The sequence below is a fragment of the Glycine soja genome, chromosome 11 (assembly GCF_004193775.1).
Source record: "Glycine soja cultivar W05 chromosome 11, ASM419377v2, whole genome shotgun sequence".
In the NCBI taxonomy this organism is placed as follows: domain Eukaryota; kingdom Viridiplantae; phylum Streptophyta; class Magnoliopsida; order Fabales; family Fabaceae; genus Glycine; species Glycine soja.
Genome location: NC_041012.1, coordinates 41,694,276 through 41,823,284, shown reverse-complemented (window position 1 = coordinate 41,823,284; position 129,009 = coordinate 41,694,276). Strand labels below are relative to the sequence as shown.

Here is a 129,009-nt window from a genome sequence, read left to right as displayed (position 1 = left end):
TTTCTAGTGCATTACGTGCATCTACATAATAATTGTAGTAGTGGAAAAATAAAATTTTGAGTAATACATTAATATGGCAATTTTAGAAATTAAAATAACATTTTATAATTTTAGAGACTAAATTTATCAATAATATTAATTTCATTATTTAATATGTTATTCTAAAAAATTGTTTTTAAAACGAAAATTGAGTTATATCATAAGAAGCAACGTGTAAGAACCTATTGATAACATGACATGAACAAAATCAAATCTAAAACTTTATCGACGGATGATTTATTTTTTTTGTGTGCCGACTTTTATTCACAAGAACTTGAAGCTTGTATAGTATATGTCTAATGAGTAATGACTCAGAGCATATATGATGTGATCGACAACTCACAAAAGGATATAAAACTATGTGAAATAATATGTTAATTCATAAGGGGACCTGTAATTTAACATCATATTCCATTTCAAACAGTTTTATCTTATATCAATTATATGTTTTGTCGTCATTAATTAGATAAAGGAATGTGATTCCGGAAAGAAATTATTATTACAAGAAAAAAAAAATTAAAATGACGGCGCTAATTTTATAAACCCGTGCATCTAATCAGATAAAGCATTATTAAGTAAATATAAAGTAAGTATACGCTTTCTGCATAAGTAATCGAGAGCAAATCAAGAAGAAAAGACTAAGCTAAACGCAACCTAAATTAATTAAACTCTAAGATGTCGACGGTTAAGTACATAGCTTAATTATACAAATGGACTTTAATGGTTGTTGATGCAATGATCTTTATTCAAAGAAAAGAAAAAGACAAAGACAACTTCAACCACAACTACAATTATTATTTTTATAACCAGAAGTAATTTTCCTTCTACTGGATGCTCCCCCCCTCCTTTTTATAAAAAGATAGTTTCAATTACTCTCAACTCTTAATTAAGGAAAGTATCGAATCAATTGTCTCAATAATTTTTTATATTGGTTTTTTAAGATCGATCAACTCTATAATATATTTTTAGGATCAACTTTTGGTGATGTAGTTTATCCTTAAAAAAACACAATTTTATATAATATATCATTAACGCATGCTATCAAAATCACAAAACGAATCTCATTAAATATTTTAAATTATAAAAAAAATAAAGATGAAATACCCTTTTCAATATGATGCCTATTTATCGATAAAAGAATTTCCAGTTTTACGTCATAGCTAGTTATAAAGTATAATATTGGAATCTTGGTTAATTTTGTTCTTCCCAAATTGGAAATTCTTTCTTGAAAATTGATTTGGTAAGGTTTATTGGCCGGCCGGCCTCTAGAACAACCACAATAGGTAGAAGACTATAGTCGATTCCGTAATTATTGAAGACGAGAGAAAAAGGGGAATAAATTAAATGCTTAAACGACAATTTGCACTCAAATATTCGTGTTTTGATGTTTACTTTTTCAATTCTATATCTCTTTGTCCTTTGACCAACATTTCATCTATATCTGCATCTGCATATATATATACATCAATTTCGTGGATCGCAATCATGTCACAGCTAATGTGTAACCCACTTAACCAATTATCATGCCTTAAAATTAACCTGCTTATGAACAATGGACTTGAGTTTCCAGGAAAAAACTAATCTCGGCATATATATCTCACGTCTTCTCATAGTCGAACATCATCGATATTGATTAGCCGCGGCATTTTTTTAGGTGTTCACATCATAATTTCTCAAGGCACGCTTTGGTCCGTCGTTGCTCAGGTCTTTTCTTCTTGTTTCATGATAATTCCAAGTTGTGTTTTCGTAGATGATTTTATTGACCTTGATGCTGAGCTGCACAAACAAACAGTTCTTTGAAGATATTTTGGACCGTGCAATAAAAAAAATAGCTCAAGATTAATTAACGGTTCAAAAGTCATTTCAAGGGGAAGGGGAAAAAAATTCCAATTCATAGTATTTGAAGGAGTGTGAGAACTCTCTTTTATATCAAAAATATAAATTTAAGTTATTTATTTATAGGAGAAAGAGAAACCCCATAAAAAGTTAATTATTTATATATGAATGATTAATATTAAAAAATATTTAATAATTAAATAATTATTTAAAGAATATATATCTTTTTAATATTAATTATTGAAATATAATTCATTTGTTTAAGATTTATAATTCTAATTACAAGAGCCCCCATCTATATATACACATTTAATATGTAAATAAAGGAAACTAAATAAAGATTCACCAATTTCACTCTATCTAAAAGGTAGATAGTGATGCATGAACATATACTTTGAGAGAAAGATAGAAGGGAGATAAGATAATCATGGTATAGTAAGAAGAAATAAATATTGAAAAAGTTATTCGGTTGTCCAAATATAATTATTTCTCCAATGAGATAAAAGAAAATATTGTTTTGATTTTTCAGTGTTGTATCAATTTTTAGTCTCTACAGTTTAAAGTATTTTATTTTGTAATTTTTATTCTTTTTATGTTACTCTCAAGAGACACATAATGTCATTTAAATAGAAAGTAAACTAAACAAGATGCATTGCATTCATTTATAACTATATATAAAAGAAATATGATGTTTTAGTTTACATATTTTATACTCATTATATCACTATATATAATTACATCCATAAGTTTATATGAGAGCTAAGATGAAATGTTTTAAAGGAAAAGTTATTGCAAAACTACATTTATCAAAAGGTAAATAAACCAAGAATATTTGAGCAAACAAAACACAGGTAAAAGAGCATGAGAAGGTAACCACGAACCTGAGGTGATCCTCTGCCGCTTGGCCTGAAAAATCTGCCGGAAACCAGTGTTGGGCATGGCAACGTGTCCCTGACCCATCTCAAACTTGTTTTCATCTTCAGAAGTACTTTCATAGACACCGGCTCCATGGCACGGTGACTTAACCTTCCGGCGACCGGCGCCCACCGCGACGTTTCGGAGGGCCCCACCAGCCGTCCAGTACCTCTGGCAGCTCTTGCAGAAATGCCTTGGCTGATTAACGTTGTAGTTATTGAAGTAACAGAACTTAGTTTCCATGCTCTTGCATCTCGGACAGGGTATTATCTTCTCTGCTCTCTTCTCCACCCTCTCATATTCGCTTCCCTTTTCTCCTTTGTTTACTTCCCCACGGTTCAATGTAATCATTGCACCAAACAGCTTAATCCCTTGAGACTCCTCGGCCATTTCAGAGAGAGGGAGAGAGAGTTATTCTTAACTGAGAAGGTTTTGGTTGGCGTTGAGGGAGGAAATATTAGTATTATGGAAGTGCTTTTACATATAGGGAGATATATAAAGTGAAAAGTGTTTGTTAGTTAGTACAATCATAAACCATGGCATAAAATCCATGTGGTACGCGCCAAAAACTATACTTAGGTGGGGTATAAAGTGCCTTGTCAACACTAAAGAAAAAAGAGGAAACGTCTGAGGGTACTGCACAACTAGTAGAAAGCTTAGCCCATCATCTTTATTTTCTTGCAAAGTTACTTAATGTCACGAGAGAGAGAGTGTGTGTGTGTGTTTGTGTAGTACTAGCTAGTTGCTTCTTTTGATAATTAAAATTATCATTAAGTGGATGGATTAATTAAAATAAATATAGTTTAATCAGTATTGATAGTCTCCTATTCGAATTTTGAATATATAATTGTATCAAAAGAAAATAAGATTCTTAATTTTTATACTCAAAATATTTTACAAGACAGAAGAATTAATTAACTAAAAAGATTTGAACTTTTTTACAGAGATCAAAGCGTTTTTAGGTATGTCTTTTTCTCTTTAAGATTTGAACTTTTTTAGTCTAATATGTGATATGACAGTTTAATTTTTATTATGATTATTTTTCATTTGGTAAAAAAAAATATCTTTCTCTTTTTAATGTAAATCTAATTGTAATATATTACTTAACTACAAATCCATTTTTATTTATCCACTGCAATTAGTCTAAGTTATCATCATGCAGTGCCAAAATGTCTTCAACGTGGGGCCAATCCAGATAGGTCGCTTGCAAAGTGTTAAAAGGTAGTGGAAAGGGGATGCATGTACTTGTTGCATAATATATATGTCTGCAAGAAAGAAGAAACTTGTTCTAGTGAAATTCTTCAAGTATTCTATTTTAAAAAGTAAGGTAGCTCAAAGATCTTACTAGCTAAAAAGTATTGCCTTTTCTCTTTCCTATTAGTTTCCCTAAAATAATTGAAGAACAAGACTAAAGGCATGTCGAATATTAAGTTTGCTTCAGACGTCAATGGCTTAATGCAATTGGTGTGCATTCTCCTATTTGTGTACAGTGTGCCACATGTGTGTGTGTATATATATATATATATATATATATATATAGTATGTACAAAGGTCCAAAAGGATATGTACCGACGAAGCTATGAAGAAATTAATGGACGTTCGCTCGAAAAAGATATAGCAAACAAGATGTTCATAAAAGTAATTATTACTAGACAGATTTATTCATTGTTTACACAAGTTATATAGAAGTGCTATGATGTGCTATTTGGAGCTGCCGTTGGTTCTCCTAACTCACTGTATTCTGATGTTAGCCATATATATAGCTGATTTTCACTTGATCTAGAATTTTAATACCCACCCGCGTGGTTGGTTCTAAAGCATGGTGTCAGTTTATAAACATAAAAGTTGGTTGTTTTATGAATTGAAGGAAAACAGAGGAGAGTTCTCTTTTTATTTTAACATACAAGTTGGTTGTTTAAGTCCCATAAGGTTATTATGCCTCACAAGTTATCTTTTCGAGTGCTTAATACAGCTATTTTCTTAGAACTTGAGAGTTTAATAAACTTCAAATAATCTTGCGTTTGTTAATCTATTTGTTCGGTGATTAATCAAATCGATTTTGAATTCAAATAAATAATTTGTCAAATTTTAAATCAAATAAAATATAGATAAATCTATCTCAATCAGTCGCATGCACATTCCCAACTTAAAAGTTCTTAATATGAAATCTGTTGGAATTGACGTGAGATTCTATCATTACATCTCCTATACGATTTTTCTGCCTTTCTTAAAAGTTAAAACCTCTCCTATCTGTTTGGTCAATTAAAATTCGTAATATTTTCGAGTCAATTTCTTATTCTTATATAGTACTACTCTGATTTTAATCAATACAAAAGCAATGAGTGCAAAAATATGCAAATGTAAATCTACTAAAAAATACATGACCATTCAAAGAATGTAAAAAAATAATATATTTTTTTCTTAAATATATTTTTAATCTCTCAAATTTGATAAGACTTAAAAATCAGTCAAATAATTAGGTTAGAATATGATAAAATCATATTTATGCTTTACAATTTGTGAAAGAAATTAATTTGATTAAAATGATGATAATGTAAAAGATTTGTATACTCTCATCTAATCATTTATTGTTATTTATGGTTATATTATTGACTTTTGTTTATTTTAAAAATCATATCTAAAATAATTTCAATTAGTTGATAGTGTAGTATCTGCAATGTATGAAAAATTAAACTTGAGAAGAAGAAAAATCCTTGGAACAAATTAAAATCGAGGAGGAGTACATGCTTTTTGGTCAAGCAAAAACAAGCTTACAGTATGAACTATAAATAAGTTTGGTAAGGAGAAAGAAAATGACATTTTACAACAACAATTCGCATGCCCTGATCTGGTTTGTTGCAATGGGATAAAGATCATGTGTTTATCTCTCATGCATGTGAATTGGGAAAATAAGTAGTCTAGATATGACTTTTTGCGAGTTCTGAAAAGGTAGAAGAGTACGTATGCGGGCCAGCATATTATGCAATTAATTTTCAGTGGATAGATATTGATTGAATAAAGATACATGCTCCTAATCACATTTGGTTTTATACAGTAACACTATTACATATCACACCAAAGCCAACTTTTCAGGTCCGGATGGGGTTTGTTGCTTCCTTTTCCATGAAATCAAATTTTAGTGTGTGGGTCAATTTCCCTTTTGGTTCGCAACACTTAATTTTAATGATTTGTTATGCCGTTTCTTTACCAAAGGAATCTTTATATTATCAATTCAAAAGTGATCTCATTTCCAACTCATTACTCTATTTTCTAATTGTAATGCAGACAAAGAAGCACCAATTTGCTTTATTCTATTGATTGAAAAAAAAACGCGATTTTTCTTTGGGGTGCTTTCGAAGTCTTTCTGTATATTTTTTCCCCCCAAGCAAAGGTCGTGCCCACAATTTAAATATCAAAGACAATTACAGCTTAATTCATATGTTTTTCTACTAAAACAAGGGAAAAAATTTCAGCCATTGTTGAAATCCGATCCAAAATCAAATTCATCATTCTTCTTTTCAATTTGTTATTGTCGTATTTTTCAACTAAAACAAGGGGAGATTTTGGCACTATATTTACTATTTGTGCTCTTATAACTGTGTGAATCTTTTAAAATATCTCTCATGTTTTAATTAAGAGGAATGATAGTAATATTTTTTTAATACTGTTTGCTAAAGCGAAAAGGAAGATGTGAGGAGGGAAAGCCACTGGGAAAGACATTTTAACATTTTAACTATGTTGACACCTCAACCCCAACAATACTTAAACCACGTACCTCATAATATCATTAATAAGAATAGTAACAAAACACTTGGGAAAAGTCAAACCTTACCCAAGGAAACAGAGCTATTTGAATCTATATAATGAGATCCCATTTCTATACCAAAGGAACTCCTGAGAAATGAAATTAGGTTATACCATTTTTAATATACTTTTTTTATTAACCGTTACCATTTATTGAGAAATACAAAATCATGACGAGACTCATCAAATAAAATGTGAGTTTATAGTCATAAATTTTATATTTCTAATAATTTCAATCAATACTAAAATTTGTGTTTAAAAAAGTATGCTAAAAAATATATTACTAATACTTCTATTAATTAATTGGCTTAATCAAAACTCTATAATATTTTACTTTTTCAATTTAGCACTTTTGTATGCCTATCCACTCACAGATATGTTTCATGATGGGCCCATGTTATTGACCACTTCAAAAAATCATTTGTATTTTCCTTTTAATCTTAAAACTATAAATTAAATTATATCTAAATGATTTATATTTATAGTTCTCATTTGATAGTTTAATATTTATATTTATAAGAAAACTAGAGATAAGGATGTATAAAATATTATATGTTTTGATAGACAAATTAACATGTATGATAAGTTGATTGACTTTTATAATAATCACATTAAAAAACTAGACCTATCATAATTTCTAATTAGTTGACAAAATAATTTTTTTTATTAAACTCATAATTAATTGAGGGGTGCCTGTAAAATGGGGGGAGAGTAATGGGAAGAGGTGTAAAGAGGGGGTACCATAGGAATTTCACCAAAATAAAGGGTGAGAAGAGGAGGAAAGGGTATGTGTATAGCAAGGGCTGTCATGGAGGGTGCATTGGGGCTAAAGGCTCCTGAGTTTAGTGACTTTGGGTTAAAAGATTTTTAGGCCAAGCGGCCCAACATTGTAGCATGCCACTTGCTCCACTTTTTTTATTTTATTTTTTCTAAAATAAGATGTTACACCGTGCGTGTGTTGTTGTTCCATGATCGAACTTCCTCGATTTTGCGTTTCCAACAAGTAATTGAGAGTGGATTTTACAAACTTTAGCTAATTTTTTACGTTTTATCTCTACTTAAAGAGGGAAGTTAATTGCATGCAGAAAAAGAAAAAGGAAAAATGTAGTGAGGCCAACTGATATTGAGGGTTCAAACTCGGAATTTTGTACAGCATGGACATCCACATGGGCCATGGGCTTTCCCTTTAATCAAGTGTTTAGCCTTATGGGCATCCAAATCATCCCCAACACTTGAAAATGTGGATCACACATTATTATAGCAGATTTAGAAAATTGATTCAGAATGATAAAATTTGACTAAAAAATGGGAAAGAAGAAGAAGAATTCAATAAAAATAATTATATATACTAAATTTTTCCACAAGTTTGTAAATCATTTCACTTTCAATTTATTTATTTTATCAAAATTAATTTTACATAACACAGTCACCCAAACATATGTTATATTCAGAAAAAGGTTTACAACCTTTCCTTTTTCATCATATGGAGCAAAAACTCATTCCACGTATCAACAGGGCCAGGCATGCACCAATGAACGCAATCGTTGACGCTCACATTTCTATCCAAATTGTGGCCATATTTATGAGGATGTCCATCAGGCCTCATAAGCATCACGCCAGTTATATTCATCAACCCAAAACGCAAACCTTTCTCTCTCGCTTCCTTCTCTGCAGCAGTGAATTCCTCCACTTGTGTCTGATAAAATTCATCCAAACCATAAGGACGCAAAAACGCACTTTCTTCCCTTGTAACAGGCAGTGTTCTATTACAACCCCCTCCTTTATTCCACTCCCCATTCTCAAAATGATTCGGCGAATGAGTCACCATAAACACCACCCCCTTGAACCCTTTAAGGTTTATAACGGTTCTAAAAGCTGTTCGGAATGCGTGTCTGTATCCGTACAAGTTTAGAGGGTCTTCCATCAGGTTATGGCACTTTTGACACCCTACAACATGGCCGTTTTCGTAGAATGTCAAGGGTCGGAAGAACCATTGTCCTCCTGAGAAAATAACGTAGTCGAAATTTTCAATGTGGCTGGCCCAGGCTTTATCTGCTTCATCCACGTATAGGTTCTCGGCGTTGGAGAAAGAAGTGTCGTTGAGGTATGTTTGACTTGATTTGACTAGAAAGGGGGACCATAATATTGTAACAGTGAACTTGTAATCAGCATAATACCACCATTTGAAATATTTGTCGTCGTTTGATGTATATCTGGCTGTAATGTCTTCAGGACGAGCAACCTGAAATAATAGTTGGAATGATCATGCAATTGACCAAAAACATTGGGTCCCCAACATACGTATTTGCAGCATGATTAAAGGGTAAATATGCCAATTAGTCCTTAAATATGTTATAATTTTAATTTTAAATTGCAATTTATTTATATGTACCAATTAATTCAGCTGGCTAAATTAATTTATAAAACTCCTATAACGACGTTGATCCTTCTTGTATACGTCAGACTTCTAGATATGCTGTGAGTTGGCTCATGGCTGAAGCTTTTTATATTTCTTTTATCTATTGTTCAAAAAAATATAACCTTATAAATATAGTCTTTTATAACAAAACACTTACATCTTAAATCTTTTTTCTCCTCTTCTATTATTAAAAACAAGAAATATATAGTCGTGTTTGTCTCTCAGTTTTACCCTGAATGGAGAGTAAATTAGATAGGGTGTAAAAAAGCATACCACGTGAATTGACATATTTTAGTTTATAAAAGAATAATCCTAAAATTCAAACCAGTCCCCAGTAAAATATCACAAGTAAAATTCTTTAGGTTTCCCTTTCATTTCAAACAGTTAATAATATTGGAATTAAAAGGTGAATTAAGCTAGGTAGTATTTCACCTTTTAAAAAATAATCATTTTATTGAATTGCCATCACGAAGTTAATTAGACAGCAAATTAAAGGAACCGGATCCATGCATATTGGAACAGAGCACTCTTTCTTTAAATATATTTGTATAAATTTGTGATTTTTAATAAATTTTAGTTAATAAAATAAAACTATTTAAAAGAGGATGTTTTTTTTTTTTAAAGGGTTTAAAAGATATATTATTAGTATTTCATTTAGTCAAAAAGCAAAAAGGTATTATTGATAAGCTATACTTACACTATTTAGGAGACACAACAATGACTCCATCTGGTTTCTCCCAATTGAGTCTCCTACAAAAGCCATGGACTTTCCCCGAACAAGCTTCAGAAACTGTTTGGCATCAAACAGTGGAAGCTCACATTCGTCAGGTTTCCATCTCCATTTTAGGAACTCTCTGTCGGGTCTCCCATGCATGAAGCAGTTTTGCTTGTACGTTATGAAAGGGCAGCTTTCATTACTGTAGTATGGCCCTTTGGAATGAGGCACCCAATTTCCTGAAAATATGTTGCAGCTAAAGTTTTCTGTGCTTTCCACGCTGCTTCCATATAGATAAGAATATGATTCGTTTAAGTTTGTGATCAGAAGTAGTATCACCACCACCAGAAAAGTGAATGGTAGTAGGAACACCCCTTTGGGAATGTTTCTTGCTGCATAATTGTTTTTCAGAAGCTCCAATACCTCGATTTTCATGCTTGTGATCAATAAAAAATTTAACTTAGAAAGAAAAAATAAAACTACAATTGTGTTGAATAGCTGATACGTAGAAAACTACTAATCCACTCCGAATATGTTTATATATAGTAGCTACCATAGTGTCGGTCCTTGTTCCTTGAACAAGGCTCCAATCCTAGCTTTAATTAATGGCGCAATTAAAAGTTAATGAAATGAAACACTATATCATCATATTAATAAAATTTGTGATAGGTTAGTTGGACCTGTCTTGGTGTTTTACAGAGCAGCCATCTGTACCGAACTGTTAGGAGAGAAAAATAACAATAATAATATACTTGACACATGTAGAAGGAGAATATCGAGGATCTTGCTTGTACTTTTATTACGGTGTTGGTTTTATTTGATTAGGTTCTCTGTCATGTCATTAATTATATTAATTAAACTTTGATTATATACTCAAGTACTCAACCAACAAAGGGTTGACAGGATTTTAATTTTGTAGCAAACAAAAGAGTTTATTAGTTTTAGGGGATAAGAACCATGGGCATATGCGGATCTGGAGTCATCGTGTGACCGTCAACAAAATTACTAACGTTTATAAAAGATAATAACTGAAGGACCCTATTTGAGACTTGAGAGTTATTAGGAGTCATATAAAAGCAGCAACAGGACATGAAGATAACTCGATAAATGTCCCGTGGTGAGTTTAGTCGTTGAGTGTGGGACACTAGAGAAGGAAATAAAATGTCAGAATCAGCCCACCAGTTCACGTAACACTGACTTTAACTTAATAAAATGTGATTTAATTCCATTAATTTGATGTAGAAATTAAGGCTATTAAAAAACTTATGGGTACAAAGTCTATTTATTTTATTTAAGAATTAAATTCATGCTTTAATATCTTTTTTTATTATAGTCTTTTTAAAAGTATTTTATATTATTTGATTTTCTGGCACTTTTTTTGTTGTTGCCTAACTACCGTTAACTACTAAGGTACCTAATCGAAAGATGCCTAGGCACACTACATCAGACATGTCACTTTATAAATTTTTTATTAATCTCTCTAAATATATTCTGTTTTTAATTTAGACTCTATAAATATATCCCTTTTTTTTCATCTCCCCTTTCCCCTTCCATTTTTGTCTCCATTACAACCACCATCTCCTTCCTTATCAACACCCAAATTACCAAGCTAAAGGCGTCATCTTCCATGACTTAGCTATTCTCGAATTTCTTTAAGTGAAGGTGAATGACATGGAGTTCAAGGCCTGGTTTGATGGAGCCACTGCACCAAGGATTTCTTCATCATCAGAGACCAAATGCAGGCACACACCAAGGGAAAACAAAAGGGTTATAGTAATATTTGGATATGTGGCGGAAGGTGATGCTTTCTGAGTTGCTTTGAATTTGTTGAAGTTTTTATACTTTATTTGAAATTGGAATCCTCTTTGAGTTGACATCGAGAATTTATTATGTGGGTTGAAATCGTATTGTAATTTGGTCTAGAAAAAAATTCTTACTTGCGTTCTGGTTTCCCAAAAGCATATCTACATGTGAAAAAAAATTGTTTTTCTTTTGGCAGCATTTTTATTTTCCTACACATTAAGTCCTGCGTATGTGGGTATACAATTTACACTTATTGTAGAAGTATGAACATATGAAGGAACTTAACCAGAAGGGCATACTCGCATGCACATGGATTCAGTGCCTATTGATATGTGACATGTGTCTAAATCTAATTCATCCCATAATAAAGACCCATCTAATTTACCTTCTGCTAAAGAGATTGACTAATTACAAGTTTGTAGTTTCTACTACTGTATTCTCGGGGCAAGATAATTATGCACTTGAAAAACAATAGTATAATTTTATTGAAGGAGATGACCTTATTGAAAAAAAGATTTATCCAACGGATTGGATAGCAATAACTAACTAAGCATGTGTTTACCAAGCTCTCAAGAACTCAATTAAAATTAGAGTAAAATGTTATTTTGTCCCCCAAAAGATAAAAGTCTGTTAATGAAAGATAAAAATTGTCAAATACAGTTTTGAAAAACTAGTTCCTCAATCAAATTAGTTTTCACATACTTTCATTACTAAACACTAATGGAAAGCAAGTCTCGCATAGTCGCATTAAATGTCCTGGTGGAGGTTCCATTGGCATGAAAACACAAATAAAATGTCATTCTAGATCATAAAAAAGACTGGTGATGGAAAAAGCAAGAATGAGGCTTTGCTTCCTGCCAAACACCATTAGTCCATTCCAACTATAGCTCACTATTTTTCACAGTATCGAAAATGTCCTCATAAATTTGTTATTGAAGACCTAAAATTTAGTTCACAATTTGACTATTAGTACCTGCATGAAATTAAAAGAGGTGGTAATGACTTGTAAATGAATGGGAACCTTTGAAGCTGATTCTACTATGATTCTTGTAAATCCAAGAGTCACAGCAATCCTAAGACCGTGGTATATATTATATACACCCCAAAGTTCTACACCAATAAAATTGAACACTGACATGAGTTACATGAAAAAGCAAAAATAGAACCTTCACGGCTTCATGGTGCATGGTGTCTGAAAAAAACACCACCACAACCCAGCGCAATCTTGAAAAAAATATTTGGGTGTCAAATTCATTCCTTTAAATCATAATACAGATCATAACGTGTTACCATTTTCCCCTTCCAATTTCATGACATAGAGCAAAAACTCATTCCACGTGTCAATTGGACCTGTCATGCACCAGTGAACACAGTCATTGATAGTCACATTTTTATCAACTACTTTCCCATATCTACAGGGGTGTCCATCGGACCTCATAGCCATTACATCAGATATATCTATCAAACCAAACCCCAAACCCTTTTTCCTTGCTTCCTTAAACTCCTCAGCTTGTATCAGATTCAATGTCTCCAGAATATCCCCATTTTTATACACCCCTCTTTCGTCCATGCTAAAGGGCTTTGTTCTGTTACAAGTCCCACCCTCATTCCACAACCCATTCTCAAAGTGTTCCGGAGAATGGGTCACCAAAAAAGTCAACCCCTTGAACCCATTAAAATCTCTAACAGTTCTGAAAGCCGTTCGGAATGCCCTCTTGCATCCGTAGAGGTTAAGCTCTGTCATGTTCTTGTCGCATCTTTGACATCCAACAACTTCCCCATTTTCATAGAATATCAATGGTCCGAAGAACCATTGTCCAGTCACATAGTCAAAATTTTCAATTTTACTTCCCCATGCTGTATCTGCCTCATCTAGATAAAGCTTCGTGGCTCTGCCGAAAGAACTAGCATTGGGATCAGCATCAACGGATTTGACTAGAAAGGGAGACCACAACATCGTATCAGTGAAATTGTGAACGGCACTGAACCACCATCTGTAAAAATGTCATTTTGTTTATGTATATCGTTAGAATTCTTTATTCCAATCACCAACATGATATGATATTATAAAATAATTATATTAGTTATTTATTATTAGTGAGTTTTATTTTATGTGATTAAAGAATTTATTAAACAACTAAATCAAGGGATATAAACTTAAATAAGAAAATGTCAGTGGTTCATTAAAGGATAATGAGAACCTAAAAAGGTTATGGTCCACCGTATCAAACCATCACATATTATTTCTTCTCTCCTCATCTGAAGACAAAGGTCTCATTAAAGAATAAAAAGATTTCGGTTGAGAAAAAACCATGAAGCCACCGATTATACTGTTGATCGATTATCTGTTTCGTAACAGATCCTAAGAAGAGTATATAGATCACTAATCACCTAGATTCAGATTCCGCTGTTTTTGTTTGATCAATCATTATGGATTCAGGTATTCCTAAAATTTTTTTCTTGATAATCTAACGTAATGTGTTCTTGGTGGTTATATTGGTATTTTATAAAGATCTTCTAAAATTAAAATTTCAACAAGTGGTATCACAGCCATCATTAGTTTTAGATGATTGGAAATTAAAGTTTTTAAAGTAGGAATTAAGTTATTTTTCTGTTTCGTAAAAAAAATGTTGCTCTACTGTTTTCGTGATCATGGTTTCTGATGATTGACTTTTAACGTCATCTAATCGTGTATTGGTTTGTTTCACTTCTTTTTGGATAAAATTTGTGTTTCAAGTTTCTTGTAATCCTAATAAATCAAAGGAGAAACATTATTATATATTTTATTTATATAACTCTCATTTTCTAATGTGGGAGCAAATTAAAGTTGAAGGTAAAGTGAAGTTTCTCCTGTCTCCTGTATTGCACACATATCACAAATATAAATCAGTACTAAGAAAATATTTTTTTTATGTATAATCTTATTATTTTTTTATATAAAATCTTTTAAAGATTTCTTTTAGAAATGTATACATGATATTTTTAATTCCTTTCATAAATTTGTAATAACGTTATTTACGGATGCAATATTTACTTGAAGTATTTTAAGTATAAATCAATGATAACATTAAATATAATTTAAGGATATGATATTTACTTGTCGTAATTAATATTTTATATTTTTTAATCATTATTGAGTGTAAATGTAGCATTAACACATCCTTTCCATTTATGTGTATGTCTAACATGTTTTAATTAAATTGATTCACACGATATATTGCAAAAGTAATCCCTATTATGAAAATTAATTTAATTAAAATTGCATAAATTTTGTATGAAATTATTTATGCGAATTGTGTTCAGTCCAAAGAAAGACGCAATTTGGCCAAATAATATTTTGTATCTGTGATAATAAATGTGTGACAATAATAAATGTATTTTCATGTGAATAATAGCCCGTCTAAATAAAGGTTATTATTTGACAAAATTTATTGTCTATATTCGATCATTGTCTTGAGAGTATCAATTACAAATTAATTTCTCTAGGAATTAATATTGTGCTAGGTATTTTGTGATGGGTATGTTTTGTAAAAATATTTGCATGTTCTGTTATATATATTTTTATATAAATAAATTATATGTGAAAGTTATGTAATTTTAAGACGTTCTATTTAGTATATTAAATTGTCTTATATTTTTTTGTTAAATTGATTGAAACATGTTGTCAAAGTAACCTCTATTGCGTAAGTTGATTTGATTGAATTTACATGGATATTGCATGAAATTGTGTTCGGCCTAAAGGAAGACATAATTTGGTAGAATAATGACATCTTTGCGATGGTAAACATGTGACGATTATAAATAGTATAATTTTTCATATGAATAATGAAATGTTCAAAAATAATTATTATTTGACCGGAATAATCATCATATAAGTTTTTCATATGAGCAATGGAGTGTCCAAAGATAATCTTTGTTTGACAAAACTTATCACCAATGTTCAATGTGTTGAGAGTACCACTTGCCGTTAATCTTTTTCAATCCAAAGATTGAGAATTAATGATGTGCTAGATATCTTGTTTGAGTCTTAAAATTTACCGTTAAGATTATTTGTGCATTGTATGTTTATTGTTCTCTTCTTTAATTGTTGTTATTGTTATTATTATGTTTTAAATAACTCATTATTTAAATCCCAAAGTTACATGTATAAAATTTAGAATTTGAGGGAAGTCAGTTGAGAGTTGAAGATATTGCATAATTTATTTTTTTCCTAGAGAAGAAACAAGAGAACAAGATAAGAAATTTCTTTTTTACTATTGTAGGATGAAACATATAAAAAAAAGGTCTCATTTACACTATTTAGCATGTGAAAATGATAAACTTCTCATTTTTGTTTGTCTTTAGTTTTGTACCAAAGGACGCTAGTGGGTAGATTTTGATTTCACTACTCACAAAAGCATGTCTATACGATGCTACCTATGAAGTCATCCGTCAAGTGATAATGAAAGATTCTTCTATGTGGACGATGACATAAAATTATAGTTGAAGCTATGAGAACTTTTATGTTGCTTTAAAAGACTCAATTTCATTTGAATTTGGTTGAGACATATATTGAGCTATTTATTAAACCAAAATTTATTTCTAATTTGGACAAATTCAATTATTTTTGTTCAATTAGAAATAATTAGGTTAGTCTCTCATGTGATTCAAATGTTGCAAATTATGAGTTCTTTTATGGATATTTGAGTGTTCCTATTGCAAACATTTTTTGGGTGGCACAAAACTTAAAATTAAATGAGAATTTCATTACTTTATAACATAAGCGCTCAAGCCATATCTCTTAATAGAGGATTTGGATGCTTGTGTTATAGGAAATTCTGGATCCTTTATATTGGTTGGACCTTATAGTCTATATTGAGTATATAAAGAGAAAATAAACAAACAGAATTCCTCTGGATTCATGGAATGAACAAATGTATTTTATTATGTTCATAGATAATTCCTCTTTATTTTAATTATGAGAAGTTTTAGCCTCTACACATTTAGTCTTTCAAAGATGAAGTTGAACTTCAACCAAGAAAAAGAAAGAAAATTAAGGTTATCAAATGTGATCGTGGGGAATACTATGGTATATATGAAATAAGGTACAACGTTTAGAGTCCTCCATGTGTTTTTCTTCAATAATTGTGAAATTATTTTACAACATATAATGTTAGGCAAACCTAACATGAACAAAGTTGCAAAATGATGAAATTAGACTTGTACATATATGGTAAAAAGTTTAATTCTTCTCTACCAAAGTCGCTTTGGGGAAAGACATTAAATAATACAATTTATATCCTTTTAAGGTACCAATTAAAGTAGTCACTACCCTATAGGTATGAGTCGGGGAAATTCCAACATTAGACATATACACATTTAGAGATGTTCAGTTGAAGTAATGTCTTATAGGTTGTATGAAGGTAAGTTGGACTTAAAGATAATTAGTTATAATTTTTTTTTTGTTACATTTAAAGCTCTCGCATGTATAAGTTTTACAATCTCACTTTAAGATCATATTTGAGACGTGCAAGACTCCTTAAGGAAATTGAGTTTAGAGGGGAAGAAAATATAAGGAGTGGTGTCTTTAAAAAATAATTTGTTATTAACCATAGATAAGCCTTTATACTTACCATTGTTCAAGAAACGGATACGGTAATTAAATAATGATGTTACTCCTAACATTCCTAAAGTTCAAACTCAATAATCTCAAGAAGTATCATTAAGAATATCCACTAGAAAGAGGAAAAAAATGTAATTTGATATAATTATGTCATATTTCTTTAAGAACATGAATATGACATTAGGTTTGCTGAGAATATATAATTGACCTTAGTCAAGTCATGTTGTACTATAACTCTTAAGTGGATCGATGCCATAAATGATGTAATAAGACCAATGGTAGAACAAGACATTTGGAATATCGTCAAATTGCTTGAAAGTGTATTAATCGATTATTCGTTCCATAACAGATTTTAAGAAGAATACATAGATCATAAATCACCTATGGATTCAAATTCTATTACATTTGTTTGATTAATTATTATGGATTCAAATATTCTTACAACTCTTCTTAATATTTTATAAGGATCGTCTAAAATTCTAACATATTGTAATATCCTCCACATGAGCAATGATAGTTTCAATTTTGTGACACTATCGGAGAATCTAGAACTACGGTAGTTATTTGGCGAGTAACGATAAAGATTAAAACAAAAACAAAAAATTGCTCTTGAAGATACTAAAAAAAAAAGTTGATGCAGTATAAAAAAAAATGAATAATTAACCCTCTAGTAAATGAAAAAGGGGTGTTACTAATGATTAATTCCTTACACTATTTATGAGGCATAGCAAGGACTCCACTTGATTTCTCGCAATTGAGTCTCCAACAAAAGCCATTGACTTTCCCTTGACAAGTTTCAAGAAATGAGATGCATCAAACAGAGGAAGCTCACATTCATGGGGCTTCCATCTTCATTTGACGAACTCTCTGTCGGGTCTTCCGTGCATGAAGCAGTTCTATTTGTCCATTCTGAAAGGGCATGTTTTGTTGCTGTAGTAAGGTTCTTTAGGATAAAGAGTCCAGTTTCCGGAAAATATGTTGCATCTCTTTGTTTCTTTGGTCTCCAAGCTACTGGCATATATCTTGGAAAATGATTGATTTAAGGTTCTGGAGAGGAAGGACTAGCACGATAACAAGCAGAGTGAGTGGTAATAGGAACACACCTTTAGGAGTGTTAGGTGGACTGGTTTTTATTACTCAATAGTTCAGCTTTCTGTTTTAACTTCTGAGTATCTAGTTAAGCATTGCTGCTCTAGTAGTGCTATGGAACCGAGGAAGCTTCAACTTGTACAAAATAGTACTTAAAAATTAAATAGTAACAAATTTATTAAATAAAATTTGGAGCGTGTTACACGTTCGCTGGACTTGGCTCGATGCATAAAGCCCACTGAGTCCAGAGTGTAATACTATTGTTTAAATCAAACGGACATTTATTACTAATTTGCTCTTAAACTATTTATTGTGGCAATCATAGTGTCTGACAGTACTTATTATGCAACCAAAAAAAGTCAGTCCTTATTGCCTTGGTTATTGCCCTGCAACGTTCTGTTCTGAACTGCTCAAGCACTGACTCTAATTATACTATCAGATCAAAATACTTCATACGGTATAATAATATATTTTGCACGTGTTAGATGAACAATATGGAGGGTCTTGCCTGTTTTTTTATTTCCTGTGATTGATGCATACAGTACTATTTTCATTTTAACTTTCCACATCTATCTTTCGTAATAGATGGTTTTTATTTCCTGTGACACGCTAGAAGTCATCTCTACTTGAAATACCATAACACAGTAGCATTTTTCTTGCCAGAGATTCAAATTGTCCAGTGCTTGATTGGTATTGTTTCCATTTGGAATACTACTTACAATATTTTTTCTTGAAATTTAGAAGAAAACAAAATGATTACATGATTAAGTTATCATTTTCTTTATATTATATGTTTATAACATTTTATTTTTTCATTTTGTACCCAATTTATGATATTTAGGAAACATGTAGAGAAAGAAAGATAAAATTAAAAAAATATTTTTTTTATTATAAACTGATAAATTGTAAACAGTTTTAAAAATCAATGGAACGATACTGGTTTAACGAAAAAGAGCTCTAAGGAGCAGTTGAGTTGATTAGGTTCTTATGTCACTCAATTTATTAAAATTTGATAATATATACTCAGCCAACTAAATACTGAAAGGATTAAATTAAGCCATCCTAGACTTGGAGGAGTATGTTACTGTATAAGTTTCTCTAGGACCATCGTGACCGTAGAACAAAAATTCATTTTCTAAAAAGTAAAACCTGAACGTTCGCGATTAATTTTGTCGTTGTTAAGGCAGAATTAGCCCGCCTGTTCACCCAACACTAACTTTAGAATGCGAAAAATGTTTGATAGATACTAGAATGCGATTAGAAGAGGGACTGAGACAAATAAAAATGTTTTTACGTGTGATTAATTCAAGTTACTGTATAATTAACATAATACAATTGCTATAGATTAAAAATCTAATTAAAATATACGGATACTATGGAAAAAAAATTCACACTATGATCATCCTCATTTTCTAGAGGTATCCTCTTGTTAAAATTGGAATAATTTAACAAAAACAAAAAATCCTAATTGATTTATGACTGATGATATTCAGACTATCATCCAATCATGAATAATTTAAATCACTATATACATTATATAAATTAAAATTTTTTATTGAAGATAATTCTACTCAAATTGAATTACATATTTTGTGAATAATAAAACTCTTCCTTTAGATATTTAATGCAATTAGATGTTTAAGACTCATACTTGTCTGTTGATCCACAGTTCGGTAATTTAGATTACTGTCAATAGTAGAATTATTAAATCTTATAATAATTATTTTAAAATTCAATATTTAAACTATCTGAGCAGTTTTAACTTCCAAGAAAAATGTTCCCGTCCGCCCTATTCAAATCATCAATCCCATTTATTCACTATCCTGATTCCTGAATAACTATTTGTTTGGGGTGTTGCAAACTTGAAATCACCTCCAACAATTCAAAATACTACAGATCATAACATGTTACCTTAACGATGTTTTTCAGCTTCCAGTTTCATCAAATACAGCAAAAACTCATTCCAAGTGTCAACAGCACCTGGCAAGCACCAGTGAACACAGTCATTCAAATTCAAATTGCTATTCTTACCCCCCACAGGCCTAAACCTACCGGGGTGTGCGTCTGTCCTCATCCCCATTGCATCAGTTATATCTATCAAACCAAACCGCAAACCCTTTTCTATCGCTATATTAAACTCCTCCAATTGTATCTGATGCAATGCTTCCACAATATCACCATTTTCATAAACCCCTTTTTCTTCCAATGGCTTTGTTCGGTTACAACTCCCACCTTCATTCCACGCCCCGTTCTCAAAGTGTTCCGGAGAATGAGTCACCAAAAAAGCCAATCCCTTGAACCCTTCAAGCTTTCTGATTGTCCTAAAAGCTGTTCGAAACGCCTTCTTGTACCCATAGTAGTTAAGCTCTGAACTGTTCTCGCATTTTTGACACCCGACAACTTGCCTATTCTCGTAGAACGTTAATGGTCGGAAGAACCACTGTCCTGATGAGAAGACCACAAAGTCAAAATCTTTAATTTTGCTGCTCCATGCTTCATCTGCTTCATCTAGATAAAGCTTCGTTGGGCTATAGGAACCAAGACCAGTGGGATCTGAGTCGTTGAACTTCACTAAAAAAGGTGACCACATTGTTGTAACTGTAAAATTGTAATCAAGCACGAACCACCATCTGAAAAATATGTTATCGTTGGATGTATATTTCGCTGTAATATCCTCAGGATGTGCAACCTGGTATAGTAAATGAATAAATAAATAAATAATCACATCTATGAAACTAGTTCAAAAGGGTCAAGTTAGCCGTTAGAATATATGATAATATATTCCGATTTTATATAATTGTTATATATATTAAGTTTATATGTAGTTTTATAGTTGATATATTTATTACATTACCTTTCATAATGTAATCATGCTCCAAAAAATTGGAAAAAAAAATCAATAAAGGGGAAAATAATCTAATTGTAATTCGAAGGATGGAAATTAATCAATTAAGGGAACTATTCTGAATGATTAATTACTTACAGTATTTATGAGGCACAGTAAGGACTCTAGTTGATTTGTGGCCATTGAGTCCCCAACAAAGGCCATTGACTTTCCTCGTACTAGCTCCAGGAACTGTGTTGCATCAAATAGTGGAAGCTCACAATCATGCGGTTTCCACCTTAATTTGAGGAAATCTCTGTCGGGCCTACCATTCTTGATGCAATTAATCTGGTCTAATATAAAAGGGCAGGTTTCGTTGTTGTAGTAAGGTTCTTTGGGATATGGAACCCAGTTTCCGGAAAATATGTTGCATCTTCTTGTTTCTTTGGTTTCCAAGTTGGTGGCATATGTCTTCGGAGATGGTTGAATGAAGTTTCTGAACAGAGGAAGGAGTAGCAAGATGAGAAACAGTGTGAGGGGTAACAGGAACGCACCTTTGGGAATATTTCCTGACATTTTCGTTGCCTCAAACTTCAGAACTGGACCGACGCCTGGATTAATCAGGAAGCGTTGTGCTAAATAGCATCTACCCTTCTATGCTTTTGGAATATTATACTACTACTACTGATCTACTACTCTGAATCTGTTGATAGAGAGGTTAAGTGGTTATTTTATTGCAGATATCTGTTCTGACTTCTGAATGTGCATTGATTAGCTGCTGGAACCAACTTTGGAAGCTTCAGCTTCTTGGAGTTGGAACAGATGATAATTAAGTAAAACAGAGTATGAATAATTTATTAAGTTAATAAGTTTATTGTAAAAATAAAAAATAAGTACAAAATATTACTTCCTCCTTTTCATATCTTATAACATGTTTGAGAAGAAGAAAAAAATTGTTACAAAATATATTAAATATTTTTTCTAAGACCACTCTTGATCAGTATTAGCTTCTTCTCGTGTCTTTACATGTTTTAGTTTTTTATTTTTTTCTAAAACATTTGATGATTTAGAATTTGGATGTCCTATTAATATATGTTCTCAAATATATCGTCATTTAATACTCATTACTATTAGTATAAATATCAAAGATTATGGATATTTTAGTCTAAATATAATATTTTTCAGTTTCATTAAATATTTTTTTAAAAGATAAAACATATTAAAAAATTACTTAATATTTTATTTAAAATTTGATAAATTAATTACATTTCTTAATATATGTGTCAAAACCTTAAATATTATATAATCCTTAAATATTATACAATCTGAAATCAAGGAAGTTGATAACTGTTAAATATAAGTTATTTTGATGATAAAAATATATTAAAAATATCTTTAAAAATATTTATTTAGCAGTTATCTTTGCCTTAAATATTAAGATTTGATATTTTTCTTATTTATGATTTGCAGATATAAAAATGAGAGATTAAAAGAGAAAAAGATCAAGAAAATATCCAAAATATCAAGAAGTCTCAAGAAGATATGATTAAAAGCAAAACAAATTCAAAAGATATCAAAATTATAAATAATAAAGATTTTTTTGAATCAGACCCAAGTCCACTCTAGCAACTATACAAAGGAAGTCAAGTCAAGGAGAATTCAGGTTGGCAAGAGCTAATCCATGAAAAATTATCAGTGGGAGCAAGAGTTACAACCCTAAAACCAATATGAAGAAGAAAAAACTTCTAATATGGATAATTTGTTGATGCAATACAAGGAAGTCATTGAATCTACTCAACCAACATTTAAAAGTCTAGAAATTCAAGTTGGGAAGCTAGCAAAAGAAGTGACTAAATTTATGGCCAAAAGAGAAGAAAACTTTGTAGAGGTTGAAGCTCATGAGGAAAGCCTTGTAAAAGAGCATGACTCAAAAGAAAAAGATGAAGAGAAAAGTGAGGAAAATACACAACAATGAGAGAAATACTCACAAGTAGAAATTCAACAAGTATTCTCCAAGTCAATACCCCTCCTCATCAATTGATTGTCAAGGAAGAAAGGCATGAAGAACATGAAAAAGCCTTAAGTGTCATTCTTTCCTTGGTCACTAGCACATCTCTTGTAATGATATGGAATGTGTTTCCAGAATACATGACTTTCATGGCGTCTCTAGCTAAGAGGCGAAAATGCAAGGAAGATGTGTTCTACGTGACCTTAATGCCACCTTGAAGGCATTTGACTCATCAAGCTAATGACGTTAAAGAAGCGCTTACTAGGAAGCAACCCAGGATTTCTTACTTTATCTCTCTTTTAGTTAATCACATTTTGTTTTTTTTTAGGATAGTTGTGTTATTTCTTTTCTTTATTTTGATATTTTGCATTTTGATTTCAACAATTTAATTCCAGTAGTTTAAATTTAGTCATTGAATAAAAATTACATGATATTTGTGAAGTCACTATTTAGGCTTTTTCTCAAGGATTCAACACTTGAAATGTTGCATGACAATTTTGAAAATATTGGTTTCCTGGAAGCAAGAGTCAATCAAACAGTGGAAAAAGGTTAGCTTGATGGGAAGAGATCATGGTCCAGTAAGCCAATAACTTTATCTTGTCCAGGTGAGCTGTGTGAACTTAATTATGAGAGAACGTGTGTTTTTAAATTCCTAGTTTTGCATCATTCTTAGACTATTAGATTATTTGCATAAGGTGGATATGATCAAGGCTATGTTTCTTTTTATTTTAGTCACTCAGCCAAAAAACCAACCTGTGATGAATTTATCCCTTGCACCCCTGTTGAGCCAAAAGTAATAATGATTTGTTTGAATAAACCCTTGAGCCTAATTTTGATACCCTTGACCTTGTTTTAGGGTTCTAAGAGAGTATAAGGGTTTCAAGTTATGATAAGTCCTTAATTTGGGGGATTGCTAAGGGAATTTGCCTATAAAAAAAACAACACACAATAGGGCACCCTAAGAAGCTTGTAAGCCCAAAATATTCTTATAAAAAAAAAAAAGAAAAAGGATTGCAAATAAGGGCAGAAAAAAAAAGAGGTGCCAGAAGTGCTAAGGTTAAAAAAAAAAACTTTGAAATAAGGGCAAAAAAAGAGAGGTGTCATAAGTGTCAAGAAGAAAAGTGCTATTAGAGGAATGAAAGCTGAAAAATAAATAAGCCTAAGCAAGAAATAAGTGAAAGTTTTTCTAAGGATGCATGCTCTTTTATAATCCTAAGTTTTTGAAATCCCAGAAAAACCATGATTTCTTGTTTAGCCAGGCCCCGTTACAAGCCAATAAAAATCTTTAGTGATCCACCAAGTGTAAGTAAGAATAACTTTAACTGAGATGAAATACAAATTTGGAAACGTTAATTGCAGGTCGTAGATATTTAAACACTCATCCAAGACACTTGTGCGCAGAGAGAAACACTAAAGCGTTGTGAGGAAAAGTGAGACAAACTGACCTGATTGATTTCTGCTACTAACCAATTCTATCTCAATGTTTGTTTGTGCTTCCATTGCAAGATTATGACAAATGTAGAAAGGACTAGTTGAAAGAATTTATAAAATTACAGCTATGGAAAGTGTTGGAGCATTCAGAGCTTGCTCTCATTTTTGTTTTTGCTTGGGGACAAGCAAAGTTTTAATTTGGGGGATTTTGATAACTGCTAAATATGAGTTATTTTGATAATAAAAATATATTGAAAATATCTTTAAAAATATTTATTTAGTAGTTATCTTTGGCTTAAATATTAGGATTTGATATTTTTCTTATTTATGGCTTGCAGATATGAAAATGAGAGATTAAAAGAGAAAAAAATCGAGAAAATATCCAAAATATCAAAAAGTCTCAAGAAGATTTGATTAAAAGCAAAACAAATCCAAAAGATATCAAAATTATAAATAAGAAAGATTTTTTGGCATCAGACCCAAGTTCACTCCAGCAGTTATAAAAAGGGAGTCAAGCCAAGGAGAAGAGACACCACCACAGAATCTGAAAATCATTTTCTCCCTTTCTTTCACCCATCTATACCCCATCCATTGTAAAGCCCTCAATGGCCATGAGTGGTTAAATCCCTAGTTAGGGTCTCGCAGGCCTAAAAACCAAAAGATGTATTGTAAACTTCATATTTGTCAATGCAAACAAGTGTTTTCTTTCCTATTATCCTTTCTTACTTTTAATTTGATGTATTATTCATCATTGCATCATCTTTGAGGGTTAGGTGCTCGAGAGAGGATAATCCTTAATAGAAAACAAGGAAGGTTTTGCATGCATATGTTTTAGGAATTAATCGCTCGAGACAAGATAATTTCTAATAGAACTAAAAGAAAGAGATATCTTGATAAAATCATTGTTAGACATAGAGTGATTGCATCATGCTCATGCATCAAAGCAAACATCTAGAATTAGAACTTCATGCATTTCATCTATTGAGTCTTTGCAAAGACATTTGGGAGATAGATAGGTGAGATAAGTTTGTCATCGTTGATAGCACCGGTGAGAAAGACCCCTAATGGGCAAACTTAACGAATATCCCAGGAATGAGGAATGAAATAACTTCTGCTATCTACTCACTCTTGCCATTGAGAGGGGATGAGTGAATACCTGGAAGAGAAAGTTATCTTATTCCCGGGATCAGGGCATCAACTGCTTAATTGAATTTATAAGTTCATACCCGATAGCAGTAGCCAATGTCGGAAGAGGAGCCGTTGGTGCTTTAGTTCTGTAGCTCTTGCCTGAGACGAAAAGTTGGCAAAGGCTTCAGACGCGGTCTCCGGTCTCCCTTTTTGGGCACGCGCCAATCGGTCTTAAAGCCTCGATGTCCGCTAAAGAAGATAGAGATCGAGAGATGTGACTTCATAATGATTTAGAAAGACAATCAATAGTTGTTTTAAAAGGCAAAGGTTGACTTTAATTAGTAGGCTCAAGGTCAATTTATTTTTGAGTTCCCGGCCCATCAGGGGCAAGTATTTTAACAAATGTGGGTAAGAAAAATTCACCAAATTGATAGAGAAAAACCTAAAATCATACATCCTAGGCAGATAAGGCAGGCTAGGTCCTAACATTATCAAATTTTGATTTTATTTTATTTTTATATTGTATTTTTATCTTTTACTTTTCTTATCTTATCTTTTATCTTCTATTTTCTTTTATCTTTATCATATCTTAATTTAAATATTTTATCTTCTCTATCTTCTATTTTTATCTTTAAATCTTTTATCTTTTCTTTTAAATCTTTATCTTATCTAATATATTTCTTTGTCTTTATTTTAATTTTTTTATCTATTGCTTTTATATTGAATTTGTATTAATCTAAGTATAAATAAAGTCCATGTGAATTCGACACTCGAACGTCCGAGTACTTTACTACTTGTGATAAATTTGATACACTTGCTATGGAGTTATGGGAAGTAATAAGTATTTTAATGTTTCAATGTAATAGCATCAATTATTATTTTTACATATATTCTTAGTGTAATATTAATATTTAAATTAGTTTTGTAAAATTTTGTGTATTTACTCCTTTGATCTCATAATAATTGCCATTTTACGAAAAAAAATAATAAACAAATGAAAGAAAATAATAATTTTACAAACATAATCTTATAATTATTAATTTATTTTTAATTTTTATAACTCATCACTAAAAAAATAAGTAATATTATATTAAAAAATTAAAATGACAACTATTATTTTGAAACTTATTTTTTTCTTACAAGAGAATTATTTTGAGTAAGAGGGAGTATATTTTAAAGATCTTGGGAACACTTTTTATTTATTGAAAAACACATGGGAATATATTTAAAAATTATAGAAAAGTGAAATTTTTGCATCTGAATAAAAAATATACTTCCTTTATCTAAAAATATAAACCAACAAAATTAACTAATAAAAAGATGAAAAAAATATTAATTTTACCAAAGTAACATTATTATTCATACTACATTGAAAAATTGAAAAATTAAAGTGACATTTATTTAATAGGAATATTGATGGAAAAAAATAATTAATATTAGATTAAAAAATAAAATACAATACTTATTTTTGAATTTTTGCTTTCAAATGCGACACTTAATTTGAAATAGAAGAAGTATGAAATAATTATTAATATTTATTTATTTCACTCTCTTTGTCTCATAATAATGATCAAGTAAAAAGAAGAAAATATCTAAAAATAATAATTATTTTAATTTTTTAATGTAACATAAATTATTTTTTATTTATATTCTTTATAATATTTATAATATGAACTAAAAATTATTTAACAATAGAATATTAGTTTTATAAAAAGTATTTTTTTATCTATTTATTGATTTTTTTCTGATTAAAATAATTTAATATGACAAAGGGACGAAGAAAGTAAGTACTACCATAAATGTTTTCTAATTGAATTTAGTAATTTATTATCCGCAGCTGATTTAATATGTATAATAAATGTTTATTAAATACTATTCAATTAAAAATACTGTACTTTAAATTTTTCTATGATAACTTATAAGTGTGCAGGGCTCTTTTTCCTAACTGTTTATGCACCGCCTCGGTAAGCTACAACTTCAATACAGTACTGTACAAATAAAAATTGATTAGGAGAGAGATTGCATTTAATATTTGGCACATGTTACAACTTACAAGGAGGAAATCTTGGATCCTGATTTAGTGGGATTAGGTATTCCATGGCGTGGTTGGATTATTCATAATAGTAGAACCTACTTCTGATTCTGATTGTGCTGTACAATAAGGATTATAACCATCAATGAGAGTTTTACAATCGGATTAAAAAATAACCTGTCATGAACCCAGCTCATGGCCTTGCAAAGAGCCATTGCATCAGCTTCAACAGGCTGCAAAATAACTTCAAAATTTATGGTCCTGACTAAGATGAACTGATTCAACTCGTCTCACAAACACATGTCAAGACCGACACAGTGCAAAATACCTTCAAAATTTATGGTCCACCAAATTGCCCACAACAACATAGCTATTTTGTTCAACACATCTTTGGGGAGACTTTGAACAAGTCTAAAAATCATATCAGTAAAACTATCAGAATTTTGCATATGGACCTGGATAGTGTCTCACAAACCAGCTTTTTTTTTCATACAGAAATGACTCTTACACAACCCACAAAGTAGTGCCATTCATTTTCCAGAATATTAACACAAAAAAGGCAAATACCTGAACAAGAAACACCGCAAAACTGCAAATTACATCTCGTGGGCAGGCATCCCTGAGCAGTCCTCCACAAAAAGACCTTAACTTTGTTGGGAACACACATCTTCCAAATTCCATTTTATTTTCTTATAAAAACATCTTCAATTATGACTTTTTTTAGGTTTAATAAATTGCAAATAAGATAAATTAATGTCTTAGACTTGTCGAGAGTCTAACGTTATCTTGCATTGGAAGAATTTTGAGAACCTTACTTTATCTTTTCACATACATAATCAATAAAAATTGCAAGTACTAGTAGTTGGTTTGCGGAAATGTTTTTTTTTTTTCATTTTTAATCATAAAATTAGTAGTATCTTATTCTAAATTTGTATTTTTGTTTTTAAAGATTTATATAAGTATTATTAAAAACATTTTTTTATTCATTATATCTTATATAAATTATTCAAAATAAGAAATAAAATACATGATAGTATTTTCGTAATTTAAAGTGATAACAGAAAGTAAAAACAAAATATTTTTTAAAACTAAATGAATCCTTATTTTTATGAATTTTTTTAAACATATTTATTTTCACATTATTTTTTAATAAAAAAGGAAAATAAAATGTAGTTAATATGGAATCAACAAATCAAACCTTTTAAAATGATTATAAAACACGGATGAAATCCAGATCATCCATGTGATAGACATAAATACTTATTACTATACTACAACAACTTTTATTTTTATTTTGGGAATTTAAGTATTAATTGACCAATTCTAACTTAAAGTGATCTCCAAATCTGTATTACAATCTACGTAAATATAAATTCAGCACAATTGATCTAATAGGTTATAATCAGCGGGAATCTAGGAGCGTATCAAGGCAAGTCATTTTTATTTTGCATAATTATTTAAATATTTAAAATTTAATAAATAATTATTTAATAAATTTTAAAAAATATTTTTATTAAATTTATGAATAAAAATAAATGTTATATATATTTATTAATATTTTAAAATAAATATTAACTCAAAAATACATTTTATATATATAAAGGATCCCAAGGTAAGAGGGTCAAGACCCCTGTTTGTCTCCCTTGGATGTTATAATACTTTTCCCTATCAAAATATTAAATGGGTTGTATTAGGTTAAACTTCTAAAATGCATTGGATTTTCTGTTATCCATTTGACCATTTATTTTCTTTCTCTATTTTTTCTTTTTTGAAGAATCTATTCCTCTAATTTTGTTCTTCCAATACCTTTTCACAAATTCGGCTCTTATTGGGCCTGTGTCTTTCTATTCGTTTGATATGGACTTTTATTAAAGCCTCCATTTAATATGGACTCCTTCACTTGGGGAGGAAAGAAAATATTCCACTACAGAACTCCAATAAACAGGAAGTTACAGCAAATTGAATCTGCAATCTATATGGCCTTGGCCTTGAGCCTATGAGTATGTTTATGCAAAAAAGGTTCTTGCTATCAGTCCTTATGCTTCATATTATAATATTATAGACTTAAAATCAATTATGGACACTTTCTTAAAATTTAAACTTTTTTATTTAAGCAAAGATTTTATTGAAATGCCTAATTTAAGTACAAGATAGCCCGACTCAAATAAAAAGATACAAGCTTACATCCAAAACAATTTCTAAAAATCCCCCCAAAAAACCAAGAAAACATGGCATTCACCAGGTGTATATTGCTGATGAACATTTACGTACATAAATAAATAGTCCAATGTTTGATATTTGATTATTAACTATAATCTATAAACATTTACTTAGTTTAAACTTCTAGACTTCTAGTCAAGTAAGCTATGCTACTGTCTAGCCTTTAGAAAACTCGAGAAATTAAAATGTTCACATGTCCGAAATAAGAAAGATACACAGTAAACCTGTAATAAACCACTAGTGGGGTCACTGCTTCAGCTTTGAAACTGTCCACACACACTCATTGCATGCTTCGGCATTTCTAATCCATAACCAGCTACTCTTTCTTTTTTTGGATAATCAAACCAGCTATTAGCTATATATATAGCTTATGAAAGGTATTTTTGGTGTAGATATATATATATATATATATATATATATATATATATATATATATATATATATATATATATATATATATTTTTTTGCCATAAATGATGCATATGATGGCAGAGACATTTTTCTGACGGATCATCTTTCTTAAAAGACAAACCACTGCGAGATTTCAGTCACATATGAGCTTTCCCTTTTCTCTTTTCCACCCAAAAACGAAAATTAAGGAAACCATACAAGGAATCAGTTGAAAATTTTACACATTGACCTTAAACCTTTTGCTTTTTTCTTACCCCATTTGTTTCAATCATTGATCAAACAACGTAGAATTTCAGATCCTTGGCGGTGCCCTCATGACATTACAAGTTACAACATGAGAAAGAAATTCTAAGGAGGGCTTGAAGGAAGAGACATTGGAAAGCTGGCCACTTTAGGAAGAGTAAAAGAGTGTAGCATTGTAGGGTCCATACTATACTATACTACGCCTGAAATTTCAGCAATTAATTGGAGACAAGTGAGAAAGATCGTGGGGGCCAGTTCACGTGGTTTTGCTATTCTCTCACTTGTGTTACGGGATTTAAAAAGCATTTTGATAATGACTGGGGGATTTTCTCTTCAGAATTTCAAATCATAAAGCAACTCATATTCAGTGCATCACGAATATGCCAACTTTGCTTTCTTTTCCATTTGCATGACTAGACATTACTACATGGCCGTTAAATAAAGCGATTAAATCGGCCACAGATACATTACCTAAAGATAATTAAACTCTCCAATTTAGGTTTATATTGCTTTCAACCAGTCTTGTCTATAATTTGGCATATCGATCGTAAGTAAATTTTTTGTCTAACCCTCCAAAACATATCGCTATGGTTGATAAAATTATCCGAAAAGTTAGCGCAAAAAGTTAGTTTAAAATCGAAAATTTAATTAACAGTAGAAAGTTAATTACTAGTTAAAAATTATTAAATTAGTTCATTGAATTTAATAGTATTGTAGTTTGTGTAGTGCATAAAATATATGTTTATTTTATATAATTAAACTTTATAATAAATAAATATTTTAGAATATATAAATTATATTTGAAATTTATGATAAATTACTTATATTGTGATAAAGGTTATTTAAATATTAATAATCTTTAAAAAATATTAAAATTCATTTTAACAATAAAGGAGAAAATAATAGATTAGAAGAGATAAGACATTAAAAAATTTCCTATAAATACTTGGGGTAATGAAAAACTCCTAAAAATGTTATTGTTGAATAATAGCTTTCAAAAGCACTTTAATTCAAGATATTTTTTCTAATTTATATATAGACATATATGTGTATGACAAACTCATCTATTGAAGTTGTTGATAAACGTATAAATGAAAATGTTTATATAAATTTTAATTTTACTTTAGGAATAAAAAATAAAATTTTGTAAATTAATTATAATTTGAGTTTTTAATTAATTTAAAATTCTTATAGGTTTGTATTTGTAGATAAATTATTTTGATTATATTTTTTTAGTTTCAATTGTTATTTTTCATATTGTGCTTTTGACTATTTTAGAGAAAAAAATTATATAGAAAATTATTTTATATTGTGATTGAAACTCTTAATTTTATATCATATTGTGAAATATTTTCAATCAAAATTAAAACAAAAAATAAATTAATATAATAATTCAATTACACATCTTACTTTCCTTGTATGTTGATTAACTAGTAGACAGTTAAACTCTATCTTATCTAGTAATTTAAGTTTAATATATTTTTAGATTAAATATAAGTTAAAAATTAAAATAATACTTAAAGTAATGTTTTAAAAATATTATATGCTGCTACAAAATTTATTTACCGATGTGATCAAACAAGTTTTCTAGTTAATAAAAATATATAGAAACTAGCTAGTTGAAAATGTTTTCCAAATATAATTTATATGTTTGTTATAAGTATAAAAAAAAATATTTCCAAGAAAGTGTATTTCGAAACATCATATTTCCATTTTGGTACAAGTTTTGAGAATGCATTCTCAATCATTTTAAGAAATATAAAAAATTTATATCATATAATTATTTCTAATTTCCATGGTGAAATTTGAGCATGTTAGTATTTTTATGGGTACAAAGTATGTTATTGTTGATTGTGATAAGATATTTATTTTATTTTTTATCTTTTAGATAAGATTAGTTAATTTTTGTTTTTTCTTTTAGAATATTTTATCTTTTCAATAACTTTTAGTTAGGATTTTATTTGTGTATATATGGGTACCCATATTCTAACAAAACACACTGAAATACTATTAATTTATACATATATTTATCATCTCTCTTTTCTCTTTAAAAGCCTTGTAACTTTAACATGATATCGAACCAGTACCATCCACCATGACTCGTCCATCATTATTGCATTGTCAAGTTCCCACTAGAAACTCTATTTTTGTTTTATGTTCGCCATGAATTAATTTATTAGTGTACTTCATTTCTTCGATCTCTCGTGCATTGTATTGACATATTAAGTCTCTATCTCTTATTGTCAGTGTTGTTATGTTTTCACTGCAGTAGGTTCATAAACCTTAGTTTGTTCGCTGGTGTAGGTTTTTGAGGCTTCCAATCGTCTTTCCCTTCAAGGGTGGTCGTAGGGGGTGCTTTAAGGGTTTCAACTATGCAGCGAGCAACACACTTATTTTTCTTCAATGGTTTATTTCACCAGCCCTCTTTTCTCACTAGGGTTTCATCTGTATTGTAATAATTAAAAAATCAAAATCTTTTACAATTCATTAAAAATGAAAAATATATGCAAAAGTAAAATTAAACATAAACTTTTTTTATATGTAAGAATCAAAAACAAATTTCAAGATATTTATAACAATTCACACATATTACTTAACCAACTAAAATATTAATAAATTAAACATCAAGTTTAAAAATATTGTATTCTAACCATTAATTGTCCTAGACATTTAAATGAGAACCATTTACTTCCTCTTTCATTTTTATTTCTTTTAATTTCAACACTTACATATTTGCATGCAAGCAAAAGCTCAAGTTTTACTTGTTAGAATAATGCTAGCTAGTGATCATTCAGTGGGAATAAATATTCAAACTGAGGATTTTGTCTTCTCAACATTGACCAATCACAAATTGTACGTGCTATAATAATGTGATTATATAACATGCTTGTGAATATCATATAATCCTATACGTAAATAAGAATCAACAATGAGATATGAAAGATTTTGAAAACTGGGCAGGTAAAGTTTCTGAACCTAAATATTGAGTGCAGAAGATGAGTATTAGATTTTACATTTTCGTTAAAGGTCTTTTAAGGCAAGCTTCCCGTGTAAAACTTGTATAACAAAATTTTATTTTTAATTATTTTCAGAATCAAATTCATTAAAATTGACATCATTTATCAATAAATATACAGACACGAATTATTTTGACGAAAAAGAAAATCCATTTCTGCTTAATTGAGCATTCTATAAAAATATTCTATAGTTTTGGAGAGGTTTCATATGTATTTACGATAATAATTACAATGATGATGATTTCATATGTATTACAATAAGAAGACTTATAGATTATTAATTGAATTAACGTTTCCTTGATTGCAAATATTCATCATTGAGACGTGGTTGGGCTGTTTTACTTATTTCCCGATCTATTATTGAACGGCCTTTGCAGGAATTATGCAACATGTTGCGCTTGTGTTGTCAGAACACTTGATGACACATGTTGGAAAATTTGTAGCTACCAAAAAGAACAATAAGAGAAAAATTCAAATAGTAATATATACTGGTTGGAAGTACAGTATGATGAGAGACGGTTTGAAAAGTATAACATTTGTAAAATATAGGCTAAATTACACAGAAATAATTTATTGTATTTGTTTCAAATATATTTGTAGCATTATTTAATTTAATCATTAATATAATCAAACTTTTCTTACCGAATCAAGCTTTTACTTTGATAGTCTATTACAGTATAAATTTAATGTTAGAACTCTTAGAAGTATCAAATATTATTTTATATATAAGTATTTGATCAATCAAACTATTTACATTATAAAATTTCTTCAGCCACTTATGTTATTGCGTTAACCACTTTTTATAGTTCATCAATTAAGATGCTGAATAGATGTTCTACGACAGACGAAAATAGATTATTAGCATGTCTATATTCATATTTATCTCTTTTAAACATAAATTGTTTGCCTTTGGCTAATGTGTAAGTCTTCTAAGATATAACAAATTTTCTCAATAGTGATTGAAGTAACAGAACTAACAAGCTTTTATTATAATTAGTAACTTAGGATTTAGAATTTTAGACAATGAGAAGATAGAAGAAAAATAAGGAGAGTTTCAAAACCAGGGTTAACACCTGAAAGACACGTAACACAAGCATGGTCGATGCTTCTAATATTATGCATGCTAGCTAATAAAACACCGGCCTGAATATAATGTTAACCGAAACTGCCACCAAATCTATTTCTTGCTCAAATTGATGTCGTGAGATTTTACCTTCTAGCTTCCACTATTTTTGCAAACAAATATTACGGTATCACTTATGGAATGCCATAACCTGTCAAAACACAAAGATAATAGTATAGGTGACGTTTTTACCTCACAGTAGCTTTTCCATGGTTATGTTATGTCCTTCGAATTCGACACATTCCAGGGATGTCTCAGTTCAAGACTTCAAGTTGCAAAAATCATCCCAGAGACATACAAAAGCCAATTTCCCTTACTTCCTGCTTTGTCATTTTTCTCATATTTGCGCGAACTTAGTCTCTTAAGGATAAATAGTACTCGTCTGATGATAAAAATAAATAATATATATAGTATAAAAAGATAGGATAAGAATAGGAAATTAAGTTTATTGATGATGTAAAGGCGAAAGTAGTATATTAATAGCAAATTAAACAAGCACGTGTGTATTTTTGTAGCCATTTATTTTAATACAGTTTAACGTATTCATTTATATATTTACAATTTAATTAAATTTGTCAAAGAAAGTGTTAAGTTTTGTGGGATACCTTTATTTAACATATTCATTTATTTTTATTTACATGGTCTTTTTTCAATGCTTGCTGAAAAACTCCTAAGGGCATATTTGTTATGATTCATTTCGCTCTAAAGGCCAACCATGAAAGACTTTTGCCAGTTTTTGGTACAATGAAGACATATAATCCTGTAGTAAAAGGTTCACGGTCTAATTTTGTCCACGTACAAAAGGATAATCTTATTGGACCCTCATTATAAGTGTCCAACATATACCAAAAACGATGAACACCCCCAACAAAAAAAGAATAAGCATAAAGAAGAAAAATGATCATAACATTCAAAAGGAACTAAAGCTGCATCTTGTCATAATTAATCTTTAACGATATTAGCAAGGAGAGAAAGAGAAGGAACAATCGTACAAAATTAGATTCATGTTTGGTATCTAAACTGATGTGTCATGGTGTTTTCTAACATCTTGGCTCTTGGGGAGAAACTGATTGTATCTTTATACAGGAAGTTCTAATTATATATATAGTGATAGAACAAGAAATCAAGTAAATACCAAATTCACTAAAAAAAATGACATTGCAAAACATGTTTAAAATATTTAAAGTTTAGGAGAGAAAAATTGCATCAAATATTAGGGTATGAAATAAACTTCAGAATAACTTAAAAATATAATTATTTAAGGAAATAAGCCGAATAGTTCAGTGCTAACTTTTGCAAAGGTTAAGAATGTTGTGTGATTGTGTCAATATATTCTGAGTACCTCTGGTACTACATACTCTTTGTTCAATGTATTATTTTTGCTATAAAAAAAAAGAAGAAAAAATGGTGTCAATGGGTGTATGGTTATGATCAAGCCAAAATATGTCAATGCTAATAATTGATTTGATTACGTATCTCTCGTGCACGTGGACCAGTTTACAGAATGTTGTGTGCCTTTTATCTGTAGTAGATATATGTAGATCCATGCCTTCTTGTTCTAAGGTGTAAGTTTTTTAATGTAATTGTAATTTGAATATGGTCATATGGCGGGAATAGAAAATGGAGTGGGGTTAGTAGGTGAGGAAGAATAAAGGGGAAAGGGGGGGACATGTTTGACACTTTGAGCTAATTATTTGAAACAAAATAATGAAGAAGCTTACAACATTTTTATTCGAAAACTTTAGCATTTAAAAATCATCCTTGACATTGATTAATTTAATTCAATTCTTAGTTAATTCCCTCACGCTTAGACATGGCAAGAAAACCCATATCCGTGGGTACCCGCCTGAATCCGTCCCGACTTTGACGGGTAATACCCGAGTTGACCGGGTATGGGTACGGGTTCGGGTTTTCTCCGATAACCAAAAGTCGGGTACGGGTACTGGTATGGGATTACTAGACCCGTCCCGACCCTGAACCCGAACTCGCCCCGCCACTTAAAATCTTTAGAATTTTTGCATAACTTAATTAAAAGACATATAATTTTTATTATTAGTTAATTTTATTTTAAAATTTTTACATAATTTAATATTATTTTCTTAACTATTTTTGTAGACACACGCGTTATAATAAATTTATTGATATATAAGTAGTTAAAAATAAATGTTTAACAATTAATTTATTTTTTTCTAAAATCAAATTTTTAATATTTTTTTGCAAAAAAAAAATTCTAAATGATATGTGGAACGAGGTTGGGGATACCCGATACTCGACGGGTACGGGAATGAGACAATAAACTCAAACCCGTCGGGTATCGGGTACGAGTATGGGGATATATTGAGGAGTCGGGATAAAGGATTGGGGAGACAATACTCGTACCCGACCCGCCTCATTCCCATGTCTACTCACGCTTTGTTTACTATAGTAAATTTAGTAAAGAAAGATAGGGGAGAGAGAGAAACGGTAATGAAAGTCAAGGGTACCCGAAAAAAAATAAGAGTTTGCTTAATTTAGGAGAATTCAAACTTCCTTTTATTTGAGTACGTACTTGTTAAAAATTTACAACATTTATTTACTATTAAATTAGGGTGCAATATTCTTATTGCATAAATTATAATGAAAAACACAGATTTTTTTAACATAAAAGTTTAAGTGAATTAGCTAGGTGTCAAAAGCTTGTTAGGATCATCAGGATAGATTTAAAGTTCAAAAAACACTTATATATTATTTGTCAATAATATTTTCACATTAACAAAATCAAACTCACATCTTTATGATGATATATGAATTTATTTTTTATGAACTGGATTAATTTTTATTTACAATAATGAAAAATACAAATGTACTAATAAATCAATGAGTAAATAGTATTAAAACCTTTTAATTTATTTTTTTCATTTAGTTTCACCACTCGTCCTGGCTGATGATTAATTTTGGCTTACATAATAGACTTATGGGCCCTCAGCAAACGTGTGAAATCATGCAACGCCATAAAGTCTCACAAGTATCGTCCCCACAAAAGATCTCCTGAATATATTGACAAAGTGGTAACATATATATTTGTTTTTTTTATTCAATTTTATATTTTGGTTTCAACATATAATCAATGTTGTTTGATTATTCAAAAGGTAAATTAAGTTGATATCTCCAGATATAGTAAAATAATATTTTTTTTCTTTCGATTTTAATAATGCAACCAATATGGTTCAATGTGATATTTAAAAATTTATATAATATGTAAAAATTTATACATATTCATTTGTGAGCTTATACAAATCTTCGAAACAATGACACATCAAACTAAAAACAAACACCGGCCCATACACTTGAAAATACCCAAAGTAAAGCTCTAGCTCCTGTGAGAAACTCTAAGATTTATTACTGAGGACTTTCCCCCGTTCAATCTGAGAAACATAGAACATATATAAAACAATGAGACTTTTAGTTCTCAATTAGTGTCATAGAGTCTCTATGATCAAGAATGCACTCCTATCTTAACTTACCCTTTTTGAACTTTCATGATTTTAACTCTCACTAATGCGATCACGCTATATAAGCTTTTGAATTTCCCTATAGTAAATTGCCCAACAAATATTGTATAATACTTAATTGTGACAATCTTCATGTCTCTTAGGGTTGTTTGCTAGTCATGATAATATAATAAGAAGAGATGATAAAATATAAAAGTTGGATAAGAGTATGATAAGATAAAAATATAATAAATCATATACAACATTTGATGCATAATAAATAAGAGTTTAATGTCTTGATAATGTAAAACAATTTTATATCTTTATTTAATATTAAATTATTATTTGAATTACTTTAATATAATTATTTTAAAAATTAATAAACTTATCATAAAAAAATTACATTTCAGTGCATAACTTTTTTCTCACTAAATAATCTTTTGAATAGTATAGAAATTGTTTTCTTTTGTACGCAGAGTAGTTAATGAAAAATATCTCCTTTCAAATTGAGGTAATTCCCCTTTAGGTTAGAATAATTTTTCTAACTTTGTGTTTAAATTAACCTTGGATGAGACTCCCACTGCGCAGTCATCCAAAAATACATCTGCTAAAGTCAATGGAAATTTTATAATGTTTGAGTACCAATTTGAAAACAATTAACTAGACCTAAAAACGTTGGCTTTTACCAAGACCAAAAATCTCAATTTAATTGGCTCTATGATTTCGTCTATTTCCGACCCTTTTAAATAATAAAAAAATACCTGTTTTTTTTTCTTTCTCTAGACAAAGACCATGTGTCAGTGTACTAAATAATTTGTCACAGACGCTTTTGAATTGCAGCACAGAACAGAAGATGCGCTTACAATTATTATGTAAAGCGAAAGAAATTCCATACCAATTAATTTAAACACTTCACCCATACGTACTTTGTTAATTAAATTTACATTTAACACTAAATTAAACAGTATAAGTGCACTCCGCCCCCTTCCCCTACACACACGTTCAGATATGAGTCATAATAATTAACCTTTTCCTTAGGCAGTATGAACAAATAAAAAGAATAGAAGACCAGAATCTCATGCTAAAAATAATTTGCCAATTCATTAGCTCACAAAGCACTGATGATTATGGATAACCAAGTAGATTAGTGCACTAAATCCAATCAGGCATACTTGGACTATAAGCACCAAAGCACCGACTACAAGGTAACCGGCTAATTCCAATTGGCTTCCTTGAGTTAGACAAAAACAATAAAATAATTACATAGTATCTTAATTATTCATACCATATACCAAATCATAATGCCTACTAAGAAATGATGATCGATGATAATATTATCAGATGATGCCATATAACATAACTTACATATTTTAATTTTTTAAACCTAGAAAAAACAAACCAAAATGATATAAAATAATAGTATATATATATATATATATATATATATATATATATATATATATATATATATATATATATATATATATAAGTTAATGCAAATAGGTAAAAAGTGTGGAAATGCAAATATGAGAGAGAGTGAGAGGGAGTAGGAAAAGGGGAACAAAAGCACCTTCAGATAGGACCCATAACATGTCCTCTCAAAAGACCCCAAGATGTGATTTTCATCTTTCTCCACTGCACTAACGCATTCTTTTCTTTCACCTCTTCTTGTGTCTTATTTCTACCTATTCCAATTTCCAGCCACCATGTCTGGCGAAATGCATACCGATTCCGCGTCATCGTCACGAGCCGCCGCCGCCTCTGATCAGCGTCATCAGCAGCCGGCGGCGGCCCCTCTGAGCCGGTACGAATCGCAGAAACGGCGAGACTGGAACACCTTTGGCCAGTACTTGAAGAACCAGACACCCCCAGTTTCGCTTTCACAGTGCAACTTCAACCACGTGCTTGAGTTCCTTCGCTACCTTGACCAATTTGGGAAGACCAAGGTCCACTTGCACGGTTGTATCTTTTTCGGGCAGCCTGACCCGCCCGCGCCCTGCACCTGTCCTCTCAGACAGGCTTGGGGGAGTCTCGATGCGCTCATCGGACGGCTCAGGGCTGCCTACGAAGAGCGCGGAGGCTCCCCCGAGACTAATCCCTTTGGAAGCGGAGCTATTCGCGTGTACCTTCGAGAAGTCAAGGAGTGTCAAGCAAAGGCCAGAGGGATCCCATACATCAAGAAAAAGAAGAAGAAGAACCAACTTAAGGGCCCTCATGATGCTCCAAAGTCCTTCAAGCAATTGGCCACTTGAGATCGATGGATGGATGGATGGTAATTTTTTCGTACCAAATAGTATCAATAAATTAGTTGCTTAATTTATGCTATATTTGGATTTAAATGCGACAAATCACTTGTGTGTGTAGATAGGACACACAGTGATTAATTGTGGGTCGGTAGGTAGATTAACAAAGGTTATCATATCACTATATATGATACTCGTCAAATAATTAATTGGGAAATTTGAATCCTTTTAATTTTATAAAAAAAAATGTCAGCTATGGAGATGCATACATATGGAGTATACACATAACACAAACCCTAAAAGCATAACACAAACAAACCCTAAATTCCCATCTTTGATTGAGAAATTGTTTGGTTAGAGTAATGTACTATTAGCTAAAGACTGCAAAGAATAATAATTAGAGTAGAAAGGATACCTTCTCTCTCCGTCTCCTCCTTTTCACTCTCTCTTTCTCTCTCTGTCTCTCTCCTATCATTCAAAACACTGTTATTGCAGTTTCCTAATTAAATACTCCTCAGGTAGGCACTTTATACTGATTTTGGGCCTATTTCTGATTATGCTAGATGTGTTTGCTCCCCATGGCCATGCGAGCTTGATATATCATACGTTGCATGTGATTCATACAAATTGACGTAGAAATTGAAACGTACTTGAATTCGGTCATTTATTTTAAACGAATACGTGTTTCAGTTAATAAAACAGAATTCTTCTTTAAGACAATTTGTACGGTAGTGTGGTCCATAAAAATTGTGTCATCTTAGAAACATGGTAGAAAAGTTAATTGTTTTTAGCTATTTGTCTCTCTCAGCATCCACACAAACGTTGGTTTGTTAAATGATGGGCATATGCATATATACGTCGTTTTGAATTTGTACTTAATCTAGCCATTTGTGAATGTGAGGATAGATTACACAAAAATGACCTTAGACGTTTCCTTTTTGTTTGACTCTATGCATTGTCATCAGATTGTGTATAGAGATACTTATTGTCTCTTCAAAAGTTCTATCCAAAGTCCTCCGACCTCCATATGTATAATCACAAATATTGTCTAATAGAAGAAAGGGAAGGCAAATAAAGTTAATTCAGTAAAAAAAAAAAGTTAATTGTGAATTTTCTTATAAATAAAATAAAAAAAGGAAGTAGATAAGGTAGATATAGATTGATCAATCATAAGCTCAAACTTAATTACCAGATTGTTCTGGCGGAAGGATATCTCAGTTAGACGTTGAGGTTCAGGCCATATACATAGCTATGTAAGTGTGCATGAACGTGTCTGCTTCTAAAAATGGCTTAATTACAAACTTACTAATTGTTTAAATGAGTTTATTATATTTTAATGGGCCACATTGGTCGGTAATCTTTCCCTCCCTGTCACTTTCTGTGTATACTTCCATGTCATGTCCATGTAAGGTTTCAAATAATGACCCTCAATTTGCTTCGAGCATTTGTAAAGATAATTGTATTCTTTCCAATCCACTTTCAATTTCTTACAAGACATAGAGGAACTTTCCTTCAATTTGTACTGAATCTCTTATAGTTATCACAGAGTCAGTGACATAGCAATATGAGCAAATCAAATATTTACTTCAAATTATACTCTCATATCATTCATCGATCGCTGTCCCATTCTTAATACCTCATATTAGATCCTGAGCAGGGTGAATGTTGGCATCCTATAAACATTGTCTTGTGGTTGATAGAAAATGGTGTCCTGATAAAGTATAGTGAGATAGATGTGATTGAATGATATTCTATCATGGTTTATCATAAAAAAAGGAAAATATTTAACATATACATTTTCTTTTCATTTCATTTTTACTTTTTCTAAAAAAATATTACTTGCATTGCATCACTTACCAAATTCTCTCTTTCTATATTTTTTTCTGCCATCTCTCATCTTTCCATTCAAATTAGGAATATTCACGTGTTGGATTGATTTAGGTTTAAGATGAAATCAAATTTGAACTAATTATTTTTAATTTAATTGGTTTGATTTGAATTTCATTTTTTATATATTTTTATCAATCCAAATCAAACCAATATCAAACCAAGTCAGTTAAGATCCATTTTGTTTGGTTCAAGTCATTGGATTATGACAAAAAATAGTTATTATATATTTTTTTCAAGATTTTATCTTTGTTTGTTATTTATTTTATATAAATATTTAATTTTAAACTAATGAAAGGTAAAAATGTTTCTTATGACTAATAATTTATTTATTTAATATTTATTGTTTTATATAGTTATCACTCTATATATATTACTATTTTCTTTATTAAAAAACACATAATAAACTTGACCAAATTAAAACACTCCGTAACACTAGATAAAATTATAATCAAAATGATTGAAAAGAAAAGACAAATAGAAAAAGAAAAAAATAAGTTCTAAAGACTAAAATGTATTCATCTAAAAGTTAAAAAATAATTAATCAAATCAACGAATTGATTCAAGTTGAAAAAAAGATAAATATGAGAATTTTGGATTAAATTTGAAGTGAAAAAAAAATCAATAGCTAAATTAATTTAATTAATTTGATTTAGAATGCAAAATTCATCATGTCAATCAAATTTGATTAACACTCCTAACTCAAATCTTTCTCATAAAATGAATTATTACTCGCTAAAATTCAACGTTCTTGGTTTAGTTTACTTGAATATTATCTTTATAGATACCCAAAAATGAACAAATTAATTAAGATACTACTACTAATTTTTAGATTTTAATAATAATATGTTGAATGTAAAGGTATTTTATACTTCCAATCAATCTTAAATTGTTATATCATTGAATATCTTTGATATTTATAATAAATACTTTAAAATATATACCTAAAGTTTGGCTTTATTTGTTTTTTCTTATTAATTGCTTTATTGGTTGTTAGTATAGAAAAATCAAACTAACAATGTATCAAAATTAAACTGAGTTTTTTTTAATATATTTTTATATGATTATATTAAAAATTATGGTTGACAAAATATTTCAATTAGTTTCTATCTTTTATTACTAGGTGAAAATCTTATTTGTTTATTCGATAAACAAGTATTTTTTAGTAATTTTTCAATAATTTTTAACAATTTTTGAAACACTATTTGAAGTAATATTTTTTAAAATGTTAATTTCTAACTTCTAACTTTTTACATTTTATTTCATTTTTATCCTAAATATATTTATCAATTTTTCTGTTTATCATTTTTAAATAAATCGGTTTATTTTTTTAGTTATTTTAATTTTTTAACTACTTCAACAACTAATTTTATCAAATACTTATAAATTAACAAATTAATTTTTCAGCTAATTTTTCAACTTCTAACTAATTTTTGAAGTTAATTTTGTTGGGCATAGTCAAAATATTTAAGTTTGAACAAAATACTTTTTGTTCAAAAATTAGCTTCATGTTTCTTTTTCTTCTTTTTTTTCCCCCTTTTTTTGTTATCCATCATAAGGCTTCGGCTATTGTAATGAATTTTGAAGGTTTGAGATTTCTAATTAAGTTAAAAGTTAAAACTTTATAATATTTGAAATTGATATATCCAATTAATAAGGTGTGCATTGTGAATATGCAAAACACACTGAATGAATAAAGTAAGTTATATACAAAATTGACTTAACCTGTTAGGTTATTACTTGAGAAATAAGATGAAATGAAAGTGTATATGTGACCTCTTTTTATCACACGAGTCCTTGATTGCAAAAGTAATCTTTTGGCAGATCAGATCAAGAATTGTGCATATAAAACCAAAACGGTGCCTTTCTGCATTTTTTTTTGGAAGGCAAAATAGTATTATAACTGTACAAGACCTTTCTGCATTTAATCCAAGTAGCTTGAATATTTGGTTTGATTTGAGGACTTATCAATTATATAAAACAGAGATAACTATATATATTAAATGTTAATTAATTGTGTCAAGAATTGAATCAATTTAAAAGTCAAAGAATTGTTTTCTTTAAGAAAATATTTTGTTTCCATTCTCTATTTTTATAAATAATTACAAAAATATTGCTATAACCCAATTCTAAGAATTTTAATGGTTTCAACCCTTTTCATAGTCCAATTTTCATTCTAGAAAATAATTTTAAGTTCTTATGACCATATCGCAGTATATGAAGAACCACACATCCTTAATCTTGTAGTGAATGCTATAGAATACACACTTGAGCCTTATAGAATAAAGTACCATAAATTAGAGTGCACTTTATTCTAAAAATTAAACACATTACACCGAAGGATAAAACTTTTATGGTATCAAACAAGTTGGAAGAAAACATGCACCATGATGTCTTTGATTTCACCCAAACATATTACAGCTTTGTTTTATTTTTTGGTTAATATTTATAGTTTGATAAAAAAAAATAACATTGCCATGTCTATAGAACTATATTCGTACTGCATTGGTCCAAAAAATTTCGTACCATATAACAATATTGCATGACTCTATACCGAATCTCTTTAAGTATCTGCAAGTTTTAGACGTATGTACCCTAAAGAGGTTTGGTCAGTGAATGAGTGGAAACGCATTCTGATCAGTTACTATGCAATTTCTCATGTTTGGAATGAATATTAATTTGCATACATCCAATGGTTAAAGTTCTTCGAAAAGGCTTCGATATATTGCATTCAAATTTAATAGTGACTTCTCACTCTGATTATGTGGGTATTAAACTATAAATTAGAGCATCAAAAGGATGTGAATATTGTAACAAGTCACTTTTGCTGAATACTCTTTGCATGCAGGACTGAAAGAACGACTTACTTGGATTGGGGATTTAATTTGCCAAAGTGAACGAGTATGTCCTAAAAGTATCATCTCTACTGCTGCTTCGACTAAAAATTATCAAAGAAAAATATTAATATCCCACATAATTAATACGTACGTAGTTCTGAACATCAGAATAATCCTTTTGGAGCAAGTTTGTAGGCCGTCTTAAATATATGTTCAAGTTCAACCTTGTAAGTTCTTATCACATATTAGACCTCATCGCCAAAATAGAAACAGTCAGATCGAATGGCTAGATTTATAGACGTTTACTACTTCAATTACCACTGCTATATATTACTCTCTCAAGTCTCACACACACACACACAAATGGCAATCACGCATGATCGAAATATCCAATAATTAAAATCTATCTCTTTTTGTTAAACTTCATATTATATAATTCTTAAGCAGTAGTTTTCATGCTGATCTTTGAAGCTGTTAACTATGGGATCTGTCATATGGTCATTATTTTAGATTGATGATCTATGATGTTTAGTTTGATATGCATCTTAAAGAAGTAAAAAGGTTGGTGCATTTGAGGCATTGTGTTGGAAATTTGCGTTTAAGATATCCAGAGAGTAGTGTGTGGTCATCTTGCGAGTACTTAATGGGCTTCATTTTGAATTTTGATATCGAGTGTACCCATTAGAAGAGTCACGAAAGTTATAAGCATTGCAGTTTTCAACCATTTTACCCCATAATTTTGTCTATTCAATTTGTTCGCAATAAATTTAGGTAAAGTTACATTTTTGGTCCTTCAGTTTATTTTTAGTTTTAGAATTGATCTTCCGGTAACTTAATTCACGAATTGGGTCCTCCTATTTTATAAAATCGTGTAATGTTGGTCTCTCATGTCACAATTGGACGTTGACCGTTAGCAAGTGAGGTTGACTGTCACGTGTCATGTTCTGATTGGTCAATGAAAACAACAATGTATTTCATCTTTCATGGAGTTGATATCCAAGCAAAACATAACATGTGACCGTCATCATCCAATAAGAACGTGACACGTGACAATCAACAGTCAACGTCCAATTGTGACCTGAAGGACCAATATTACACGATTTTACAAAATAAGAAGACTCAATTCGTGAATTAAATTAATGAAAAACTAAAATCCAAAATTTGAAATAAACTGAAGGACTAAAAATGTAATTTTGCCTAAATATACTAATATTAAACATATCCTCATGCATATATTTAAAGAGTTGGCAATATGTTATTTTAATGTTACGAAATTATTACTTTAAAGAAGAAAAAACTCAGTGGAGATTTTCTTTTGGGATTGGGGATTGGGATGCTTTGCTTGTTATGTCTTCTTATTGCCTACATGTTTATTTTGTTATAAAACATCAAATTTTAAATAAAAAATAAATTTCAACGTGGCAATACATGATTCAGTTACCAACACTAAAATTGCTTGAAAATTAAATTTTGAAATGAAACATTTAACAAAACTAAACTATTAAAAAAAAAATACACAAACAGTCATGTGATTTTGTAATAAAAAAGAATTTAAAAAGGAAAGAAAATCCTTATACTCCCTCTGTTACTTCTTATAAGACATTGTTTTAAAATGTTCTTATTTTTTTTATAAGATTATTTTTAATTTTTTCTTGTATTAATTTTTTTAAAACAAATACTCTTAATTATTTTACTAGTCCATAAATAAGAAATGTTATTTATTTTCTCTTTCTCTCGCGCGGATCGAAGAATTGAATAGTTTAGTTTTAAAAATTAAAATTTCACTACTATTATTTTCTTTTCATGCATTATTTATTTACGAGTAATTTTGAAAACATATTATAATTAAAAATAAATTAAATATTAATAATTAAATTAACTATGTTAATATAAATGAATTAGTTAATAATATCTTATAATTAGAGATAGAGAATATTGTTTTTTCACACAGCAATGAACGCCTTTATTGGTTGTCATTTCACCAGCAATAAAAGTTTGTATATTTCTTACTTTTGAGTACATGAGATTGGAAATGCAAACATGCACCAAGGTGTTTATGGCTTGTTTGCATAATTAGGCTATAGAAAATTTAGAATTTTTAAAAGAGAAAAAAAATTATAATATAAAAAGTTTCACAAAATCATCTAATCAAATCTTATCATATAAGATAAGTTTATTGACTTTTAAAGTAATTCAATTAAATCTTATCATATAAAATAAATTTATTAACTTTTAAAATAATTATCTTAAAATAATTCAAACGATAATTTATGATTATATGACTATGTAAAATTATTTTACACTATCATGTATAATCATTAATTTTTTTAAAATGTTATAAATTAGTGAATAAAGCCACAAGTTTGATAGATTATCACCATTCAGAGTTTTTTCTTCACTTGGGTTTTTTTTTAACAATTATCAAAGTTGAGTGGTACATAAAAATCCATGTAATAAATGTCCTTTTTCAAAGTCCAAATCATTCATCAATTCTATCGATAAATATTAATTATTATTATTATTATTTTAATAAAAAAATTAAATTCATATTTTTGTCATTTTCTTTTCTTTTATTATCAAAAGAATCTTATAACTTTCTAGTATGGGACTAAGGTGATCAATGGTTTATATTGAATAAAACAAATATTTAACATGTGATATAACAAATAATACAGACTTGCATATTCATCGTAATTCGATTTTTGAAATAGTTTCGAATAAGCATATTACCCAGCGGTTAGGCTTATAATCAAACATGAGCTAAACAATTGAAAAATTTTATTATTTAAAGAGTTCAAACACGACACACTATTTTGTATTCTGTAATTTTAGCAAGATTTTTAAGTTTTTAGCAAAAAGAATTTTATACGCCTTATTTCATTTCCAATTTTCATCATCTAAGTGTTTTTTTTTACGAGGGAAAAAATGAAAGACAAAAAAAAGGACACTAAGTTGTTTTAAAAAACGTGTATATATATGTTTTGAAAGAAGCAACTGGTCAGCCAGGTATTGAAAAGGGAAAAGGGGGGGGGACATTTGGCATAAAAGTGTTATACATTGATTGGAGCAAATTCTATATCGGAGCCGAATTAGGCCTAGTTGCCGAATTAATTTATAAGAACTAATAACAACAAATTAAAGGCTAGCTAAAAGAATCCAAAATTACTCCAAAATAAATTTCTATTGGAGATATTCCCTCGTGACAGTATATCAGTTGAAGATATGTACTTTCCCATTGACTAGACCATAGCAAGACAAGCATTTCGAGCACCGTCAACGAACCATCGACCACTTGGCTAGCTATACATATCTGCGGCAAAGAACAAGTTTGTCAAAATAGTTCAGCAACGCGTAAATTGAGACATGTTCTATCACAGTTGTCATCACACTTCTTAAGTACTAAATGCTTCGACCGAAAGAATAATCCACAACTAGTCTTTCGATATTATTAATCCAAAACTATAATATCGTAGACCACCAAGATTCCTACAACCTCAAAACTATACTTGTATGTTTCAAGTCAAAGAAAAGGACACATTTACAGCAGTCAAGCCACTACATAATTGTGAAGGCTAAAAAATCTCTTCTAAACTGACAACACCTTAGCTTGAGCAGCTGGATAATATCTATACATGCAATGAATTGTAAGCAAAAAACATATATGGCTTTGAGTAGGAATATTTCTCCAAAGCTAATAATCAAGAGCATAACAACAGGGTATACAATAAGATTTCCAGATCTTTGTACCAAAAGATATTTGTAAATGTAGCCTAATCAGTTGAAATTGTATCTGTATCCTAATCAGTTGAACTTTACCCGGTAATCACAGATCCATCATTTATGTTTATCATTTTATGAAATGACACATTTTCCTTCACGTATCTGATACTATACTAGCAAGTCATGACCAAGTCTCAACTAACTTGGATTGATTAGTAATCTGAACTCAGAAGCTATTGTCTAGCGCAGCTCAGAATTATATATATAATAAAGCAAGGTTACATGTGTTTGGTTTTCTATTGTTGAAAAGGAGCCTAACGTACATTTACCTATAAGTAACTAGATCTTGCTTTTCCATGTACGTGGTTAGGAATGAAATCCAAGCACACTAACTCATCCCATCAAAACCTTGTATCATACTGTGATTCATTGCTACCCTTTTTTAAAGACATGCTTAAAAACTTAAGGGCAAAAATAACTAAAACCCTAAAAATCATCAATAACTCCTTATTTATTGAATAGTATCATCACAAATTATGCTCACATTAAGAACAGAACATCTTAATAGCATTTTTCTTAAATTCAGAACTCCTAGAAAGTTGACACTTAATAGCAGTGGTCTAAAGCGAACCAAAAAAGGGAATAATATTACCATTTTTTCAAGCAAATAAAATAGTCTCCTTACATTTTAGGCCACACAAGGGATATAAGCTATAAACCCTACCACATATAATCACTCATAAGAAACAGAGTAAGAAAATAAGACAACATCTATAAACCCTACCACATACGTATTATTACCATTTTCCACACTGTTTTGATATGACCGAAAAACTTCACCAAAAGAATTAGTCTACTAACTCAAATGGTTACCACTTTCCAGTTCTCCCATTGTTCTTTTTCTTATATAAGAAAATTAAACTTGCACAAAACCCCATACCTTTTGAACCAGTAACTCACCACTCTCCTTTGTTCTTAAAGCAAACAATATTTCATACCTATCCATAGTTTGATAGAAATGTCCAAACTAGAAATGTAATACAACAAAACTGGAGTGGTTAAAACTTAAATGGATCAATCAAGATAAAAACAACTAACCAGAAGCCAACCCAACTGAAGGGAGTTAAAGTCACCAGCAAGACAAAGCTAGCATCAAACTATCAACACACTTCATGTTCTCAGCATATGACCATCCCTAAGGTTCCAGGTCATCACTACTTTAGTACAACACATTCTCGCTGAACTTGAATTCATACATATTAGATACTTCTCTAAAATTGTCTTCTAACTTTTCTAGTTTTTTTTTTTGTGCTAATTTTAACATGCTAACTTGAATTCATACATATTAGCTATACAGTTCCTGTTAAATTTGGATGCCTCAGTCCTACCCTTACTTTGCAACTCCATATAAATTAGGGATGAGTAGGTGGCAACTGGATCAGTTAATCAATCATCTGTTCATATCTAAATTTACATTTCTTGAAGACTTGAACAATGCAGATGATAGATGCAGCTTCCAGCCAGACTCCACCATTACCTTTGTCTGGTGATAGAAGATGACATGTACAAATAACTAGACAGTGCAATGAAGGTTTTCCTTTGAGAATTCAAACTACATGGACAGCATTAGAGCTGTGTGAAATCAATTGTAACTCATAACTAAGTTGGAATGGAACTGGAGAGAGATTGATTTGTGATGGGCACAAGATAAATATGCAGAGTTCATCAACATTCCTTTTATTTTCTAAGATTGCATCCAAGCACACTGTAAACAAGGGCTTATTTTTAAAAAAAATCAGTGAAACCAAACATACTCTTAACCCCCAGTCAATAGATGACCATGCAACAAACTGGGGGGAAATCCATACGAGTCCAGTGTTCATTGTCTACAAGAGCACATAATTCCTCCTCAGCTGTTGAAGAATATACTTGTGAGAGTCAAATCAATCATGCCATTTCAGGATCATTAAAGTCATTTTGTAAAAATGGACTCCTAAATTCCTATCATTATAGATTTTACTAAACAAGACAAGTTTGTAGATAACATGCCTAAAGCCTTTCTTATTCTTAAAGGGATGAGATTCAAAGTGGCCAAGAAATCTTGAGTTATCAATGGTATGTTATTTTTAGTTAACACACAGCTGTCATCATATTCCTAATTTCCATGAATTAAGTAGCTGCATGGAAATGCACCCTATTATCTAAATCAATATCAGTGTGTAAGAAATATCCAAGAGTTCAAACACCAACATGTTTCCCTCTCTTTACCTTGCATATTAGCCTACAACAACTACCCAAAACTGCATCACATTTATGAAAGTTGAAATAAAGCACACATGTACCACACATGGTTTGGCAATGCATTTATAAAAGTAGAAGTACAGCACCAATTTACCATGCATGGCTCTATTTCAATCAGCTACAAAAGGAAAGTGAGATATAACATTAACAACAGCCACTGAATGCAAAACTAAAAAACAAAATGTGAGAATCTTCAACCACTACTACCTCCAAGACAGACAAAAAAAGTACACAGACCTAGACTCATCTGTTTGCAGAAGTTACTGTGAAATACATATGATTTGTATGTTTGAACACCAAACACAAATCCAACCTTGAGTTTATAATATATCAACTTCATGCTGACTTTCAAAATAAGAAGCCATACAATAACAAATAACAATGAGAATTCATTATGTAGGACAGTTCAGTAAAAAGCTTTAACATGGTCCCTAGCCCCTAATGTTAATTGTCAATGTCACAAAAGCTTGAAAACACCATTATAATACAAAACCATCTGCATCTTGCAGAACCATAAGCTTTAAAGTTAAGAGGACTAGCTCAAAGCCTCCACCATTTTTATAGAAAAACAGTTCACAAAAAAAATATCTCAGCATAAACTATGATGATATAAAGAACTTGCCAAACCCAAGTACTAAAGTGCATCACATGCTAGTATATTTAATTGTAGGACTACAAGAAACAACCAATTCAGAGCATTCAGTGCACCCTCTAGAGTCCAAACCAATCTATTTTTCTTTTACCACCAAAAAGGAACTCACTGGAGAATAATCCTCTAGCGACCCACTTATCCTCAAGTCCAAAACATCATTCATTCGTTGAAAACAAAACACTAAAAAGTACAACGTGTGATCAAATCAAGCCAAAAGGGAAGCAAATAAAAGGCCGAATTTTTTTTTGTATCTCACCATTAGAGCCAGATCTTTTACCGCGCTTAATTCTCTCGAGCTGAACCTGTGTGTCCATAAACATCTCCATCCTCTGCACTTCAAGATCTTTAGCAAACTGCATCCTCTGTTTCTCCAAATCCACCATCTGCCTCAGCTTCTGCGCCTCCACTCTCTCATAAACTTCCCCAAACCTCTCTATCGCCTTCGCCAACCTCCTCATCCCTTCCCTCTCCTTATCCCCTTCCTCCACTTCGCTCCCTCTCCCTTCCTCTTCACATTCTTCCTCCTCCTCCTCCTCCAAATCCTCCGCCTCCTCCTCGTCTTCCTCCTCATCGTCCTCATCAGCCTCCGCTGCCGCCGCCGCGGCAGCCACGGCGGAGTAATTCCTTCTGAAGTAACCCTCGTCCATCGCCGCTGCCGAGGAGCGCTTCTGCGGCAGAGCGACGGCCGTCGGCGGCACCGCAATCGCAGGAGAAGAGGAAGGGTTCTGGTTTTGGTTCTGGTTCTTCCGATGCGGCAGCAAAGGAAGAGCCACCGGCGGCGACGGAGACGGCGAAGAGGTTGATTTCTTCGCGCTAAAATTAGGGCCGATTAGAGCGTCCAAGCGCTCGTAGAAAGGCCAAGAGGAAGAGAGAGTACCGTTGGAGGCCGAAACCCTAGCCTTCTCGATCTTGTACTTCTTCTTAATGGTGTCGATGCGGTTTTTGCACTGGACGTCGGTGCGGTGCGTCTTTTTGGTGTGGCCGTGGAGCGCGTTGACGGCGTCGGCGACGTCCTGCCAGTCCTTTTGGCGGAGGTTGCCGCGGTTGAGCTCGAGGTAGCGGCGGCCCCAGGCGTCGACGAGCGTGGAGGAGGCCTCCTCGGACCAGCAGTCCTCGCGGACGGGGACGGGGCGCGATGGCGGCGGCGTGGTGGTGAGGAGGGAGTCGTGGAAGTCCGGCATCGGAAAAAGGGAATTAGGGTTGGAAGAGAGATAAAGAGAAAGGGAAAAGAGAAAGAGAAAGAGAAAGAGAAAGAAGAAGAAGAAGAGAGAGAAAGCGAAACGGCAAGGCGAAAGAGTGGGAATGGTGAGGGATAATACGGTACGGTCGCCGGGGAGGGGCGCGTGTTGTTGGGGGAACCCCCAGTGTGTGAGTGGCTCGCGTCATCGGATCGGCTCGGCTTGACCGCTACAACTACTACTATCGGAAACACCAAATTTTTTTTTACATTTCCAAATTAATTATTCTACAATTATCATACTACTTACTAATACTATGCCTGTTTTTTTTATATCATTTTAAAAATTATAGGAAAATAAAAATATTTTCATTTTTTTTTATTTTAGAGGGACGAAGGTTTTGGTTTTTGGAGGGAAAGAGGGACGCGCGTCGTTGCCGACTTGACTTGCGGTGTGGGTGACGGCTCGATTCCGTTTGGCATTTTTCTTCTTTTTGGTATTTTTATTTTGATTTTGATTTTGATAAGAATAATGAGATAGAAAGTGAGCGAGATACCGTTTCAAGATTAAGATTGAGATCAGGAGCATCATAAAAAGATTAAGATTAGGATTAAGGCGTTAAGCTTTGACCGGGGATTGGTGAAGATTAAGATTCAGATCATTTTATACCTTGCGTTGCGTCTACACTCTCTTTTTCCGTTTTGTTTTCTTTTCTTAAATAAACACGCCGTGACCACTCCGATTCCACTCTGAGGAAACTATTTATTAATAATGGAAAAAATGAAAAAACACGCATCCGCCCCCAACCAAATAATGGAAAAATATTTATTGTTATTTTTCTTAACTAAGATTTGCTAAGTGCTGCAAGAGATCAACTTGTTGAAAATATGTTTAATATCTTTTGTTTAAAAAATGGTAATAATTTATTTTATTTTTAAGAATTTAATATTTGTTTTAAATTATGTAGATTTTTAAATTACTATGAATTTATTTAGATTAAGATAAAGATTTAATCTTATCTTTTAGATTTAAGAGATTAAATTTTTTTATTGTAAAATTAAGATGATAAATAAAATTTGTTACACTTTTGTTCTGCATATAGAGTCCATAAATAAAATATTGATGTATCTTTTTCACATAATATATTTCCTTCTTTTATACACAACACGAACTACAGCAAAAAATTTAAAATATCTCATCACAAATTCACAATCAACCAAGACACAACGGTGTGTGACTGTGTGCTTTTTTTTTCTGCTGAAAAATAAACTAATAGAGTATTAAGACTCTTATTTATACTAAATGAGTTTTAAATTAATAATTAGGATAACTAATCTTAAATTTTAAATCATCATTTCCTTATTGTTTTATTTATTAGTAGTAAAATAGGGTGGACCGTTTTTCTTATATGGTGATGTCAGTGTTATTTAATTCAATATGAGAAAAAGAAATTTGGGTTTTTGGAAACCCATTTTGCTTGTAGTCAAATCACAGGACTAATGAAAGTCTCAATACTTCTCCTATGCCTAAAGATTGTATAAAAATCTCCATTTCCTTTTTACCTTGCAATTCAGCCGGCAAGATAGATAAGATGATTTTGCTCCAATCTTTTGCACTCATGAATCCTCCAAACATGATTTGTGACCAGTTTGTGTATTAGTAACAAATTGATGATTTGGAATTATCATTGCAATTTGCAAAGTTGGTGATGAGAGGAATGAGAAAATACACTTGCACGCGGCTTTCCACCATGAAAAGTTCATCATGCAAGCAAGCTAAATATGTGTGTGCACATGAATGCCAAACCCCAGGCCAACAAAAATTTAATGTCAAGCATTCTAATTAAGATTTAATGGTCCATGCACATAACAAATATGCAGGGATAAAAGATTCGGATCTAGATTCTCTGCAATCGGACATATCACGCAGTCAGACGATTAGAACCGTCAACCACTCATAAATTATTTGAGAAAATTCAACTTAAAAAACACTTTTAAAATATTGGTTCTGTGTTGAAATCAAATGGTCCATATTCACCACCGCGTGAATGCAATGAATCCAAATCTAGAAGATCCCTGTGCCTGATTCCCCTGTTTGCACTAAACTATTACCTAGTTTCTCCATTCCATTGCACTTGCATCTTGAACAAAAAATACAACATCACACAAGAGACAACATTATTGTGAAAATAAATATACTTCAGAATATCAATTATCAATTATAAACTACCGATTAATTTTATCACATGTCTTTGCTTTCCTTTCCAAAAATAGTACTACTTTACCAAGGATTGATAATATTATCAACCATCTCTCTAATTTTCTGCACAATGATCTCAATAACAATTTTATAAGAGACATTGCATAAACTAACGAGGGTATCATTAAGCTCCCTCACTTTAGAAGGAGTTTGAAACATTTCCTTGAATTATAAAACAAAATTCATTTTCCATTGTTTTCTAAAGGTGTCAAAGTGAGATTAGACTCAATGAGTCAAGCCGAGTTAGAAAATTTAGATTTCCATGATTTTGGCCCAACAACAAGCCGACTCACTTAACCTATGAGGCAAATAGGTATGATTTGGATAGGCCCGTTTAACTCATTTAAAATTAATAAAAAAAAAAATACACTTGTAACAACTTGAAAACACCAATTGAATTTAGATCAAGGACTTCGAAGCGCCAATCTCATAATTATTAATTGAATTTCATCTTCCAAAATTGATATGTCCAATTTAGCAAGTTGATCCTCATTCAAACTAGAAAAACATCCTGAAAGGTAGAGGATTGGAAGAGTTATCTGTTTAGTAATCAAATGCTTGTTGAAATTACTAAATTGGACACCATGCCCTATAGCTAAAATCTCTACATAATCAAATCTCCATTTTCGTTGTGAAAAACTTCATAAGAGTTGTGATTCCTCTTGATTGCCATAAACCCATGAAAATAAACATATATTCTTATCCACATAAGCCATCCATTTACATTTAGATTTCTGATACCAAAAAAATTCATTCGTAACTGCTAACTGCCAATGCTTCATATTCTTCCCACATATTTTTAAGAATGAGTAATCTATATACACACTTTCCTTACATGAATTAATGTTTTGGGCGAGGAATGTATATTAGTATCATGATACTTGGGGCATACAAATAAAGTTGCAGCAAAGTAATGCTTGAAGCCTTGAACTGTAACCTTGTGTTTGGACGGAGGATTTGAAAATTTTTAGGAAATTTAAATACACAGCATTTTAATTGACTTGATTTAAATTTCTTTCATTTTGTAAATATTTTGTTTGGATGAAGTAATTTAATTTCTTGTATTTTAATTTCCTTATTTTGATAAAGTAATTCAATTTTAATGAAATTCAAATTTTCATTTTTAAATATTTATTTTTAAAAAAAAGTGTTGATAGCATCCCCAACCATAGCCTCTTCTAAACCAAAATCAACTGCGCCTATTACTTCTCTCACTTCATATCCACCAGCTTCATCTCCCAATGCTCCAACTGCAACCCCTCCCGCCATTTCATCTCCCATGGCAGCATCTCCTCCGTCTAAAGTTGCTGCTCCAGCTCCAACAACCACTCCTCCGGTGGCCACACCTCTCGCGGCCACTCCTCCTACGACTACACCTCCTACTGTGACACCTGTGAGCTCACCGCCAACGCCAGTTCCGATGAGTTCTCCACCAACGCCTGTTCCGGTGAGCTCTCCCCCTGCACTGGAGCCGACAACTCCGGCACCTGTGGTACCACCCAGCGCTGAGGTTCCCGCTCCCAAGTCAAAGAAGAAGACGAAGAAGAGTAAGAAGCACACTGCACCAGCACTGGCGCCGGCATTGCTTGGCCCTCCCGCTCCTTCGGTAGAAGCTCCGAGATCAAGCTAGGATTCGTCATCTCCTAAAAAAAAGGTGTGTGAGAGAAAACGAAGGGGCCTATGGTACAGTGTGAGAGGAAAAAAGTTCAAATTCTTACAGTTATGGTGAAATTTCAATTCCTATCATTTTAATCTATTAAAATTCTTTTAAAAAATGATGTTATTTTAAATTTTTTGAAATCCTATATCCAAACAAGTAAATTATGATAAGAGTATTTTAAATTTACTAAAAAAATGAATTGCCTTATTTAAATACCCCATCCAAACATAGGGTAAAACTAGACAAGTGTGGCCTATGGTCCGCATAACGCTTACCAAATCTCCAACAGCTTGAAGGCCAATATTATAAAGTGGGTATTATATATGCATAAGCACCTTACAAAATATATGTTTTTTTAATAAAGCACTTTATAAAATATATTAATATATTTAAAACATTTCCAACACGGAGACATGAAAAATTTCTTAAAATGCTAAAATAATAGTATAGTACTATTATACCGTAGCTTTTTTCATATTGAAACGAATCGAAGTGAGAGGTGGAGACAGAGACTTTGTAACTTCCAGCTTAATTATGCACAAATGTGAGGCGCCGCATGCACATATGATCATATCGTTGCACATTTTCATATTTTTCCATTCATGTATCATGATGCACCACAAAAGGAGGGGGATGAAAGCTACCTGTATCCTTTTGTTTTTTTTTATCATATTTATCTTTTTGTTTATAGTATTTTATCCTTTTTACTCACCATTACTTTTAACATAATAATCAAATAAAATACTTTTTTAATTAATTTAATAATAAAAATATATCAATAATATTAAACTTTACATTTTTAATAATAAATTGTTTTTTTACCATTGTGGTTAAAATAACTGTCAAGAAGTTTGTTATTAGTTAAAATGTTATTTTAATTTTTGTAAATATGTCAAATTTGATTTTGTTTTTTTCTTATAAAAAGAATGAGTAAAATACATTAATTAAGTACCCGAGATTTTGAGAAATTACACAAATCTCCTATGCTTTTATCGACCTCTATACTAATTCCTTAATTTTTAAAAATATATACAAAAATCTCCTTATATATTACAATAATTAATCCTCTTAATGATTGGAAAAACATTACATCGACGACCTCTCCTATAATCACTCAAAGGTACGGAAAGCTAGTTTAGTTTCATAAAAATTCAGAAGTAATTAGTGTAATTAATTCTTTCAAACAAATATTTATGTTATCACTTAAAAAGTATCAATGACAGTTTTTTGTCTCATATGTTTGTTGCTATGTAAATGTCATTAAACATTCAAAAGACAATTTTGAGATAAAAAAAAAAAAAAACTTTGGCACCATTTGTATTGACCTATAGTTTAGGTGAGGGGATTCAAATCCACAGCTTTTCTCTTTTCTCTTCACTATCAAGCCAATATTGTGAAGTCGAAGTTGTAAAACATTTTTATGCTAAGAATACTAATCCCTAATATGTATATAGGAGTTTTATGAATAGTTAGATGAACGAGCTTCTCAAAACATTAAAATACATAGCTTGGTTTAACCTATGTGAAAATTTTGATTGATTTATTTATTTTTTTCTCTTATAAACATTTGTTAAAAGATATATTTAAATTTTCTGTTTTTGTAAAAAAAAAATTGCTTCATAATTAATATAAAAATAATATTTATTTTCTAATGCTAATGACAAATTATTTATCACTATGCATTCAAAGCATCCACATTTATAATAATTTATCACAAATATTTAATATTATTATATTAACAAATTCTAACGCAAATTGTGTTCGTAAAATCATCTAATTGATGTCTAACACTTACATTTTCACCAATTTTATATTACAATACTGGCGAAAAATATAATTACCAATAACTAGTATTTCATCACTGAAGTTTCGTTATTTTTTTTTTTTTGGAAAGTGAGGGGCCGCAGCCCCTTATCAATGCAAGGCCGAAACCTATTGCCATTTCTATGTTTACTCCATTAATTTCAGTTTTTTTCTTTATGAAAACATTAATTTCTGTTATGTAATTATTGTTGTATGCTTATTATTTATATAAATATATTTGTTAGCTTGTGGTATTTATAATTGAAAATTGAGAATTTACAATTAGCACGTGCATTCTTGTGCAGGGGCTATGCTGAGTCACGGCATCAGTGTGATTTATTTGTTCCCATGTCATTCACTAATCACTACACACACTCCTAAGCAAAAGCAAAACAACAGCTCGATACAATGTCTAACACAAAAGTATTAGTATTAGTTGTAACAATTCTCATACAACATGAAAATAATGGTTGAATTATGTTGGTGAAATCTGCATATATAGATCGAAATGAAATAGTAGTATTTCGAGGAAGAGACAGAGAAGATTCAGACAAGCAGGTTAGTGATAGTGAGTTCACCTGATCCACTCAAAGCTCTGACATCCCATGAGACGATCACATTTCAATGATTCATTCATTCATTTCATTGTTATGTTATATGAAGCAGTTCTGCCAACTTTTTTGTTGGACCCAGATGGTGGGGCTTGCTAGTAAAAACCGCATATATGCGTTCGAATCAGAAATAAATCAGAATCAGAACACAACACAGAACACGAGCTTCGCTCAAGGCTCAATGATCTGCCGTCCAGCCAATCCAATCCACAGTGTCTATAATAAAATCAATCATCTTTGCAGGATGCCACGCCCACTATCCTCGCTAACTCATAATCACAACAAAATGCTTTAAGACATATCCCCACTAATTACCAACGCATCATTAGATATTAGAATTAAAAATAAAATTTGGTTGAAAGCACAGTGTCACAAAGGGTACTTTCAATTCAATAGCTTTGGTCTTTTCATCATCCAACGCACACTTTTCTTTTTCATTTTTTTACCCTTCCTTTGTGCCCAAGTACACCGTGGCTTTACAGTACTGCTTAGAGTTAGACATCGATCAATCTGTCCTCCCTCAAGTTGGGGGGCCCCAAAGATTTATTTTTTCCTTCAAATATATGTATGAAAAGCTATCTATCTATCTATTATTATTATTATTATAATTATAATAAGAACCATATGATATAATATATATTTTATGTACAAAAGGGTGATGCAAGCATTATGTCAGCCTGTCGCTAGCGTTAAAGAATGACTGACACCGTGGAACACAACTACTACTAAATTGAAGGAGGGGAATAAACGTGAATAGATTACTCCGTTGGTAGCAATGGCATAAATTCGACCACACGTCTCAATCACCTTCCATGATGATCCAATACAGAACGTCGACGAATGCCTCGAAAACCAGACACAATAGGAGTGGGGATCCTTTTCTCCTGTGTTTCAATACATTTGCTGTGTTTACTTTTCCATGTGCACTCCCAAACTCCAAGCCTTCATCATCATTCATCAACAATTAAAAAAGCTAAACAAGATTGAAACCCTCACAAAAGTTTCTGCTTATCCCTTCCTGAGAATTACAAAATTATAACACCCCTCGATCAATCATGCACCCTACCAACTAAACACCAACGCCCCCCCTCAATATCATGATAAACTGATAACGAAAGCTAAAAAATGGCAATCAATAAAATTGGCCTCTTATGATCTACTACTTTGATCTCAAGGCCATCCTAATTAATATCAAAGCCACATAGTATTATCATCATCTCATCACTTATATTTATTCCTCAAATTTTTTAACCAGAGGCATTCTCGTATATATCATGATTATTTTTTGAGATACTAAAATCATTTGAAGAGTTGATGTGAGGATCAATTACTCGAGGTAGTGAGATCATTTATACAATGGAATGGGATTATACTTATTCCTCTATTATAATTAAGAAAAAGGAAATGAGATTATTTAGCTGAAATTATAATAAAAAAAAATGGGTTTGGAGTTTGGAACATGAAAATATATATGTTGAGAGTGCTATAATAGTATAATATAAGGAGAGGTTTAAGATATTGAAGAAATAAAGAAGAAACGTTTACAGTAGTTACATATTATCAGGTAGTGACGGTGACTCAGAAATGCTCTCCAAATGAGGCCTCCAGACGGCGACACGTCCTCGTGTTCTGTCTCTCTGCGTAGAAACTTTGTCGGAAAGTACTTCAGTCAAGTAGCGCTCATTAGAGGCGAGCAAGTTGGCGACAGAAGTGGCGTTGTTATTATTATTGTTGTTGTTGTTGTTTCTGTTGTCGTTGTGGTGTTCCTTTCTTTTCTTCTTCCCGGAGGAGGACCTCTGGCGGTGGCTGCTGTTCTTTTCGGACGGCGGCGAGGGGAGGGGCATGAGGAAGTAAATCTTGCCGCGTTGGAGGTCGGCGTCGGGAGGGACGACGACGATCTTGGGAACAACGCCGTCTTGGGTGGAGGGGGAGGAAGGCTTCTTGAGCACGTGCTTGGGGTGGGCCTTCATGATTTCGCTGGCCTTGATGGTGCCGCTGATTTCCTCGACGCGGCCGTTGGAGTGCACTATGCGGATTACGTCCAGGGCCCCGCATGGGAGAATGCAGGAGATGCAACACCGGATGCTGTTTCTCATGCCTTCTTCTTCGAATTCTTCCTCTAGTATCTCAATTCTCATAGAGAGAACGCGACACGAGAGAAGAAGATGATGAGGAAGAGTACTGAGAGGGTGGAGTCTGGATATAGAGAGAGAGAGAGAGGTTGGTCTTGAGATTGTGTTGTGTGCTTTTATGTTTTAATTCTCTTGTTTTAGGTAATGCAGTGGGAATCAGTCACATAAAAGAATTTTGTACCAAATGATGCCTTTTATTTTCGTTATTATCTCAAAGCTTTTTTAAAAAAAAATTATTTTTCTTTAACCATCACTTCAAAAACAGTGGATTGACATGACAAAAAATTATTAATTAGTCTAAATTATTTACGTGTGTTTGAGAATCAGTTACGTTCAAGGTGATCAACATAATTCACATCCTTTCAAAAGAAAGTAACCAAAGAGTTACGTCTGTTTTTTAGCCTTAAAATGTGCAAATAACCGTTTATTAGCTTTCTAACGTTAATTCAAACACTTTTGAGTTCGGTGCCTCAGAATGTGCAAATAATATGTATAAAGGTTTAATCAATCCTTACTAACATATTTTATATCTCTAAAGGTTTAATCACTCTTTATTAACATATTTTACATGTTTAAAAGTATAAAAAAAAATTAACGTTGATTCAAACACATTCTATATGTTTAAAGGTGTAAGAACTTTTCAACGTTGATTCAAACACATTCTACATGTTTAAAGGTATAAGAACTTTTCAACGTTGATTCAAATAAATTTTAAGTATTTAAAAATTTAATCAATTTTTACTAAGACATTCTACATGTCTAAAGGTGTAAGAACTTTTTAATTTTGATTCAAACATATTTTACATGTCTAAAGATTTAATCAATCTTTACTAACAAATATATTCAAGTTACATAATTCTAAAAAAAGATAACCTCACTTTATTAATAATCAAGAGATCTAGTTAGATTATAAATATGAATCATGATGATTTTATTGTTCAGTTTAAGGGAGATTGAATTTCAAATCTTGAGTACATATGATTTTATTATTGTCAATAATAGATTAATAGTGATGTGAAAGATATATAATTTTATAAAAAGAAATGTTTTGTTAAAGAATTAAAAATGAAAGATTTTTACTAAAAAAATAAGTAAATAAGATGCTTCCATCCATTCAAAAGTTTAATTCTATATATATTCTTAACGTGATTTTAAAATGAAAAAAAGTTTTATTGATTGATTTTCTTAATGTTCTTTTTTGTCGACTTTTGAAAGGATTGGGGGAATATATATTTTTTTTCCATGCTAGCTAGCTGCGGGATGAAATTCATGGAGTGAATAATTGCACAACACTATATATAGTTTGGCTTTTAATCCATTATTTAGGGTCCCTCATCACTGGCTCACTCCCAGCCCCTCCTCCTCCTCCCTGACCTCACACAGTACCCTTTTCTTTCCTATTGTGAAATCAATAGTATTTAGGTTAGGAATGGAAGGTTGGTATACTCATATGAGTGGACACATGGCACAGTGAATGATAGGGACTCCTTAGCAAGCAAAAGCTTCGAACCTTTTGATGGGGCCATGACTAGATGTGCGTGTATCAATCAAAGCTTGACACTTGTCGGCCAATAATGAATATTTACACTAAGTTTAGGTGAGGAGGATAGTGGTGTGGGGTCAACAAGAGAGAGAATATATGTGTTTTGGAGTGGAGTGGGAGAAGGGGGGCTGGAAAATGAGGTAAATTGGTGAAGAGATCTTTTGATGAGGGGAGTTTGTGATCTTTCAATTTCCCATAACAAGATCATGTGGGATGTGGTTTTCATCGGAAAGTGAAGTGTGATGGACTTACACACTTTATCCTAATGGGTTTTATGCCACTGAAATGCTTTGACTAAGGCAAAGTGCTTGTCTACTAACCAAATCACCAAAACCAACTCTACTTCACTTGACTTGCACTTCCAAATCCCTTTCACAATTTTTTCTTTTTATCCAAGGGATTAGTTTATTATTTTCATCATATTTCCTATGCCATACATATATATTGGTTCATATATGCCTATTCTTCTTCTCTCCATCACCACAATAATATATAGTATATTTATAATTAAACATGGTAGAAAGGTTGGTAGTTTTTTAGATTAAATTAATCTAGAGATCCTATAATTTCTATATTTTTAATTAGCTTTCTATAATTTGAAGATTTTTAATCAGCACAATTAAGCTTTTGTATAATATTGTTACATGATATTTTTTATACACATTTTTTAATATAGTTATACACATATTCCCAACCATTTTTAATTCCACTTTTTTTCCCGCTCCATAAGTTGCAAAATAGCATTATTCCTACATTTCGTTTCTAGTTTGGTCTAATAAATATATCCCTGCCCTACTCTCACTCAACCAAAGTAAAGTTATTTGTACTTTTGTTTTGTACGTAATCTATACGGTTCAATGAGACTATCCCTATATATGCCATTGTAATTATCACTCATGGGATAATTTAATTATGTTTAATATTCAGTTTTTATATTGGACTATATCCACGTGACGCACACATGTTATAGTTATAACTTGCTCGCAAATGGTTATTTGGCCAAGTTTCATGAAAATAACCTAACAAAATTACAAGGACGTACATATTAATTTAGAGAAAATAATATATGTAGCTACAATGCAAATACTTCTTATACTTGTAACCAATTAGTTTGTTATATAAGGTAATCTTATTGATTTTTACAATAATTAATTTAAAAATAATTTCTTAATTAAATAATTTGTGATTGGTAGATAATGTAAATTTTCTTACCGTAGTACATAGATTTTTGATATTTTTATTATTTGTAATTTGCGTATGGATCTCATCAAACAACAAGAGTAGAATTCCTATGATTTAACTATTTATTTTACATAAATTTTACACAATAATAAAATATGTGTAAAAAGAATATCTTGACAATGTTCTCCTTTCATGTGATGAATAGTGCAAATTCATTTCGAAATTAAATCAAAATGTAACACAGAATCTCTATTAACAGCAAAAGTCAACTAATATTGTGCATACCGTCATTTTTCAGCTGACAAAGTCTTTATAGACAATAGACATATTTGCTAGATTATATATTTATATACCACATCTTCTCAAATTAGAAAATAGTCAAGGGTCATCATCAACCGCATCTTTGCTTTTTTTGCAATTCTTATTTTTTCCAAACAACTGTAAGCATTGTACACGCTAATGTATGAATGAATGAAATAAGATTGCGGTTTCTTGGTAGGTTATGAGATATTGAGATTGTGCGGTTGAACTACTTTTGTTATTTATGTCTTTGAAATAAAGATTTTAAAAATAACAAAAGTATTTTCTTAATATTTATATACAAAATATTAGAAATGTTTTATTACTATTATTTATATATTTGTACAACAAAATATACAATTAACAAAATATACAGTATAAAATATGTTATTACTATTATTTCATTACATTAATTAATTAAATGATGTGGTAAAATATATGTATAAGAAAAATTTATGAGTGAGGGTCCATATAATTTTTTTTTAATAAAGTAACAAAACTAATTATGCATTATTCAAACTTTAGTCTTTAGCTTTTATCAACGAACTAGTAAGCCCCCAAAAAGAAAAACAAGACGAACGAATAATAGTGTATGAAATCGAAAAGGAAAGGCAAAAATTTGGATCCCCGGATTGGGTGGGCAGTGCACAATTGTTGATCGGGAAATCACAGCGTTTGTCAAACATTGTTCGAAACATTATATTGTCCCAGGCTGAGTGGATAACTTACATAGTCTTTAAAATTTTTAAAAGGACATGTTTTAGAGTTTAGCATTCTGGAAAGTGGAAAGCAAATAAGGCTGGAGCATTATTAATGAGGCTAATTAGAAAGGCTCCAAATCTAGCCAGCTGAATCCAATCAAGGTGTTTCAGAAATGAAGGAAGTGTGCTTAATTCAGTGCCCCACAAGCACAAATTAACCACTTTTTATTTTATGGTCAAGTGCTCTTGTATTGATAAAGGGTAAGAAAACAGGAAAACCGGTCTAGTGCTGTGTATATATAAATTAAATTAAATGTGCTTGGATAAAGAATAAACTCCCAAGAGAAAATAATAAGGAAAAAAAGACAAGAATGCATCAACTGAAACACGGTGGCAGATGCATCATTAACTTTAAATAAATTCAAATTCAAATTCAATTCCTCTATTCAGACGAAGTTTTTAATTTATCCTCAAAATTTCTTTTTGCTGAATAATTACTTTATCATCAAAATATAGCCTCTTAAGTAAGAAATGCCACACTCCTTGAGTTCAAGCACATCGGAACCATTCTTTCCCGTTACTTAACAAGTTAACAGAAAATGGAGAGATAGTGAAAATATAAAATTAATTAAAGAGGGGCAAGGATTGTGACTTTGAGTATATCAACAACAGTTTTGGTACCTCCTTTTCCCTTCAGTCATTGGCACTTGTGTCTGGATTGAATTCTTCAATTAATACACGATATTGAGATATTGGAATGGTTGAGACCCCATAGGAGAAACAATGGGGGATATAACACGAGGGTCATGTCAGATTGGCCCTAGTCTTAAATGTTGATCAAGTAGTGTTATTATTATTATTCCTTTTGGTACAAATTGGCAGATAATGAAAATAACATAGAAAGAAGAGAAAGGGAGAAAAAATTAGAACTTTTGTTTTCCAAGTGGTTTGGTTTTAATCCTACATTAATTCAGAGTGGTCCTAAAACTAGTTGGATATGTATTGCCGTCATTTTAAACATAGACATCAGATAGCAAGTGATCATATTAAACTTTAAAGTTATTATAAAATCTTCTACCATTATTTTATGCTTTATTTTTCAGTATCAAACTGTCTGGCCAGGAAAGAAAGGAATCCCTGGCTCCATCAAAACCACGTTAAGGATTTCTTTGAATAAAGAAAACGAGTTGAAGGTGCAAGCACGTATTGAGACACATTTGGTTAGAAGAATTGGAGGATTGGTGCGTGTGCTGGGTGTTCACGTGAGCTTGAAAAAGGAGAGATCTCTACTTACGTCTTTCTAGCACATAATTAAGAGTATCCACTTAATACTACATCTTAACTTAAATTCAAGTAAAAAAAATATCTAGACCTTTTTACCTATATTATCCTAGACTCTAGTCTAATTCGTGATTGATGTGAGACTTGATTACTCATATATGTTCTAACGTTCCACAAGTGAACTTAAGCGTTAATATTCTTCAAATTTTTTAATCGATCCACCTGAATCAAGAGTTCTTTTTTAATATCACTTTCTCCCTCATATTATAATTATTGTCTTAAATTATTTCAGTTAAACTAAAAAATAACAATTTTACAAAATTAATCTTATTATTATTAATTCATTTTAGTTTTTATTGTTGATATTATTAACATTATAAGAAAAAATGTAATTAATGTTATATTAAAAAGTTAAAATAATAATTATTTTGAGATGATTTTTTTCTTACTCAACTATTAGTATATTGAAAATTTATATATTCTTTATTTGCTTCTAATTTATCAATGTGAGATTTATTCTCTAACACAATAACTTAATGAATCTTTAGCTTATATTGTTCTTATTTTAAAAAGAATATATAGTTAAGTTAATTTAACATGATAATAATTTATCATAAACATCTTGGTATTTTATTTTAAATTTCTATGGATAAAAAAAAGTATTTGCATTTTTTAATTTGAGTCATTTTTGTTTTTGGTCTCCCAAATTTTAACTTGTTTTTTTTTAGTTACTCAAATTTTAACTAGTCTCTATTTAACTAAACTCTCTTGATTGATTTTTGATAGTTTGAATGTGACATATTTAACCGCAAGAGGGACTAATTTTTTTTTATTGATTTTGTGGGATTAAAGAATGGAATTTCTAATTTAAGGGACAATAAATATATTTAAATAATTTATTTTTAATTTGTTAATCTATTAGTTGTACAAATCTAAGAATTGTTTGGTCATTTGGTTTTCGTTATTCATACGGATGTCTAGATGGTTGATTTTCGTTGCCATGACTTGGAAGAAGAATCCCCAAAAACAAGTTTCAGTGTTTATTTTATTGTTTTTTTTTAAATATTAACTCAATAAAAAAAAATTTCGCCGTGTATTGAAAAGTGACATTCCTACCTCCAATTACTAACACAATGGGAAAATTGCGTATTTAGGTTTAAAATATACAAAAAAAAAAGTTTTCATTGTGTTGTTTGGAACGAAAACATGTTTTAATCAATAAAAAATTTGGGGCGTAAAAATAGAGAAAATTTAGGTGTAAAAACTTGGTATCCTACACAAGCTCTGTATTCATAAATCCATTTGACAAACAAGACATGTTCAGTGTATAGCCCAAAACCGGGAAAAAAAGTGGCTTAGATACAACTTTGTGTAGCCCAAAAGAATCAGCAATCTGGCCATAAAACATACACGAGTTGGGTTTGTAAGCATAATCGTGGGCCTTTTTCTTTTTAATTTATTAAACTATTTTCTTTTAAAAACAAATGAAAAAAAAATCCATTAAAGATGGGATTGTTTATTTGTATTTATTAATTATTAATTAATCGAAGGAATCCAGAATTTTATTTTATTTTATTTTAGTTTCAAATACTCATTTTGTTCCTAAAAAGGTGAGACAATGATAAATTAATTTATAAAAGATTAAAAATTCAAATTTATCCACCAAATAATAAAAAATGGGACAGATTGATTTTGCTATTAACTTTGTGATATTGTTTTATCAAGTTGTATTATTTGAGAATAAATTATATTTTTTAATATTAAATTATAAAATTTAAGAATTAATTTATTATTAAATTAAAAAAATTTATATTAAAGGATGGAAATGGCTAATTAGGTACAAAATAATAAAAAAGTGGAACCCCGTGAAGAACGAGAGGTCCTTGAGCGGATGATAGCCAAAATGTGTTTACTTGCAGTTCCATCTTCCCTCCCCTGTTAATTCACCTAACAAATACCAAATTGCATCACGGATTAGTTGATCCCTCCTTTGAAAACAAAACGATGCCGATTTTCAAAACCCCGTTCAACGGCTACTCCGTAAAGTTCAGCCCCTTCTACGAGAACCGCCTGGCCGTGGCCACCGCCCAGAACTTCGGCATCCTGGGCAACGGCCGCCTCCACGTCCTCGACCTCTCCCCGGAGCCTTCCCTCCCCATCTCTGAGCTGGTCGCCTACGACACCGCCGACGGCATCTACGACGTGGCCTGGTCCGAATCCCACGACTCCATCGTCATCGCCGCCGTCGCCGACGGCTCCGTTAAGCTCTACGACCTGGCCCTCCCCCCAACCTCCAACCCCATCCGCTCCTTCCAGGAACACACCCGCGAGGTCCACTCCGCCGACTACAACCCCGTCCGCCGTGACTCCTTCCTCTCCTCCTCCTGGGACGACACCGTCAAGCTCTGGACCCTCGACCGCCCCACCAGCGTCCGCACCTTCAAGGAGCACGCCTACTGCGTCTACTCCGCCGTCTGGAACCCCCGCCACGCCGACGTCTTCGCCTCCGCCTCCGGCGACTGCACCCTCCGCGTCTGGGACGTCCGCGAGCCCGGCTCCACCATGATCCTCCCCGCCCACGAGTTCGAGATCCTCGCCTGCGACTGGAACAAGTACGACGAGTGTGTCATTGCCACTGCCTCCGTCGATAAGAGCGTTAAGGTTTGGGACGTGAGGAACTATAGGGTTCCCCTTTGTGTGCTCAATGGGCACGGGTATGCTGTTAGGAAGGTGAAATTCTCGCCACACGTGCGGAATTTGATGGTGTCTTGCTCCTATGATATGACGGTGTGTGTTTGGGATTTCATGGTGGAGGATGCTCTGGTGAGTAGGTATGATCACCACACGGAGTTCGCGGTCGGGGTGGATATGAGCGTGCTTGTTGAGGGCCTCATGGCTAGCACTGGTTGGGATGAACTTGTTTATGTGTGGCAGCATGGGACTGACCCCAGGGCACCTTGAAGGTGAAGGTACTTTTCTTGTTGTATTTAGGAGCAATGTATATGCATTCCTTACATTGGTTTACTAGAATAGTATTTACTATTTATATACCGGGGAATTTTCTGTTTCGAAATCAGGATAGGAAATGGCTTACATTATTGTTTAATTGATTTTGATCGTTGTTCATAATTATTCTTGTGATATGTTGCTGCTTCTTTTGTGTGAAAGAAGGAATTGTGCTTGCTAGCTTGTTTGTTTGTGTGTTTGTATGTTTTTGTGTTATTGGTCTTAGATTCTTTGTTTGTTAAATGGAAATTAGGATGGTTAACTTGGGTGCTGCAGTTAGGGAATGCACATGCCACTATCAGTTGACTTGCTTCTTCTAGAAATTAAATGTCGAGATTGCTCTTAGAGCATCTCAAATTGGAGTTGCTTATCAGATTATTTTGTGCAGTTTCATCATTGGAGTAGTTGACATAACAGTTTTTTATTTAAGAACCAGTTGCTTACTTGCTTATATAAGCAACAGTTCTTAATAGTTCTTAAGAATTGTGAGACAATTATAGGACTTATTTTAAGTTATTAAGGATTGCATCATTAAAGAGAAAACTTGTTGAAATTCTTAAACCCAATGTAGCATAGTAGGCCCCACCAAAAGTGAGTTAGGCAATTTCACCATGGTTGCACCATTGGAGATGCTGTTAGATCTTTTATGTGTTATGCATTGTGTAATTTTCAACTTCCATTTTTGTGCTTATATTGTTCAGAACTTCAAATGCAACCTAAAATGAAGAATTGTTGGAAATTTCATAGTGGGCAAGAAGCAAGATGAGGAATTTAGATGTTCATAATATTGGAGTTGAGTCACTCACATGGTGCATCTTGTCAATTCTGATGGTTTAGTATCATGCAAGCAAGTTTAAACTAAATTATGTTGAAGTTGAATCTTTGCTGTTTTCACAATGGTCCACATTCACAATGTGCCCTTGTACTATTTGTGTATTATATCTAAAGTGAAACTTCTCTTTTACTGTTTTCTTCTTTTTTTACAGAGTGAAAAATGAATAGAGAGTTCTATAGATCTTTACCACACATTCATACAAGCTTCAAGTATACAGATTATATATATAATTCACCATAGTGAGGTGCTCTGGAAGGTTGAATAGTCTGGTTACAGTGGTGAATTATGGATGGTAACAGGTGGATATGCAACTTCTTTAGCTATCTATATCTACATTCTTTTTTAAATCCATTACCAAAATCTGTTTCTTATCATGTTTGAAACGAAAATGTAAACTGCTTTTGTCCATACCATGTCAAATCTCCTATCTGAAATGTTAGATAACCAAGATATCTGAATAATGATCGTTCTTATGAATATGTTGGTGGATGATTGAAATCTAATGTGAACCTTCGAAGGAAAAAAGACATAAAGCTAAGAGATTTTCCATGTGGCTTTATATAGACTGACATGCTTTGGTCTATTTTAGGTGAACTTCTAGCAAATCTAAATTAATGACTGTGACAGCTGACTTGCCAATAGTTTATGGAACTTTTAATAAGTTCAATATATGAAGATGGTATCTAATAGTATTATCTTGTTTTAAAAATCTTAAATTAGGAAGATAAAATTGTAATATAAACATCAAATAGGTAATTGTTTGTAAGTGATTTAGGATTCTTGATTTGTTCTTCCGTTTAGGGTTAAGATAAGGTTTCAAATAGATATCAAACTGAAAAGTTACTTTGAAACATTTAAGTAAAATTTTTCTGAGAGCTTTTGAGAAATAGTTGATTTTCTCCTAATTTAATCATATCATAACATGCTGGTTTTTAACAGTTCATGAAATCAGAAGAGTTAACCTTAGAAGATATCAGCAGTTTACCGATTTGGAATGTGTTATTCATTCTGCATGATCAAATTTCATATAATGTGAAATGAGATTGTAACCTTCAGCTTAAAATATCATAGGTTCATTATATACGGGTATGGTAGTGGCAGGGAAGTGAAATTAGGTCCATGAAGGCACAAGTGGGGAGGAGTGGAGCATGTGAATATGGTTGAAGGAGAGAGAGAGAGAGAGATAGAGAGAGAGAAGGATTATATGATGGGTCTGGTAACAGAATAGGGGGTGTGAGGAAATTGATATCAATATTGACTAGGCTGAGTGAAGAAGCTGGTTTCTTCCTGAGGAAAGGGTGTCTCATTTTTTCCCCTTTCTTTTTCTTGGTTTGCAGCCTTGTAAAAGAGGTTTATATCTCTCTGATATAGCTCTAATTCAGTATCAACAATACTTATTCCAATTTTGGTTCCTAATAAAACACCACTTATTTTCTCCTTTTTTTCCCTTGATAAAATGGGATTTTCTTGTCTCGGCAGAATTTTGCAGTATATAAGAGAATGAGTTAATATGTCCCTCCTCCTTAGCTCAATTTAGTCTCACTTTAGCACTGGGCCATGCCTAGGTGCTAGAGTGTAGTAAGTAGGATTGAAGTCATGCATTTTAAAATTAATCATTAATCTTTTTTACTTAGAAACAAATACTTTGATTATCAACTCAATGATAAAACTCCATATATGCTTCATCATTTAAATAATAAAAGGAAAAGGGATCATACAAAAGCTAAATAAAGTATTTTTGCCTCAATTTTGGGTAGTTGGCAAAATTGGAAACAAAACATTGTGTTAATGGAGTTGGTGTAGTACCAATAAGGGATGTACCCAGGTGAGTTGTCGAATATGATCAGCAAGCAATAGATGATTGGCAAATGGCAACTCACTTTAGGTACTGATACCCTTAAAAAAAAATGGTCACCAGAATAATCCCCATAAACTTATCGTTGGTTGGCTTTTGAATTCTCCTTAATCTTTTGATAAAAGCCTGTGAATTTCTTCATCTTTGGGAATTAAAAGGTGAAAACAAGTAAGACATTTTTAATAAAGAAATAAGATTGTGATTTTTTAATATTGTAGTGTATACAAGTATATAACAAATAATGCCCAAAAAAACTATTAAGTAGAGGGAGAAAATTAAATGAAACAGTCGTCCCTCCAGATATTAGGCCATAAACAAATATATCCCTTGACTTTCAACTTATATGCACATTTTACTGTTAGTTTTTTTCCCTTCTTTTTATTACGTTACTTTATTTGATTTTTGCTAACTAAGTCTGCCTGAATTATTGATTCCTCATTTAAGAATTTGCGCTAGAAGCCAAAATATTCAAAACTAGCCACATCACATTTACACAAAGCTAACATAATGTTTTTGGTCTTAGATTAGGGTATAGCCACAGATAGTAGGCTATCCTACAGGGGCCACCATGGTGACTAGAGGACCCGCCCATCAATGGTTTCTCCATGTTTGAACTTTGGTTCTGCTAAAACTGTGGCTTGCCAACCCTTGGTAATAAAGGCAATCTAAGTCAACAAACATAAGACACTGCTTATTTTGACTTTTGAGACAAAGATTTTCCGATTTCATTTTCTTAATTTTTAATTATAAAATGCCACATTTATACAAATGTACTTTTGATACAAATAACTGTATGTTTGGATTAAAATTTATAAACTTAATTTGGGATTAAATTTATTTTTGTAAATTGAGTTTGCATACGCATAACAAGTCTTTCTTTAAAATTAAGTTTTCAAGCAAAAATTTACTTTCAAAGAATAATAGAATATATTTCCAAAGTAATTTTGTCCTCCAACATATTGTTGGTATACTCTACCGTCAATTAAAACATATCCAAAATCTAACTTCCGTATTCAAATTGTGCAAATATGTTGAATATTTGAATTCATAAAAGTATTTTTCCAACTTTTGTTCAAATATTGGCCTCAAACTGTTTTATAATCCTAGAAGTCATGCCTATGTTTGGAAATCTGTTAGCAAGAGGTTGAACATACGTTAAGAGAGGAAACATGTCGGTTACTTTTAAATTGAATGTAAGTTCACAACTTTTGAAACGTGTTTGTGCATGTTTGATTTGCATTTAAAATTATTGTGATATGCGTTTCAATGCAATCAAACGGATAAAAACAAAATAAAAATAAAAACAAAGATGATAATCTTTTTGTAAAAATACTTTTGCCTCAAACATTCTTTTTCATCTGATTTTTAAACATGAACTTAATGTACCTTATGTGAGTTTGAACCAATCAACTACTGGAAATATAAAGAATTGAAAACGAAACAATAAACGACCACGATATATGCCTTGACAGAAAATTGAAGCAAAAGTAAAAGAGAAAAAAAACAAAAGAAAATGAAAACATACAATTGAGTTTTCCTTTATTTATGTGGAAAAATGAAAGATGTTTATAAGAGAATCTAAGTGTGAAACATCTTTGGCTCTGTTTTAGAATATACAAATGCTTTATTCTTAGTTAAGCAATGCTGTCGGACGAGTGGACTGTTCTAGTGATACAATTTGTATTAGTACCATAACATAGCATACATGTAAAACTTGATTTAATTTTTCTTTTCTTAACTTTGTTCAACTTGATTAGACTTAAAATATTAAAATAATTGAAAAACTTGAATCCTAATAATCAAACACCTGCTCTGATGCCACTTGTTTAAATATCTTTAATTTTTAATCTTTAATTCTTATTTTTATTTTTTATGCAGAAGCTAAAAAATTAGACATATCCTAAAACAAATCACAAAGGTCCTAGGATTCGTAACATATTTTATTGTTAAGGATTAAATAAAATACATGTATCTATAATTGGTTCTTGATCATTTTTCGACAATTGTTGAATTATGAACCATCAATGATCTTATGGTTTTTTCTCAACTAAGTTTCTTTATTCGTGATGATTCAGTATGATAGGGATCATAACTTTTTTATAACGTGTTAACCTAATATAATTCTCGTTATTACAAAATGAACTAACATTGACATATGTTCATTTAAACTTATATTATCTTATTTGATCATATAAAATAAAACTTATTAATAATAAATAACTAATATAATTGTCTTATAATATTGAACAAAAATAGAAAATTCGAACAAGATGTCCTTCTATATGTAAATGAACAGTTTGATGGTTGGAAAGCTGAGTATTCTTCGGAACAAATTTAGGAGAGATACTCGAACTTTTGCTCCAGACTCAGAGATATTGGAGGCTTTACAACAAATTTCTGTAGGTCAGTCTAATAATTTTAAACAAATCCAAAATCCTTGTATGCGTTTCTTCAAGTTTAAGAAACATGAAGCAATTGCACATGGGGCTCAAGCCTTGGATTTGAGATTGCCATTTGATGAAATTGAGGTTCTTAAGGAAAACTTGGACTTGATCAAGAGACTGGTCCAGAAGATGTGGAAATTTTATCTGCAGCAGATGCTGATTCCTTGGCCAGAGCTCTTTTACTTAATCAAAATCCTCCTTCACCTGGAAATCCAACTCTCATCTTTTTAAAGCAGTAGCTACTTAAAACTAGTTCATAGTTCCTACTTTCATTTTTTGGGTCATCTAAACACAAGTATATATTTTTTTTATTCGATATATATATGTTGACACAGATGAGTTACTGAACCTTAGGTGTTATAAAAAAAATTTATTGGATTGATTTGAGGTTTAAAATCCATATATTGGGGCTCAAACAAATATACCCCCACAACTTTCCACTTCTATATATGCATTCCCTGTTAATTGATATGATTTCTGCTTCCATCTATCTCATTGATTCCTCAGTGAAGAATTTGAGCTTAGACGCCAAAATCTTCTAAACTAGCCACACAAAGCCAACCGGATGGCTGTACCCCGAGTTTGAACTTTGTTTCTCCTTCAGTCCTTTTGAAGCCGTGGTTGCTTAACCAACCCTTGTTGGTAACAGAGGCAACCTAAGTTAACAAATACAAGGGATTATTTGTTTTTATAAAATCTTTTATGATTTCACTTGTTTTAACATCTAAGTACAAAAATACTGCATTTCTTCAGTTTATTTTTTATTATAAAAATTTTGTATAGAAAACAATGAATTTTAAAGGTGAAAAAAAAAACCGAAAACTTTTTTTCAAACCAAACTTAAGTAGGTACTAATAGTTTTGGACAGACATAAGGTATCAGAGGGTACACTTATAAATTTTAAAAGAACAGATGAAAGTTGAAGCATTTTATTCTAGATTTATATTTTATTGTTTACTTCATTTGGTTATTTTGGTTGCAGCCACTCCAACTTTTAAACATGGTAAAAATGCTTTTTCACTTTGTCAATGAAGTTAGGATTACAGAAATTTAGGGCCTTTAAACCTTAAACTCGAGGAATGATCATTCTCGTTTAGTTGAGAGTAGTTTTACGAGACTTGTGATAGCTGAGATGGGATGAATTTTTGGACAGTGGATAGAGAGAGAAAAGCGAGAAACATACGCATGTTAAGTGATAGGAACAGAAATAAAGGATGTTAAATATGTGTTTGTAATAATGAAGTGTTTATGCATATCATTGTTGCTTTATCTATGGTGAAATAGATCAATTAATCATGGAAAGCCATTCTTTGTCGCTGTCTAGACATGTATTTTATGGCACATGGTTTCAATCTAAACTACGGGCTCTCTTGGAATGACTCCTAACCACCACAGAATTTTAGAACATATGGTTCTCGTTATTATCTTTTTGTGTCCATTAATTCTCATCCCAATAAAGATAAAACTAGCCACCTTAAGCTTACCATCACATCTTGCATCAGCTGAATGTCATTTTGTGTTAGCACACGACTTTCTGTTATAGTTGCTATCTTACATCCGTTCGTCGACATGGCCAGAATCGATTTTATTATACCCTCTTGGCGTCAGCAACAAGATGTGACCTTTATAATTTTCATTCTCGCACCCTTTTTACTAGGTCTAAAATCGTGGTTTAATTTGCTCGCTCGTAGCTCCAACTCTAATTTCACTAAAATCATAGGAATTTTACTTTAAACTTACATGTAGTCACACTTTTATCTTAAAAATACAAATAAAAATTGATCCAATAGTTAACAACGAACTCATATATCAAAAGAGGATGAATTTAATTTTTATTATCAATGTGAGCACCATAAATAATTTATAAGTATCTAAATAAATATTCTTTGAACCTTTAGGTTTATTCTGGCCTCCTTAATAAATTCCATAAATCTAACTTATCAAAATTTTTTTATAGAAAAAAAAAGACTTTTATTATAAGTAGAAATGAGACCAGTCACAGTGTCACATTAGTTTTTTCTTATCTACATTTACTGTGATGTAATAGTAGACTTTGTTATTAAAAGCCTTATCTGACTTGCAAGTGAAGGGAAGAGTTAATTAAATGTTGATGAGTGAAGACATTAATTCCATTCATAACATAACCGACTGGGAGAACAAAGGATAAACATCACCAAAATATCTAACATCTCACGTCAAAATACTCCAGAGCACTTAAGTACTAAGTAAAAGCAGCCAAACCGACCACACCGCAAAACAAGCCAAGTCTCGATTTTACAACCTTCAACTTACTGATGAATATAAAGTCTTATAACTCTAAAAAACCCAAAACCTTGTCATCTAGTTACTACTTAACAATCTACAAAGAGCTATAAATACATACATAAACACACACAAAACAAGGTCATTGAGAAACCCCAAAACAATCAACAATAGCTTGCTAGCTACTCCTGTTGCTGTGAGAACCGTTGATGTAGATGCTTTGCAAGCAAGATTTAGAGACTCCAACAATAAAAGCCATGCTTAACACCTACCATGCCTCCAAACTCTCATCAAACCAGTGTGGTTCTAGCCTTGTGCAAACAATAGATGCACCTTTACCTCTCGTATGGTCCCTCATAAGGCGCTTTGAGTATCCACAAGGGTACAAGCTCTTTGTGAAGAAGTGCAACCTTCTTGATGGGGATGGTGGCATTGGAAGCGTGCGTGAGGTCATGATCACATCTGGGTTACCCGCTGGTGTTAGTGTGGAGAGGTTGGACAAGCTCGATGATGACAAGCATGTCTTGAAGTTTAGCATCATTGGTGGTGATCACAGGCTTGTCAATTATAGTTCAACGATTACTTTGCATGAGGAGGAAGAGGAATACGGTGGGAAGACGGTGGCGATAGAGTCGTACGCGGTGGATGTCCCGGCGGGGAGTAGCGGCGACGATACGTGCTCTTTTGCTAATACTATCATAGCTTGCAACCTTAGGTCCTTGGCTAAGATCACAGAAGAAAAGGTTTGTAAGGTTAATCAAATTAAGCTTTAATACTTAAGTAGGTTCTTCTTGTTGTTTTTTTTTTCAATTAGAAATCTAAACTTTAAAAAAAATTGTAATTGAGTTTTTAATCTTCTATACAATTATTGTAATTGGGTTCTTGGAGTTAATGAAATCGTCATATTGTTATTTTTGAGGTGGTTTCAAGCTGTCAGAAATTCATTTCATTCGAGGAATCCAAGTACAAAAATGGCAAAACATAAAAAATTCAATTACAATCTTTTGTAGTTTAGAAACCTAAATAAAATTTCTCAAAACATTTAGGGACTTAATTGTATATTAAACCTTAAATTAAGGTTTGCTTTGTTTCTCTTAAGATTTGTTGTGATACTATGTTGATTACTGTTGTTATTGTTGCAAGTCTATTTATAGATCTATCGATTGATTCGATTCCTTTGTAGGCTAAGATTGGCATATGCTTAATTGTATATGCTAGTTTACGGGAATGATTTTTTTTTTTTTTTTTTGTGGAATTTTCATTTCGATGCTTTCCAATGAAAATCTTTACCATCAAAATCTCATGCAAATGTACGTCCTGGGGTTATTTTGAGGTGCGCGCCCATCATCCATGGTCGAAAGGTGACCCCAAAAAATTTCAATGTGAGAAGATTTTTTTTTCCCAACAAATCTTATTGGCTCTTTCAAAACACATTCGATTTCCAAGTTTAAACTTAAACCAAACATTATGGAGTATAAAATTTCTTGAAAGAGATAAAACTTACCGTTGTGATCTTTGTGGTTAAAAAAGAATTAGACTTAACTGTCGATTGAAGAATATTTTTGGTGAAAATAAAATATAAAAAAAAGCTAATATAATTTTGTTTCCACCAAAAATTTAAATATTTATTCACATATAATATTTTATATTTATGTGTATTATAAGTAGATAAAATATTTTGTTATGTAATAAATATATCATTTTAATTAAAATTGCATGTACTTGTACATATTTATAATACTTTGTACATAAAATATCTCTGTCTATTATTTCATTTTGAGATCATACAATGTTAGGATCGATCCTGCTTCATGCTTCTCCTCTTTTATTATATAAATTCTCCCTCTTGTTTTTAGTTAAAGGTTGAGACTTCAATAGACTGTCAATAGAGAAGATCAAACCTATTATTAGTTGACTCAAACCAACTATATTCTAACCAAAAAAAGTATATATCAGTTAACTCAAATGAAGTTAACAATTGAATTTATTTTATATCATTTTTTGGATTCACATTGCATCGATTAGAATTACGTTATTATAAATAGCTAATGTTATTTTAAACAAATGTTGATACTTCAATTCCATTTTAAGAAATTGATTTAACCTGTATTTGCTTGCACATTTTGGACATGCGTTGAAAGACTTTTTTCATGTCAATATATAAAAGAAAAAGATGCAGAAGCTCCAACAATAATGTTTGACACTATATTAAGCATGCTATTAAGATTAAAAATGAAACAAACTTAAGTAATTTTTGGGTTAAATAAGAAAAGTTATATTAAATTTATTATCAACTTGCTTTTAATTTTAAAAAATCACACCACATTAAAATTAATTTCAATTAAATAATTTGATTCAAAAACATTTTTATAAATACTTGTCCAAAAACACTAGACATTTAAACTTATGGGTAGAAGTGGGTATATAGACCAGTGCTGCCTATTTAAGGTTTAATCCGCCAAATCGGTATTTTAGACAAATCAAATAAGCTTTCGTGAAATAAATGAATATTTTTTAACATCCGAATCTAACCCGTAAAAGTTCGTATGTACGGAATGATACATGGACCAAAATATTAATTTGAAAAAAAATATTTTTGAAAAAAGTGAAAATTTATAAAATTAAAAAAAAATTGATTTTATTTTTAAAGCTAAAATTTATCACACTAAAATATACCAATATTTTAAACATAATAAATTAATAATAACAACTTAAATTAAATATCAAAATCTTAACCTGAGAAATTAATAATACTTATATAATAAACTTAGACAAATTCAACCAGAAGTACACAAGTTCACATATAAAGTCTATAAGATCCACAAGCTTAACAACATTATCGAACCGTCTAGGACTTGAATCAATATATCCAACCCTACTTATGAAAATTATAAATGAAAAAATCGAGATCTGAAAGTGACAAATTGAAAAAATACAAACTTACAAAAATTAAAAATGAATAAAAAAAATGCTAACATATTTAAGCCAAAAAAATATAAAAAAGGAGGTATACAAATAACAAAAGAGAGGTATATATAACAATTGTCGTTTTAATAAAAATTTATGCTTGAAGATAGGTAATGGGCTAATGGCAGATAAGAAGGGATTCATTTGCTGCAATATCGGTTAATGCAGACAAACCGAGTTGCACGCAAATCCGCGCATCATACCGTACGCACGTAATAAACAAGATAGGTTACCCTGATACCAGTCCAGAGTCTCAGTCATGCACACTACACTGTGTAAGACATGGTTAATAAACATGGACGGAGCACCATTGCACATAAGCTTAGCATCTGACTTATTTCACAAAAAGCATGTATTATATTGGGATTGTTATTTTCTGACCCAGAAGAACTAACATGTAGCCACAAATCAAGACATAAGCAGAAAATTGAATCTCTCTTAAAAAAAAAAAATTGGCAGAAAATAATTTTCTAAAATTCTGAAAGACAATGCATGGCAGGCATTCACAGCATTCCTTAAAAAGACCATGCTTACCTACTGTGCTTTATTCACTTTATCAGATGCCAAAAATAATCAATCTTAAGCAGCAACAGTAATGGGAGAAGGATTCATAACATTAACTAAACTAAAATGACATGCTTATCAATCTTGGTAATTCTGCAACCTCTTAACTGACTCATCCATCTCACCAGCATTTTGGCAATGCAGATGTCTAAAAATACACTGACAAAAACAGAACCGTTTAAGCATATCATCTGGTGAGATACAATATTTCATCAAGAGAGGAACCTGTTATCTATGTAACAAGACACAATAATGTTCAAACAACTGAGCTTTACATTGCTGCGAGGAAGTACTGAAAACTGCCAAATATATTGGAGACAGAAATGAACTAACTAATCAAAATCCAACTAGATGAACATCATTAACTCTGGCCTGCTGTAAACATTGTTCTGCTCATCCTCCAAGGCAGGGTACGATGCTACAAGAGCATCCTGGGCTCCAATATAGAGAGAGTTGTAGATCTTCCAATATACCTCCCTAACTTTTCGTGCAGGGTGGAAGAGTCCTTGTAGACAATAATTCAGTACAACAGCTGCTCCCAACGCTACCCTCATCCCTTCAATTGCTTCCATCACAGCATTAATCACATGAGGAGAAGTTTCAAAAATGTTTGGCCAGACATAATTCAGCAAATGAACCAGTGCATCCTCACAACCTAAACCAGCCACTCCCAGAGCCATATGCTTCACAGCAGAAGCAGCTGTCTGCCTGTGAACCAAATCCCTGTCCATGAGTGCATCTTCAAGCAAAGGAGTCACAGCATAGATGTAATCCTTTCCCATTTCACCAATGTACTCAAATAGGAAAGAGAGGGACTTGAGCACACCATTTTGCACATTAAGCTCCGGCACGCGATACTCGTTCATCAATGCTGGTAAAACTGTGAAGGGTGAACATGTTTCTGCAACAATTGCAATGGCTACGGTTGTGCAAACACGGTTCTGCCTCTCCTGCACCTTGAGATTATTCAATAGGGTTGCCAAGACATCTTGTGGTCCAATGGCTTTTGCAATATATCCAAAAGTGTTCACTGTAGCTCTACGGATTCCCTTCTTGTGTGCTTTGAGCATCTCAAGCAACTCAAAACAAATCCTCATCCACTCTCTTGCTGGTACAAACTCAGCTCCACGGTCAGCAATCCTACCAACAAGGTCAATACAATTCTCCTGGACTTTCTCGTGCCTATTCTTCAAAATCGGAGTCAACCTGGGAAGTAAATCCTTAATAGGTGGAGTCATCTTTGTCATACCGATAACATTGACAATTGACTTGAGAGCTCCCAAAATTGATCCTAAAACTTCAGGATACTCTTCTCCCAAATACTCATACAAGACAACACCAAGATGACCCATCAATTGTTCCTCATGGCACTGCTTCATGACAACAGCAATCCTTGAAATGAGATCTGCCGCTTGCTGTCTCACCTTTGCACTCTTGTTGTTCAATCGCCACTTTATAGTACCACAAATCTGAGGAAGATATGGCTTCACTCTCTGCCCAAGTGAGTTTACGACTGCACCAAACCCATTAAGCATCACATTAGCATCGTCACTGGTCTGCTCTTGGAAGGCATAAAGAATACCATCAATCAGAAGCTCTTCCAGCCGTGCATCAATATCAGATGCCCCCAGGTTAGTAACCACCTTCTCAATAGTCTCCATAACCATACGCCTATAAGGTTCACTCTCATCTTTAAGATCCTCAACAATTCTACCAACAATATCTGCAACACCAACTTTGTTTGCTATCTCTACAGTAGTCTCCACAAGTTGCTTATAGTTTCTTCTATCTAGAGCCATCCTCCTAACCCAGAAATTCTTGAAAAACTCAGGTAGGATATCATTTCTAATATATTCAGCTTCCACACCCTCAGTGCTCACACACTGCTTCACCACTTTCAGAACAATTTTCTTCATTTCTTCATCAGGTGACTGGAATTCACGAATCAGAATGAGCATGACTTCCTTAGTATAGTAACTGGCATACAGGGCTTCCATCAACGGAATAATAAACCCAATTGCCTTCAGAAATGCAGCCAACACCTTCCCACGGTGTTGCCTAATACCCTTCCACAGTGGCTTCAAAACAGAGTCAAAGCTTTCAATACCATAAGGAGCAGCAGCCTCAGCAAGAGCAGCAAGAGACAATGCAGAGATCGTTCTCACCTTCTGATTCTCATCATTCAGACCATGCTCTATAATTTCCACAAGAGATCTCAGATGTGGCAACACCGCACAACCAATTAAAATGGCGATCTGCTGCACGATCTTAATCCCTGTGTGCCTAGCTTGCCATGATTTCTTACTCTGACACACAGCCTTCAAGAATGGCAACAGTGCAGGAATACCAAGTGCAGAAGCAACAACACTAAAGGCCCTAGCAGTAGTGTTCCTAACATATTCATCAATGTTATCAATATCAGGTCGCATAGCAGCAATCATAGTAGCCAGCCCAGCAGCTTTACTAAGATTAGATATTATTTCTCTGCCCTCCACACGCGCATAGTAGTCTTCATCAATCAACAAGGGTTCAATAACAACAAGAATCTTATGCACAAAAGGCCGAACCAATTCGTCTAACTTATACAAAACCCTGTCAATTACCTTAACCAAAAGATGCCTCTCTTGATCCTCCAGGGTAGGCTGCATGAGCAATGGCAAAATCCGGTTAAACAACGGCCCAGCACCAAACTCGCGAGCCTTATCCGTAAGCTGCCTCAATGCAGTCTTCCTCTGCGGTGGCGTCCCATTCTTCACTTTAAGCAGAAGCTTCATAATCTTCCTTTCCTTCTGCTCATCTGGAGACAACTCCTCTTCATTCTCCTCATTCAACAGTGCCCCAAAGTACTGGTAATCCTCTGGCTTCATAAACGGCAACCCACCGGGTGCTTCCTTGGGAACATCAAACTGCTGCCCGCGATTCTCCTCAGGAATTTGATAAAGAGGAGTCCCCAAAGGCGTAGGAGTGGCAAGAAGCTTCCTCGCTGGAGTCCTAATGGGCACATAGGATGCGGGGGGATCCAAAACCTTATACCCCTCTTGAGGAAACATAGCATCAAGCTCCTCATCAGTCAAGGGGCGATTCCTCTCTTCAATATCCCTCTCCCACCTCAACAAATTGTATTGTTCCGGAGTAATGGAGCCTTGTAAAGCCCCAGGGGTTGGAGTAGCAAGTTCAATTCCACCAACAGGAGTAACACCGGGAGTATAAGCAGCAGCAGGAGTAGCACCTGGCAACGGAGTAGCACTTCCCATAGTAGCGGGAGTCTCATCCCACCTCGACCTTTGCCTCTTGGGAGTTGGAGTAGCCATCCCAGAAAGCTTAGGAGTAGCATCCCAAGTCATACCAGCAGGTGTAGCACCCGGTGTAGCACCACCTGCACAAGAACAAACCCAACCCAGAAAAAAATGTTAGTGAGGACATAAATTTAACACAAGGGTGTAACAGTAGCAATACCTGCAGGTGTTGCATCAGAATCCGCAACTCTACCAGGAGTGGGAGTTTCATCCCACCGGTTCCTCCTCCCCGGTGTCGCATCGGTAACCCTCCCCGGCGTCGGGGTGGCATCCCACCGCCCCGGAGTGGTGTCCGGCATGTCCCAATCAGAGGTTTTGGCCTTCTTCGCCGCCGCCGCCGCCGCGGCACCACCGTCATCCTGAGACTGGTCCCAGCGGTTCCTCCTCTTCTGCTGCTGTTGCTGCGGAGCATCCTTCGCTGCTTCCTCTTCCTCCTTCTTCTTCTTAGCGATGGCTTTCAGAGTCTCCTCCTTCTCCCTCTTGAGCGCCTCCTCGCGCATGATATCGGCGTAGGTCCTAACAGAGGGGTCCGGGGTCTTCTCGCCGGCGGCGAAGGGGTCGTGGCGCTCCGGCGAGATGATCTGATTGAGGCGGCGGCGGCGGTAGTCGTCCTCGCGGTCGATGATGCGCTGCGGCTTACGGAAGCCGATATCGTTATCGGAATCAGGGGCGGAGGGCATATCCTTGAGGAGGGACTTGGGGGCGGTGTAGGATGCGAGCTTGCGCGCAACCTCATTGTCCATGGCATCGAGATTCTCGTCATCTTCGTTAGCGGGGATTGAAGTGAGGTAGGAGCCCTTGTCGCTTCCGCCGTAGAGATCGGTGTCAAACGTGACGGAGGTGAGCGACGCCAGTTGCTGCTCCATTCGCTTCCGCTCTTCCTGCGTCTTCGCGATCTCGGGGTCCACCGAAGCCATGATGAAGATGATACGATGCTTCGAAATCCCTAAAACCCTAGACAAGGAGAAAGAGAGGGAAGGTAGGGTTCTGGATTGATGGATGGATGGATTTCGATTCGCAAAATGGATAGAAAATTGAAAGAGAAAGAAACCCTATGCAGCTTACTGAGTGAATGTTAAAAGAGACAGATTCAGATATACAAACAATGCGATGAGTGGAACCACATGCGTTTGGGCCAGTCTGCCCCAATTATTCTATCTACCTGGACCTTCTTGAAGCCCAAGTTCATTCCATATTTATTATTATTACTATTATTATGGGAAGAGAGGAAAAAAATTAAATAATAAAAAAACAGAACTAAATACAGTTAATAAAAAAATTAACAATATAAAAGTAGTATAAATTTAATGTAGGTTAGAAGAAAATTTTGAAAATATAAGAAGTGATTTAAGGGTAAAATTGTCCAATAAAATATAGATATCAAATGCAATATTTCCTTTATTATTAATATAGATTATTATTATTATTATATAATATATTTATAATTTATCAGATTGATTATCTACTGTATACATACTTTTTCCATTATTTTTAGATTGTTTCCTTTTCTATTTCCTTATTTTTTTAAAAAATTTATTTATTCTTTTCTCTTTCTTTTTTTTCCTTTTATTTTTTCCTTCTTATTTTGTTTTATTTATTTATTATTTCTATTTCTTTTTTTATGTTTTTTTTTCGTAAAAAAAAATCATGTTTGTATGTGTTCTCTTTTTTTATGTTTTTCTTTATAGTTAATTATGATATCTACTATATATATATATATATATATATATACATTCTATCTGTATAAAGGACACATGTCAACACTTAGTTAAAAAAATTCCCTTCAATTTTTTTCCTTTTTTTCATTCATATTTTTATTTATAAGAAAAAATATCAAATATCTATCATTCAATTAGCCAAAAATATTTATTATCATTATTCAAATTATAATTTATCATATTGATTATCTGCTATATATATATATACATAATTTTTCCATTGTTTTTAGATTTTTTTTTCCTTTTCTCTTTCTTTATGTTTTTTTAATGATATTGATATTTTTATCTGGTGACATTTGATAAAAAAAGAAGTAATTATTTATATTTATATATATACTATATTTAAAATTTAATTTAATGTTTATTTTTAAAATTAAAAATATAAATATATTTTTCTTATTGTTTTATTATGTTCAAAGTATTTGATTTTGTCTCATATGTTTTATGATTTATTTTTAAATAAATAATAAATCATTTAAAAAATGCATAAATACAAATGTGACCCGTGTATATACACAGTAGCTAAATAGTATTTATATAAAGCTCTTTTTAAATTGATATATTTTAAACATTTTTTTCATCATCTACAAGTTTTATCGTATAAAGTTTATACAAATATTGAAATGGTATCGGTTAATCACTTGACAGATGAAAATAAATATACAAATATGATAATTTGAATTTGAAACTGGATAACAAAATAAATTAACTTTACACAAACTTTTTCCCCCCTCAGAAATATAAAAGGAACAAGCCTAGTGTACTATGAATGGGAGTTGTGCTATTCACCTGTATTCACTTTTTATCCATGCTAAATTGCTAATTGCTTATTCGATGCCTCATCAACCAGTCCAAAAATCCAAGGTTATGCAAGCTTGACAACACAAACGTTTGACTGTTAGATTACCTGGTCCTTTTACACAGATGCACTCGCAAGTCAATGCTTCATTCTAACTAGTAATAGGACTAGTAGAAATATCAATTGTAAAATTTGACACTCGTTAAAAATGATATGATGACTGCACCAAAATAGAATTCACGGTGAAGGAATTCATTCATTCATTCATACATAACATAACTACCAAATCGCCCCTTTATTACAGTGCTATTTGATATTCTCCTATCTTTCTTTCTTTCTGATTTTTTTATCTAAGCCATAGAAGAAAAAGGATAAAAGACCAAGATGCAGACTCCTCTTGTGTTGAGTGGAAGGTTTGGTCATGCATCTAATTGTATATATATATATACACACACACACGATACAAAGATGTCGTTGGTGGATCAAGTATCATTCAGTGCTAAAGAGTGAGGAAAATGGGTTGTCAACTGAAAACTCAATTGTTTCTTCTTTTCCTTGTCTGGGGATCATGGACATTTCTATGTTATGGTCTCCCAAGTGAGTACTCCATACTAGCCCTTGAAATTGACAAGTTTCCTTCGGAGGAAGGGGTGATTGAGCTGTTCCAACGATGGAAGGAGGAAAATAAGAAGATTTACAGGAGCCCAGATCAAGAAAAGTTAAGGTTCGAGAATTTCAAGAGGAACTTGAAATACATTGCAGAGAAGAACTCGAAGCGAATTTCTCCTTACGGGCAGAGTCTCGGATTGAACAGGTTTGCTGACATGAGCAATGAGGAGTTCAAGAGTAAGTTTACTTCAAAGGTGAAGAAGCCATTTAGCAAAAGGAATGGCTTGTCTGGTAAGGATCACTCTTGCGAAGATGCACCTTACTCTTTGGATTGGAGGAAGAAGGGTGTTGTGACTGCTGTGAAGGACCAAGGCTATTGTGGTAAGCTTCTATAGTCTATATACCAATAGATTTGAAAACATTGATGATGATGATTTATATTGTTCCATTTTGGTTGACTTATGTCAGTTATGTGAGATTCCCTGCATGTCAAAACTCACCACTCTAATTTCCTTTTTTCATTTAGTTTTTACAACTTCAGTTTTGAATATTGTAAATTGTAAGTGATTCATTCTTGTTCTATTTTTAGGCTGTTGTTGGGCATTCTCTTCCACTGGTGCCATAGAAGGAATAAATGCAATAGTCTCAGGGGACCTTATAAGCCTTTCCGAACCGGAACTTGTGGACTGTGACAGAACTAATGATGGATGTGATGGAGGCCACATGGACTATGCTTTTGAATGGGTTATGCACAATGGTGGGATCGACACGGAAACTAATTATCCTTATAGTGGTGCAGATGGTACATGCAATGTAGCAAAGGTCCTCTTTCTTACTAAGAATCTATGACTAAGGCCTGCCTTTTCCTTCTAAACTATTTGCCTGTGATTGTAGAACACATTGTATTTCTGTATGTCTAATTTATTGATTTTTTTTTTCTTGAATTAGGAGGAAACCAAGGTTATTGGCATTGATGGCTACTACAATGTGGAGCAATCAGATCGTTCTCTATTGTGTGCTACAGTGAAGCAACCCATCAGTGCCGGTATAGATGGCTCTTCATGGGATTTTCAACTATATATTGGCGTAAGTATTATTTTATTTCCTAGTATGTTTATTTGGCCATTCACTAGTTACTATTGTAGAAGTACAAACCAGAAAATGGAGTTTGGTTTCACAAACAAGTCATTTTCTGTTTTCTTGAACAGGGAATCTATGATGGAGATTGCTCAAGTGATCCAGATGATATTGACCATGCAATTTTGGTTGTGGGTTATGGCTCAGAGGGTGATGAAGATTACTGGATTGTGAAGAATTCATGGGGAACCTCATGGGGAATGGAAGGGTACATTTATATTAGAAGGAATACTAATTTAAAATATGGCGTGTGTGCAATCAACTACATGGCCTCTTATCCTACCAAAGAGCCTACTGCACCATCCCCAAGTAGTCCTCCTTCACCACCATCATCACCACCGCCTTCACCATTAACACCACCGGCACTACCGCCACCTTCACCACCGGCAACACCGCCACTTTCTCCACCATTACCGCCAGCAACACCGCCACCCCTCCCACCACCTCCACCTAGTAAATGTGGACAATTCTCATATTGTCCAGCTCATGAGACATGTTGCTGCCTTTATGAGTTCTTTGGTTTCTGCTTAGTTTATGGTTGTTGTGAATATAAGAATGCTGTGTGTTGCATTTGGACCGAGTACTGTTGCCCAAGTGATTACCCCATTTGTGATATTAGAGATGGACTCTGTCTCCAGGTATGAGAAGATATCATGTCTATATTCTAGCCTCTTCCAATTGGTAACCTAACATTCTTAATGTGATCATGATTAATGTTGTAAATATACTCGAAAATTTGTGTCATGTAGAAGCATGGAGATTTAATGGGAGTGGCTGCAAAGAAGATAAAGAAGGGAAGGCACAAGTTACCATGGACTAAATTTGAACAAACAGAAAAGACATATCATCACCTTCAGACGGGGAGGAATGCTTTTGCTGCAGTGCTTTGAATTTAATTTTTTCTCCTCAGCTGTTAGTATCTCTAATGAAAAATATTTTATGAACATCCAATGTGTTATATGACACCCAGTGAAAAAGGAAAAAGAGTAAAAATATATGTATTAGAAGTTATATTATATGATCTAATGGGAGGAAACAGATAAAGAAAAATAATAAATTGTTAACGTAGTGTTTAAAAAAAGTGAGTGTCCATGTAACTCACCTCTCATGTTTAGATTTTCTCTATATTGTGTACCATTGGCATGGATTATATCTATCTGTTAGTTAGTTTCTTCTCAATACAAGAAGCACTGAGTTGCACTAAATATCATTTTGTTTGATAAAGTTAATGTGGTTCAAGCATTTGTTAACCTGAGTTGAAGATGTGAAGTATAAACTTGATAACGAAAAATCTAATTACACCATGCATGTAAAATTATTATTTTTATTAACATTGTCAAAAACTTTGAGGAATAAATTGTTTACAAAGAGTTGTATTACCTTCAAGTAGGAGAAAAAATTACGAAGAGAGGAAATAGAAGGGAGATTAACAAAAAGAGAAGCGACGAATAATATTAAAAAATTTAAATACAAAATTTATTGCAATTACTGCTGGAGCATAGCTGAACTAGTATCTCATCTAGTTTTTTTAAACTAGAATGTAGTTTTGTAGGAATCTACAGATATCTACAGATATAACTAAAGGAATAGGCTGTCGAAATTACACTTCTGCCCTCTTTTATTGCCTGACACGTGCCTTTTTTTGGTGTTTTGGTCAACTAAGGCATCAGCAGCCAGCTTTTTCCTCTTAACTTCATCTCCTTATTTCATTTTTTTTTTAACAAATTTAGCCAAAACAACCCCTTCAGACACATTACCAAAAAGCTGGCAGCAAAATCAATGACTAAAAAAGGAAGCTGAGACACAGTGTCAATTGCTGCTTATCAATCGTAAATTTTTTCAACTTAACTTATAAAATAATTATTATAAAAATTAATAGATTTTTTATATATGATAATTTTTTTATTAAATAACAATATAATTGATACAAATATTATTCATTTATTAAATTTTAGTTGGAGAGAATAAAAGTATCATAAGTTTATAAGTCATTCACATTTGTTTTAAAAAAATATATAAATATAAAAAATAATATAATTTACTAATAAATCCAAAGATTTCCTTTTTATTCAAACCCAGAAACTAAATCTATATAAATTTATATAAAAACTCATTCAAAAGATTGATTTTTGTTAAAGTTTTTTATCATTAATTAATCATAAAAAAAATTAGCATAGCTTATAAAATAATTAAAATAATTTTTACAATTTAATCTATAGAGTATCAATAAAAGAGAGTAGTGTATATATAAACACATAAAAAAGTATATAAATAAAAATCAGTTTATTTTAAATTATAAAACTTTGATTAGTTTAAACTAATTTATTTTTTGAGCGTAACAATCACTTAAATTAATTTTAATCAATGAGAATTAATTTTAATCAATGAAAAGATAAATATCAGTTCCAAAATCCTCACAAATTTTTTGTCTCTTTTATATCTCTTTTGGGACCTTCTATGTTGCTGACATACAATCATCACGTGAGGGAAAGATCTTAGCCTTTATAGTAGAAATGGAAAGGATCCGACTCCTTTTATTCATCATAAAATAGTTTGAAAAAAAAATACAATTGATTTTTTATATTTTTTAAAGTATTTTACGTTTTAATCTAAGTAAAAAAAAATGGATCGAAACAGAATAATCCGTGCAAATGCACCAGTAACTTTGATTAGTTTACAAGTATGAACCCTAATATAAAATATTTTTCTTAAGTGTAACAATCACTTAAATTTATATTTAATCAAAAATTTTAAATCAATCTTAATTTGAAAAAACAAGAAAATCAATAAATGAGAAGATAAATGACATGACCATTTTATGAGTTAAAAAAAATAGTTCCAAAATCCTCATAATTTTTTGGTCTCTTTTAATATTTCTTTTGGGATTTAAAAAAATCAATGAGAACATAAATGGCATGATAATTGTATTTTTTTTTTTTTCAAATTATGCATGTGTACGTGGGAAATATTTTGTTGAACAGCTGGAGAAAATATTAAGGAAAAAGAAAGAGAACAAATCTTAACTTTTGTTGTAGAAATGGAAGGAATTCAACTTTTTTTATTTCCTAAAAAATAGTTTGAAAAAACATACAAATAATTTTTTTATACTTTTTCGAGTATTTTATTTTTTAATCTTAAAATAAAAAACAGTTGAACGAATCGAAACGATACGTTCTAAGTTCACTTGTCTAGGTTTTTTTATAAAATCAGATCTTTTAAAAAAACAATTTTGGTTAGGCTATTATAATGGTCTCATGCGCTGGGCTTAAGGCGTCAGAACATAAGTCCAAATCTTCTAAGTCCACTTATCTAGTTCGAGTTCTCATTTGGGTACGTACACAGGTTCTTGATATACGAAATCCCAGATAGGGTATGGCATGAAAGTTGAAACCATGTGGTTCTAACTAATTTCTATGTAATATCTTATTACTTTTTATATAAATTAAAATATATTTAATTATGTGTGATGTGAAAATTGATCAGAATTATGTAATAGTGAATCATATAATAATTTTTCCATATATTACTGATATCATGGTAGATTTGTAATTTTTCCACATTTTTAAGGAGAAATGACGTTATTTCTCTCTTTAAAACGGATAGCAAAACTCCATTGGCATTAGCTGCATTACTTGCATGGTCATTTTAACTATGACGTTATCCTTTCTTCTTCTTTTTTTTTTAGCAAACAACGAAGATGTATATATAAAAATGTTGGGTATAAGAACCAAATACTGAGAAAGTTTCATATCAAAGGAAATGAAAAGGGAATAATTATTACGCTATTCTCATTCTTCTATTCCGTAAAGAAGAAAGAAACTTAAATTTCTAGCTTTTATTTCAAGACATTGAATGATTAAGATTAGCAATTCAGCGTCAACTTAACCTATTTTTATTACTTAGATATTGTAATTATTAATTTATCTTTGTTTTTTATTATTAAATGTTTTCTTTTATACTTATATTTGTTTTGGCTTAATCACCCTTTGTTTGATATTATGATTTTAATTATCATTTAAAAATATTTTTAAACTTAGAAATAAAGATGAAGTTTTGTGTCTAAGGATGAACCATTATTTGTTAGTCATCTTATAATTCATATTCTTAAAGCAAGTCACTTAATTAGACTAATCAATGAATTAATAATTTTGTCAGATAATAATTGAGTTTTGAATTAGATGAATGACCTTTTTTATATGCATGAAGATCCAATACTTTTATTCATTATTATTTTATTTATTTTTACCGCATTTCAAATATTCATAAAAATTATCAAAAAGAATTCCTTATTCTTTTACTTTTTTAATTATCATTCCCGAAACCCGTATTTAGCAAAAGTTGTTTTTTTAAAAGTATTTTGTGAGTTTCTATAAATACCATATTTAAACTTTCTTTTTATACTATTTATTTATGTGATTTGATATATTTGCAAAGAAAATCAACGAACAGTAACTAACTCAATTATAATTAATTTAATTCAAGTTTAAAATAAAGAAATAATTGATCAAATTAATTAATTTACATCGCGAGATTTATTGGATTATTTTGATTTTTGAAGGACATTATTGGCGTTATAACACGTAAGAGTGAAAAGACACACACTTGTCTAGTCGGAGCAAAGGGCAGTAACTCATGCCAAGCAATCTCTTTCTGCATGGCTTTTACATCGACGCGTGGTGGTTGGATTTTCAAGCCAGTAGCCAATTAATGAAAGGACTTGTATAGTTGTATGATAAATGATAAAGCAACAGAAATGTGAAAATGTTTAGTATTTTATTTTCAGATATAACCTTGATTTGATATTTGAGGGGGCTCTGTGCTTAATTGCTCATTCCTTCGCATTGGATGCTATTCTTTATATATGATAGCAAAATTAGTCTGTAATGATGCTACAGACTTATAAATGTTAAGTTTAGAATAAGGAATAATTCAACTCTAAATTCGTATCTTGCCAAAAGTCTTTGCTATAACTTACAATTGTACTTATTGTCAACTTATTAATGAAAGACAACCAATAAAAATCAGTTTCTAAGATAGTCTAGTTTATGTATTTGTAACGTTGTCAAAATGGAAGCTGAGAACTTTAAATTGTTTCATAAATATACTTATACATAAATACATAATTGAAGTTTGATTTTGTTTTTAATTTTTAGAAACATCATTAATAGGAAGTAATATTTTTTCTTTGTTACATCAAGTAATCTTATTTGATGCACAGAATATAAATGACACTTCTTTCAACTGAAATTTGAACAATATTTCATTATTTTATATATAAGAGACTGATATTCTCTTCTATTATCAGTATATTTTATAGGATAAATAGGTTAACTTTTGACTTATTTGATTAGCTTATAATTTTGTTTGACTAAATCTTCGAGCATTTCAACTAGTATTTTATATTAGTTTTAGTAAATACACGCTATTTGTCATAAAAAAAAGTAAATACATGCTATGTTTAATGCCATTGATTAAGCCTGAAGTTTTCAATTCAAAGTTTAAATTATCATGTAGGCAATTTAATAAAAATATATAGTTGAAAATAACATTAATGAAATCAAGGATTTTATTGTTAGTAAACCAACAAACCATATATGTTATAAAATTATTAAGACAAATGGTAAGTAATGTCCTATAGATATTATTTGACATATTAAAAGTGATTTTTTTATTATTATTGAAAAGTATTATTAAGGCATGCAATCGTGATTTCTAATGTATACCTAACATGATTTTTAATAATAAAACATTATTATTGATTTTCTGACCAATGTCCCTAACAAGATCCCGTTATTAAAAGCGTTGAGCACGGTCATTATTTATAAAGTCCAATTTTTTAAGAGTAAATTATAATAATCATCGTTTTGATTTGCTTTTATTACATTGGGCATCTATGTTTTTTTTTTAATTCTATAAAAAAGATTCTATATTATTGATTTTTTTCACTTGTCACTATTAGATATTTTTTTGAGTTAATCACAATTATCATTTCTTTGATTTGTTTTTATTACACTTATCACCCTTTTTTATTTGGTATTACTTTTAGAGTATATTATAATGCACTAGGCACCCTTTGCTTTTTTAAATCTTACAAAAAAAAAATCTAATTTTTGATTTTTTGTTTCATTGGTCATCCTTTGATATTTTTTTTATGTAAAAATCATCATTTGATGTTTAAATGTGAAAAAACATTAGTTTGAGATTGTGACATGAGAAACACATGGTTTTTAATGAATTTTTGTTGCCTAAAATTTTTTCATTTGTTTATTTTAACTTCACAATTTATTGCTCCACATTAAAATATACATGTGTATAAGATGATTCATATTAAATTTTAACAAGTTGAATTTAAATTTAAATTTAAAGTTTAGTTAAGTAAACCCAAAAAATTACATGTAATTAAGTGTTAAAATGATTGTGTGACAAAATTCTTCATTTCACTATTTAAATATAATTTTCTTTTGCCTTTGTTTTCTCTTTTATAAATGAATTATTTTCTTTTATTAAATTTACAAAAGAAAGTTTCAAGTAATTAATAAATGAAGTTAAAAGTAATGCCAAAAAAAAGAATAATGGGTGTCATAAAAGCAAACCACATGGGTGGTTATTATAATTAACTAAAAAAACATAAAAAAGATTATCAGTAAAACAAAAAATTATGAATTAGAATATTTATTTAGGATTATTCTAATCTAATAAAATCAAACCACGTGAGCGTTCATTCTAATTTTTTTAATAATATACTAACATATCAATAATTATAAGGTAGAGTGTTTATATTTAACGAAAATTTAAACTTTAAAATAAATAAGATTTCAAGATGCCCATACGGATATATTTTTATTTACTTTCTACGCATGTGTTTTAAACGAGAGGTTTTAATTCTGTATTTTACGGGTAAAATTGGAATACAAACATGATTGAACTCAGTAGTATTTATACATGATAGAAATCACTCAAGATTTTAACATTGTCGTATTCACGGAAATAAAAAACAAGACAATTAACCCGCTTATTTGGGTCAGAATTAGCCATGATTATATTTAAATTCCACAATCTCTGCTTTGTACAATTTGAAATGCTGTTTGGCATGCGTGGAGTTTTGTCGTGCACATGGTAATGTTGAATATAGTAATTATTTTGTGTAGCCTTTTTATTTATCGTTCAACTGCAATCGTTTTCTTCTCTGCGTTGTTTTCATGTGAAAGCGGAAATTAGTTGAATTAAAGAACAAAGAGGGGCATGAGGCACGTACCAGTCAAGAATGGCAGACAACAAGCATCAAAGGACCCCATCTTCGTGGGACGTAAGACCCCTTTTTTCTAATATCATTCATGTTCCTAAACCAATCTGTGCCCCGTGATCTAAGGGCTACTAGCTTTGGATAAGTCTCTTTATTTTAAAAAAATTAAATGTGTCTATTCTGTGGAATTAATGAATTATATATACTAGTGGAGAAAAATAAAATAATAGTTTTCCTTTTGAATAAATGACAACAGGGAGTTTCTTTTTTTCTTCCTTCCACTTTTTTTATGTTGACATATTAATTTCTGCATGGGGCTTTTAAAGCGCTCAAATGTTACTATCCAATAGGCCGTCCTACTTGCACGCCACTGTGAGGTTGGGGATGCTTTTTTTGGTAATTTGGTTGGGAGTGTGATGAACTTTTATGTAAAAAGATAAAGAAGAAACGTCAACATGCAAAATGAAATATATAATTCCATGTTACAATTGTGTCAAAATGTTAATGATTTAGTCTCTTTATTCTGTACCCAAAGAGAATGTATATCGTTAAATTAAATTTTATAAATTAACATAAACTATTGTTCACAGTCAGATCAGATCCAGATTGGTTAAGAATTTTTTTCCCAATGTTTAATTTAACACGTTCAAAATATTTTCCAATAACAATGATCGTATTTGATTGTTGTCTCACACTCGTGTATCATCCCATAATGACTAACTATCAAATAAAAATAATTAGTGTGATAACATATGCACGGGTAATTTATAATATATTTTTATATTATTATACTTTAATATATTTTTCACCTAAGAACTTGTTTTTTTTTCTCAAAATTTAAATAAGTTGAAACATACATTTAGTTTTTTTTAACATGTTTTGTTCAATAATAGCGATATAATTTGATTGCAAATTTGCAATAAAAAAAAGAAGAATTTGATTGCAATTAAAAAAACAAAATAATTTGACTGCATATTTACTATTGTGACCTTTAAGAAAACGAAAAATCTCCGAATCTTTTAACTTCAACGTCCCATCATGCCATTATGTGATCTTCAATCCATGCATTTTATTATTATTATTATTATTTTAGGTCAGAGAACATAAGTATTATCCAATTTATTGGCTTAAATGTTAATTTTTCTATGTTATTAGTCCTAGAAGATTTAATAGTCATCACAAATAAATTCGTATTTGTGAGTATCACTCCAACTTTAATTCAGATACGATACGGGTACGAATATTATCCAAATTATTTAAGAGAGAATGAGATCAAATTATATCTATGTTCGTATTTATACCTGCTATATTACATTTTTTTTATAATTTTTTGTCAATATATATATATATATATATATATATATATATATATATATATATATATATATAATATAATATAAGATTTTATTGTTATAATTTTTTAAAATATAAATCAATTAGTTTAATAGTTAAATAATTAAATAATAAACTTAAAACATACATTTAACTAAAAATATAATTCAATTATTATTTTTTTAACTTTAATTTATTTTTTATTCATTATATTTATACATTGTTTGAATTAAAATATAATTAAAAACTTATATATGATTTATTTAAAAATATATAAGTAAATTAAAATTATAAAAAATATAATAAATTACACGTGGATATACCCAAATCTGATAATTGATAAATGAGTTTACATCTCTACACATTAATTTACTTAAGCATTTCATTACATTAAAAAATTAGAACAATTTATTGATTGGCTTTCAAATTTGTACAGCCTTTCTATAAAAAATTGCTGCATAAATTCATAAAAAAAAAGTATTTGATAGTTAGTGTTTTCTTGTACAGATGTTCTAAAATTCAAATAAGATAAAATGATTATTTTATGCAATTTGGGTTTTTATTTCTTTTGTGTTTTGATTGTCTTTTCTCCGTCCTTCGTTTTTCGGGAAGAGAGAGATGTCTTGGGATAATTTGCTTGCCCGAAAACAAAATGATTGAGAATGATATGATGATTAATTGCAACGTGGACTCAGTCACTCAGCCACTGTGAGACACAGGAAAGAGGACTTGTCTATTTTAAAAATGGTCGGTCCACAACCTACTTCAATGGAGTTAACTGTTCTTCACGATGCATCCCTGGCCCATCACTTTTCATTTAAACCTTTTAAAAGTTAGCTTCCTCACTCCTCAAAATTTTATTGTATGACAAATGTGTAAATATGAAATTAGACAAAAAAAAAAGTCAGGCTTGACTATTTATGCAGCAATTTTTTATAGAGTGTAAGAAATTAATTAATTTCCTTTTAATTGTACTTTTTAATCCATGAGATTTGAATAAGAGTGTAAGATCTTATTTAAACTGACTCAGTCCAGTGTCAGTTTGTTGGTTCAAGTGCAGTGAGTGTTACGAAGTCGTTTTGGAGTTGAGTTGAATATCGATATCTATCCATTATTTTCACTAATCTTTCACGAGTCAATCGCGGCTCCTCCGCCGTTAACTGATGAAAATGAAATACAAGAAACAAAACAATAGAAGTCGAGAAATACTAAAGGTTGTGTCTTGTCTGTTTTTTTACTTACTTCCTACTCATTCTTCCCACAGCATCATTTAACAACCATCCATTACCATTCCCTCTGATCTCTCTCACCTAGCTAGCTACTCATCTTCACTCCTTGCTCCTTCCATTATTTTCTTAGATTCTGCATCACCGTGTTCACAAAAAAAAAGAAAAAAAAAGCTTACACTAGTTACTGAGCACTACTACTGAAACCACTTTCCTTCTTGGTTTGCTTCCGTGGCCAGACCCATTAGAGGTTTAATCTTTTGTTCATTATCACTTAAACTTAATTGTTTTCTCTTTCCTTAGTGTTATTGCTGAGGGATAGTCCTCACTGTTCTTGCTCTAGTTAATCCACTCATAATTATTGTTTATTATTTGGGTCATTGAGGAGAGAATAGACCTTCTCATGTTCCCTTGGCTACAATCTTACTTTTCATTAGTTATGTCTGTGGTGCTTCTCTGTTCTCACTTTTAAGTCCTGTTGAATTGAAGTTTATATTGTTATTTTAAGCCGTTAATAAATCAGTTCTTGCATATTCTTTTTCAGGTTTTCATGATTGGTAGGAGGTTTTTTTTTTCTTTTTTTCTAATCATTTACTAAAAATTAGTGTATGATATTGTCTTGTACTGTGAACTTGTGATTGAGAGGGGCTGCAAAGCTGTTCAATTTTGGAACAAGATGGCTGAAAGGAGATTGAATATTAATGCCCCTCTCATGTCTGTGAGACGCTCTTCTGCCACACCACCATCCTTAACTGAAGCAAAGAAGAAGATTCTAGAGAAACGCCACACTCTTCCATACTACAAATCAGACACATCCTCAGATCAGGTAACAGAACCTGTTGCAGTACCTTTCAATTGGGAGCATATCCCTGGAAGACGCAAGGGTAATGGTGGATCTGAGCCTCAACCTCCTAAAGCCAATTCAATCACTCCAAGCCCAAGGCTTCCCCCAGGAAAATCAATCAATGCTACCAAACAAACATTGGAAAAGGAAAGTAAGACTGCAAATAAATTTAAGTCCTCAAATAAATCAAAGTCTTTCAATGTTAGTGTGGTGAAGGTAGACTCTGACAAAGAGAGAAAAGCAGAGAAAATAGTTGAGAGCAGAAGGTCTAATGTGAAGTTTGATGACGATGATGATAATGATGCTTATTCTGATGCCCTTGAAAATCTGTCACCTACAGAATCATTCTCCATGAACTGTAGTGTGAGTGGTGTAAGCGGGCTAGATAATCTGGATGCAAACAAGTTCGGAACCTTTTCCACAGATCAACAGACTAGAGACTTTATGATGAGCCGATTTTTGCCTGCTGCAAAGGCTATGACCTTGCAGCCTCCTCAATATTCTTCAAAAAAGCAATCTGTACTAGTAGAGCAACAACCTAGAGATGTTAGCAAATTGGTTCGCGAGGAAAAGAAGCCATTGCCTAATAAGCATAACACTGCTATTATACCATACACTGGTCAACATCAAGAGGAAGAAAGTGAAGATGAAGTTGATGGTTATGAGTATGATAACTCTTCTAATATTGCAGCTAAAGGCTGCGGGTTGTTACCTCAATTGCATATCAGGAATTCATTGTGCTTACTGAATCCGGTTGCTGCAATGAAAATGAAGAACAAGGCTATCTTGCCTCCAGCCAGTGAGGTTGTGAAACCTAACAAAAGTTCTCATATTAGATCTTTTAGCCCAGTTCCTGCTGTAAAGAAGGTAAAAACAAAGAAACTCCTTTGCACCCTTCAATCCTTTTGTAGATCAGCATTCTCTAGTGATATTGTTTTCAACATATTTACTTATTACAATCATGAATATTTTCTGCAGGCTTGGGAGGCAATTCACAAGAGCAAATCAAGCTCTAGGGCTGCATCACCTGACAAGCAAGAGGGTAAAAAGAAATGGACCAGTGAATCAAACAGATTTACCTACTCTGGTGAGTTGCTGCCAGGTAGACTCTCTCCCTTTCGTCGTTCAAGAGCTGCTGCTGCTGGTATATCTCCATGTCGAAGTAAACCTCAATCTCCCTTTCGTGGTGCTAAGTTGCCTGGTGATACTAAAGAGGCTGAGAATTATATGTTTGGCAAGGTGAAATTCCACAGTGGTGTGCTTGGAAATGTTCATGATGTGCTATCCCAAGGAGCCAAAAGAACTTCATATTCAGGGAATCTCACAATTGAAAAGACATTGTACGTAGATACTGCCAGTACAGCCAAATTATCATCTTCAAATATAAGTTCTTTAGATATCAATCAGAGGGTAGATACTGTGGTTGCAGACTTAGACAGAAGCAGGGGGAAAGGAAGTAATTCCTCCTTTGGATCTTCTCAAGTGATAAAGCAAGTACATGCTGTGGAAGAAAAGGTCACGTTTGATACTGATGTGTTAAGTTCTTTGGATTCCATTCCACCAAGTTTGTATAGTTATTTGAATCTTGCAGCCAAAGAAAACAAAGATTTAGGATTGACAACTGATCAAAATATTAGCCAAAAACCTGTGTCCTTGCAATCTGTGCAAGGGACATTTGCTGAAGATTCAAAGACCAACACCCAGCAAATTGTGTTAGCTAATGATTCAGGAAAAGGTAGTGCTGAATCTATTGTGTCTTCTCTTCCCCCACCTTTGCCAAAATCACCTTCGGAATCCTGGCTTTGGCGTGCCTTGCCTTTAGTTTCTGTGAAGAATTCTTTCCTGCACTCAAGTCAAGGTACTCAATCCAAAGCTAAAAGGCATGATTCTAATACATCTGGTAATCTCAAGTGGGAAACAATAGTGAAAACTTCGAATTTGCATCATGATCATGTTCGCTATTCTCAGGTAACCTTGTTAGTTGTTATTCCTTTTGCCCATAATTTTGTGTAACTCAACTCTGGTAGTGACAGAGATGAAAATTCACATTTAACTTTCTATGCAGGAACTACCCACACGCAAATCTCAGCACTAAATCTTAGACATGAAACTCCGTATCACGTTATGTTCCAAGCTTTTAGTATACTTATGGTATGTTGTCCTCACCTTATGGAATTTTGGTATTATAGCATAAGTAAACATTAAGCCTTCAAACTTTTTTTTACATCAATTGATCATATCAACCTTTAAATTTGACCCCGTTTACATCAATTTTTGAAAGATTATATTTTGTTCCTTATTGAACCCAATATGAAATGGTAAAGTAATGAACTTATGTAAATTTCATGTACAGGACTTAAAGCAATCAATGTAAACACACTGCTTGAAGACCAAAATATCAGATATCTTTTTCACTTTCTATAAAGTATCATGTCTTTATTATTGTTTTTTTCCTTTGATTTTGTTTCTAGCGGTTGACTTCACGCTCCTACCCCTGTTGATTTTTGTGATACTGTATTGTTTAGAGAGAAATCAATGTCATTTTTTGGTGATCAATAAAATTATAAAAGCAAAGCTTCTTCTGGACTAGTGGCGCTTTCAGTGGAATCAAGATTTCCTCACCTGCCCTACAGAAGTGGATATCAGCTAGTACTGTGTGCCTTTTCATCATGTTGCTTTAGTCTTCTCTTTTTTCTGCTTAATCAGAGGAATGATCCTTTAGGTTGCCTCACCTGGTGTTCAGGTATAAGCATTATTTTTATGTCAACTGACATAAGTGATTACTGTTATCCAAGCTTTGTTGATTGTTTCCTTTTTTATTTTTATACACATAGAAAAGAATCCTTTTCAAATATTTTAGTTTGGCTTTCCTCAACACTTACAGAAGCTTTTGTCCAAGTATGTACATCAGATTAATTCTGATTTGAGAGAAATTTCAGATTCTCGTTTGTTTGGGGTATTCGTATTTCTTATGTGATGATGTTAACAAAACCTGGCACAGCAACAGAACAAAGAAATTGTAATCAATTGCATCATTGATATATTTAAGTAATTGTAAACTATATTAATGCTGTTCCCTTCATGATTTTCTCAATATCTTAATTTATTATGCTTTTCAAATTCAATGAAATTTGAACCGTTTGACATACTTCAAGTCGCCACCGCCAAATATACCTTATGATTAGAGCTACTTTGTGAGCATAATCATGCAGAAATGGACGAGTCAGTATCTTTTATCTATCACTCTATCGTAATGTTTGTCCTTACATTTTGGCCTGGTATTCAGTTGTACCCTGTCATAGTTCATACCATCATTCGGAAATAATAACATGTGAAATGACAGAAATAAGCGATTAGGCGTGGTTTGAAAACTGCGAAACGCCGAATAGCACAAGTAACTTGACAAAACTGTGTACGAACACCTGAGGGTTATATCTGTTGAATTTCATCATTACTTTTTTCCCCTTTATTACCCCTGATATCGTCTCATTCTTGCTCTTGAAAATATGAGCCCAATGTTGGTTATTCGGTTATATTAAATCCGGGTACCATGAAAGAAAGGTTTTGGCATACGTCTTGGGCACTTGGTTCATTCCAATCAATGCTAATGCGGCTTGGTTCAATAGGATTTGATCACTTTCAATTGTAATTTGTCTCAAGTAATCCCTCTTTGGTAGATAACTTGTGCCACACGTCCTCACCAATGTCTGGTATATCACTTAGCCTTGGAATGGAGTTCGTGTCAAACCGTTTTGCCGTATAGCATTACTGATACATGCATATAGCAAAGTATGAATTTTCCCATCGCTTTCTCAAATATATACGGTATTATAGTATCGTTTATTATCATATTTCAAATAGGATTTAATTTGATTGTAACGACTGTTAAAGTTTTTTGGGTTTGGGTATACCATAATCCAACTTTGACTATAGCAATTTAATCATGTCCATAGCAATTAAATTCTAATGTACTATCATCTAATCAATTTGGTTTGGTTTGGATAAAAGGTGAGTTTAGATCTATTTTAATTCAAAAAGTTAATTCATGAATGAGAGTTGTCTCTCATTTATATACTTTATTTTTATTTTTTATTTTTAGTTGATGTAAGACTTGTGTTTTTTTCGATATATCTCCTAGTGTCAATATTTCTTGGGCTTGATGTGTGAATAACAATGATAGGTGATCCTTTGGATTAATCTTGAATATGTTTTGATACATTGATTTTTATATAACTAATGCTATTAATTTGTTATATAATTGGTTACAGAAATAACTAATTTGTAACTAACTAAACTAATACCAAACTTATGACTAAACTAATGTATATATGTAACAGGCATTTGTTCAAAATTTCAAACTTAAGTTCCTTCCGCAAGTCATTTTGTAAATTGTTTCAAATCGCTTAATGACAATAGAAGAATAAAGCGGAAAAGAACGAGGCGTTGATGTTTGATTAGAATTGGGGGCTATAAACATCCCAATGTTTCTGAGTTTAGCGCTACAAATATCCCTTAAAGAGAAACATCTGTCCTGTAGTTAGTACAGGTCGTTAGAGGAGGTTGGAATTGAGAGATTATAATAACCAAAAGGAAGGGTCATGACTCACGAGAATTGAATCCATCATGTGAATCCATATATAGATATTAGATAGAACATGGGGATGTGTGTTACAACTGTCTGTGATCGATCTACTGCTGCATTCTTTTTAAGGGTCGTATAAACTTGTTGTACAAATAGTGAAAAAGATTAAGAAATGTAAGTACTGTTTTTATTTTACTATATTATATCCTCTATCTATTTGATTAATTAATTTCTTCATTATTTATTATTTCCCTTTTCTCTCTAATAGTATTATTTTTATGTATTAGTTGATTAGGCGTCAGCCTAGTCAATGCAGATCAAAACAGGAAGTTGGAGGGGGTCATCTCGTGGGAATTTTGTTAAGAGTTGAGACTGAGACTCTGAAATAGTGGGTGGGACACACATAAAGATCGTGGGAATTTTGTCAGAAACCTCATGCTGTTCTCCCGCCTCCAGCTACCCTCCAGAGAAGTTCCTTATCCAATAGTGACAGATAAATAAAAATAATAATGCTATCAAAATGATACAAAAATGTGGAGTGAAATATAAATAAAAACATGTAGAGATCAGTGTCATCATTCAAATAAAAGCATGTATTGATAAATTTTATTTTATTAATTACATGTACATGTACTGGTGAAAATATTTCTCAAAGGGCATTGACAATTTCATGAGCATGAATCCACGCTTATTACTTTCTCATTTCCTCTCTTGTTAAAACACGTTATATAAACACTTAAAAAAAACACCAAGTAATGTATGACTAATTAAAAGTACTCTACAAAGCACAACATTGTTACTCTGTTAACTTATTTGAACCATTAAGATGTAAATGAATATAACGGGGAGAAAGCAGTTGGAGAGAATATGAATTAATAAACTTTCAGTTGTTGATTAATGCAAAAGTGGAGTATCTGTAGTAAAGCAAGACCGCCATATTTTCACTGTTTGTTCCATTTTCCATCCTTTTTCCCTTGAAGTTACTCCTTGTTCTCTTCATTTATATTTAGTGCATTGATTTAACCAATCACTTACACACGAAAAATCGCTAATGGGGAATTGAACTCACTCTCAATCAGGATACATTTCCTTTTACAATCAAATCCTATGTAGGTTTTAAAAAAACTATATATATCTAACAAAGCCCATGTCCTATCGCTAGGGACATTGATCCTTGTTGTACCTATTTTTGGTGTTTGGACGATATACCATCTCTCTATTTTTATGATTAGCTAGGCTATAGTATCTGCGTTATTGACATTACGAAACTCTAAGAAAGTGAAAGCTTAGTGCTGATTTCTGGGGTTTCTCTATAATGATCCATCTTGCCATCGGTTCCAACTGTACATGTGTGACTCAAACCCAGTTGCAAATCAAGAAATTGTTGCTCGTCTTTCTGCATAACAAATTAAATGATTATGCATGAATGGTGAAGAAAGAGCAAACATATATATGTAGATGAATACAAGTGTCTTATTTTTGTTACACCCTAATAATTTACCTTAATCCGAAATGGAGGACCAAATTCTAGCTTTAAGCTGTTGGAATTGTTGCGAGGTTCATTGGAGTTGTTCGATAGATAATCTATGATGCTTGTGTTGTTCATAAAACTACTCCATTCAGCTGGTTGAATAGCTTGTGACCCAATTTTAGGAGAATCAATGGAAGGTAACTTTTGGAACTTCGATTGATGATTGTTCAAAATTTCTAACGGAGGCCACCTTTTCTCTTCAAGCAATTGGCTTGGTCTCATGGGGGCAATTCTGCCGCGTGTATCCTTTGGTTGAATTTGGCCTGAAGCTATTGGTATTCTAAAAGCTTGATGATTGATGTACCAATGCTGGTGCCTAGAGTGGTTACAAATTTAACAAAGGTTACAATAAAATAATTTAATTTGTTGAATTTTCTTTTTGTAAAGAGTAAAGATATCAATACACCTTATTTTTGGGATGTATGGGTGAAAAGAAGGGAGAAGTAAAAAGAAAAAATAAAAGAAGGAAAAAAGATAGACATGATAAATAATGTGATAAAAAAATAAGAGATAAATAATTAAAAAGAAAACTAATTTGAAACTAAGATGAAAGAAAAAGTAAATGTGCATTTAATTAGTATTTTTCCTTTTGTAAATCTGTGGAAAACAAGACGAAGGATTTTTTTTATATCAATGGGAACCTGAAAGCAAAAACAAAAAAAAAAAAACGTACAAGAGGAAGGATTTGAACATGAACTATAGTTGTCTCACCACATTTTTCATACCAATATCTTATTACATTCATTAAAAAAGAGTCTTTTTACACTATTTCCCTTGTCTGCTCAGATAATTTATACTGTCTCTATTTTAAAACTGTTGTTGTTAAAAAGTTATTGCAAATAAATGAACAAATGTTTAACTAATATAGTTATATATTTTGACTACAAAATCAACAAAAACTACAAAAGAGAAAGATGATAAGTGAAAAAAGATATTGAAAAACGAATATAAATATTAAGTGGAGATATAATTGACAAAAAACAAATATCAAGCCTTCAAATTTTATAATGACAAATTATGAAAGAAAATAGAAAATCTAAAATTATAATAATTTTGAGGTGGAGGGAGTAATTTAAGACAAACTTATTATTAATAAATGGTGCAAATAAAGTTATTCAAATGCTTGCAATATTTACCTTGAATCGGTGTCGTTTGTAAGTGAACGTGATAGGGAGAAGGAGGGCTGCAGGAGACTTGGGAAATGACTATGTTTGTTGAAATTACTTGCTAGAATAATTCCACCATTTCCCATCTTAAGATGTTGTTGAGGACTTATGGACTGATGGAGTATCAGAGGTCTACGAACTACTTCCTGGTTTGACCTGTACGTTTGACTTAGTACTGCACAGTAAATGTGAACTGCATTGTCAAGTTCATGAGATTTTGTCTAAGATAAAGAAACCCTAACCCTAAATTCTTCCTCTAGCTATATCACTTTGCTTGATTTAGGATTCGTTATTGGAAAAAACGTAATTAACCCCTCCCCGCAAATAACATCCCTTGTCCAGCTTAAGTTTAATAATCAAGACTAACAAATTAGAACATTATTGCGTGTATTGATTCATAAACAAATTACAAACCATAAGAATTCAGGATAGTACTTGTACCTTGCCCAGCCTCGTCAAGTTTCTTGCTCCGATACATCTGAAGTGAAAATTGAATATTGATTATATATTTCAGCTAATAAATAACTGAACTAAATATTTATTCATTAAATTCGTCACTGGAAAACTTATATCATGAGCACTCAATTTAGTAAGTTTGGTTTGCTAAATTAAGCTTATAATAAAAGTGACTCACAATTAACTTCCATACAAACATTTTTAGTTTATCTTAATAAAATTTATCGTAAACTGTAAAGTTTACCAAAAAGATTAAAAGCTGTTTACAAAAGAATTGTCATATATGATAAATTAAGCTTGAATGTATTTGTATAGACATTTTGGTCTCCACTGAGCAGAATTTTAACGTGTATTCAAACACACCCTTACCCTTAATCATTTGGAATGGACAAAATGATTAGTAGATAAGTTTACACACATTATTATATGCGCAAAAATGAACTTTAAGGAAAAAGTTAATTAATTTAAAGAGCATTTATCTTAAACCTCAATTCGTGCTAGCTACCTGCAAGTGACTCTTGACATGAGCAATGCTGAGTCCTCGCACATTCATCAGTTGAAGCACCAACTTGGGTGTAGCTCCTGCACAAAGTAATGCAGATAGTTCAATCAAATGTTTTAACTTTTTCACTAGCTATTACGGGAAAGGATTGGTTTCACCTATAACAACTCGCACAACTCAATATTTCTGATAAATAAATAAATGAGTACTAATGCTTTAGTAGATATACAAATTAATTAATAAACACTCACTCTCTTGACCACCAAGTCTTTCAACAGCATGCGCAAATGAATGATGAAGCTCAGGAGTCCACCGAAGCCTAGGCATCTTTGATCTAACATATTGTCTTACCGTTGTTCCTCTTCTCTCATTTCCTTCTCTTGATGATATGCTACTTCCATTCGCTGAAGTGCCCTCATCCTTTGCTTTCTCATTGGTTGTTGTGAGCTCATAGCACTCTTTTGTATCAGTGTTATCTTCAGTACTGCAAGCTAATTCTTCATTCAAGTCAAATGAAGAGCATTTCTGGGAACATCCCGATGAAGTTTCCTCATTGTTATGAATTTCATACCCTTCTGACATGTTTATTTGTTGTTGCACGGGTTTTTGCCTCCAACCAATTGACTTCTTTTGTCGTTTGCAAAGTTGGAATTTCAGGTCTGGAACAAACAAGGAAGTAGTATTTTAATGTGCAGAATATTAAAGTGAGGTGAACAAGAATGTGTAAGGACAGGCTGTAATTTCTCAACAACAATTACTATGCTTTAAATCTCTTCAAATAACTGCACGGAAATGCTATGAGGTGACGGTAAAGTAACAGTGAGAAATTAAGGCAAAAGGCATTTATTATACTAGATCCCCATTACACACAAGTATCGTATATATACCACTATATAAATATAAGAGTTCGAAAGTCAGGACTTTAGTGTAAAGAGTGCAACCAACTTCTCTACCGTGAAGAGGTTAAAAAATTCTAATGAATGTCAGGTTCAGATAAAAATATTTTAAGAATTTTTACCTTATAAGTAGCTTTTGTAAATCACAAATTGAAGATATATATGGAATGCCTCAAGATACGTGTAGAAAGGGGTTTCAAATTAAATTAGTTAAAGAGGAAATTCAAACAATGAAGTAGATTGGTGCAAGTTTGTGTGACGAATTCGATCGTTTAATTAGGTCTCATTTCACTTTTTCAGTCAATAAACTACCAGAAATGGTTTTCATTTAACTACTAATTAACATCAGATTCCACTCAATAGGTTCCTGACAAACAGAAAAAAGGATCCAGATAATTTGAAAAATAGTATGTTCATGAACCAATGCAACTTCTTAATTCTCAACTTATATATACTTAAAATTTTATAGTATCTTATGTGAAATGGACAGTCTGGATAAGAACAAGGTGCCCAACACGCATATAACAGCAAGAGATATATGATCACATGATGAGGACATCAGAGATATTCAAAGTACAGTACACTCAGATACACAAAACACATCTTGCATGATTAGTTAAAAATGAAAAAGAAGGAAAAAGCAAATGAAAAATTATCTTTGGGACAGAAGTTGTGAATTGATTATGAAATCTTCAACAAGCTCCAGTGCCGGGAGGAACCACTAGAGTATGGTAAGAAGAGAAAACAAATTAAGGAACATCCATGATCCTAAGAAAACCCCAAAAGGGAGATGGGAAAGAAACTCATCATAAGAAGGAAAAATTTACAGATGAAATCATTCATTAGTTGCTCAAAAAGATATAGAGAAACAAATATAGCAAAAGCATATATAGAAACTACATAATCTTTAGGTGTTTATCCTATTTTTCTCCCCTAAACAGTAATACTAACCATCTAAGATGATGATGTCTTTCTCTTCCAAGTCTATTGATCACGTGTTGTGTGCAACTGCATATACAAACATATCTTCAAATCAGTAATCTCTAGAAGGCTCCATCGCTCAGCATGGACTTAAGGAATGAGTCATACACGGATTGAAGTGGATTAGTGTTGGATCGTATGATGTTTCTTTTATGGGTGGAGGGTGTGAAAGAAAGGGATGGGAGAAATGCGATAAAAATTGATACCTGGTTTTAGGGATGACTTTTTGGTAAATCATTCATTCAACAGCATAATTAATTAAGACTCACACAAGTTGAAGATGAAAGAAAGACTAATTGGGTTTTCCAAAGGAAGAAAAAAAGAAAATATTGAGAATAACAAAATTCGGACAGGCTACTTGTTCTCTTTAAATTGTAATAAACCTACATAATGAAAACAGATGCGGCTGGTCCCTTTTGTACTGTTGGAAATCATGTGACAACTACCACTCTTCTCTCTCTGGTTCTGTCTCTTTTCCTTGACAGTTGTTAAAATCTACCACCCTTCTCTCCTGTGGCTCGTGATTATCTTAATTGTTGACCTGTGTTAGAGACTTTGCTTTGTTAGCTAGGGTGTGAAATATTTTGTCTAACATTCACCATCATAATCATAGATAGTCTAACCTCAATATTGGTGCAAGTGCAAGTATTATTGTGGGGCCCAATCCTTCATCAACATTTTCAATTTTTTTCTCACCTAAACTAAGACTTTTTTCCTCCTATTTCATGAACCACTGGCCACTGTTTTAATTTTACTTTATTTTTCTTCAATAGTAACACATGTTTCCACAGGCCCCCTTCCCATGTGTGTGTAACTATGACGTCTGATTTTTGGCATAGCATTAGCAATTGGACAACCTAAATAATGCAGTAATTTGGGGATGTGTGGATTTTAAAATAGTCAATTTTGGTGTCAAATGTGCATAAACAAGGACGTGTAAAACTTATTGTTTGAGGTACTTTCAGCTACAAGTGATTGCAATATTATATCATAGATATGCACATTCGACAAATTGTATTTAACTTTTTAATATTAGGGCATGAGCTATGACTAGAATCTTGACTACAACTTTTAGACTTCCATGCACGGGGAGAGAACAGGAGATGTTATAATAGGGATCGATTGCACGCATCCAATAATGTAGAAAATCATTCCTATATATAGTACAAGCATCTTTGGTCAAAAGATTGCATTACATAACTTGAAACTGTCTAATTGATTAATTAGAATATTATTTATCCATATAGTATCATTTCACTTTTTAACAGAAAAGTTTATTGCTGTAATTAAATAGAATGAATATTTGTAGAATGGGGAAGAAAAGTAGGATTCGTTAGCATTATTGTTTGACAATTGAATTAACTTCGAAAAGCAATCTATAAAAGGGAGGGGGAGTTGAAACTTTGATCAACTTTATTGACATCTGATGATGCATCCAACTCGATCTTTTTATAATTTGCAACACACTATATGGTTTTTAATCTATCTTTAATTTGTCAATCCCAGATTTCATACCACTACTAGCTGTTTCATACACACCTGCAGATTTTTTGTTAAAAATGAAAAATGTTTAAAAACTTTAGAAAGGACATACACAATCCATCATAACAATTCACAAAGTAACCATTGCCTGTTCTTGTTTGTCTATTGTCTGACGTCCATATTTGACCCCAGCCACAATGTATATCATTTGATCCAGGTCAATATTCATTAATTGTTACCCAGTTCAATGCAAAAGATCCAACTAAGGGAAACATTAACACAAGTTGGGTAATTGAAAATGAAGATGGTGGGTATAGATATAATATATGGCAGAAGGTAGAAAGTATATAAACAAGGAAAACTTGTCTCTCTCATAACATGTGCTGTTGACATAGGAACATATTCTGATCATTATTTTCCTCTCCAATTCAAGGGTTTTTAACTTTCCAAGGTTCCCTCCGTTTGAAGGGATTTGGGTTGTTTTGTCCCAATAAGACTAAGAAGACCTACTCCTTACTCCTCAGCATTCGAATCGGCTCATGATGTCAAATATTTTGGAAGAAATAAAGTAAGGGGTTTGAAGAGGGGAGGAAAATATATGATGGCTTATTAATAAGAAATTGAAAAACACAAGTTTGGTTTTCTCCTCTCGTGAGCACCAGAGTTGACATTTCTCATTATATTATACCAGTATTATCAGCCCGTACTATGTTTTAGCATACACTAATATATACATGAAAGTTTCTTTTTCAAGTATTTTATTTTGCTTATATTTATTGTTTTGAGCAGAAAAATGCTAACTGCAGCATTGTGATTTTTAATACATAAAACTTTAAATAATATTAAAAAAATTATAAAAAAATGTCAAGACTATAATTCATTTTTGTTTTATTTGAAAAAATATTAACATTATAATTTTATAATATAATGCATAAAATTTAAAATGATTAAAAGAGTGAGTTTGATTTCTATCATTAGAGTTATATTATTAATCAATAAAAAAATTATGTTAGATGTTATTTTTAAAGTAATTATATTATAAAATTAACAAACTAAAATCAGAAAAAAAATGCAACAATCAGAAAAGTGCATTTAAATCAAATTCATTAAACAAAAGAAAGATTGAAGAAAAAACGAAAAGGGAAAAAACGCCGTTACAGTAAACTCGGGACTTCAATTTGTAAGAATCTTCCGAAAAATTAGGCATCTTTTTTATTATTTCATGGATGAAGACGTGGAACCTAGCATTACTGAGATACATACATATATATATCATTTTTAATTGGTCACATAGTATCACTTAAAATAATTAATGTTAATGTGACAAGGTATTATACTTCTTGTCCTTCATTATTGTTATATATTTTTCTGTTTCTGTTATGGGGCACGACTATCTTATATAAGATGGAATGTTACTTAATCAGATAAAAATATTTATTTTAGGAGGGATTAAAATATATATTAAAAGTGAGAGGGATCATTACTATAATCTAAATGAAATATTGTTAGAATTTAATGGGTATGTATAATCATTATAACAAATTATACAATTAACTAATTAGAAATTATGTCCAATATTATTTTTAATGTAGTGATTATTAATAAAATTAATAATTTTATTATTATTATTATTATTTTATATATATATATATATATATGATTTGTGATCAAATGATATCATAAAATATTTTATTTTGTTTGTGTATATTCTATTTTATTGTATTTAAAAAAATAATTTTATTTATATATTTATAATTTTTCTTATTGATTTATATCTTTTAGATAAAATAATGAACATTAAAAAAAATATATATATGTTAACTTTTTATTTAATACTATATTTTTGTTAAATGATAAATTATAAAATATTTTTTATATATATAACATGACTCTAATTTAATTTCTACTCTTTTGAAGTATGTGTAGCACACATTAAGCGAATGCAGCTTAATTGATTAAGCAATAAGTGTTATAAATTTCATGATCAATTCCTATATAAAAAAAAGTACGCGTAAGACATCATTTCACTGGAAGAGAACAATGTATTGAATATACATGAGAATCGACCAATGATCGAGGAACGAAGGCGTTTCAAAAAAGAATCATTATTTTTTATAACAAAAATAATAATAATTATTATTATAAGTAGTGCAAGCAGATGATTTAAAATTTACAAATGACAACTATATTTTGGTAAGTTCTATACAGTCCCAGTCCCTAGCTATCCTACAAGTTCTTAACCTTTGCTGGACCATTTAAGCCTGTACAGTCCCCCCCTCCCCCCTTAAAACAAAAATGATTATTATTATTAAAAAAAAAAGTGTCCTTAGTGATTGAATAGATCCACCTATAGAGTTGTTGGGAAGTAACTATAGTCACGGTTGTCCATTAATAATGCTTAAGATTCATTCAGGGATCGACTGGGGTATATAAAATAACCTAACATTTTTTCATGCATATGTTTGAGTATTTCTAAATTTAAGTAAAAAATTAAAGAGAATAATAAATGTTATTATTATTAAATATTTTATTTTATTAGAAAAAATTAAATTAAATAAATTATGAAATTACTATAATCTAAACAAAATATTTTAATGAATTATTAATCTTCTATCTACTACTTAAAAATGGGGCTCGAGAGGTACTTTTTTTATATGTTTTTTTCCATAACATTTTATTTTAGTTAGTGTGACTGGGGACTGGGGAGAAAGTGAGATCAAATTACTCAAAAAGATGGATGATTCAAGAAATCCAATATGCAACCAAATTGACTAATTATGTCGTCGTCTTAGTAAATAAGGTGAATGCCAAATGATATTGGCAGGCCACGTATACATAGACCTCAACAAAATACACCCATAAACTTGTTCCCTCTCCTAAATATTAACAAGTTAGTAGGCAGTTCTTCTATAGACACCAAATTTTGTTATTCATCGTGAACACATATTCAAGTTATAACAAAAAAAAAAAATTGATTTGGTGGTAAAGAGTCAAGAGATGGAACCATAGATTATGGGTTTGAATTCCCTCTTTAACAAAAATTAACAGACTTTTTTCTTTTGTTAAATGCAAAAACTAACAAACTAATAACTAACCTTTTTTATAAAAAAATGACTACATTTCAAAAACCAATTTTATCTCACTTGGATAAAAAAAACATTTGCTAACACCAAATATAAGTTTTAATAAATATACATATTTAAAACAAAATTTTATAAAAGGTAAATGATAACTTTTATTAGTTCAATTAGTAAATTGAAAGTTCTCATGAATTAAACCAAGTCTGAAATTTCCATATAATTAAAATTTAATTATCATTTTTTAATTTAATATTGGGATCCACTAGCAACATTCTTTTATACAACTTGAAGCATATGGAAAAACAAGTTGGAAGGCTTAGGAAAAGGCTTACCCAATCAAATGAAATTGTCTTAACAACAATCTAAAATATATATGTAGCCCTACTATCTCAAAGTCAATGAAAGGAAGTCAAACTTCTAACTTGATACCTAAATAAATAATCATACATCATACATATACATGAAACTTTTAAAAGTTTCACTTAAGTAACAAATCCGATACTTACTTTTGAAAACTTCAAGTAAATAGTTGTCTTTATACCCTTCTTTGAATATATGACTCAATTTTGCAAAGTAACCTTCTCAAACTTGGTAAAACAATTAGATGCCTTTAATATTTGTTGATTTAACCAATTACACTAATCCACTAAGGCTTGCAACCTCAAGTCTATCACTATATTTTTCACTTCATTGTTCAATTCAATCCTTTCTGCTAATGACATGCTTGGATTAGGAGTATAACCTACAATGGTTGTGTAACAACCAAATGACCTAGAGTCCAAATAAAAAAGGTGCTTAAAATTTATCAACTCTTAACATTCAAACAAACTTACAATACATACAAGTTTTCTTATATAGGTAACTGACATCACCTTGGTCGACCATATAAACAAGGTCAAGATAATGGTGATCCCCCAATATTACAACATGTTCCTCAAAACAGAGACACCTCAATTCATTGTGTAGTTCTTAGAGACTCCACATAAGCGAGATGCATCCTTGTTCTAGTACAACGACAATGGTGCAACGTAAACCTTTAAAGTTAATATTATACTTGTCATTCCTTTTCTTATAAAAGTGCACTATTTGAAAGAAAAGAAAATGAATGAGGTGGCAAAAGTAAAATGGTACCTCATAGAAGCGACATAAAAATATGGTAGACGTAGCATGAAGAATTGCAAAGGATGTCATAAAGGACCTCAAGCAAGTGATTAATCACCAAGAAAAATGAAAAATGTTAGAAAAGTAGGAGACGTCGGAAGGGGAAGGAAAAATGCAAAAGAAGGAACATTCAAGACAATGAAGGGGGCCTCTTTAAAGGGGCAATGATAAAATCACAATTTACCTTGAGCTAATAAAGGTAAAACCAACCATTACTTAGCTCATAAGTGGTATAATCATAAACTACCTCAGTCACTAAACTACCTCATTTGATGACTTACATCCCATTATTACACTTTCATAATGGATGCATAAAATAAGCATGGCTCTCCACTTAAACAATGACATACATCTTATTTACAACATCACTTTCAAGTGTTATGTAAGACATATCAAATTGAATTTTGGTCTTACCAAACTTCATTGGGTTCTCATAAATATGACAATGATGTTTGCATATCTCAACATATATTGGGAATGATCATATACACCTTAATATCCCACCAATGCTTGACATGCCATGTTGGGAACAACTAATTTAGATTGACACGTCAAACTAGGGTAAAAAAACTTTAGGCTCATCCATCATCATTCTGAATCAAAAAGGAAAGTGCAATAAATTTTAAAAGTGTGAAATATTGTGCCAAGGACATCACTCATGTGTCGCATCTAATGCTCATTGAATTATCTAGTAACTTAGCCTAAGTCACCATGATGACATAAGAGACTAAAATGACAAGCTTTAAGGGATCTAACTTTTCTTTTTCCTTATAACTACTACTTGAATTACCTTATAGGGTACTTACATATGATTACAAAGGTGACATGACAATTATAAGGCTTAGTTATAGTCCATGATGTCAATAAAATGAAACTCTATCACAACCCACCACAACCAAACATATGTAAATAACAAGAGATAATCTCATTCATATATGTGAAAAAACTCAGTATTAACATTTTAGGTATATGCTATCAATATTATAGACCATTGATAAACATTATTATTAATGTAAAAAAAATTATACTATTAATTTATCATATTATTAAATAATACATTATACCATTATATTATTAATATAAATTCACAATGTATTAACTAATAATTAATTTTTATTGGAAAATTTATATTAATAGAAGCACATCTAATCACTAATATTTTTTTCTATTAGTATGTGAATTTTATTTTTGTAGAGAAAGTTTGATGGTGCATATCACACATATATTGTTAAATATGATTGAATTGAATTCTTTTTTTTTCAGAAAAAAGATTACCTAGGTTGAATCATGGCATCATCAAAAGGTTATTTTTAGACTTTTTTTTCAATTTTATTTCATTTTTCTGTTTATATTAAATATTTATGTTATTTTTATTCATAAAAATTTGACCAATAACTTACTAATTGAATAAAATAAATAAATCCATTAACACAACGCCCCACTAATCCGAATTTTATATCGTTTACTATTCAAATTTAAATTTTGATGGAGTTTTTGGGAAATAAATGTGATGTTTCCAACTCAACCTTTTCGGATGACATTTTGTGGACGAAAGGTTAGTGGGAGAGAGTTTGAGGAAATCCTAAAATGACACGTCTAGATCAGAAATAAAAAAATGCTCATGATTTTTGTTTTTGTAAAATAAAAAAGTGATTGACCGAAAAAGACAAGTCGAATTGTTGCCATTAGAATATTTGAAATAACTTAAATGGCCAAACAACGTTGTTCGAAATTTGAATGTAGTCATTTAAAATCAAATAATAATATCACCGTTTGATACGTTTATTAATATTAGAAGAAGAAAAAAACTATATACACATAAAAGAAAGAATGACGAATGAAAACTTCTAAATATATATGATGAACAAATAACTTTAGAATTTACAAGTATTAAAAGAGGGGGATAAAGAAGAAAGTAAAATATTGGTGAAGAGAATAGTTGTATTTATGGGTTTTCTAAACAAAATAAGGTAGATTGATTTATGCATAAGTTAAAGATTAACTTTTAAATGAGCTGATATGTGAGAATTTTTCTAAACTAGCCCGTGCGTAAACAATTTTAGTTTTCATTTTTTTTTTCTTATTGTATTCTCCTGCTCACAGAAAAGTTTATCCACACATACCTTAATAATATATCAAATTAAACTTATTTTTATATCTCAAAAGAGATCTCTAATTATCAAATATAACAACTAGAAGAAAAAAAAAACCTTGTCTGGATCCAAGCCTGTGATCCACCGTCTAAGAGATTATGTAGAATTAATCAACATGTCTTTAATCCAACGTCCAAAGGCCCATTTGCACATGTGGCTGTTCAGACTCCCACCCACCAAAAACAAAAATGTCACTATTAAGAATATTAACTACTAAAAAGTTATTCACAAGCACCGCTACATATTCCCAGCTAAAAGTTTGTGGCATAACTTGAACTTGTAATAAGACAAATTCTCCTCTTCTTAAATTTTCATTTACCAAAAAAAATAAAACTGAGAAAACAGAAGTTCATCATATTTTGATATGGACAGCGCCAACAAATGGTGAAGTCCTCCGTTATCAAAATATGCCTCCTACGCGGATACTATGTAAATTTTCATTTTCATTCTCCTACACTCTTCATTTTCAATCTTATCAATAACGAAAATGACTATAAAAATAAGGGCAGGTGAAAATGACAATACTAGGTTCTAATTCTATCCTCGCATACTAATTTCTAGGCTTCTATGAAGTATTTTCTTCATTATTTGTAAGAGGGTCTAGTTGATAGAAGTGAATGATACCTTTTTTTCATCCATCTCTTCATTCAGGCTAACAAGAAATGAAAGGTTCGTCCATTTCTATCAATTAGACCCTTTTGACATAAAACCATTTAAGCCAAAACAGCCTCAGGTTCAGATGAACCATAAGTTTCAGAACTGTTTTCGGCGCATACTGCATTCAAAGTGCAAAAGGAAAGCCATAATAATGCTATATCTAAGGAAGATCTTAACATCACCAAAGATCACCATGTTGATGCGCTATTTCCTCTAATTAATCTAAAAGGAACAAGTTAGAACAATGATACATAAGGCAGGATCAACATTAACTGCCATCATTTATCATAGTATGTACAGTTAACAACCATGTAAAGCAGATTCCCAAGATATACCATACCACCTGCAATTTATATCCCCATCATATTTAGTTTCTAGTCATGCCTGACTAATGTTATGTAAATACAAATTAGTTGTATCCTCCACCGTCTTATAGTAGGGCCTTTGTAAACCCCTCTTCTAACCACCAGGTTTTCAGGCGCTTAGATCTCTTCTGACCAGGTTATTTCAGATGGCTTTACCCCACTCAGCTGATCATGCTCAACACCTTCAAACAGTAGAACATGTAAGAAATTAGCATGCTTCAGAATGAGTAAAGATTGAAAGAAAGGGGGAGGGGGCTAAGAGGATCATAGAAGGAAGAAAAGCACCTGGAAGATCTTTCCTAGTTGACTTCCTGAAATATGAGCAGTGTCTTCCATCTTCTGATGAGTAAGGAGGGGAAAGAATGTCAAAGAGAGCGGATGGGGTTAAGGCTTTGAAACAATGAATGTTGCCACCTTTGCTTGGATGAAGAACTGTTGTGTTGCAGGGTGCACTCATCAGACAATCTTTCATAAGTTTTGCTGGTCTTGCTGCAAGAGTAGAAAAATCTTGAATCTCTTTTCTAGTTTAGCAAATATTTAAGAATGGGAATCAAGAAAAAAATTTGTGTTGTTTCTTGAACTAACAAAAATACTATCTTGGGACAACAGATATTACTCATCAAAAATCATCGACAGTAAACTAAACTAAACATTATTAAATTAGCATGCATCAATATGGAAATTCACAATCCTCTATTTTCGGAAATAATTTCACCTGGTTAGAAAACATTCATCCTTCCATGGCCAAAGAATAACTTAGCCACACTCAAAGCATTCTTACTCAAAAACCCCAAAATAACATCCACTACCGGAACTCTGGAAGCAGGTTTCTGAGATAAAACTACCTAGAAGAGATTCAAACACCATGCATTAATGTATGATGACATTATAGGACTGTACAAACTTGTTCAGCTAGGACTGGGTCTCTCATACAGCTCAACTAAACTGTCTAGGCTCTAAACTAATCTGTGATGCTAACATAACCATGCCTAAGGGTATGCATCTGGCCCACCATCTTAGCTACTGGAGGACTTCACTGCCTTTATGAACACTTACAAGGGTTTCACCCCAAGTATGTTCACATTTCTGCTTCCACTCCTATCCCCATTGTTGTTCTTAGACTAACTTGAGTGTCATAATGCTTTTACAGTAGGCTTGCTCTTATCCAGCCTGACCAGTGGACAACCATTGCATATTGACATGAAGCTCTCCAACCTCATCCAGCAGTCTCAAGAGTCAAGATCACCCCCTCAGCAGGTGAAGTCAGGAACCTTTATAACTTTATAAAATTCTAGAAACTACTCCACAAGAGAGAAAGATGTTCAATTTTCAAAGCCAAGATCAACCCCCTCAAAGAACTCAGCAAAAGAAAATATGTAAATATTAGAAACACAATTGGTGCTTGACATTTTTATAGTCATGCTCAAATCATAGCACATGATGTCTCCTAATAGATACCAATTTCAAGGAAAAGTACAGAGCAGATAATCAGTGGCAGTATTAATGGCAAAATTAGCCTTATATTGGCATAAAAGAAGTTAAGGAGATAGGAGACAAGAAAGTAGATAAATACCAAGTGAGCACTAAATGCAATTGATTGAAATGTCTCCAACAATTTGTCTGGTAGAAACATATTAAACTATTGACATTAGACTTAAGAAACTTTCATCCTTTGAGAATGACAATTTCTGGTTAAACTATATCGTTAACCTTGAATAGATTCACAGACAGTTTTACACCACAAAATTTCAGAAAAAGATGGCCTAAACCTTGTTCTACCTAATGGTTGCTCAAGTGCAATGCCAGGTTTTTAAGTTTCTTTAATTCACAATAAAGAAAAAGCGTATGTTTTTTTGTCACCAGTCATCTGAATAGGAAAAACATTACCAAAAAGCAACTGATATCAATGTGATTGAGAATTTGAAATAAGAAGTAAATGAAGTCAAATTATATAGCTGAAGTGCAATGATTATTCTACTTGTACTTTCCAAGATAATTGCGAGTATAATGATATTCAAACATATATCCTTATGATATTCACACAATATCAAATCGCAATATCTATATCCCCAAGCAACGTCAAATAAATATATTTGGGGGAAATCACATAAAAAAATACACCATTATATGTTTACCTTCTACTGTTTACAATGATTTAGAATGCTTTTACTAAAATTATGAAATTGTAGCCAGACAACAATTAACAGGTTGTTCAACATTTCACTGATTAATTTCATAAAAAGGGAAAGTCAATACATGATGGATAAAAAAGGTTAGATAACAGATAAAAGGCTTATAATCAGTCAGCTTAAAAAAAACATATAGCAAAGCAGTTCCAATTACCAGGAATAACTTGAGCTGAACACATGATTAAATGACAAAACATATTCAGCCAAATCACCGAAAGATAATATTTAACTGATTTTTTTTCTGGACACAACGACATCTTAGACCAAGAATCAGCAATTTAAGATATCGGAAAACAATTGTTGTTGCATTATAAAAGACTGAATCATATGTTGATCACCTTGAGATGGATCATCGAACCCAGAGTAAACCCAGCATATGACCTTACAAGTAATAAGAAGCTTGCTCAAAACAGTCATTCCGGGGTGATTATGAAGCGGGATAACAGAACCTGGAGACCTACAGAAGATTTCCATCTGCAAAAAGAAAAAAAAGACTTCTTCCTTGTGAATCCAATTGCCACATCTCAATTCAGAAAGAAATACTCCAAATAGATTAACAAGAAGACTGTCACAAGCTGTAGAGAGAAAGGGAACATAAAAGCTTAAAGAGAATTTGTCACATTCATGCAAGTGAATGTACTTAATAGAGGGTGGATAATGATAACTTCCATTGCGCCACTTTTTGCCATTGGTGCCATTCAAAGAACCTTTCCATCCACGCACCAATTGCGCCTCTTGTTCAAGACCCACATTAGAAGGCTTCAACTCAGCTGGCATAGCAACATAGTTAATTTAAAGTTAACACAAGGACACACCTTTCAGTATGGAATAACAATAACAAGCACTACATTATATATACATTGTCAAGGGTAGACAATTAACTAATTGTACCTAAAATGATTCGAACTTTTTCCAGAGCTTCCTCTGAAATGGGTCCCTCAGGAGACAAAGATGCCTTGCAGGTATCATACAATTTCTGAACAATTGGCATTTTGTAGCGACCAATTTACCGACCAATGCCTTCTTCTTAAACAATCTGAATATGCAGTGGTTGCTGAATTTTGAGAAATCCAATGAACCTAGATGGAGTTGGGTTGGAAGTAATGTGAACTTGGATCGAAAGTGTCACTTGACGTTATATAGAAAAAGTAAAAGAAGCAGCTTCCTTTCTACGCAACAACACATTTGCGTAACTGATCAGCGCAACTCCATTCCAGAGCACCTTAACAAGGGGAAAAATTAGCACAAAAGTTAGAATAAAATGAGGAGTCAGAAGCATATCATATTATGATTCGTATGTGATGAAAAAAATGCAAGAGAAGAAAACCCAATTGGGAATGATGATGGGTTAGGTGAGAAAAAAAAAATAGAGAGAGGAAGGGTCTGAATCAGTGTCATACATGAACTGATGAAACTAGTGAAACGTTGTTCTGGCTGAGGCTCAGGCAAGAACGAGGTGGGCACTGAGGACTAGGAGGGACCAGAGACCATGGCAGACAACAAAAGACACTTGCACAAAACCAGATGTCACCAGCTATGTTTGGATGGTTTTTCTTTTCCGAGGGAAACTGATAAAAGGAAAATAAATACTCCACTACTCCGGTTAAACCGTGAAACGGTGAAAGAGAGAAATAAATAACATTTATTGTTATTATTATTAATATTTAAAGCGTAAATTACAGTAACATATGCTCACCTTTTATCAAATTAGAGATAATCTCACTCTTTTTCATTTTTTTTACACTAACATAATTTTTAGTTTAAGTTTAAGAATATTACACTAACACTCTTTTCTTTTATATATTTAAAGACGGATTCTTAAGGTGCACAAGTACCATAGGTATTCCTTAAAAAAAAAGTAACATAGGTATTGTACCTTGCACAAAGTAATGTGGACCTTTAAATTTGTAAAGAGTGAATTGGGTTGGGAATTTTTAAAAGTGAGGGGCCGAAAATTGAGTCAAAGGCCTCGTTCTTACGTGAAGACGTTGGTTTTCTTATATTATTATAATTTTTAGTATATATATATATATATATATATATATATATATATATATATTTAAAGACTTCGATTATAGAAATTATAGTATTTAAGTATTAATTATTTATTTTATTCTATTTCTTCACAAAAAAATCACTCTCTTTTCATAGTATTCATTACAAAAATAATGATTTTTCTCTCTTTTTTAGACAAATATATTATTTTCTATAAATATTTTTTTACAGTGTTCATCATTGAAATAATTATATTTTTTCCTTTTTTTTGAAAAAAAATATTCGATATTATTTACTTCCTTTGTTAATATTCATTCTTTTTATAATGTATTATTATTATTATTTTAAAGCTTATAAATATTTAAATTTGTAATCTTATGACTTTATCATCCTTTCTTTTATATTAATTTGATTATAATTGATTTGAAGAATTAAATGTTATTTATAATTAATTTTTTTGTCTATGAGATAAACTTACACTACATAAGAAATTAATAATTGTTTTAAAAAAATAGAAATTGATAACTTTAATTATGAAATATTTTTTTATCAGCCTTTAGTCTGAGACCTATGAATAACTATTCTCCTTTTTTTTATTACTATCATACATTTTTTTATTGTTAGCTCAAATATAATTTTTTGACTTTTAGTGTATGAGTCTAGTTTCCAAATCTATGAACATTATATAAACTTTGCAAAAACAAAGTAAACATTAAGTTGTATCATATATTTATTAAAAACTAATATGCATGTTCAAGTAAAAGTGAGAGTTTAGGACCATTGCAAACATAAAAAAAAAAAACTCATTTTTTTCCTTTTCAAGGCTTTGATGTTAATTTAATACTAAATACATCTTATGGTGATCTCTACTTCATGCATAGCTCATGATATGTACCCATTGTCTTAAACTACCTTCAGAAGTCATAATACAACTTTTAATATCTCCATTTTGACATAAAACTGTTATGATTGACATGTTCCTTCTAATTTCTTTTTTTTTGTGAATTTGGATAAGCTTAAGAATTAACATACTTTTGTTATAGGCCAATGCTTCACACCTTCCCTACATGCTTCTAAATAAGTCTTGTTTCTTTCAAACCTGTAAAGACAAATCATTAGTAGCATAAGTAAAAAAGAACTTAGAATTTGCTTCCTAAAAAAAATAATGTAAAAATATTTAAGAATTAAATGATATTTTAAGTTAGATGTATAATTTTAATTATATTATTAAATTAGTATTTTAATTATAGTATTATATATTTAAATAAAAATACTAATTTTATATTTAAATTATTATAAAAATAAAATAAGAAATCAATCAATTAATTATATAATTAATAATTACATATATTATATATAATAATAGAATTATATATAAATGTATAATTATATTGTTAGTAATTATATAAATACTATGAAAAAAACTGCTGCATTGTCTCTTATGAATAATAGTCGTAATAAAAATTTAATGAAATTGATTAAATTTACACATATTTTGCAATTTACATATATATATATATATATTACATAACCGGCCATTTTAAAAAAAAATATTCACGGTACACAATATAGATATTAATGAATAGTATATTTTGATTTGTATTTGATTTTCGACAAATTGTCTAATTGAAACAGGAATTAATTAATTAAATTATATTTTCTTTTAATTAAAAAATAAGTTATAGCATATTTTATTTGCTTTTATTATTAAAAGTATTATTTAATGGGCATGCATAAAAGCTGGCGCACGACAATTTCCAACCGGGTTAATCTTTAAAATTTTCCGGTTCAATTAATTAATCTTTAAAACTTATTTAACTTGGGCACATAAAAACTTGTCTATATTTACAAGCATTACATTAATAGTACCCATCAAACCTTACACTAAAGATTCTCTATAAGAAAGATGAAAGTAATGACAAAAAATAAAAAGTATTTGTATAATTATACAAAATCTTAGAGAATATTATTATAATTTGCTCTATTTTAAATATAATAATATGAAATAAAATAAAAAACTATTAAAAATTATAGTGAGAATAAATTGAAACTCACAATAGGAGTGTATTGATAATTTTTTATTAAAAAATTACACTTTTAATTCCTTAATTGATTGACATCTTAGGTATATATGTTAACAAAAAATTAGGGAGACGAGAAGACGCCCATTTAAAGGTAAGAAAGCCTACGACTAAAAAAAACACTTCTTTTTGTGAGGAATATGTTTATTTAAGTTGATAACTTGTGTATGATCTATGGATTTAAGATAAATGTTCAATAGTCAAGGGTCTGTTTTTCTAGATGCATCTCTCCAGTCTCCACTAGAGGAAGCAAAGTTACTATCTTGGCAATTAATTAAATTCATCACAAACATAAGTAAATACTCTAAGTTTCCGATGTTTATTGGTCAAGTCAAAGCTCGTGACTTTTGATCTCATGTTCTTGTGGTTCTCCTTCAGATTGGTCTCTCAAAAGAGGGGACACTTGAATTACATCAACTCCATATGTTTATCTCATCCTTTTGTGCAAGTATATACTGGCTTCTTGAATGGGTATGTACCAAAATGGACTTCATGATAAATAATTTTATTTGGAAAGGCTAACTTGATCAGGGTAATCATTTGATGAGTTGGAAAATAATAACTAAACTTAAACAATTTGGTGGTCTTGGCATGCATACTATGCAATTGAACAATGTAGCTCATTTTTAGTTTCCACTACAATATTAATAAACTTTACCATCAAGTTCTCCACAACAAATTTGCTCCGTACATGACAAGTCTCTACCTTTAGACTTAAGGTTTCCTAAGTGTATAAATATATTTGCAAAACAGTTGATGCTTTCAACGATGGTTTCACGTTTTATATATGCAACGGTCCCTTTTGTTGTTTTAATAATCGAGTTGATTGAAAATCTGTTTGCACCAATTAAGGTGTCATATGTTGAAATTTAAGATGTTAAAATGTTCCTAAGATATACGATCAACAATGGATATTGGGATTTATCTTTGATCTCAACGCCTATTCTAGTAAGTGTTTGTCCTTTATTGTCCTTTATTCATGCATGGCTTATTCATGATGGCTTAGAGGATGCAGCACTAGTAAGTTGGTCTCATAGCAATAGCAAATTCTACTTCACTAGATATGGGTATATATGACTGTATGAGTGACTTTCACATCACATGGCAATGGACAATGACACAACTCATGGCTTCAAATTTATTTTTAATCCTTAAAAAATATTCTTCTTTTGATCTCTCATTTATGGAAATTTGTCTTGTATGATCATTGTTCTCCATAAAAAGTATCTCTTTTTTTGTCTCTCATTTATAGAAATAGGGACAACACACAACACATCTTGATAAACAAGACATCAAAAGGTGACAATTGTTACGGACAAAACATTGCCCTTATTTATATAGAAAATATTTTTCAAGTATAAAAGTTTTTCGAAAATATTATTTTGTGTTAATAAGTGCGAATAAATTGTTTTCACTTTCTTAAATGGGAATGAAACTTTTCGATAATAATTAATTACAAAGTGTTACTAAATTTTCTCATATTAATTTATTATAGATAGTCTTTTTCTTAAAATATATTGTTAGTTTTTCCAAAAATATTATTCGTAGCAATCACATTATGAGAAAAGTGATTGGGAAAGGGATGACATATTTTTATATTAAAAATGGTGCAATAAAAAAAGTATTTAAAATGTTATTTTTATATTAAAAAGCGAACCCGATAAACTTTTATATTAAATGTCACCATGGATTTTTACCCGTCTTTTTTTCATTTATTTAATGATCTGAATCCTTTCTTCCAATATTGTAGTCCAAATAACTTTTCTTTTGATGTGTTTTTTCTTTTGACACTTAAGAAATATTATAAAAACTAGTTTGAAGTAATTAGCTAGGAAGTTAGCTAAATTAGAACAATTTAAATCATTTCATAATATTATTTATCTCATATTTTGATAGAACCTTATCTCATTATATTAGATTTAGTCTTAATTAGATTGATATATTTTATCTAGTTTTATGAATTTAGGATCAACTTCTATTTAAATAAAATCTTATTCAAAAATCAAAACTAAGGTAAGGTTAGATATATATAATTGGTAAACCTACCCTATCCTGTATACCTTATTTGTCATTTAAATTGTGATGGTTATTTCATCGTACAAATTGGTTGGCAGTGGCGGGTCTGTCATTCCCACTAAATTTTAACATTTTCGAATAACTAGTGAGCCTATTTAGGTTAGTTTGTTTTTTAAGAAAAATGTTATAAAAAAGATTTAATTGATTACTTTTTAAAAGAAAATATCTTTATATGTAGTAAGAAAGACTGTCATTACAGTATCAAAAATGATTATTGCCACTGCTTTAGATTTTGGTTCATGAGCTGAACAGGTCTGGTCATTGTGTACTGCATGTTCATGAACAAAGACAAAATAAGCACAAGGACTGATGTACGGGACACAATAACGAGGGTAGAAAAATACCACTAACAAATGCATGTCATTATTAGCTTGTCCTTTGTTGTGTAAGTAACACTTTTAAATGAAATAATTGTAAAGATTAGCATGCTTTAAATTTTTATTCCTTCTGTAAAAATAAAAAATAAAAATCCTCTAGTACATAGTGTGCGACCAAGTAAAACACACCTTTCTATGTGTTTTCTCACATTTTAATTGCCAACACTAAAAGTTTCTTAATCAAATAAGTTTAAGAAAGTTTCACCTAAGGGCATATATAATGTCCACCTTAAAAATATACTCAAACATATTTTATGTTTTTGTTAAATTAATAAATTTTATTTTAAATTTCTAATAAAATAATTTTTTTTCTTTGCTATTTTGTTTTGATCCTTCTAACATATTTATTTTTTTCGTTTTTATCTTTAAATATACAGATTATTTATTATTAGTCCATATCAAATTATCAAATATTCTGAAAGAAACTAATGTAAAATGAACAAAATATTATATGAACTAAAATAAAAAAAAAGATATATCAGAAGAAATAACACAAAATAAAAAAGATTGAAAATATTTTTTAAAAAAAATTATTAGGAATCAAAAATAAAATTTTTAATTTTACCATAGACCTAAAACATATTTATATCAAATATAAAACAGTAATTCTTTAATTATTTTTCACTTCATTTTTTATTTAATGAAAAATTATTAATATAAATGTTATAACATTAATAACAAGCAAAAATATAATAATAAATAATTTATTCATATAAAAAATATGTTATCTAGAACATCAAGTATTAATATTTTTAATGTAAATTGATAATATTTATCATTATTTTTTTATTTTTTAATAAATGATTTTTTGAGATGATTAATTAATTAGATAAATATTTTTCTAATATTAAAATCCTAAGTATTAAGGTAAGAAAGGGTTACTTTTGGGCATGAACAAAGTTGTAAGCATGGTTGTGTACGAATGACACATGCAATCTTATAGGACATTCAAATGAAAAATAGTTGTAAGTTATAATTTTATTTTATAAGTAACATGTGTTAAAGAGCAATGAATCTTGCCAGACTTTTCTAGTAACAAAATAAAAGTGTGTCCTATATTGTTGGATGTAGGGACCAATAGAACCCCAACTCCTCAAAGAGATAATAATAATAATAATAATAATAATAATGATGATGATGATGATGATGATGATTGAGAGAAAAAAAAAGCTAAAACAAATGAGAATTTTTGGGTGCGGGTTAGTGGTGGGGGTGATAAGAAAGAGGCAAGGGAAAGAGAGAGAGAAACAAATGAACAAGACAGGCAAAGAAAGAAAAATCTTACATCAAAATAAGAGAGAAAGAAAGGAGGAATGTGTCTCATGAAGAAGATGGTTGAAGAGAGGATCCTCTGAGATCATCCTGAAAAGGCAGCAATCGAAGAATAACCATCAAAAGAAAAAGAAAATAAAATAAGAATTTAAAATTTTATTTGTTTTGAACTTTTGCTGCCTTTTTTATTGTGTCTCAATTTGCTCTTACCTATCACCCCCTTCTCAACAAACATTGCATTTCCTCCCTATGCACAAGAAAAATAATCGCAAGAAGGAGACTTCTTTTATTGCATATTTTTGTCTTTTTTGCATGGTAATTTTCTCTCTCTCTCTCTCTCTATATATATATATATATATATATGTCAATACTTAATGACTTCATCCCTATACTCACCTTTTTTTTTGCCTTTTTATTGTTGATGTTAACGCCAAAAAGCTTGTTTTTGGTGGGGTTATTCCATTTTTTTATTGTTATGATGTTGGTTGGTTTTTAATTATTTTAACCGTATTGAAATTCATTCATTTTGTTAACTTTTCTTATGGATTGATTTTATTTCAGCTCCATCAATTGTTGAAGAAATATTGAGTTGATTCATTTATGTCCTTATTGAGCAAAAGCTTGTAACAAAGAGATAACATTAAAAACAAATGAGGGATCTTGAAATGATCTTCAGACCTAAACCTTCAATTTCCATGTCTTTCATTGTAATGTAAGTTTTTCATAGTTAGTAAGTTTATTTTGCTTTATCCCAATAGATTGAAGGGTTTCTCTATATAGCAAAAAACCTGACAACTTTGGATATTATATCATACAACGCCCTGGCTACCAAGGAATATAGACATTGCCTTAATCACATTTCGGCATTGGCTTTCCCAAAGAAATGGAAATGAGATGGAACACATTTGGATTTTGTCTAAGAATTTATATTTGCTTGATCTTTCTGTGGGGAAATCAAGAATGTTGGTCCATTAATAATGAAGGTGATTTTCTTGGACTACTCTTTTAACTTTCCATTTGTATAAAAACATTCATTTCCTCGTATCTTGATTTTATTTTGTTGGTTTTATTTGGAATGGAAAACCTAGGATTGGCTTTGTTAGCGTTTCGAGCAAGAATAACTAATGATCCCTTCAATGCTTTGGTGAATTGGAATCCCAATGATTGTGACCCTTGCAAGTGGTTGGGCGTGCATTGTGTAGATGGTAAAGTGCAAATGATGTAAGTTCCTTTAGTTATTCCCTTTCATTTTTTTTCAAGTATTATAGTGAAGTAATATTTTTTAATAATAAGTTCATTTTATTTAGTTCCTTTAACAAAAAATTTATTGTTTGATCTTTAAATTAGACAAATTTTTTATTAAGATAAATGTGTTGAAGAATTTTGTGCTGAATTTTATGCATTTTTGTTCTAGTAGGGAGTTAAAAGGGTTATCTTTGGAAGGGACATTG

At 31.4% G+C, this 129,009-nt stretch overlaps 14 protein-coding genes and 1 pseudogene across 23 annotated transcripts; 6 read left to right on the top strand and 9 right to left on the bottom strand.

Moving 5' to 3' along the window:
* Positions 1-1,379: 1,379 nt before the first annotated feature.
* On the bottom strand, positions 1,380-3,461 carry LOC114374951 (dof zinc finger protein DOF1.5-like). 2 transcript variants are annotated; one of them, XM_028332681.1, is made up of 2 exons: positions 2,757-3,461; positions 1,380-1,810 (listed from the first exon to the last, which is right to left on the bottom strand). In XM_028332681.1, exons 1-2 carry the CDS (start codon positions 3,178-3,180, stop codon positions 1,740-1,742), a joined length of 495 nt encoding a protein of 164 aa, XP_028188482.1. In that variant the 5' UTR covers positions 3,181-3,461; the 3' UTR covers positions 1,380-1,739. The 2 variants fall into 2 exon arrangements, with proteins under 2 accessions (XP_028188482.1, XP_028188483.1); XM_028332682.1 differs by having other exon boundaries at positions 1,380-1,815; positions 2,757-3,451.
* A 4,502-nt stretch (positions 3,462-7,963) lies between these two features.
* LOC114375558 (protein trichome birefringence-like 19) lies at positions 7,964-10,243 on the bottom strand. The gene is made up of 2 exons (XM_028333386.1): positions 9,711-10,243; positions 7,964-8,836 (listed from the first exon to the last, which is right to left on the bottom strand). The coding sequence occupies exons 1-2, from the start codon at positions 10,161-10,163 to the stop codon at positions 8,054-8,056; spliced, it is 1,236 nt and encodes a 411-aa protein (XP_028189187.1). The 5' UTR covers positions 10,164-10,243; the 3' UTR covers positions 7,964-8,053.
* A 2,564-nt stretch (positions 10,244-12,807) lies between these two features.
* LOC114373305 lies at positions 12,808-18,315 on the bottom strand (annotated as a pseudogene).
* Positions 18,316-20,012: 1,697 nt separating this feature from the next.
* Positions 20,013-21,847, bottom strand: LOC114375410 (protein trichome birefringence-like 19). The gene is made up of 2 exons (XM_028333184.1): positions 21,206-21,847; positions 20,013-20,911 (listed from the first exon to the last, which is right to left on the bottom strand). Exons 1-2 carry the CDS (start codon positions 21,620-21,622, stop codon positions 20,135-20,137), a joined length of 1,194 nt encoding a protein of 397 aa, XP_028188985.1. The 5' UTR covers positions 21,623-21,847; the 3' UTR covers positions 20,013-20,134.
* A 17,776-nt stretch (positions 21,848-39,623) lies between these two features.
* Positions 39,624-45,432, top strand: LOC114373831 (protein LIGHT-DEPENDENT SHORT HYPOCOTYLS 10-like). 2 transcript variants are annotated; one of them, XM_028331374.1, is made up of 2 exons: positions 39,624-40,397; positions 45,108-45,432. In XM_028331374.1, the coding sequence occupies exon 1, from the start codon at positions 39,836-39,838 to the stop codon at positions 40,379-40,381; it is 546 nt and encodes a 181-aa protein (XP_028187175.1). In that variant the 5' UTR covers positions 39,624-39,835; the 3' UTR covers positions 40,382-40,397; positions 45,108-45,432. The 2 variants fall into 2 exon arrangements, with proteins under 2 accessions (XP_028187175.1, XP_028187174.1); XM_028331373.1 differs by having other exon boundaries at positions 39,625-40,401.
* A 2,671-nt stretch (positions 45,433-48,103) lies between these two features.
* LOC114376083 (trihelix transcription factor ASIL2-like) lies at positions 48,104-53,568 on the bottom strand. Its single transcript, XM_028334002.1, has 2 exons — positions 52,026-53,568; positions 48,104-48,406 (listed from the first exon to the last, which is right to left on the bottom strand). Exons 1-2 carry the CDS (start codon positions 52,948-52,950, stop codon positions 48,393-48,395), a joined length of 939 nt encoding a protein of 312 aa, XP_028189803.1. The 5' UTR covers positions 52,951-53,568; the 3' UTR covers positions 48,104-48,392.
* A 2,917-nt stretch (positions 53,569-56,485) lies between these two features.
* LOC114373303 (lysine-rich arabinogalactan protein 18-like) lies at positions 56,486-56,836 on the top strand. The gene has a single exon (XM_028330796.1). It carries the CDS (start codon positions 56,486-56,488, stop codon positions 56,834-56,836), a length of 351 nt encoding a protein of 116 aa, XP_028186597.1.
* A 3,888-nt stretch (positions 56,837-60,724) lies between these two features.
* On the bottom strand, positions 60,725-61,570 carry LOC114374780 (ABC transporter H family member 4-like). Its single transcript, XM_028332464.1, has one exon. It carries the CDS (start codon positions 61,416-61,418, stop codon positions 60,831-60,833), a length of 588 nt encoding a protein of 195 aa, XP_028188265.1. The 5' UTR covers positions 61,419-61,570; the 3' UTR covers positions 60,725-60,830.
* Positions 61,571-68,264: 6,694 nt separating this feature from the next.
* LOC114376912 (peroxisome biogenesis protein 7) lies at positions 68,265-70,843 on the top strand. 4 transcript variants are annotated; one of them, XM_028335232.1, is made up of 2 exons: positions 68,265-69,382; positions 70,412-70,843. In XM_028335232.1, exon 1 carries the CDS (start codon positions 68,424-68,426, stop codon positions 69,378-69,380), a length of 957 nt encoding a protein of 318 aa, XP_028191033.1. In that variant the 5' UTR covers positions 68,265-68,423; the 3' UTR covers positions 69,381-69,382; positions 70,412-70,843. The 4 variants fall into 4 exon arrangements, with proteins under 4 accessions (XP_028191033.1, XP_028191032.1, XP_028191035.1 ...); XM_028335231.1 differs by having other exon boundaries at positions 68,265-69,388; XM_028335234.1 differs by lacking the exon at positions 70,412-70,843 and adding an exon at positions 70,127-70,395.
* Positions 70,844-76,731: 5,888 nt separating this feature from the next.
* On the top strand, positions 76,732-77,952 carry LOC114375417 (abscisic acid receptor PYL12-like). The gene has a single exon (XM_028333193.1). It carries the CDS (start codon positions 77,037-77,039, stop codon positions 77,592-77,594), a length of 558 nt encoding a protein of 185 aa, XP_028188994.1. The 5' UTR covers positions 76,732-77,036; the 3' UTR covers positions 77,595-77,952.
* A 2,429-nt stretch (positions 77,953-80,381) lies between these two features.
* On the bottom strand, positions 80,382-84,726 carry LOC114376192 (splicing factor 3B subunit 1-like). The gene is made up of 2 exons (XM_028334164.1): positions 83,809-84,726; positions 80,382-83,728 (listed from the first exon to the last, which is right to left on the bottom strand). Exons 1-2 carry the CDS (start codon positions 84,563-84,565, stop codon positions 80,700-80,702), a joined length of 3,786 nt encoding a protein of 1,261 aa, XP_028189965.1. The 5' UTR covers positions 84,566-84,726; the 3' UTR covers positions 80,382-80,699.
* Positions 84,727-86,618: 1,892 nt separating this feature from the next.
* Positions 86,619-89,116, top strand: LOC114375301 (cysteine protease XCP2-like). The gene is made up of 5 exons (XM_028333077.1): positions 86,619-87,155; positions 87,364-87,596; positions 87,723-87,860; positions 87,983-88,549; positions 88,661-89,116. The coding sequence occupies exons 1-5, from the start codon at positions 86,681-86,683 to the stop codon at positions 88,799-88,801; spliced, it is 1,554 nt and encodes a 517-aa protein (XP_028188878.1). The 5' UTR covers positions 86,619-86,680; the 3' UTR covers positions 88,802-89,116.
* An 8,405-nt stretch (positions 89,117-97,521) lies between these two features.
* On the top strand, positions 97,522-103,819 carry LOC114374763. Of its 4 annotated transcripts, XM_028332436.1 has the most exons (6): positions 97,522-97,962; positions 98,257-99,423; positions 99,535-100,524; positions 100,622-100,707; positions 101,028-101,299; positions 103,426-103,819. In XM_028332436.1, the coding sequence occupies exons 2-4, from the start codon at positions 98,389-98,391 to the stop codon at positions 100,649-100,651; spliced, it is 2,055 nt and encodes a 684-aa protein (XP_028188237.1). In that variant the 5' UTR covers positions 97,522-97,962; positions 98,257-98,388; the 3' UTR covers positions 100,652-100,707; positions 101,028-101,299; positions 103,426-103,819. The 4 variants fall into 4 exon arrangements, with proteins under 4 accessions (XP_028188237.1, XP_028188233.1, XP_028188234.1 ...); XM_028332432.1 differs by lacking the exon at positions 103,426-103,819 and having other exon boundaries at positions 101,028-101,620; XM_028332433.1 differs by lacking the exon at positions 103,426-103,819 and having other exon boundaries at positions 100,910-101,620.
* A 314-nt stretch (positions 103,820-104,133) lies between these two features.
* Positions 104,134-109,035, bottom strand: LOC114374764. Its single transcript, XM_028332437.1, has 7 exons — positions 108,641-109,035; positions 107,045-107,452; positions 106,797-106,873; positions 106,277-106,313; positions 105,806-106,010; positions 104,640-104,985; positions 104,134-104,534 (listed from the first exon to the last, which is right to left on the bottom strand). Exons 2-7 carry the CDS (start codon positions 107,373-107,375, stop codon positions 104,409-104,411), a joined length of 1,122 nt encoding a protein of 373 aa, XP_028188238.1. The 5' UTR covers positions 107,376-107,452; positions 108,641-109,035; the 3' UTR covers positions 104,134-104,408.
* An 8,346-nt stretch (positions 109,036-117,381) lies between these two features.
* Positions 117,382-121,333, bottom strand: LOC114374251 (plant cysteine oxidase 5-like). 2 transcript variants are annotated; one of them, XM_028331875.1, is made up of 6 exons: positions 121,158-121,331; positions 120,649-120,979; positions 120,382-120,527; positions 120,096-120,231; positions 117,854-118,057; positions 117,382-117,750 (listed from the first exon to the last, which is right to left on the bottom strand). In XM_028331875.1, exons 2-6 carry the CDS (start codon positions 120,746-120,748, stop codon positions 117,686-117,688), a joined length of 651 nt encoding a protein of 216 aa, XP_028187676.1. In that variant the 5' UTR covers positions 120,749-120,979; positions 121,158-121,331; the 3' UTR covers positions 117,382-117,685. The 2 variants fall into 2 exon arrangements, with proteins under 2 accessions (XP_028187676.1, XP_028187675.1); XM_028331874.1 differs by having other exon boundaries at positions 120,096-120,527; positions 121,158-121,333.
* Between the last annotated feature and the right edge of the window lie 7,676 nt (positions 121,334-129,009).

Coding starts and splice junctions, on each gene's coding strand:
- LOC114375410 (XM_028333184.1), bottom strand. CDS start 21,622: ATGTCAGGAAATATTCCCAAAGGTGCGTTCCTGTTACCCCTCACACTG. Junction 20,912..21,205: donor TACTGTGCCTCATAAATACT/GTAAGTAATTAA, acceptor TTACTATACCAG/GTTGCACATCCTGAGGATAT.
- LOC114374764 (XM_028332437.1), bottom strand. CDS start 107,375: ATGTCAGAAGGGTATGAAATTCATAACAATGAGGAAACTTCATCGGGA. Junction 106,874..107,044: donor AAGACTTGGTGGTCAAGAGA/GTGAGTGTTTAT, acceptor TACTTTGTGCAG/GAGCTACACCCAAGTTGGTG. Junction 106,314..106,796: donor ATGTCAAGAGTCACTTGCAG/GTAGCTAGCACG, acceptor TTTTCACTTCAG/ATGTATCGGAGCAAGAAACT.
- LOC114373303 (XM_028330796.1), top strand. CDS start 56,486: ATGGCAGCATCTCCTCCGTCTAAAGTTGCTGCTCCAGCTCCAACAACC.
- LOC114376912 (XM_028335232.1), top strand. CDS start 68,424: ATGCCGATTTTCAAAACCCCGTTCAACGGCTACTCCGTAAAGTTCAGC.
- LOC114374251 (XM_028331874.1), bottom strand. CDS start 120,748: ATGCCAATTGTTCAGAAATTGTATGATACCTGCAAGGCATCTTTGTCT. Junction 118,058..120,095: donor GTTCGATGATCCATCTCAAG/GTGATCAACATA, acceptor CTACTCTTGCAG/CAAGACCAGCAAAACTTATG. Junction 117,751..117,853: donor AACTAGGAAAGATCTTCCAG/GTGCTTTTCTTC, acceptor TACTGTTTGAAG/GTGTTGAGCATGATCAGCTG.
- LOC114375417 (XM_028333193.1), top strand. CDS start 77,037: ATGCTTTGCAAGCAAGATTTAGAGACTCCAACAATAAAAGCCATGCTT.
- LOC114374951 (XM_028332681.1), bottom strand. CDS start 3,180: ATGGCCGAGGAGTCTCAAGGGATTAAGCTGTTTGGTGCAATGATTACA. Junction 1,811..2,756: donor GCGGCAGAGGATCACCTCAG/GTTCGTGGTTAC, acceptor TGTGCAGCTCAG/CATCAAGGTCAATAAAATCA.
- LOC114373831 (XM_028331374.1), top strand. CDS start 39,836: ATGTCTGGCGAAATGCATACCGATTCCGCGTCATCGTCACGAGCCGCC.
- LOC114375558 (XM_028333386.1), bottom strand. CDS start 10,163: ATGAAAATCGAGGTATTGGAGCTTCTGAAAAACAATTATGCAGCAAGA. Junction 8,837..9,710: donor TGTTGTGTCTCCTAAATAGT/GTAAGTATAGCT, acceptor CTATTATTTCAG/GTTGCTCGTCCTGAAGACAT.
- LOC114375301 (XM_028333077.1), top strand. CDS start 86,681: ATGGGTTGTCAACTGAAAACTCAATTGTTTCTTCTTTTCCTTGTCTGG. Junction 87,156..87,363: donor GAAGGACCAAGGCTATTGTG/GTAAGCTTCTAT, acceptor TTCTATTTTTAG/GCTGTTGTTGGGCATTCTCT. Junction 88,550..88,660: donor GAGATGGACTCTGTCTCCAG/GTATGAGAAGAT, acceptor TGTGTCATGTAG/AAGCATGGAGATTTAATGGG.
- LOC114376192 (XM_028334164.1), bottom strand. CDS start 84,565: ATGGCTTCGGTGGACCCCGAGATCGCGAAGACGCAGGAAGAGCGGAAG. Junction 83,729..83,808: donor TTCTGATGCAACACCTGCAG/GTATTGCTACTG, acceptor GTTCTTGTGCAG/GTGGTGCTACACCGGGTGCT.
- LOC114376083 (XM_028334002.1), bottom strand. CDS start 52,950: ATGCCGGACTTCCACGACTCCCTCCTCACCACCACGCCGCCGCCATCG.
- LOC114374780 (XM_028332464.1), bottom strand. CDS start 61,418: ATGAGAATTGAGATACTAGAGGAAGAATTCGAAGAAGAAGGCATGAGA.
- LOC114374763 (XM_028332436.1), top strand. CDS start 98,389: ATGGCTGAAAGGAGATTGAATATTAATGCCCCTCTCATGTCTGTGAGA. Junction 99,424..99,534: donor CAGTTCCTGCTGTAAAGAAG/GTAAAAACAAAG, acceptor TATTTTCTGCAG/GCTTGGGAGGCAATTCACAA. Junction 100,525..100,621: donor ATCATGTTCGCTATTCTCAG/GTAACCTTGTTA, acceptor CTTTCTATGCAG/GAACTACCCACACGCAAATC.